This window comes from Rhinoderma darwinii, chromosome 6, assembly GCF_050947455.1.
Source record: "Rhinoderma darwinii isolate aRhiDar2 chromosome 6, aRhiDar2.hap1, whole genome shotgun sequence".
In the NCBI taxonomy this organism is placed as follows: Eukaryota; Metazoa; Chordata; class Amphibia; order Anura; family Rhinodermatidae; genus Rhinoderma; species Rhinoderma darwinii.
The window spans coordinates 9,569,884-9,714,062 of record NC_134692.1 but is presented as its reverse complement, the minus strand read 5'-3'; the positions used below and the strand labels follow the sequence as shown (position 1 = coordinate 9,714,062).

The 144,179-nt window shown below is 43.4% G+C and overlaps 1 protein-coding gene across 1 annotated transcript; it reads right to left on the bottom strand.

Moving 5' to 3' along the window:
* Positions 1-33,183: 33,183 nt before the first annotated feature.
* Positions 33,184-134,685, bottom strand: MARCHF4 (membrane associated ring-CH-type finger 4). The gene is made up of 5 exons (XM_075829092.1): positions 134,260-134,685; positions 133,075-133,642; positions 86,768-86,929; positions 85,321-85,513; positions 33,184-37,897 (listed from the first exon to the last, which is right to left on the bottom strand). Exons 1-5 carry the CDS (start codon positions 134,337-134,339, stop codon positions 37,551-37,553), a joined length of 1,350 nt encoding a protein of 449 aa, XP_075685207.1. The 5' UTR covers positions 134,340-134,685; the 3' UTR covers positions 33,184-37,550.
* Between the last annotated feature and the right edge of the window lie 9,494 nt (positions 134,686-144,179).

The window sequence follows — 144,179 nt, the reverse complement described above, 5'->3', positions numbered from 1 at the left end:
GATCTTACTGTATAACCTGCAGAGCTCACACTCTATTCCTGTCTTATACACCCGGTGTAGATCTTACTGTATAACCCGCAGAGCTCACACTCTATTCCTGTCCTATACACCCGGTGTAGATCTTACTGTATAACCTGCAGAGCTCACACTCTATTCCTGTCCTATACACCCGGTGTAGATCTTACTGTATAACCTGCAGAGCTCACACTCTATTCCTGTCCTATACACCCGGTGTAGATCTTACTGTATAACCTGCAGAGCTCACACTCTATTCCTGTCCTATACACCCGGTGTAGATCTTACTGTATAACCTGCAGAGCTCACACTCTATTCCTGTCCTATACACCCGGTGTAGATCTTACTGTATAACCCGCAGAGCTCACACTCTATTCCTGTCCTATACACCCGGTGTAGAGCTTACTGTATAACCTGCAGAGCTCACACTCTATTCCTGTCCTATACACCCGGTGTAGATCTTACTGTATAACCTGCAGAGCTCACACTCTATTCCTGTCCTATACACCCGGTGTACATCTTACTGTATAACCTGCAGAGCTCACACTCTATTCCTGTCTTATACACCCGGTGTAGATCTTACTGTATAACCCGCAGAGCTCACACTCTATTCCTGTCTTATACACCCGGTGTAGATCTTACTGTATTACCCGCAGAGCTCACACTCTATTCCTGTCCTATACACCCGGTGTAGATCTTACTGTATTACCCGCAGAGCTCACACTCTATTCCTCTCCTATACACCCGGTGTAGATCTTACTGTATAACCTGCAGAGCTCACACTCTATTCCTGTCCTATACACCCGGTGTAGATCTTACTGTATAACCCGCAGAGCTCACACTCTATTCCTGTCCTATACACCCGGTGTACATCTTACTGTATAACCGGCCGGTCCCACGCGTATCGCTGCCTCTAGCTGCAGCTTCGTCAGGGGTTTGTGGAATAAGGACGGCCGGTCCCACGCGTATCGCTGCCTCTAGCTGCAGCTTTGTCAGGGGTTTGTGGAGTAAGGACGCCCGGCCCCCCACGTATCACTGCCTCTAGCTGCAGCTTCGTCAGACGTGGATGAAATAAGAACATTAGTGCGGGGCAGAAATAGACGTTAAGTCAATTAAACAACATTAGAGACATGACAAGAATCAATCACTCCAAAGATTAACAAGCCCTAGTTCCAGTTACCCTCCCAGCGCATTCTCCTACACAACGATCTCACACCGGGACGCGAGCGGCACCCGGATGTCCGCACCGCGCATGCACAGGGCAAAAAACCTGGGCAGTGCCATCTAACGGAGCGGGCAATGTCAGCGCCTATATACTGTACGCATTTACAATCATGTTTCAAGGAACTATAAGGGGGAGTTCACACGCCGCAGATTTGCTGCAGAAATTTCTGTCACTGTCCCATTCAGGTAAATCTGATTTTTAGTCGCAGTAAATCTGCCTCATGTGAATTCACACTAAAGGATCGAACATTAATTTACAGGATAGTCACCTATAGGTGGCACTAGAGAGACTGTTTTCCTTCTGGAGCTTTTTTTCATGCTTTTTAGCCAGGGAGGCAGAAAGTACAAAGCGCCTCACAAATGTGTGTAGATGACCGGCAGGACACATCTCATTTACTAGGATTTCCTTATTTTCTTGATCCCGGCGCTCCCGCGTCCTCTTAGGGTATGTTCACACGGCCTATTTACGGACGTAATTCGGGCGTTTTTGCCCCGAATTACGTCTGAAAATAGCGCCTCAATAGCGCTGACAAACATCTGCCCATTGAAAGCAATGGGCAGACGTTTGTCTGTTCACACGAGGCGTATATTTACGCGCCGCTGTCAAATGACGGCGCGTAAATAGACGCCCGCGTCAAAGAAGTGACCTGTCACTTCTTTGGCCGTAATTGGAGCCGCTATTCATTGACTCCAATGAATAGCAGCGCTAATTACGGCCGTAATTGACGCGGCGTTCAAGCGCCTGCACATGCCGGTACGGCTGAAATTACGGGGATGTTTTCAGGCTGAAACATCCCCGTAATTTCAGCCGTTACGGACGCCCTCGTGTGAACATACCCTTATTTTAATGACTAGATCCGCTCTGACGCCGTGTTCAGTGTTTGGAAATGTGCGGCCAGTGAAGTCCTGAACGTTCCTGCTGCAACTGATGACGTAGACAGCGGATTAGGATTAAATGGGTCACACGTCATCCCTGTAACGCAGCCGCCAGCTCCAACCACTAGGAGGAGAAAGGGGAAAGCAACTATTTACCTGCGCCGTCATTGCTGCTGCAGCACTTCTTCGCCATTCTTACTCCAGAGATCAGGGTGTTATTTAGCTCCTCGTAGTCCCACAAAATGATGGGGTGGGTTGGATGCTATTCTAGAGTGGGGACTGTTCTCTCAAAGGGACTGTTGGTTGGATAGAGAATGTAAGATGTCAAAGACCGCGAGAATGGAGCCTGCAGGTGTTGGGGAGAAATACTCCTCTCTACCTCCCAACCGTCCCGGATCCAGCAGGATAATCCCGGATTCCAGGCAATGTCCCGGGTGGCTTGTCCCAATTTAAACTGTATCTGCGTCAGGATGCAGATCCAGTTGAATCCAACGGTGAAGCAGAGAGCTGTCAGCTCCCTGCTCTATCCTTCACTACGTAATCCCAGCTGTTAGCGTCTTGGTGCAGAGAGGCAGTGACATCATTGTGCCGCACATAGCACAGACCGGAGGAGACATCCAGAGGCGTCCGCTCCAATCATTGTGGGAACGGGGTTAGATGAGTATTTATTTTTATTAGGCACTATGAAGGCATTATCCTGTGTGGGGCAGCTATAGGGGAACATTATACTGTGTGGGGGCAGCTATGGGGACAATATACTGTGTGGGGGCAGCTATGGGGGCATTATATGGTGTGAGGCAGCTATGGGGGCATTATATGGTGTGAGGCAGCTATGGGGGGCATTATATGGTGTGGGGGCAGCTATGGGGGGCATTATATGGTGTGAGGCAGCTATGGGGGGCATTATACTGTGTGGGGGAAGCTATGGGGGGCATTATACTGTGTGGGGGCATTATATGGTGGGGGGCAGCTATGGGTGCATTATACTGTGTGGGGGCAGCTATGGGTGCATTATACTGTGGGGGCAGCTACGGGAGCATTATATGGTGTGGGGGCAGCTATAGGGGAACATTATACTGTGTGGGGGAAACTATGGGGGGCATTATATGGTGTGGGGGCAGCTATGGGGGGCATTATACTGTGTGGGGGTATTGTGTATACTGTGTATGCATTGTAGCTAAAAAATAAGGTGCAAAAGTTTTCACACCCTTTACAGAGCTGCGGGATGTGCTGCTATACTAAGGCCGGATTCACACGTGCGTGTGCGTTTTGCGCACGCAAAAAACGCGGCGTTTTGCGTGTGCAAAAGGCACTTAGCAGCTCCGTGTGTCATCAGCTTATGATGCGCGGCTGCGTGATTTTCGCGCAGCCGCCATCATGATGACACTCTGTTTGGATGTTTGTAGCACGTTGTGTTTTTCTGTTTTCATTCATACTTTTCACAGCTGTTGAGCGAATCACGCGCGTCACACGGAAGTGCTTTCATGTGCTGCGCGGGATTTTCACGCACCCATTGACTTCAATGGGTGCGTGATGCGCGAAAAACGCACAAATATAGGACATGTCGTGAGTTTTACGCAGCGGACACACGGACACACAGTCTGCACGGCCCGTAGAGTAACATAGGTTCGTGCGAGGCGCGTGATTTGCACGGACATATATGACGTTTGTCTGAATAAGCCCTAATGGACAATGATGGATTGCGGATTTATTGGCGCGCTCGTCCTCACACTTGTCTGTCATAGATTCCCGGCCGATGTTTGAGGTGGGGGCTCCGTGATAAGATCCGTCCTCCTCAATGTTCAGATACTGGAAGACACGAGCCGCTCGCAGCTCCGGAGCTCACACTGAGGCGATGATCTTTTAATGAAGCCGTCTCAGTGTCTGATCCCATTATGATCTGCTGGAGACGAAGCTGCCGCGCTCGGACAACAACCCGACGGGGACAATTATCTAGATGAGGAGCGTCCTATTGATCTGCGGGAGGAAAGAGCAGCGAGCGGGGGGTGGGAGACGATGCCACAATGGACCGCCGTCACCGGGCACAATACACTAGAATAGGGGCTTAGATACACTGCCTCAACAGAGTATCACACATGACAAGATTAGATACACAGCTCAGACAGTATCACATGATAGGATTAGATACACAGCTCAGCAGACAGTATCACACATGATAGGATTAGATACACTGGCTCAGCAGACAGTATCACACATTACAGGCTTAGATACAGTGGCTCAGCAGACAGTATCACACATGAGAAGCTTAGATACACAGCTCAGCAGATAGTATCACACATGATGGGATTAGATACACAGCTCCGCAGATAGTATCACACATGATAGGCTTAGATACACAGCTCAGCAGACCGTATCACACATGATAGGCTTAGATACACAGCTCCGCAGATAGTATCACACATGATAGGCTTAGATACACAGCTCAGCAGATAGTATCACACATGATGGGATTAGATACACAGCTCCGCAGATAGTATCACACATGAAAGGCTTAGATACACAGCTCAGCAGCCCGCTGTTGGTTTGGTACTTGCGCTGGTTGCCGGCTGTGTGATTCCAGACTATCAGGTGCCGGATTATTGGTGTCCTGCGTGGCGTGCAGGTAATTATCTGTGGTCTGAAGGTTCCTCCGCAGCAGGACGCCATTTATCACGTTGCTTTCTTATCGTACGGGGATGGTGCGTCTTCGGCGCTGTCTTTGTTCGCCGTCGGGTAATGGGGCAGATCGGGTCACTTGTAATGATTTGCTTTCCTCAGAGCGATGAACACGAGATGAAAAGAATCATTTCCGTAGCAAATTATGAGCATAAACACAGACAAAACCCATAATAATTACCGCGCCAATTCAGGCAGATTTGATTACTGTTTGCGAGCGCTGCAGAATTCTAATCAGTTCTGTGCGAGGCCACAAAATGTCTTATTTTAATTCACGGCCTCGTTTAAAAACATTCTGCGACCGGAAGTCCCGGACAACACGGCGAATACGGGCGAGCGACAGACCCGTCCAGAACAAGAGACGAGCCGAAGTCGTGTTTTATGCAGCTTTGGCGCAGCTTTCGCCGGTCACAGTGAAGGGTTGATAGTTTCTTCCAAAAACAGCGCCACACCTGTCCATGGGTTGTGTCTGGTACTGCATTAAATGGGTATTCCAGTTACAACAAGTTACCCCCTATCCGGTGTCCAGCAGCTCAGACCCCCACCGTTTACGAGAACGGGGACCACGAAGTTGCCTGAACCCCAAGTTTAAACCGAGCAGCAGGTCCCTCATGCCCTCCATTCATTCTCTATGGGGGCGCCGGAGATAGGCGAGTGCAGTGTTCTTCTTTTTCCGGCCCTGCCATAGAGAATGAATGAAGCGTCAGTGCGCATGAGGGACCTGCTGCTCGGTTCAAACAAGGGGTTCAGGCAACTTCGTGGTCCCCGTTCTCGTAAACGGTGGGGGTCTGAGCTGGCGGACACCCACCGATCAGCAAGTTACCCCTTACCCTACGGATAGGGGGTAACTTGTTGTAACCGGAGTACCCCTTTAATAGGACTGAATTAGTAGGTGCTGGATTATGAAATATTCCGGATTAGTGGACATCTATAAATAGTTAATAAAACTTACCTGTAAGGCCCCCGTCACGTGAAGCGTAATTGCTTCGCATTTTCCATCCGGATCTGTGAAAAAACACCCTAAAACTGAAAAACATGCGGATTTGAAATACATTTTTTGACATGACTTTGATGCACCGCAATGCGAGAAGGAATTCCTATACTCCAATCACATCCAGAGCTGCGTTCCCTGCTCTCTTTGCTTCCTGTTTCCAGAAAACCCGGGCCGGCGTCAGCTGGGTGCTTCACGGTTTCCCTTTCAGTGGAGTAGCTATAGGGGTCGCAATTGCGACCGTGCCCCTAAGCCTGGGGGGCGCACAGGGCCTGTCTGCGCCGAGTCACTCGCAGCACAGTAAAGGAAGAGAAAGATTCTCCATCCATCGTGGAACGGGGATAGGTATGTAATTATGTTATTGTTTTTCTATTAGGCACTATGGGGGCATTATACTGGGTATGGGAGGGGGTCTGATATGGCAGCTGCTGAGGGGAGCATTATACTGTATGAGGGGCAGTTATGGGGGGCATTATACTGTATGGGGGGGCATTATACTGTATGAGGGGCAGCTATGGGTGCCAATATACTGTGGGGGCCGCTATGGGGGCATTTTACTGTGTGGGGGGCAGTTATGGGGGACATTATACAGTAGAGGCATCCATGGGGGCTGTTGGGCAAGGCGGCTGGGCATAGGCGTGTGCAGGGGTCTGGTGGTGTTGGGGAGGGGTAGGGGGGCCCAAGGTGAATTCTTGCACCAGGGCCCATGAGCCTTTAGCTACGCCCCCAAGCCCCTGTAAATAATGCCACACACCCCCTGTAGACAGCACCTTTGGGGTTCCCTTTAGGAGTGTAATCCCCAGCCCGTCCATACATGGACAGTGACATCAGGGGCTCCTCAGGGTCCCGAATCCTCGGCCAGAGCATCGGCAACGCTCTGGCTGGGGATTCCACTCCTAAAGAGAGCCCCAAAGGTGCTGCCTACAGGGTGTGTGTGGCATTATCTACAGATAACTGTATACATGGGAGCCTAACTTCTATAAGGGAAAATAAAGGGGGCCTAAGTTTTATATGGGGGAATAAACAGGGCCTACGTTCTATAAGGGGGCACAAACTGCCGTTTTCTGCCGCTGTGAGTTCCCCCACAAAGGGGCCCACTAAATCTGTGTCGCCCAAAGACCCACATGAACCTGCAGCCGGCCCTGCAGAAAACGATGAATTGCGGCAGCTCAGTAGTCGCCCTCACGCTCGGTCTGTGTTGTTAATAGTGATGACGTCCACCCAAGAATTATAAAACAACTGCAAATGGAGATTTATTTTATTTTTCTGCCAATTACAGACATCGCGGTGCCGCTCCTTATCCCTGAGGGTGAATTTACAAAAGTAGTTTGACATTTTTGTAATCACCGCAAAACGGCGCTATTTTTGTAAAAAGTGCAATGTCGTTTGCAGCGATTCCAAAAAATACGCCAAAAACGACTCATACAAATCCACCCCAACACTGCACATGTATCTGCTGCCGGAAACAAATACTCCAAACACCCCGAGAGCTGAGAACTAAGCTGTTAGGTCACAAGTCTAAATCAATTCCTGTCTCTATTGAAGGTCAACCAGTAGAAATTTGAAAGCAGCTTTGGAGGTGAATGGAGCACAAGATAAAGCTCAAGATCAGCAAAGCCGATTATTTACAAAGTTGCTGAGAAATATAAGTGGATTTCACCTGGAGGTGGATTTTTTTTTTAGAATGAGATGTTTTTGCTGCGTAACCACCTCTGTGATGTTTGCGGATATCGCGGATCTTCTCCCCCCCTCCCCCCAGTGGTCTCATCCATCATATTATCGATGATATTGCCTTCATTTCCAGATAAATGTTTTTCCCGGCAGGCATGGCAGCGACACGTCACGTGTAGCAATGATCGGGGGTGGGGGAGACACGAGGCGGATAGACGACAGTCTGAATCATCCCGCAAATGGCCGAGGGTGGGAACCGCAATCAACCTGGAAATCTGAGTAATGCGGCACCGAGACGATGTGTCATTTACTGCAGGAGTCACCGGGCTTTTCCCATAAACTGCGGCAAAATGAAAATGTCAAAAATAGATCCTATAGATTAGTGGCCTCCAACCTGTGGCCCTCCAGCTGTTGTGAGACTACAACTCCCATCAGGTCTGCACAGCTGCAAGCCAAAACCCGGAGCGACTCCAGAACACGGAAGAGGTGCCAATATTTCATTCAACTTTTTCTCTCCACTCCTGGTTTTGGTTTACAAAAATACTGACCTAAATTATTGAGGGGGTCAACCTAAATGATTGCAAGTTCATATTGCCCAACTGGACCCCACCATTCATTGCACGCATGTTTCCTGCAGAATCTCCCGCTATGATGGGCTCGTCTATGTCACCGGAAGGTTCCTCTCTGGGTTAGGGGATGTTCCCACAGCTTATTTTCAGCCGTTTTTCGGGCCGTAAACGCCCCGAAAAACTGCTAAAAATACACGTTCTAATCACCTCCAAATAGCTGCCCATTGATTTCAACGGGAAAAACTGAGTTTTTTTACAGGCCTTTGTAAAAACGCCGCGTAAAAAAACGCCCTGTAAAAGAGAAGTGCATGTCACTTCTTGAGCCGTTTTTATTGTCTTAAACGCATCAAAAACGGCTGAAAATCAGAGGCTGTTTTCCCTTGAAAAGCTCCGTATTTTACAGCCGCTTTTAATTTGCCGTGTGAACAAAGCCTTAGGGCAGATACAGACGGACGTTGCGTTTTTGCGCGCGCAAACAACGCGGCGTTTTGTGCGCGCAAAAACCATTTGACAGCTGCGTGTGTCATCCGTGTATGATGCGCGGCTGCGTGATTTTCGCGCAGCCGCCATCATAGAGATGAGGCTAGTCGACGCCCGTCACTGTCCAAGGTGCTGAAAGAGCTAACTGATCGGCAGTAACTCTTTCAGCACCCTCGACAGTGAATGCCGATCACAATATACACCAACCTGTTAAAAGAAAAAGTTCGTACTTACCGAGATCTGCCCTCCCGGCCGTTGCCTTGGTGACGCGCCTCTCTTGACATCGGGCCCCACCTCCCTGGATGACGCGGCAGTCCATGTGACCGCTGCAGCCTGTGATTGGCTGGAGCTGTCACTTGGACTGAATTGTCATCCCGGGAGGTCAGACTGGAGGAAGAAGCCGGGAGTTCTCGGTAAGTCAGAACTTCTTTTTTTTTTTTACAGGTTCATGTTTATTGGGATCGGTAGTCACTGTCCATGGTGCTGAAACAGTTCAACTCTTTCAGCACCCTGGACAGTGACTATCTCCTGACGTCGCGTACCGGACATTTTTTTGCCGGGTTCGGCCAAAACTAGTTCGGCCGAACCCGGTGAAGTTCGGTTCGCTTGTCCGGCTTCGCTCATCTCAATGACACTCCGTTTGGATGTTCGGAAACAGAAAAGCACGTGGTGCTTTTCTGTTTACATTCATCCTTTTGACAGCTGGTGCGCTGTTTCAGTTCGTTCGCACGGAAGTGCTTCCGTGCAACCTGCGTGGTTTTCACGCACCCATTGACTTCAATGGATGCGTGATGCGCGAAATACGCGGAGTTATTGAACCTGTCGCGTTTTGTACGCAGCGAACAAACGCGCAAAAAGCACGGACTGTCTGTACTGCCCCATAGACTTGTATTGGTCGATGCGTGGCGCGTGAAAACCACGCGGCCCGCACGGACCGAATACACGCTTGTGTGAATCCCCCCTAAGAGTGACAACCACTTTATGGGGCATTTTGTTGTCCCCAGATTCGTTGTCAATTCCCTTCCCCCTACAAGAGAATAAAATCTTCCCTGTTCATGTAATGATGTAACGAGCCATAATTAACCACAAAGTGTGAACAATCCCGAGAGATGATTTATGTAGTTTTGTTATTATTCAGTTTTGGGTTTTCTGTAGGAAGTTGAGACGCGGCCCCCACATGCAGCTGTCCCTGCACCCGGCGTTACAATCTCCACCGACCGTGAGTAAAAACCGCCAGGGGGGATGTTAATCTGAACAATAATTCCCGGAGAAGCTGCAATGCATTAAACTGCCCAGAATATTCCATTTCCTTCAATGCAGGTGACAATACAAACATTGAATTTCAAGCCTCATTTCAGTCACATGATAAACGAATGAACTAGAAACGAGGCTACAAAACAAGACGGATCCCGCAAGGAGGCCAGAAAGCATGTTCAATTAAAATGTAGATTTTCTGAGAATGCAGCCTATCCATTCACTAGAGAGCAGCGGTGACATCACAGAGAATGCAGCCTATCCATCACTAGAGAGCAGCGGTGACATCACTGAGAATACAGCCTATCCATTCACTAGAGAGCAGCGGTGACATCACTGAGAATACAGCCTATCCATTCACTAGAGAGCAGCGGTGACATCACGGAGAATGCAGCCTATCCATTCACTAGAGAACAGTGGTGACATCACTGAGAATGCAGCCTATCCATTCATTAGAGAGCAGCGGTGACATCACTGAGAATGCAGCCTATCCATTCACTAGAGAGCAGCGGTGACATCACTGAGAATGCAGCCTATCCATTCACTAGAGAGCAGCGGTGACATCACTGAGAATGCAGCCTATCCAGCCGCTAGAAAGCAGCGGTGACATCACTGAGAATGCAGCCTATCCATTCACTAGAGAGCAGCGGTGACATCACTGAGAATGCAGCCTATCCAGCCGCTAGAAAGCAGCGGTGACATCACTGAGAATGCAGCCTATCCAGCCGCTAGAAAGCAGTGATGATGAAACACTGAAGATGTCACATGGACAGGGTTGGGCTCTCCTTCGGGCTCAGGGACGTCTCAACGTTTCCCACCATTTACTTGTAATAAAGTCTTCATTGTAATAAGTTTTGCCATTTTAATACACAGTAACATTCCTTCAATCCAGTCTTAAAGGGAATTGATGAATGCAAATATTCTGGATTATCAGACATCATAGAAAGGTATGTGTGATGAAGTGTAGAGAATCCCACTAGCGAATGATAACGTAATACATGCGCTGACGGTCTGACTACTTATCTGCTCTCCATTCTCTGCTTCTCACCTTGTCTAATGCCAGATTATCAAATGACAGAGCAAAATAACTAAAATATAATCTATAAAATATGATGATGTTAAAAAAGTGTTCATCCTCTGCAAGGGTCTAGCAGGTCTTGGGGAGGGGGGAACCCCAAAATAAGCCTCCTGATCCCCACGCCTTTCTTGACAGTGTGAGTGTGTATATTCTGCCTGTTTAATGATGCCATTATGTATCAAGTCAGTGCTAGATTATAGGCTATAAATCCTCTTTACTAAACCCGCTGTGAAAATATGAGCGCGCCGGCCCTTTAAGCGGCCAGAAATTTATCATACATCAGTGATCTATGAACATTGTCAATCCCAATAAACCAATCGCTCTAATCCCGGCCTATTGATGCCGGTGGAGCCGCTGATTATTCATCTGGGCATGTAACCGATCCATCTCACCATTCGCCGCGCCGGTTGCCTCGATCCATCATGGCCGCATTAACACATCTAATCATTCCTCGCAGATGGGTTGATACATCTCATTTCTTTCTTTTTTTCACGGTTTTTAATGACGCTTTTGTAAATGCAGCCACCGCCCCGCAGAGCGGCAAAGACAGCAATCCGGATGTAACTGTGATTAATACCGGAGTATTCTGTCATATTAATCTCACCCCGCTAACAATCCCCTCCCCCCCACGCCCGGCAGGCTGTAGATGACGTAGACACAAGGATGACTGCACCCGATAAGTATGCATGACCGGAAAGATTGTCCTATATAGGATACATCAGATACAGAGGCGTAACATAGGAAATGTGGGGGTCTGACCTCTGGGACCCCATTAATCCTGAGAATGAAGGACTCCATTATTTTTCCCTCCAGAGCGGTGCTCCCGGGCCATAAACAGTAAACTACAGCACAGCCCAATTTAGCTGACTGGTATCCTCCAATACTGGCACCTTCTTATATGGCATAGGGGCATTTGGGCCCCCTCAGGCATCAGCGCTACCTCTGTGCCCCCTATAGCTAAGCACATACTCAGATATTTGATGAATATGAAAACTGAGCCGCATCTGGGAATATCTTATTTAGTGGTAGGGGAGGCAGATTGCTGCAGCAGAAACCTCCCCCACTGACTTTTCTAACTTTTGTAGTGGGAAACCGAGCAAGCTAAGCCACACCCCTTTTGGAAAGAAGTCCCTCCCCTTGCTGAATTTTAGCTGAAAATGGAATCGACTAGAAGTTGAAGGTCCTCCGGCAGGGTGAAGATAGTCCTGCAGAGGTTTGCCTCCTGTTTTCTTCATTTTATTTCTAGTGTGAGTCTCCCTTTAATACGCCATACTTTACATTTCCAACAGATCATGTTCATTAGCAGAAGCTGTAACCCCTCAGTCCGGCGATTTATCTCCAGCTCTGGATATCTCTCCGCCCGGGTTGTGTATTCTTCTCTTGTAATTTAGGTTCTGGACGAGATCATAAATCCCATTAAATACGAGAGTTTACTGGATGTGCTGTGTATAAATCTGTGTGTGTGGAAATTTCTGCGGCAGCGCGTGGATAAATCCGATTTATACTCGTTGTAGGAGCGTCATTGCAATTTACGGCCACAGATCAGCGCAAAACACAATCACAAACGACTCCTTATATCTCCTCTGTGATGCGGCTGGAATCATCTGTAACATGTAGTACCGGCTGCGGGGGCCTCATGTAGAAGACACAAGCGACTACTCCTCCATCATTGGGGTCCTCAAGGTTATTCTTTCAGGATTCCCCATGTACAACAGTTTCTATCCCCCATTCCTGCACACTTGTTAATTCTCCTTTTTTTTTTAAATAAATACATTTATGTCCTTAAAGTGAATTTTGTGCTGATTAATTTCTTAATAGATCTTTATAGCGGTCAGAGCTTTGTTTTTCTGATACAGAGCTCCAAATCCCCTGCATAGACCTAGATTTACATGATACAATTTTATTTACCTGCAGCCACCACTAGGGGGAGCTCAGGAGATGGACTGTATACTGTGTATACATTTAACTCAATAATAACAACACAGTATACAGTAGGTTCCCCAGCTCCCTCTAGTGGTGGCCACAAGTAGAAAGAATTTTATCATTTAATTCTATGTCTATGCATTCGATTTGGAGCATTGATTGGACATTTACTTTAAAAAGAAACTCCAGCAGACACATGAAATCATTCCTTTATCCAAGCCCACATTATAACAGTGTTCTTCTATTTCCCAATACCACCCTTAATTTGCTTTAGTAGAAAAAAAATTATTTTCTGTCTATCATCTTGATTATATTAAAAAGAAACTCCAGCAGATCATCTTGATTATAGAAATCAATATCACATAGGGCTGTGCGGCCAGATCACATCTATCAGAAGCTTTAGTTATATAGATCATTCCAAATTGTGAGCAGGAAGCTGGAGAGACACAAGTGCAGGTGTAAGGCACAGGAGAGGCTGCAGACTGTGCCCTGTGCAGCAGCATGCAGCATGTCACAGGCAGTGAGAAAACCAGCCCACTGCTTAGGGCAGAGATGATTGGTTGGTAAAATCCTTACATCATCTACAGGAAGCAGCGTGGGGGAGATTCAGTGACATCAGCAGAATACACAGCGCTAAGAAGATCTGCAATCATCACCTAGTGCATTCTACCTCATATTATATTATTCAGAAACCTGAGGCTACCTGCAAACATTGCGCAATTTGGTGCAGAAAATCCGCTTCAAAACCGCAGATAATTCCGCCGGTAAAATCCGCACCATATTTTGTGATGCGCTTTTAGGTGCGTTTTTTACATTTTGATGCGGAAAAAGCTGCGATGTTATGCTGCAGATTTTGGTGTTTTTTGTTTTTTTTTAATAAACTTGTCAGATACAATTTGCAGGCAGAAACGGAGGATAAGTTGACTTGCTGCGGACTTTAAAATACACACCGCAGGTCAATTTACGTGCGAAAAAATTCTGCACCGTGAAGATTCCATTTTTGAGGTCTCATTCACTCTTCTGGTCCTGTATTATGCTGCGGATTTGCCACAGGAAAATACAAGCAGCAAATCCGCGCGGAATACGCATCGTGTGCATTTGGCCTAAAAGAGCAGGTCTGGTTTTAGAGGATGGCAAAGAAATGAATTGCCCACGGCTCTTATTTCCTAGGGGTCCCTAAAGGGGTCACAGTATCAACTAAGAGGGGATCGTGTGTAAACCTTCACGGCCCTGGACTTAACCATTACCCTCTTCAGTATTTAGGCATTGTACAGTATGGCGGTATTATTTGGACATTGAATGGCAGTATAATTGGGGCAGTATTGTGTGGGAAATATAAAGCAGTGTAATGTGAACACTCTATGGGGGTATTATTTGGGCACTGAATGCGTGTATTATATGGGCATTGTATGAAAGCAATACTTAGATATTGTATGGCAGTATTATTTGGGCTCTGAATGGCTCCATTGTATGGCAGTATTATTTGGGCACTGAATGGCGGCATTGTAAGAGCATCGTATGGCGATATTATTTGGGCCCTGAATGGCTCCATTCTATGGCAGTATTATTTGGGCACTGAATGGCTGCATTGTATAACAGTATTATTTGGGCACTGAATGGCTGCATTGTAGGAGCATTGTATGGCAGTATTATTTGGCCACTGAATGGCAGCATTGTATGGCAGTATAATTTGGGCCCTGAATGGCGGCATTGTATGGTCATTGTATGGCAGTACTATTTGGGCACTGAATGGCGGCATTGTAAGAGCATTGTATGGCAGTATTTGGGCCCTGAATGGTGGCATTGTATGGGCATTGTATGGCAGTATTATTTGGGCATTGAATGGCAGCATTGTAAGAGCATTGTATGGCAGTATTATTTGGGCACTGAATGGCGGCATTGTATGGGCATTGTATGGCAGTATTATTTGGGCACTGAATGGCTGTATTGTATGAGCATTGTATGGCGGTATTATTTAGCATTAAATTGCAGCATTTGGGTATAAAAAATCAGGTAATAATTGCAAATGTATCTGTGTTTCTATGTATATACTATGAGAACTACTGTCAGAAAATGGCGCGCGAGGAGGCCGTGACATCAGACATCATGATCAAAGGTGAAAAGTCACATAGCAGCGACAACGAGGAGGAATTTATGATCACCATAAAAAGCAAATAACAGCGCAGAGTAAATGCTGACTCCTAATTAATGGCCCCCGGATGGTGTTTTTACATACAACTAACCCTAAGATGAGGACAGACAGATTATCAGTCACTGGGATCCATTGTCCTTCATCCGACTGAAGTTTATTAAGTCACAAATCTACATCATATATTATCACAACCCATCGTCCTCCCGTCTCCGAATATCAATAACCAATTCAATTGTAATTAACCGGTTAACTAAATCAGGTGTCAAGCAGAACGGAGAGCGCAATGACCAAGCGAGCGGAGATACAAAGTAACGAGTCCAGACACCATGTCCTGCAAGACCCCGCACAGCGACATCACTCAGCTCTAATGGGTAATGTGTGATGTCATTGTGTGTGATGTCATTGTTTTCATTACAGGCTCCTCCCCCTCTTTGTATATTTACTTTCTAGATAGGAGATGATGATGATGATGATGCACTATGTGGCCCAAAGTATGTGAACCTCTGACCATCACACCTATATGAGCTTGTTAGACACCCCATTACGAATCCATGGGTATGCATGTGGAGTGTGGCCCCTTTTTGGGCTATAACAGCCTCCACTCTTCTGGGAAGACTTTCCAAAAGATTTTGGGGTGTCTGTGGAAATTTCTGCACATTGTTTCTTGCACATCGGAACTCAATAAGTAGGAGGGGTTCACATACTTTTTTCTATATAATATGTAAAACATCCTTGTTATAGGACATTGGAAAAGCTGCTCCATTCATCTCCACTATGATAATCATATACTTAGTATTACGGGGCCCTGCAGCATTACTATATTACAGGTCACTGTAGAATCTGTCACTTGCCTTTAGTTCTTGTTTCCTAGCAACCACTTGACTTCCTGTTTGAGTGACCACTAGTTAAATACCGCGGAGCTAAATGTACAGAAGTGGTCACGGAAGTTCTATCTGCTGTACAATAGACTGCCTCCCTGTGCTGCACAGACTTGTTTAGGCCCCTCCCCCTACTGCTGGGTGGTCTATAGGCTCCTTATACAACATAAGAGAACAGCGGCCCTATATATGGAGACACAATGGCGACCTTTTTGCACAGTAATGTAATCATGTTCTATCTTAATAATATGTATTATATACTATATATATTGTACTGTAGTATATGTAGACTATATATGTGAAATGTAGAAACTATACAAATATTTTGTCTACTATGGTGCCTCACTTCCATCCTCCATTTTCAACTTTTTATGGCCCTCGGCGGAGCATAATGGTCCAATGATTGTACACAAAAATCATAGGCTCCATAGCAAAACTCAGAATAGACCCCACTGCCCACTGAGAGCTCGTCACACCTTTATTACAATTCTTGACTTGATAAATGATATAATTCTCTCTGCCTGAAGCCACCACTAGGGGGAGCTCACTGCACATGGACTTCTACATCAAGTATTGAATTCAATGGAAGCTGTTTTACTCTGCAGTGAGCTCACCCTAGTGGTGGTTGCAGGTAGTTCTATCATAGTGGCAAGCAAAACCGAGCAGTTCAATGACTTGTCCACCATGGATCCCATACGAGTCACATGCTGTGAAAATGATCAAAATATGTTTATGTGACTCCATCTTATATGAAAGAAAATGAAGAATTATCTGTGTCTATAAACGAGGTAAATTCATGCTGGGATTGTCTGAATAATTATATGTTTTTATTTCTTAGCTAATGTTATGATTCCTTGTTATGGAGAATACAGCTAAATACTTACCAGTTCTTTCGAGTCTGACGCCTCATACTTTCTGGGAACACATTTTGTTTACCATTTTTCTTATGAGTAATAAACTGGTGATATGGCAGCTGCAGGTTCATTATGACCCATCAGTCGTGTTATGGGAAATTGTAGTCTTACATGTAAAAAGCCTTTCATGCTTGTGATTGGCTCAGAATGACCAACTCCGCATTGTATGTAATTGGCTGAGATAGAGCCAACGGCCCATTGTAAGTGATTGGTTGAGCTCAAGCCTTCTCCCCTTGTTAAAGATATTATTGTAATTGCATTTTATCAATAAAGCAGAGAAGAATATTTGTGGGTATATAAAGCATTGTCTGTGTGTCTCTTACTTCTCTCCGATATATCGATACAACTAATGGATTTGGATCTGGATAAGTGCACTGGCGGGTGTTAGTTGATGCACCCATCAGAGCTTCAGTCTAATATATTTTGGCCATGATTGCGTCGACACATGCCCTTCTATGCTTGGTACTCTACTGGCACCTACCTGTGTAAAGTAAGAAAAACAATGTAACTAGGTGGAGCCTAACACCTATTGGCTAGCCTGGAAAAATATGACATAAGTTGCTGCTATGTAGAAACCATACTGTAACATGGAACCCAGGATGCACAACATCTATGAGGACACTATGTACTGACACGATGTGGGGGATGAGGTTTTATTTTTAATGAAATGTTCCTTTAATGATTAACCCCTTACATGCTGCAGGCTGTCAGGAGGCCCTTTCTTCAGCTTTATATACACAAATAATTCTAGAAATGACGGATTCCTTCTGCATCCCTACGGGCATTACTTCTACGGCTCTTCTCTATTTCTTGTGGGGGAGGGGTGCGAAATAATAGTTGAGTTAGTAATTGTATTCATTAGCGAAGTTGACGACATTAGCGGCTCATTAATGAATCATTCTTCTGCCCGATGACCCATATACTCTCCCGTATATATATAAAATGGACGCTGATGTTTTAAGATTTTATTGTAATTGCAAACGTCCCCATTAAGGAGCAGATATTAGCAAACAAACACGTAGATCTTCTCCCGCCGCTAAGACAATCGTCTCCGGGAACTTATTAACACAGTAATTGACAAAGAGCGTTACATAGGCCGGAATAGCTGTTCATTTCATCGACCCGGCTCGGCTGCCATTTGGCGCGGTACATCCATCCTCATAATCATCGGGAAACGCGGATACATAAAGCAGATGGAAATTGTCTCTTAGTCTACAATATAATACGGGGCATTGAGGGGTTTTTTTTTTTTTCAGATCTCATGAATATGAATGAAAGAAAAAATTAAATATTTATTTTTCTTATTCTAATTCTTGTAGCTGCAAAGAATTGCCCAGACCAGATACAATTGTAGCAACATCTCAGCTGTGAAGAGTAAGGGTATGTGCACATGTATAAACAAAAACGTCTGAAAATACGGAGCTGTTTTCAAGGGAATACAGCTCCTGATTTTCAGGCGTTTTTTTACTCAAACTCGCGTTTTTTGCGGCGTATTTTACGGCCGTTTTTGGAGCTGCTTTTCACTGGAGTCAATGAAAAACGTCCCAAGAAGTGACATGCACTTCTTTTTCGCGGGTATATTTTTACGCACCGTTTTCAGAAAACAAGGTGTAAAAAAACGCCCCGTCGGAACAGAACGCCGTATTTCCCATTGAAATCAATGGCATATGTTTTTAGGCGTTCTGCTTCCGATTTTTCGGGACGTTTACGGCACCAGAAATGGCTGAAAATAGCCTGTGTGAACCGTACCTGACAGGTAAAAGGTCTGTACAATTTCTCAGGATATAGCTGTGTAGAATATAAAGGCAATCTTAAAGAGGCTCTGTCACCAGATTTTGCAGCCCCTATCTCCTATTGCAGCAGATCGGCGCTGCAATGTAGATTACAGTAACGTTTTTATTTTTAAAAAACGAGCATTTTTGGCCAAGTTATGACCATTTTTGTAGTTATGCAAATGAGGCTTGCAAAAGTCCAAGTGGGCGTGTATTATGTGCGTACATCGGGGCGTGTTTAATACTTTTACTAGCTGGGCGTTCTGATGAGAAGTATCATCCACTTCTCTTCAGAACGCCCAGCTTCTGGCAGTGCAGACACAGCGTGTTCTCCAGAGATCACGCTGTGACGTCACTCACAGGTCCTGCATCGTGTCAGACGAGCGGGGACACATCGGCACCAGAGGCTACAGATGACTCTGCAGCAGCATCAGCGTTTGCAGGTAAGTCGATGTAGCTACTTACCTGCAAACGCTGATGCTGCTGCAGAATCAACTGTAGCCTCTGGTGCCGATGTGGCCGTCACGATGCAGGACCTGTGAGTGACGTCACAGATCTGCACTGCCAGAAGCTGGGCGTTCTGAAGAGAAGAGGATGTTACTTCTCTTCAGAGCGCCCAGCTAGTAAAAGTATTAAAAACGCCCCGATGTACGCACATAATACACGCCCACTTGGACTTTTACTTTTAAACACGCCCACTTGGACTTTTGCAAGCCTCATTTGCATAACTACAAAAATGGTCATAACTTGGCCAAAAATGCTCGTTTTTTAAAAATAAAAACGTTACTGTAATCTACATTGCAGCGCCGATCTGCTGCAATAGGAGATAGGGGCTGCAAAATCTGGTGACAGAGCCTCTTTAAGTACAGAAACACTGACGACAGGGGATGTCCTGGGGAGGAGCGCAGCGATACATTAGAGAGTATGGAGCATTTCCTGCTTCATTGCCCCTTTACTACAGAGGAATACAAAAGGGTGGGCACCTCCATTGGCTGGCTCGGCTTAACCAACCTCTCCTACGCCGGTGGGCCTATGGGATGTTCAGAGACCTAGGTGGTCGGGACCGTAACACGTCTTTTCTAGTCAGCATGGCGGTAAGGCACTTTACTTGGAGAGCACGGTGTTTAGTATCTACACAGTCCTGGTGAAGGTGCGTTCTTTGGAGGTTGATAGGCTGGGAGCATCCAAAGCCTCTCGCTTATGGAGGGGCTTTTCATTTAGGGTGCCCTAGGGTATTGACCTTCAGGGGGGGGGTCACAGCCGGCTCGTCTAGGGGGGTTTGCCCTCGTTTAGGCACTTAAAGGAACAGTGTCACCAAAATATATTTTTTTATATCAGTTTTATGTTAGGGTTTTATTAAAAACGTTTATATTTATTTGTGTGTTTGTGTGTTACTTTTTTCTATTTTTACACTTTTTCTTCCCTATGGGGGCTGCCATTTTTTTTTCCATTTCTGTATGTGTCGATTAACGACACATACAGACATGGAATACGGCAGCTCCAGTCCCATAGGGAATGCGAACGGGGCCCGTTCCATCCACTATGGTGTACGCCGTGTGTGTGGGAACGGCGCGCATGCGCCGCTCCCACACAGTCCAATTTGAAATGCGCGCCGTCCGGCGCCATTTTCCTGTGGACCGGAAGTCGCGGCCGGACAGTAAGATTACTACTTCCGGTCGCGGCTTCCGGACTTGTGCACATGGAGCAGCGGCAGCAGACGGAGCGGACGGACCGGAGGGAGCGGCGGCGGCAGGAGCAGGTAAGAGATTTCTATGTCTGTTTGTGTTCAGTGTGTGTTTACTACTGTATGTTAACCTTCTACACTGTGTGTTAGCTCAAAAAATGGCGACACACAGTGTAGGAGGTTAGACCGTTCAATCCCCTAGTTTCTCCCGGCACTAGCCAGGATAAAGGAGGGGGGGATTCTGAGAGCTCACTAGAGCGATGGATTTTTACCCAATTTTGCAGCATAAAGCAATGAGGTTGCTTTACCACATGCAATGCTGCAATTTTGGGAATTGCTCCATCAAGTAACCAGTGCTGGGAAATATTATAAATTGAACCCAATTTATAATATTTCCTGACTCGTTAAAAAAATTAGAACAATGTTTAATCACCTACATACTAATTGTTTAACTAAAAAAAAAAACAAAACATGTTTTGCTAACAACACATTCCCTTTAAGAAAAAATGTAGCGATAGGGAGCATAATAGGGATAGAAGGGTAAGCTTAGGGCTAGATTAAACACAGGGTAAGAGAAGGGACAGCAATAAGGGAAAGCGATAGGGAGGGTGTCAGCGGGGGTGGATCCTGGCCTCGGGGGGCCGGGTGGGTCCCTTTTCCCCCCTCCTTCTGGTCGTAGGCTGATTAGTACACATCAGGTTTTTGTTTTTTGATATTTAAAGGCAGTATAAAGGCTTACAGGAACCGAACCTGGTGCTTTCGGGTTGTTATTTTGGATTGTCGTTTTACTGAAGTTAAGGCCTTAGTCACATGGACGTGTCCGTTTTGCGCACGCAAAAGGGCCGTGTGGCATCAGCATATAGTGCGCGGCTGCATGATTTTCGCGCAGCCGCCATCATTATGACACTGTTTTTATGTTTACAAACAGAAAAGCATGTGGTGCTTTTCTGTTTTCATTCATTGTTTTTACTGCTGTTGCGCGAATCACGCGCGGCACCCGGAACTGCTTGCGTGTGCCAAGCCCGATTTGCACGCACCCATTGACTTCAACGGGTGCGTGCTGCGCGAAACACGGCCAAATATAGGACATGTCGTGCGTTTCACGCAGCGGACATACGCTGCGTGAAATTCACTGACAGTCTGAACGGCCCCATTCACGTACATACGTCCGTGCGACACGCATGAAAATCACGAGCGTAGCACGGACGTATAACACGTTCGTGTGAATAAGCCCTAAGGCTGCATGGAGTAACACACCCTGGGTCTGGTCTCTGATGACTTCGGGTATGTTCACACGGCAGCGTCCGTAACGGCCGAAATTACGGGGATGTTTTCAGGAGAAAACATCCCCGTAATTTCAGCCGTAACGGCATGTGCAGGCGCTTGAACGCCGCGTCCATTACGGACGTAATTGGCGCTGCTTTTCATTGGAGTCAATGAATAACGGCTCCAATTACGCCCCAAGAAGTGACAGGTCACTTCTTTGACGCGGGCGTCTATTTACGCGCCGTCATTTGACAGTGACGCGTATATATACGCCTCGTGTGAACAGACAAACGTCAGCCCATTGCTTTCAATGGGCAGATGTTTGTCAACGCTTTCAAGCCGCATTTTTCGGACGTAATTCGGGGCAAAAACGCCCGAATTACATCCGTAATTAGTGTGTGTGAACATACCCTTCTAGTGACCGGTGAAAGGAGATATTTCTGATCTACTAAAAGTTTGATGTGATGAGGTGTTTGATAATGTTTAAGATATTGTGGCACTTTGTGTTGTAACCACCAAGATTGTGAGTATAACCATGTGCCTCTTAAGGAGATAGTAATTATAACGTTTATGTACCCCTGTACTTACAGCTGAGTTCAGTGAAGTTAAGCTGTTTGAACTTGACCTGGTCTGCGATTGTCTTTTATTAAAGCAGACATGACGTTCCTGCATTTATTGCCAGTTTTTCCTGAACTCAACTCCGGAGCCTAGAGGACATCATACCGCACGCACGCACGCACGCACGCACGCAACACATACAACACACACACAAAACACTTACTAGAAACAGCAGCAACATGAAGGACATTATATAGCAGTAATGAGCAGTGTAGCTGTGGATAAAGAACTGGGGTCTGGGGTGAATTATAACACTAGAAGCTGTAGCATTGAGGACATTATACAGCAGTACTGAGCAGTGGAGGTGTGAAACTAGCCCTGAAGAGAAATATAACTCTTACTAGGATCTGTAGCATGGAGGAAATCATACAGCAGTAATGAGCAGTGTATCTGTGAATATAGCACTGGGGTGAGATATAACACTTACTAGAAGCTCTAGCATGGAGGATATTATATAGAAGTAATGAGAAGTGTAGGTGTGAATCTCTAGCCCTGGAGTGAGATAAAACTCTTACTAGGAGCTGCAGCATGGAGAAAATCATACAAAAGTACTGAGTTGTGTAGCTGAGAATTCAGCACTGGGATGAGATAAAGCACTTACTAGAAAAAGCAGCAATATGGAGGACATTATAAGGCAGTATTGAGTAGTGTAGCTGTGAATCCAGCACCGGGATTAGATATAACACTAGAAGCAGCAGCAACATTGAGGTCATTATACAGCAGTAATGAGCAATGAAGCTGTGAATACAGCACTGGACTGAGATATAACTCTTACTAGATTTTGTAGCATGGAGGACTTCATACAGGAGTAATGAGCAGTGTAGCTGTGAATCCATCACGGGTGAAATATAACACTTACTAGAAGCAACAACAGCATCAGTATGGAGATTATTTAGCAGTAATGAGCACTGTAGCTGTGAATCCAGCACTGGAGTGAGTTATAACACTAGTATCTACAGCATGAAGGACATCATACAGCAGTACTGAGCACCGTAGCTGAGAATTCACCATGGGGTAAGATATAGAAGTTTCAACTTAGAGGACATTATACAGTAGTAAAAAGCAGCGTAGCTGTGAATCCAGCACTGGGGTGAGACATAACACTTACTAGAAGCTGCTGCAGCATGGAGGACATCATCACTAAGCAATAATAAGCAGTGTAGCTGAGAATCCAGTACTGGGGTGAGCTATAACACTTACTAGAAGCTGGAGCAGCAAGGAGGACATTATACAGAAGTAATGAGGGATTGCTATGAATCTTTAGTGCTGCAGCAGCGTCTCTTTTTGTCTCTCTCTCTCACTCTGCTCCTACTTTCTCCTCTCCCTCCCCTGTTTATAGACTTCTATGGTCAGCATGTAACTTGATCCCTCAGTGAGCTAATAATCCGTCCTCATCTCTGAATCGGTGTTTGCCAGTGAATTGAGAGAGTGATTAGTGCAGCAGGCAAGTGAAAGGTGGAAAGGAGTTTGATAAGTGAATGAAAGATGAATTTTCCTGTAATAATATATATTACAATGTGTCTTATCACTGCTTGTACAGATGATTTATTGGGGAAAAAAATTAAACTTTGGTTACAATTTAAAGGGGAATTAATGCAGTAACCCCACAGGCTGTGTGGCTGGTAACTGGTAAGTTGGTCTCGGGTAGCAACGAAAGTTGGTCAGAGAATGCCAGCTTTGCTCAGGGGAGGCAGTGGAGTTGGGTTTGGCACCCCCAGCTCTTGCAATAGGCGCCTCAGTGTGTGGTCACCCAACTGTTGAGCTTGTGTTAAATAAAGTGTAGCTTATTCCACAGAATTTTTGTCAAACGTAATGTGTCTGTGTGTGTTATTTATGGCGGGCGAGTTGGTCGGTTTGGCATGTGCACACCTTATGGAATTTTCCATGCTCGCACCTATGCCACCTCGTAAGTGGCTGCAGAAGTTCTGAATGCTTCTAAAAATAAGTAATAATTCTTGGAGCTGCCGGACAAGTAGTTAATGAGCGCGTCGCCATCATCACAGCTATGAGCTTATTATTCCTAGTCAAGAGCTCGCCCGCTGAGATGAAAATTTCACATCATTATTTGGTTCATCGCGGTGACTATGAATTCATAACGATGGAGGACGGCGAATGCAGATACTTTCATTGTTACACATTTACATATCCTGCAGGGTATACAGAATCAGCACTCCAGAGAATACGTCGCCCCAGAGTCCGGGGACGACGTGCTTTACACCATCCCAGCCAATGTTTGGAATTGTGCAATGTGATTTTAGACTTGTGTGCAGCGACCATGGAAACCCATTTCATGAAACTCCGGACACACAGTTCTGGTGCTGATGTTACTTCAAGAGGCTGTGTGGATCTCTGTAGTGAGATAATAATAACACTTACAGGCGACCAGGGCGGATCTAGCAGAATATTGATGACCAATGCGGATCTAGCAAATAATAACACTTACAGGTCAAGACGGCAAATCTAGAAGATACTGATAACACAAGTGACCGAGGCAAAACTAGCATATAAAAAATAGAACTTACAGGTGAAGGGGGCAAATCTAGAAGATACTAATAACACTTACAGGTGACCGGGTCATATCTAGCAGATAATAGTAACATCTACAGGTGAAGGGGGCAGATTGATCAGATACTAATAACACTTACAGGTGACCAGGAAGATCTAGCAGATAATAATAACACTTACAGGTGACCGGGGGTGATCTAGCAGAGAATAATAGCACTTACAGGTGACTAGGGCAGGTCTAGCAGATAATAACACTTACAGGTGACCGGAGCAGATCTAGCAGATAATAACACTTACAGGTGACCGGGGGTGATCTGGCAGAGAATAATAGCACTTACAGGTGACTAGGGCAGGTCTAGCAGATAATAATAACACTTAGAGGTGACTGGAGCAGATCTAGCAGAGAATAATAACACTTACAGGTGACCAGGGAAGATCTAGCAGAGAATAATAGCACTTACAGGTGACTAGGGCAGGTCTAGCAGATAATAACACTTACAGGTGACCGGAGCAGATCTAGCAGATAATAACACTTACAGGTGACCGGGGGTGATCTAGCAGAGAATAATAGCACTTACAGGTGACTAGGGCAGGTCTAGCAGATAATAATAACACTTAGAGGTGACTGGAGCAGATCTAGCAGAGAATAATAACACTTACAGGTGACCAGGGCAGATCTAGCAGAGAATGATAGCACTTACAGGTGACCGGGACAGATCTAGCGGATAATAATAACAATACTTACAGGTGACCGGGGCAGACCTAGAAGATAATAACACTTACAGGTGACCGGGGCAGATCTAGCAGATAATAACACCACTTACAGGTGACCAGGGCAGATCTAGCAGATAATAACACCACTTACAGGTGACCAGGGCAGATCTAGCAGATAATAACAACACTTACAGGTGACCAGGGCAGATCTAGCAGATAATAATAACACTTACTGGTGACCGGGGCAGATCTAGCAGATAATAATAACTTACAGGTGACCGGGGCAGATCTAGCAGATAATAATAACACTTACAGGTGACCGGGGAAGATCTAGCAGATAATAATAACACTTACAGGTGACCAGGGCAGATCTAGCAGATAATAATAACACTTACTGGTGACCGGGGCAAATCTAGCAGATAATAATAACACTTACAGGCAACTGGGGCAGATCTAGCAGATAAAAATAATAGGTACTAAATTATGGGATCCTATGACAGTGCCACGTGTTAATTCACTGAGCTCTTCAGTACAACCCGTACTACTTGCAAAGTTTGTCTATGAAGATTACATGGCTGTGTGCCTGATTTTATGCACCTGTTTGCAATGGGTGTGGCTGAAACACCTGAACTCAATAATTAGGAAGGGGGTTCACATATTTTTAACTCTTTATCAGGGGCGTAACTAGGAAAGACTGGGCCCCATAGCAAACTTTTGACTGGGGCCCCCCCCTCTGCTGGGTATCACACAACCCCCCCCCCCCTTGTAGATAGTGCCTCCCTATAGATTCCACCACACAGCGCCCCCCTATAGATAGCACCATACACAGCCCCTGCAGATAACGCCATACAGCCCCCCTGTAGATAACGCCATACAGACTCCCTCTGTAGATAACGCCATACAGCCCCCCTGTAGATAACGCCATACAGCCCCCCTGTAGATAACGCCATACAGCCCCCCCTGTAGATAACGCTATATAGCCCCCCCCCCCCCAAAAAAAAACGTCCTATAGTTTGTCCTACAAAAGACATGCATCCCCTATCCACAGGATAGGGGATACATGTGTGATCACTGGCAGCGATAAGGAGAACGGGGGACCGAAAGTCCCCCGAAGTTCTCCATGACTAACCTCGGACTTCCGGCGTCTGCGCAGTTCAATAAAAATGAAAGGAGCGCTGGTCACGCATGCGCACAAGCGCGACCGGCGCTCCATTCATTTCTACGGAGCTGCCGACACAGACCCCGGAAGTCCGAGGTTTGTCATGGAGAACTTAGGGGGGACTTTCGGTCCCCCGTTCTCCTCATCGCTGCCAGCGATCACACATGTATCCCCTATCCTGTGGATAGGGGATACATGTCTTATGTAGGAACAACCCCTTCAGTGGCGTCGCGCTGTAGCAGCCATAGCGGCTGCTAGCGGAGCCTGCGGCCATGGGAGGGGGCCGTGCCGGCGGGTGGCACGGGCCCCCTCATGCTGCAGGCCCTGTAGAAGTCGCTACGGCTGCTATAGCGGTAGTTACGCCACTGCGTATAAGTTTGTACGGCGTAAAACTACAGCTCCCAGCATGGCCGGAACAATGGTAAGGATATGCTGGGAGATGCGGTTTCACAAAAAAAATCCTATCACCATCATCTCGCTGCAGATCATACAGTGACTACAATACTGATTAGAGGCAGAATAAACATTTATATTAAGTGACTCACCGGTGACGTCTCAGATTCTAGTTCTTTTCTTCTCCCTCCGGTCCAGACCTCTATGATGGATTTCTCCCGGCCATGACCCATTTCTGCAGTTTTCCGTTTAGATGTCTTCAGCTTCTCACTTTTAAAACATTTCTGCACCTATAAAACGAAGTTAAAATTCTCAACACATCTAAATATAACTGTCACAAACACACAACATGTCCCCTGTAGATAGTGACCTACATAGAAGCCCCTGTAGATAGTGCCCACATATGGACTCCAGAGCTGCAAGGCAATAGTGCTAACCACTGAGCCACCGTGCTGCCCTACATATAGCTTCCCCTATAGTTAGTGCTCCACGTATAGCCCACCTCTGTATATAGTGTCTCACATATAGCTCCCCCTGTATATAGTGTCCCACATATAGCCCACCCCTGTAGACTGTGCACTACATATAGCCACCCTGTTGCTAGTGCCCCACAGGTAACCCACCCCTGTATATAGTGTCCCACATATAGACCCCCCTGTATATAGTGGGCCACATATGGACCCCCCCTGTATATAGTGGCCCACATATAGAGCCCCCTGTATATAATGGCCCACATATAGAGCCCCCTGTATATAGTGGCCCACACCCCCACATATAGAGCCCCCTGTATATAGTGGCCCACACCCCCACATATAGACCCCCCTGTATATAATGGCCCACATATAGAGCCCCCTGTATATAATGGCCCACACCCCCACATATAGACCCCCCCTGTAGCTACTGCCCCACATATAGACCCCCTATATATAATAGCCCACATAAAGATGACCCCCCCCCCCTCCCCCCCTCATAGATAATGGCATTCACATTTTTATGAGGGGAAAAAAAACAAAAACTTGACATACTCACATTCTCCGGTTCCCACGCTGTTCACTGGCGATGCAGACATGCTCTCTTCTGAGCATGTCTGCAGGAGTTGAACGAGCGTCCTCCAATGACGCTGATTGGCGGGGCAGAATGACTTGCCCCGCCAATCAGCGCCTTCCAAGCATGGAAGCGGCGCGATGATGTCATCGCGCCGCTAGCCAATCAGTGTCATTGTAAGGCACTGGATGGTCAGGCACGGAACATGCCCGGCCATTCATGTATTTGGCTGCCGCTAGCACTGGGGCCCCCTCCGGTGCTAGCGACACCTACAGGCATGAGATGGCCTGTGTAAGGCTCGGCGTCGCGGGCCCCACAGTAGCGACGCTACCGCTGTAGTAGCCATAACGGCTGCTAGCGGCGCCACCGGGCCCCCTCAAGCCCCGGGCCCCGTAGCAGCCGCTACTGCTGCTACCGCGGTAGTTACGCCACTGCTCTTTATATTTACTATTATAATATATTTTACTGTGACCTCCTGACTGTTGGGAAATGCTCTTTAAGAATCTCGCGTGTCTGTTATGTAAATTCTGGAGTTTCACATGCGGCGGTTTCTATAAATAAGTAATTTACAGGAAACACTCGGCTTTGATTCTTCACCTCGAGCAGCCGGGACTGGGTCATGCAGAGTTCTTGTACCCGGCTGCTGTTTCATCTGTTTACATGGGAGATCCTGTAAAATCTGTGACCCTAAAGGAAACAAATAATGTGTGAGAATTTTTCAGATCTGGCTGTAGTATCAGTCTGTGTGATCCTGACGGCACCTTAGATTTGGGGCTGTTGATATTTGGGGGAAACAGAAGCTCAATACGATGGCAGAAATAATGCGCTTCAAACTCTGTAAGTTCTAACACGTTTGCACCCTTTTCTATCATAGACTGATACCTGAGCCCCACAGTGTGTAGGGCAGTGCCAGCTCTAAGTAACTACCAGAAAACTACATTGAGGGTATTAATATGATGCCCTAGGATAAGTAAATTACACACCCGATACTGCCCAATGTAGTGCAAGATAGATAGGGGGATCCTTAAAAGGGTTTAGCTGACCTGGGCACCCAAAAAAAGTTCAGTACCAGAGGGTGGTATATAATCTGTCTCAGGCAAAAGCGATCAGTGGTAAGAGGATAGCCACCAAATATTCATATAAAATGATGCAACACATTTTGGTTTTCCCCTCTACTCATCTCAAGCTGTAGGGATCAGTGGTAAGAGGATAGTCGCCAAATATTTTTATTAGACCATGCAAACTATTTTGCCTTTGTCCCCCATATTTTTTCAGGTAGTAGGGAACATTGGGAAGAGGATAGTCGCCAAATCTTATTAAAAGACCATGCAGCATGTTTTGGTTTGGCTCCTCCATTCATCTCAAGCAGGAGGGTTCAGTGGTAAGAAGATAGCCGCAAATTATTCTCATAAAACTATGAAACACGTTTTGGTTTGTCCCTCCACTCATCTCAAGCAGTAGGGATCAGTGGTAAGAGGATAGCGACCAAATATTTTTATTAGACCATGCAGAATCTCTTGCTTTGATCCCCATATTTTTTTGATGTAGTAGGGAACAGTGGGAAGAGGATAGCCACCAAATCTTCTTATAAGACTGTATAGCACGGTTTGGTTTGGCCTTCCCATAAATCTCAGGGCTCAGTGGGAAAAGTAATTATCTCCAAAAATTATTATTATTCTATGCAGCGTGTTTTGCAGTGAAATCCAATGTTTTTGCACTGCGACATTACATCCGGTCCCGGCTCATAGACGATGCATTTCCAACCAGGTCTGTGTCATTATTGCACTTTGCAAAAAAAAATAAAAAAATTCCTATCACCACTTTTACCAACGAAAATGGATATAATGCAAAGTTTGATGAGAAAGACGCCTTGTTGTGTGGGACGCCGACCTGGCAGGGAGCTCAGTGCAGATTATTATCTTGACTTTTTGAGGACCCGCTGACAGGAAGGTAGACTGGAGTCATCTCACACCTAATAAGCTACGAAACCTAAATATTATTACTGGGAATGTTGGTTTTCGGGTTTTGGATTGTCACCTTTGTATAAGAGCTGGAGCCAGGACATAACATTGAATCAGTGAGCTGCAAAACAACCAACTACCTCGGTCAGCGAGTTGTCTAGAATTGAGCAGTCACTGAATCATTTCTGTGTCAACTGAAAAAAATATATATATTTTGTATAAGTGTAAATTTATTTTGTCATGTTCTTGGCAGAGGGAATAATTACAGGAGAATTAACAAAACATTTATTTCAGAAGACATTTGCTCGTCTTTCTAGAAGGAACATATGCGAGACACCCAGTCCAGAGGACATTTATCTCACTAGGATATAATCACTCACTTATAATCTACAATACACGTACACAGCAGTCACCCAAACATGACTAGAAGCGACTCACTCAGGAAGACAATCTTCAGTCTGAAATGTACAAATTATTCTCTTGAAAAAGTTATTTCAGGAGACAATCACTAATCGACTTTCACTCATAGAAGACATTCACTTATTGTTTTAGAAAACTCACTAATGACTAGAAGAGGTTCACTCTTTGCTCTAGAAAACATTCTCTCTTTGCTCTATAAATCAATCGCTATTTTCTCTAGAAAACATTCTCTTTTCTTTTCCTTTTTTTGCTCTGGGAATCAATCGCTATTTGCTCTAGAAAAGTTTCACTCAATCAGTTAGTCACTCATTGCTCTAGAAACACTCTTATGTTCTAGACACTCATTCTTTGCTCTAAAAGACACTCATCGCTCTACAACTCATTCACTTTTCTCTAGAAGATATTCACTCATCGCTCTAGAAGACATTCACCTTTTGCTCTTGAAGATATTCACTCATTGCTCTAGAAGAGATTGCCCTAGAAGACACTCATCGCTCTAGAAGTCATTTACTTTTTGCTCTAGAAGATAATCACTCATCGCTATAGTAGACATTCACTCATCGACTTTCACTCATAGAAGACATTTACTTATCATTCAAGAAGATATTTACACATTGTTTTAGAAGATATTCATTTATTGCTCTAGATCAAAACATAATTACTTATCCCTGTACAAGAGATTCTCTCATTGCTCTAGAAGCCATTCACTTATTTGTCGAGCTCAAAACATATTTACTCATCTCTGTAGAAGACGTTCACTCATTGTTTTAGAAGATATTCTCACCTATTGCTCTAAAACACATTCACTCGTTGCCCAGTATATATTCACCCAAGACGACACTCAAGGATCTTATGAATCTCTCTCCAACACAATCATTCCATAGGATGTTAAACTCATCAGTCCTTACTGTGTCCACTCTAGAAGACACCCATGAAGGTAGAAGTCACAAACTTTCCAAAAGTTATTGAAGAAGACATTGTAGAAGGCACTGATCAATCTAGACGTCTATCTGATTTCTCTCTATGTACAGAAGACGTGAATTCATCCATCTGCTGGACTGTAATCCTAGATACCTAACTGATAACAAACATTCATGTCCCCAACAGATTCTCCACATGACACCCGCTCATCCCTTTAGAAGATACTAATATCATTGTAGAGGACACTTTCTCCTACTCTCAAAGGGAATGACTGCAGAAAGGACTCATTCATCAAGCGACCAAACCCGAACAGATTCTTCCAAGATACTCAACCATGAATGTAGCCGTTCCTCATCGAAGAAGACATTCATCAATCTAAAACACATGAATCTCTCTATATGCACTCATTCAGGTAAACATTCACTCATCAATCAAGAAGATACTCACTAAAAGAGACATTCGTCAGTGCACAAGTCATTCACTAACGGATCACTATAAATTATATGTACTCACCCCAGAAGAACGTTCATCAATCCCGAAAAATATTTCCAAAAGAAACTCAAACAAACACTCGAATACAATAGAAACTCCAGACTACTTACTCATCAGATGTGCATGACAAGGGACATTCATGCTTCTAGAAGATATTCTACGCTGTTTCGTCTCTATAGAAAATATAATGGCTACAAAACTCAGAAACCCAGAACTCTATTGGAGCTGTCTAGAATCTGTTCACTTCAGTAGATACCTAATCTGGATTCTAGAAAGCAAGTGCACGGACCTCTAAAGTTCCTTAAGAAGAGACCCCTTTAATAATCAATGTCTCTCTCCAGTAGACATCATTTTAGAAGGTATCTACTCAAACAGACTCTCTTACACCCAGAAGTAGCTGACTAATCTTTCTCTAGAAGTTACTTATTTCAGAATACATTAACTCCTTTAGAAGTTCCTAACTCAAGAAGACACTTACTGCTTAAAGGTGTCCATTCACATTAGATAAATGTCGGGCAAATCTGTTGATTTCAGTGAAATCGGCCAACTATCCAATGTGTTTTGGAGTCTCCTGAGATCGAAAGATTGGGCATGTAGGATTTCTATGTACTAGATCCTTTGTTCTTGGGGAGATAAGCCGTTGCCAGAGGAGTCCTGCAGTGGCTTCATCCCCTCTACCCATTGAAAAAAACATGAACATTTTTCTTTCTTAGGTGTTGGGCTACTAATTATCTATCCAGAATGTAGTCACTTCAGAGAACTTTCCTCCAGAAGGTCTTCATTTAGGAAAACACTTGTTGTAGATGTCACTAACGGATCCTCTCAGAGTCGTAGCTAGGATTTCCTTCATCCTTCAAGGATTCAGTTTGCTGCTATAGCCATGTATAGCCAGCATTTCTGGCCTGGCTGTGTCCATTTGCAAGTATGGCCTTTTTCGGTGTTTTTGTATATGTCCCTGTGTTTTTATCGGTTCTGTTTGTGCATCAGGAACGTTCTGTTCCAGTTTAGGATTTAGGGACTCGCAAGTCTGGGGATCCTTGTCGTGGATTGCGAGCTTGCGTCCTTTTGGCCAAAATGATTACCAATACCCCAGGTATTTTTCATTATTATGTATATTCGCTTCTCTTGGACACAGCCGGGTCTTTGATGCTGGGAGAGCATGGTGTGTTGTTGTTTGGCATAGCAAGCAGGGTAGCCCGCTCTATGAATTATCAAGGCGTCACAAATAGGCTTCTACCTGGCTATACACGTTGTGCCTCATGACATACACACTATCCCTCCATGTTTCACTCACTTGCACCCCATTATCCATTTATTTCTATTGAGGCACTTCATTTATTACTGCCCCCTATATTTCACTTATAGTATTACACTTGCACACACACTATTCATTTATTATTTCTTACTACACATCCCATGCACCACACACCACTCCCCTCAAGACTAGTGGGAGTGGCTATTATTATTTAAAGCACCTGCTCGCCCTTTCATCAGCATTTCTGGCCTGGCTGTGTCCATTTGCAAGTATGGCCTTTTTCGGTGTTTCTGTATATGTCCCTGTGTTTTTATCGGTTCTGTATAGCCATGTATCCAAATACGCTGGCCAATGCAGAGTAACTTGTTGGCGTCCATCTCTGGCCCCCAGCAAACATGCCCCACCAGCTCCACCCTTGCTACAACCCTGGATACTCAAGAAAGGGCTCACTCAGTATTCCAGAAGATGCACATTTCCCGAAAGACATTTAAACCCTGCATCCAGAAGGTTCTCCAGAAGACACACACTTAACCCTTTAGAAGAAACCCGCTCCATAAGACACCCTATCAGTGCAGAAGATGCATCATTTTACGAGATACTTTAGAAGATCTCAAGAAGGTCTGTACTCTTTCCTCTAGATGTTGCTCATTCCGTAAAACGTTCACTCATTAATCTAGGAGGTACTTTAGAGAAGTGATCTCCAACCTGTGGGGTGATCTCCAACCTGTGGGGTGATCTCCAACTATGCTGGGAGTTGTAGTCTCACAACAGCTGAAGAGCCACAGGTTGGAGACCACTACCCTAGAACATACTCTCTCCAGATGATAGTGACTCCTCAGTTTAGTAGACTAAGGACTCCTTCTAGAAGGTGCTCGCTCCAGAAGACACTCATAAATCCAGAAGACCCATATTCCAGCAGAAGCTCAAACACTCAGGTACTCTTAGAGGAGACTCGTAGGTACTGATTTCATCACTTTCTCACACAACAGTCTGTATTGTACTCAACAATTGTCCAGTTTGTATTTCTTTATGAAAAATAAAACTTTTCATGGTTTACAGCTTCCACGACCGGGCACGTCCACTACAAGTGACAGATTCAATGCATTGTTGTCACAGATTTTAATGTGACAGTAAAAGCACAAAATATTTAAACCTGTTGCGAACAGAACAAATTAGAAGAAGAACGAGGTTCATCATTTTTATCCATAAAACTTCCAAAAAGTTTTAACGCCACAGAAACTTTTGGGATTTTTGTTTCCTACTTTTTTTCAGCCTAAGTTACAGCAGGTGATTTCTTAGCAGGCGGGATGACATATTAAAATCTCCTGAGATCAATTGTAGTGGGCGCTAAAATGGCGCATTCCTGACATTTTTGCATGTTTTTCTTTAGGGGGTGTGGTCTCAATTGTGCGCCAAATTCATAGAGTGTGCAACATTTTCAATGCCAGTGATAGGGCAGCCTATGCCAGGTCAGACCATAAAAGAGTTTTCCAAAGACAATACTTGCGCCAGATACTTAATTGCAACCTTTTTGTGAATTTGGCGCACTTAACCTTTAAATCTCACCATCGTTACCCTTGAAAAAGTAAATGAACCATGTACAGTGTCACATTATACCAATGGTTATCAATTTGGTTTTCAAAAGGGGCTTTCTTTTTTTTATTGCAGTAGCAATTGATCAAATTAATTTTTTCTTAGCATTCTACTAAAAATCGCCAGTGTAGCTTAAGCCTTACACGTATAAAAGGTCATAAAATGTGGCATAAAATATTATGCTATCAGTACACATAATAGAGTCCAACAGACATGCAGCAGAGCTGAGTTTGTTATTTGGTGTGCTGTGGTCTTCCATAACAGGGCAGGAAAACTTACTGCAATGTTTTAACTTTCTGAGAACAAAACAAGCCAATGACCAACTCAGCACTGCTACATCCGTAGACAGTTTTAGGTTTTTGGTTGCATCTCCCACTGTTTTGACATTCACATAATTAAGAGTATGGCAATACAAATATGAGGGATCTGATCCACCAGATGACTCCTCCCATCTGCTAATTCACCCGTCCATATGGTACAATGGTGTAAAAGATCCACCAATTATTGGTTTTGATTTGGAGAAAATGTATCACCATTCTCCCCAGCCATGAGCTAGGAAGGTCCTGCATCCCAAAACTAAAACTTTCAGGGATTTTGTAAATTTTTTATTTCCCCCCCCCCCCCCTCTTGTGCTGTATCACATTGCAACACATTGTGCTCTAATATTCGCAGATTACGTGGTCCTTCAAGTTGCGGATAATAGGATTTAACACCCTCTTCTCCCCGTAAAATAAAAAGAGTGGGGCAGATTTACTAATACAGTGCTAACTGTCTAAAACATAGTGTAGTCAATCGGAGGATGCACCAGATTTATCACAGTGGCGCACGCTTTACGATAAATTTGCAGCATCTAGCTAGACTTTTCCTTATACCATCTCTCGGCTTAAAAAAAAAATGTTGGCGTGATTTTGGTGCGCTGCGCTGCAATGTAAGCCACGCCCCTTTTATGTTAAGACCCGCCCCTTGTCAAACGTGGCACAAAATATGTCTAAAACAGTTAATAGATGTTGCATACGGCAGGTACGCCAGAATTCTGGCTCGAATTATGACAGAATTCTAGTGAATTTTGAAAAGTTAATCTGCCCCAATGTTTTTCCTTGGTCTGAATTTATCAAATGATGATTTTTTTTTTTTATAGGTGTGAAAATTGCCTTTAATATTTACATAATAATTCTGTTATTTTTTTTGTGGTGATGTCTCCCAAGCTTCATGGATCCTTCATACAGTATCAGGAGAAAATCACCAATTCCTACCATTGTAATTTCAATAGAAATCAATTATGTTAGACACAGGCAGGTTACAGTAATGGAAAATGAAGCTAAAAATGACCATCTCTGTCGATCAAGATAAAGAATTCGAAAAAAGGAGGAACCCAATTGTAATTATCAGATGCATTCTGATTCTTATACAAATTGTTCAGGCTTTACCTGCTGCTGCTTGACCTTGAGCGACAGCTTATATAGATTTTGGGGAATGAGTTGAAGTGAATAAAATCACCAATTTCTGCTACTGTAAATATAATTTTGGATATTCTGCGCTTACATTACAATCTAAAGAAATGGACTACTAGAATGGAAGTCATTTTTTTTGTCATAGACTATGGGAGAATGATTATCGCTTTTGATAAGAATCTTAGAAACAAAAGTGATTCATGGATTTTTGGTCATCAGGAGCAGAAGATAAAATCCCAAATTCCTGCCACTGTAAAGAGGAACTTGATTATTCTGCCTGTGGAAACTGCAGAGAAATAAATTGTGCTAGATAGAGGCAATAACGTGATAGAATAATAGAAAACGAGAAAATGATGTTGATCGAGAATCTGAGAATAGGCAGAACCAAGTCAACTGTTTTCCTGAAGAATAAAGGAGAATATACAAAATTGTTAAGCCTTTACCTGCTGCAACCTGATTCTGAGACACAGCCAGTTTGGCTACTAGGGACTAAAATAACCAATTCTTGCCATTGTGGAGAAATCAGATGTGCTAGGCAGAGAACTGTGAAAGAAATGAAAAGTGGAGAGAATAGTTATTGTCTCTGACAATAATCTAAGCTAAATAATCTTATAGTAAGGACCCAGCCATAGGCATTGATTTTGGGGCATTAAGAAAAGTAAAATCAAATCACCTCAAATCGGCCATTGAAAAGGCCATTTGTAAACTCTCCCCTTATAACCTACTGTGATACATATAGGGAATAGTTTCTTACAGGACATAGGTAAGGACATGGCCCCTGACAATTAGTAAAAAGAGTAAATTGTATTCCCAATAAATAAATATGGTAATACATAAATACGTTTGCTTTACCTGCTGCAGCCTGATTTTGAGCGGCTGCCCTTCATTTGAATTTAGGGCAGTAGGAAAACTACATACCGTCATTTTAATTTGCAGCCATGACAAAGAGGATTATGAGTATTCTGCCCTTACATCGCTCTCTGGGGAAATCAATTGTACTAGAAATATTTGTAAAAACATTTGTTTAACAGTAAGAAAAGATTGGGGCGATTAATATAAATTTTTGATTCCTTAAATGCATTACTGATGAATAAAGGTACTAACACAGAATTGTACAGGCTTTTCCTGCTGCACATTGATTCTGAGATGCAGAGATTATCCAAATTTAACAGAGACTCCTCAATAGAAGTCGGAGCTTAAAGTCTAATTTATAAAAAACAAAAACATTTAACAGAAAACACCTTTGTGCTTATGCTGTATTTCTGCTGAGAACTGAGCACAGACTTGTAACACTGGAAATGCTCAGCCTGCATACAGAAATGGATAAATGGTGGCCATTGCATGGGGTCGTTTTAACACCCCCCATGTGGATTTGGTGACTGCAAGATCCTTCAGATCAAATGGGTGCAATAGTCATGCTACTACGTCTTTAATCAGGATACGGTCTGTATTGCACTTCAGGATAAACCACGGACCAGGCTGGACCAGCACAACAGCTTTTTCATGACCTCTTTGACATCTTCTGCCCTTGAGAAGGTTTAGCTGAGGCATTGATTTTCTAGACAAGGCACACATCTCCCAGATAAGGCCTTCAGGTAACTTCAGACAGTGGTCACTCTCATGACAAACTCTCTGGTACTAGTTTGGCTCCTCTGTTCGTGTGGTCTGAGATGGCTGAGGATGTGAAATAAAGTGTAAGCACAGTGATGGTCAGACATGGTACCCCCATGTCCACCACTGTCCCCAGGCGTGGAATTATTTGCTGTGCCAGCAGTGGTGGAGTTATTAGTCTGGGTTGAAGTGCGTTGGTTTGTACGTTGGCTAGTTCCTAATTTCTGATCCTCCAAATCTTTAGACTTGTCATAGTTGAGAACTTTCCATTGTTGGTTCACTGCTTGCCAACGTTTAAATATCCGATAAACCGAAGGTCCCTCATGGATAATCAGTCCTGCAATAAATAAGAAATATAGCTGTGACTAAGTAAAAAAAGGAATGTGGTCGTATGTTATAATACTGCCCCCTATGTACAAGAATAAAACTACTATAATACTGCCCCTATATACAAGAATATAACTACTATAATACTGCCCCTATATACAAGAGTATAACTACTATAATACTGCTCCTATATACAAGAGTATAACTACTATAATACTGCTCCTATATACAAGAATATAACTACTATAATACTGCCCCCTATATACAAGAATATAACTACTATAATACTGCTCCTATATACGGATATAACTACTATAATACTGCTCCTATATACAAGAATATAACTACTATAATACTGCTCCTATATATACAAGAATATAACTACTATAATACTGCCCCTATATACAAGAATATAACTACTATAATACTGCTCCTATATACAAGAGTATAACTACTATAATACTGCTCCTATATACAAGAGTATAACTACTATAATACTGCCCCCATTATACAAGAATATAACTGCTATAATACTGCCCCCTATGTACAAGAATAAAACTACTATAATACTGCCCCCTATATACAAGAATATAACTACTATAATACTGCCCCCTATATACAAGAATATAACTACTATAATACTGCCCCCTATGTAACAGAATGTAACTGCTATAATACCGCTCCTATATACAAGAATATAACTACTATAATACTGCCTCCTATATACAAGAATATAACTACTATAATACTGCTCCTATATACAAGAATAAAACTACTATAATACTGCCCCCTATATACAAGAATATAACTACTATAATACTGCCCCCTATATACAAGAATATAACTACTATAATACTGCCCCTATATACAAGAATATAACTACTATAATACTGCACCCTATATACAAGAATATAACTACTATAATACTGCTCCCTATATACAAGAATATATCTACTATAATACTGCTCCTGTATACAAGAATAAAACTACTATAATACTGCCCCTATATACAAGAATATAACTACTATAATACTGCTCCTGTATACAAGAATAAAACTACTATAATACTGCCCCTATATACAAGAATATAACTACTATAATACTGCCCCCTATATACAAGAATATAACTACTATAATACTGCCTCCTATATACAAGAATATAACTACTATAATACTGCTCCTATATACAAGAATAAAACTACTATAATACTGCCCCCTATATACAAGAATATAACTACTATAATACTGCCCCCTATATACAAGAATATAACTACTATAATACTGCCTCTATATACAAGAATATATCTACTATAATACTGCTCCTGCATACAAGAATAAAACTACTATAATACTGCCCCTATATACAAGAATATAACTACTATAATACTGCCCCCTATATACAAGAATATAACTACTATAATACTGCCTCCTATATACAAGAATATAACTACTATAATACTGCTCCTATATACAAGAATAAAACTACTATAATACTGCCCCCTATATACAAGAATATAACTACTATAATACTGCCCCCTATATACAAGAATATAACTACTATAATACTGCCTCTATATACAAGAATATATCTACTATAATACTGCCCCCTATATACAAGAATATAACTACTATAATACTGCCCCCTATATACAAGAATATAACTACTATAATACTGCCCCCTATATACAAGAATATAACTACTATAATACTGCCCCCTATATACAAGAATATAACTACTATAATACTGCCCCCTATATACAAGAATATAACTACTATAATACTGCCCCCTATGTACAAGTATAAAACTACTATAATACTGCCCCCTATATACAAAAATATAACTACTATAATACTGCTCCCTATATACAAGAATATAACTACTATAATACTGCCCCTATATACAAGAATATAACTACTATAATACTGCCCCTACATACAAGAATATAATTACTATAATACTGCTCCTATATACAAGAATATATCTACTATAATACTGCTCCTATATACAAGAATATAACTACTATAATACTGCTCCTATATACAAGAATATAACTACTATAATACTGCTCCTATATACAAGAATATAACTACTATAATACCGCCCCTATATACAATAATATAACTACTATAATACTGCCCCATTATACAAGAATATAAGTACTATAATACTGGCCCTATATACAAGAATATAACTACTATAATACTGCCCCCTATATACAAGAATATAACTACTATAATACTGCCCCCTATATACACAAATATAACTACTATAATACTGCCGCCTATATACAAGAATATAACTACTATAATACTGCCCCCTATATACAAGAATATAACTACTATAATACTGCCCCATTATACAAGAATATAACTACTATAATACTGCTCCTATATACAAGAGTATAACTACTATAATACTGCTCCTATATACAAGAGTATATCTACTATAATACTGCCCCCTTTATACAAGAATATAACTGCTATAATACTGCTCCCTATATACAAGAATATAACTACTATAATACTGCCCCTATATACAAGAATATAACTACTATAATACTGCTCCCTATATACAAGAATATAACTACTATAATACTGCCCCTATATACAAGAATATAACTACTATAATACTGCTCCCTATATACAAGAATATAACTACTATAATACTGCCCCTATATACAAGAATATAACTACTATAATACCGCCCCCTATATACAAGAATATAACTACTATAATACCGTCCCCTATATACAAGAATATAACTACTATAATACTGCAATAGGAAAGGTGGTGGTGTATGTCTGTATGTGAGAAGTGATATGAAGGGGAGTGTAAATGAGACATTAGAGGGTGAAGACTGTGAGGAGGTTGAAACCTTGTGGATGGAATTACAAAGGGAAGTAAACACTGCAAAAATTACTTTTGGTGTAATCTATAGACCCCCCAATATAACTGAGGAGATGGAAGGTCAAATATATAAACAAATGGAGCGGGCTGCACAGGCGGGTACTGTTGTGATAATGGGAGATTTTAATTATCGGGATATTAATTGGTGTCATGGTTCGGCTTCAACTGCAAAGGGGAGACATTTCCTCAACCTGTTGCAAGAAAATTTTATGGGCCAGTTTGTGGAAGACCCGACTAGAGGTGAAGCTCTGTTGGATCTGGTCATTTCTAATAATGCAGATCTTGTTGGGAATGTCAATGTTCGTGAAAACCTCGGTTACAGTGATCACAATATAGTTATATTTTACCTATACTGTAAAAAACAAACGCAGGCTGGGAGGGCAAAAACATTTAATTTTAAGAAAGCCAATTTCCCCAGGATGAGGGCGGCAATTCAGGATATGGACTGGGAAGAACGAATGTCAAATAATGGAACAAATGATAAATGGGAGATTTTCACATCTACTTTGGGTAATTATAGTGCAAAATTTATTCCTACAGGTAACAAGTATAAACGACTCAAATTAAACCCCACATGGCTTACACCTTCTGTGAAAGGGGCAATACATGACAAAAAAAGGGCATTTAAAAAATACAAATCTGAGGGTACAGCTGTAGCCTTTGTAAAATATAAAGAGCTTAATAAAATCTGTAAAAATTTAATAAAATCAGCAAAAATACAAAATGAAAGGCAGGTGGCCAAGGATAGTAAAACAAATCCTAAAAAATTCTTCAAGCATATAAATGCAAAAAAGCCAAGGTCTGAACATGTAGGACCCTTAGATAGTGGTAATGGGGAGTTGATCACAGGTGATCAAGAGAAGGCAGAGTTACTAAATGGGTTCTTTAGCTCTGTATATACAACAGAAGAAAGAGCAGCTGATGTAGCCGGTGCCAGTGCTGAGGAGCTGATGTAGCCGCTGCCGGTGCTGTTAATATATCAGTTGATATACTGAATTAGATGAATGTAGATATGGTCCAAGCTAAATTAAATAAAATAAATGTGCACAAGGCCCCGGGACCAGATGGGTTACACCCTAGAGTTCTTAAAGAGCTTAGTTCAGTTATTTCTGTCCCCCTCTTCATAATATTCAGAGAATCTCTAGTGACTGGTATAGTGCCAAGGGACTGGCGCAGGGCAAATGTGGTGCCTATTTTCAAAAAGGGCTCTAGGTCTTCGCCGGGTAATTATAGACCAGTAAGCTTAACATCAATTGTGGGGAAAATGTTTGAGGGGCTATTGAGGGACTATATACAGAATTATGTGACAATAAATAGCATTATAAGTGACAGCCAGCACGGTTTTACTAAGGACAGAAGTTGTCAAACCAACCTGATCTGTTTTTATGAAGAGGTAAGCAGAAGCCTAGACAGAGGGGCCGCTGTGGATATAGTGTTTTTGGACTTTGCAAAGGCATTTGACACTGTCCCTCATAGACATCTAATGGGTAAATTAAGGACTATAGGTTTAGAAAGTATAGTTTGTAATTGGATTGAGAATTGGCTCAAGGACCGTATCCAGAGAGTTGTGGTCAATGATTCCTACTCTGAATGGTCACCGGTTATAAGTGGTGTACCCCAGGGTTCAGTGCTGGGACCACTATTATTCAACTTATTTATTAATGATATAGAGGATGGGATTAATAGCACTATTTCTATTTTTGCAGATGACACCAAGCTATGCAATATAGTTCAGACTATGGAAGATGTTTGTGAATTGCAGGCAGATTTAAACAAACTAAGTGTTTGGGCGTCCACTTGGCAAATGAAGTTTAATGTAGATAAATGTAAAGTTATGCATCTGGGTACGAAAAACCTGCAAGCATCATATGTCCTAGGGGGAGCTACACTGGGGGAGTCAATTGTTGAGAAGGATCTGGGTGTACTTGTAAATCATAAACGAAATTTCAGCATGCAGTGTCAATCAGCTGCTTCAAAGGCCAGCAAAATATTGTCGTGTATCAAAAGAGGCATGGACTCGCGGGACAGGGATGTAATATTACCACTTTACAAAGCATTAGTGAGGCCTCATCTAGAATATGCAGTTCAGTTCTTGGCTCCAGTTCATAGAAAGGATGCCCTGGAGTTGGAAAAAATACAAAGAAGAGCAACGAAGCTAATAAGGGGCATGGAGAATTTAAGTTATGAGGAAAGATTAAAAGAACTAAACCTATTTAGCCTTGAGAAAAGACGACTAAGGGGGGGACATGATTAACTTATATAAATATATGAACAGCACATACAAAAAATATGGTGAAATCCTGTTCCCTGTAAAACCCCCTCAAAAAACAAGGGGGCACTCCCTCCGTCTGGAGAAAAAAAGGTTCAACCTGCAGAGGCGACATGCCTTCTTTACTGTGAGAACTGTGAATCTATGGAATAGTCATCGCAGGAGCCGTCACAGCAGGGACAGTAGATGGCTTTAAAAAAGGGTTAGATAATTTCCTAGAACAAAAAAATATTAACTGCTATGTGTAGAAATTTTTTACTTCCCCTTTCCCATCCCTTGGTTGAACTTGATGGACATGTGTCTTTTTTAAACCGTACAAACTATGTAACTATGTAACTATATGTATGTAACTGCCCCTATATACAAGAGTATAACTACTATAATACTGCCCCCTATATACAAGAATATAACTACTATAATACTGCACCTATATACAAGAGTATAACTACTATAATACTGCCCCCTATATACAAGAATATAACTACTATAATACTGCACCCTATATACAGGAATATAACTACTATAATACTGCCCCCTATATACAAGAATAGATCTACTATAATACTGCCCCCTACATACAAGAATATAACTACTATAATACTGCCCCTATATACAAGAATATAACTACTATAATACTGCCCCTATATACAAGAATATAACTACTATAATACTGCACCCTATATACAGGAATATAACTACTATAATACTGCCCCCTATATACAAGAATAGATCTACTATAATACTGCCCCCTACATACAAGAATATAACTACTATAATACTGCTCCTATATACAAGAATATAACTACTATAATACTGCCCCATTATACAAGAATATAACTACTATAATACTGCTCCTATATACAAGAGTATAACTACTATAATACTGCTCGTATATACAAGAGTATAACTACTATAATACTGCCCCCTATATACAAGAATATAACTGCTATAATACTGCTCCCTATATACAAGAATATAACTACTATAATACTGCCCCTATATACAAGAATATAACTACTATAATACTGCCCCCTATATACAAGAATATAACTACTATAATACTGCCCCTATATACAAGAATATAACTACTATAATACTGCCCCCTATATACAAGAATATAACTACTATAATACTGCCCCTATATACAAGAATAGATCTACTATAATACTGCCCCCTATATACAAGAATATAACTACTATAATACTGCCCCATTATACAAGAATATAACTACTATAATACTGCTCCTATATACAAGAATATAACTACTATAATACTGCCCCTATATACAAGAATATAACTACTATAATACTGCCCCTATATACAAGAATATAACTACTATAATACTGCCCCTATATACAAGAATATAACTACTATAATACTGCTCCCTATATACAAGAATATAACTACTATAATACTGCCCCCTATATACAAGAATATAACTACTATAATACTGCTCCTATGTACAAGAATATAACTACTATAATACTGCCCCTATATACAAGAATATAACTACTATAATACTGCCCCTATATACAAGAATATAACTACTATAATACTGTCCCCTATATACAAGAATATAACTACTATAATACTGCCCCTGTATACAAGAATACTATAATACTGCTCCTATATACAAGAATATAACTACTATAATACTGCCCCTATATACAAGAATATAACTACTATAATACTGCCCCCTATATACAAGAATATAACTACTATAATACTGCCCCTATATACAAGAATATAACTACTATAATACTGCCCCTATATACAAGAATATAACTACTATAATACTGCCCCTATATACAAGAATATAACTACTATAATACTGCCCCCTATATACAAGAATATAACTACTATAATACTGCCCCTATATACAAGAATATAACTACTATAATACTGCTCCTATATACAAGAATATAACTACTATAATACTGCCCCCTATATACAAGAATATAACTACTATAATACTGCCCCCTATATACAAGAATATAACTACTATAATACTGCCCCATATATACAAGAATATAACTACTATAATACTGCCCCTATATACAAGAATATAACTACTATAATACTGCTCCCATATACAAGAATATAACTACTATAATACTGCCCCCTATATACAAGAATATAACTACTATAATACTGCCCCTATATACAAGAATATAACTACTATAATACTGCCCCCTAGATACAAGAATATAACTACTATAATACTGCTCCTATATACAAGAATATAACAACTATAATACTGCTCCTATATACAAGAATATAACTACTATAATACTGCACATATATACAAGAATATAACTACTATAATACTGCCCCTATATACAAGAATATAACTACTATAATTATCTTTTTTATTTGAAAACTTGCAACAAAATATTACAATACCTTTGCAATACACTCATAACAGATAAAGAAAATAAACGTATGTCTCTTAATAACATCACAATCATTAAACAAACCATAATATATGAATATTGCTCCAGTATAGATTGTTTCAACTATTTTTCATGATATTATTCTAGACAGTATTACAGGAGAGTTCTTCTTTATTGGTGACCGGGCAGCATCGCGCACACCACAGAGGGTACACAGTCACCATATTTATGACATATAGGAAACCTCTAGGATATAAACGGAGTTCGGGGTAGAAGTCTCCATACAGCAGCTGAGAGTTTCACTGTCCCACTAGATGTGGTGACTGCAGGGACACAGCAGGGACATTACTCTGTAGATAAGTCTCTTGTATAAAGAGGATATTGGTTTTGTCGTCAGACAGACGCTGGAATATCGTCCGCCGCCTGCTCCTATTCTTCACGTTAATAGGAGGTGATTTTAAGCCTGATCTTGGTTACATGTCTTTCCTACTTTTTTTCCTTCTTCCACTGCTATGTCCTGTAACACCCCATCTTTTGGTGGACATTGGGGGGTCAGCGTCTTCATCCTGAGGTTCGTCATCTGGGTTGTGTGAGGAGACTTGCTCCATCTCTGCTTCTTCTTCCTGGTCATCTTCCCCCAGCGCACAGTAACGTCCCCCAGTTATCGCCAGCACTGGAGACTCCGGTGATTTCTTTGCAGCAGTGATTTTTTTCCTAGAAGAATCATCTGTTTTACTTCTCCTTTTAACCGTCTGAAATCCCTCCTCATCCATACTGGTCGCTGCGGCTGGATCAGCTGGTTTTTTACTGGTCGCTGCGGCTGGATCAGCTGGTTTTTTACTGGTCGCTGCGGCTGGATCAGCAGGTTCCTTACTGGTGTCGGGCAGATGTTTGGTGACAGAGTGACTGGATATTTTGCTTTTAGCATGACCTCTATTTTCAGTGGCTGGTGACACTTGTGCAGCATCCACAGATGGGACATTCGTCTCTGGAGCACGATCTCTGGTACTTTGGCTCACATCATCGTTGGGGTTTCCAGGTTCTGGGGTTGTATCTACACATATGGAGACATCCTCCTGGTCTTCCTCCATGGCTCCTTTAAAGGTCTCCTCCTTATTATGTTCTGCATGCGGACACTCCCGGAATGTATGTCCAGGTCCCAAGCACAGGTTACAGATGACAGGTCCTGTACAATCATCTTTTACATGCCCAAACTGACCACATAGTGAGCACTTAATACGGGAACAGTTGAATGCCAGGTGTCTGCCCCCACATCTATGGCACAGTCGCGGTTGACCAGGGTAGTAACATACGCCTCTCTCCGAGCCCAGGTAGAAGGAGTGCGGCAGATGTCTGGTCACTCCATTCTCCTGAACCAGCTGGATCTTGACAGAATATCCTCCATTCCAGATCTCCTCCTCATCATAGATCTTTGTTGGCAGTCTCTTCACCTCACAATATCTGCTCAACCAGTGCTGCAAATCTGCCAGAGCCACCACCTCAGACTGGAACAGGACGGTGGCGGTGACTACCTGGGGTTTAGTCAGCTGGATGACATGTAGATGCTCCCACATCGCGTGCTCCTTTGTATCATTATAAATACTCCAGAATAAGTCTAGACTATATTGCAGCTTGAAACTGATGTCATAATTCCTGCTGGAGGGAACGTGGATCAGAGCGAACACCTCAGAAGCTTTAAACTTCATAAACTCCTTCAACAAAACTTTCCCAATGTAGAGTCTGGAGGGGAGGTTTTCCTCTGGTCCTGAGTACCTGATTCTGACCGCGTTCCTCCTCTGAGGTGTGGGGTTAGTCGGTCTTGTGACGCTGGAGAACAGTCTCCTGTACTGAGGTCTGTCAGCAGGTGGGTCAGGACTGGACCTCTCCTCAGCTGATTGTACTGCAGATCCTCCTGTGTCTGCTCCTGATCGCTGTGTAACCTGCACTTCATTCACTGACACTGCGGACGGCTGAACCTCCAGAACAGGGTCTGCAATGTCCGCCTCAGCCTGTGCCGCTGGTTCATCAGATATCAGACTGTCAATCACCGCGCTGAGCGAGGTCTCACTTATAATATCAGGACATGAGGCACTTTCTTGCACACTCCCAGCAGTGCCACTCGCATTCACTTCATCTGTACTGCACATAGAGTCTACTGCAGTTAACCCCTCGTCAGCTGGCACACATTTCTCTGCAGCTTTAGCAGCATTTTTGTTGACTGATTGCACAGACCCCACACATGATGAGAGATGTGATCCTCCAGCCACTGCACACTCATATCTTCCAGGGTTTCCCTGCTCCACAATATTATACACAGTCTTATAGTCAGTGTCTTTTTTTGCAATGATATTTTTTCTCTTCACAGTATGGGCTCTGGTCTCCCTTTTGTTCCCAATTGCCCGGTTCTTTATTTTGGGTACTGTGCATGATTCTTTCTGCAATCTCTCCTTCAATATCACCAGCTCACGTGTGCAAACATCCAGACACTCACATTTCATCAGCTTTGCCTTTGGAACAGTCTCTTGGTTAATTTCAGTTCTCAATTTGCGAACTTGCATTTCCATTTTAAAGATATTTTTCTTTGTCATTTTTGTGCACAATTCACCAACATCATGAGATTCAGTTGACTCACCAGCCACCATTTCCAGATCATCACCTCCACCATCTCCATGCTGCAGGCCAAACTCCAGACTCTGGGCTTTCCCAGGATCATCAGCCCAGGACCGCTCCCCTCCACCTGGGTCAGAAGCCATGCATAGTCCTAACAGGGAGCTCACAAGCACACGTCTATCGTCTCCTATGGACAAGAATGTAACTACTATAATACTGACCCCTATATACAAGAATATAACTACTATAATACTGCCCCTATATACAAGAATATAACTACTATAATACTGCTCCTATATACAATAATATAACTACTATAATACTGCCCCTATATACAAGAATATAACTACTATAATACTGCTCCTATATACAATAATATAACTACTATAATACTGCTCCTATATACAAGAATATAACTACTATAATACTGCCCCCTATATATAAGAATATAACTACTATGGAACTCCAGGATATAATCACACCCCCCAATGTGAAGGAATGAAGAAGAGACACATTCAAGTCACTGAATCAATCTATCTGTAGAGATGAGAGGTGTCTTGTTTTTATTTCCTCTCCCTTTCAGTATTTAAGATTGGGTATTGATTTTCTGTGTAAAATCAGGCAGCAGCTGAATGAGCGATGGAAGAAAGAAACGGCAGCAAATACACTCTACGTAACAGGAGTCACTGCTTGGCATAATGTCTGGAGGCTAAAAAAAAAACACTTTTGGAAAATTTGGAGGTCCATCTCTAGACAGTAACTAGAATCTGGAGAAACTTAAAGAGTGTCTGTCACCACATTATAAGTGGTCTATATTGTACATAATGTGATCGGCGCTGTAATGTAGATAACAGTGGTCCTAGTAATAAAGCGTCTCTGTCACCACATTATAAGTGGTCTATATTGTACATGATGTGATCGGCGCTGTAATGTAGATAACAGTGGTCCTAGTAATAAAGCATCGCTGTCACCACATTATAAGTGGTCTATATTGTACATAATGTGATCGGCGCTGTAATGTAGATAACAGTGGTCCTAGTAATAAAGCGTCTCTGTCACCACATTATAAGTGGTCTATATTGTACATGATGTGATCGGCGCTGTAATGTAGATAACAGTGGTCCTAGTAATAAAGCGTCTCTGTCACCACATTATAAGTGGTCTATATTGTACATAATGTGATCGGCGCTGTAATGTAGATAACAGTGGTCCTAGTAATAAAGCGTCTCTGTCACCACATTATAAGTGGTCTATATTGTACATGATGTGATCGGCGCTGTAATGTAGATAACAGTGGTCCTAGTAATAAAGCGTCTCTGTCACCACATTATAAGTGGTCTATATTGTACATAATGTGATCGGCGCTGTAATGTAGATAACAGTGGTCCTAGTAATGAAGCGTCTCTGTCACCACATTATAAGTGGTCTATATTGTACATGATGTGATCGGCGCTGTAATGTAGATAACAGTGGTCCTAGTAATAAAGCGTCTCTGTCACCACATTATAAGTGGTCTATATTGTACATAATGTGATCGGCGCTGTAATGTAGATAACAGTGGTCCTAGTAATGAAGCGTCTCTGTCACCACATTATAAGTGGTCTATATTGTACATGATGTGATCGGCGCTGTAATGTAGATAACAGTGGTCCTAGTAATAAAGCGTCTCTGTCACCACATTATAAGTGGTCTATATTGTACATGATGTGATCGGCGCTGTAATGTAGATAACAGTGGTCCTAGTAATAAAGTGTCTCTGTCACCACATTATAAGTGGTCTATATTGTACATAATGTGATCGGCGCTGTAATGTAGATAACAGTGGTCCTAGTAATGAAGCGTCTCTGTCACCACATTATAAGTGGTCTATATTGTACATGATGTGATCGGCGCTGTAATGTAGATAACAGTGGTCCTAGTAATAAAGCGTCTCTGTCACCACATTATAAGTGGTCTATATTGTACATAATGTGATCGGCGCTGTAATGTAGATAACAGTGGTCCTAGTAATAAAGCGTCTCTGTCACCACATTATAAGTGGCCTATATTGTACATGATGTGATCGGCGCTGTAATGTAGATTACAGCAGTGTTTTTTATTTAGAAAAACGATCATTTTTGACGGAGTTATGACCTATATTCGCTTTATGCTAATGGTTTTCTTAATGAACAACTGGGTGTGTTTTACTTTTTGGCCAAGTGGGCGTAGTACAGAGGAGTGTATGACGCTGACCAATCAGTGACCAATCAGCTGACCAATCAGCGTCATACACTTCTCTCCATTCATTTACACTGCAGATAGAGATATAGCTATATCACTATGTGCAGCCACATAAACACACTATAACGTTACTGCAGTGTCCTGACAGTGAATATACATTACCTCCAGCCAGGACATGATGTGTATTCAGAATCCTGACACTTCGCTAATACAATCCCGACACTACAGCACAGCAAGCGTAATCTCGTTTGAAATGACAGTTTACAGCGTAATCTCGCGACATTACACTTGCTGTGCTGTAGTGTCGGAAATGTATTAGAGAAGTGTCAGAATTTTGAATACACATCACGTCCTGGCTGGAGGTAATGTATGTTCACTGTCAGGAGACTGCAGTAATGTTACAGTGTGTTTATGTGGCTGCACATAGCGATATAGCTATATCGCTATGTGTTGTGTAAATGAATGGAGAGAAGTGTATGACGCTGATTGGTCACTGATTGGTCAGCGTCATACACTTCTCTCCACAATGCCCACTTGGTCAAAAAGTAAAACATGCCCAGTTTTCCATTGAGAAGCTCATTAGCATAAAGCGAATATAGGTCATAGCTCCGTCAAAATTGATCATTTTTCTAAATAAAAAACACTGCTGTAATCTACATCACAGCGCCGATCACATCATGTACAATATAGGGCACTTATAATGTGGTGACAGAGCCTCTTTAACCATAGAATTCTATTGGGATTATAAAAATATCCTCCTGAGACTGGAGGAAGCACCTCCTACCATGAAACGAGAGTAATAATCCCCGATCAGATTGTAGAGAACCTTTCCCTTGAAATTGGAGGTAGATTTCCACATGGAAATAGCAAATTTCCTTTAAGAGATTGGAGGAACGTATTTCCAAAGTTGATGGACCCAATCAAGAAACTGGAAGGATCTGTCCATGAGATTACAGATAGATTTCTATAAGATTGGAAGTAGACAACCATGAAAATAAAGGTAAATACCCATGAGCTTGGAGTTAAATATCCCTGAGGCTGAAGGTGAATATCCATGAGATTGAAGGTACTAACCCAAGAGATTGGAAGTAGAAACCCATGAGATTTAAGGTAGACATCCATGAAATTGGAGGTAGCAACTATGAGACTAAAGGTAGATACCCATGAGATTTAGGGTAAATACCCATGGGCTTGGAGGTAAATACCCTTGAGCTTGAAATTGGAGGTAAACACCCATAAGATTGGAGGTAGACAACCATGAGATTGCAGGTAGACAACCATGAGATTGGAGGTAGACACCTATGAGATTGGAGGTTGACAACCATAAGATTGGAGGTAGACACCCATAAGATTTAAACTAAATGCTTTTGAGATTGGATGTTGAAACCTATGAGTTTTAGGGTAAATACCCATGAAAATGGAGGTAGACATCTATGAGTTTTAGGGTAAATACTCATGAAAATAGAGGTAGACATCTATGAGATTAGTAGTAAATACTCATTAGATTGAAATTATAGGTAGACACCCATAACAATGGAGGTAGACAACCATGAGTTTAGAGATAAATACCAATGTGATTGGAGGTAGACATCCATGAAATTGGAGGTAGACACCAATAAAACTGAAGGTAAATACCAATGACACTGGAGGCAGGTAGACATCCATGAGATTTAAGGTAAACACCTATGAGATTGGAGGTTGACACCTATGAGATTGGAGGTTGACATCTATGAGATTGGAGGTAGACACCTATGAGATTGGAAGTAGATACCTATGAGATTGGAGGTAGACACCTATGAGATTGGAGGTTGACATCTATGAGATTGGAGGTAGACACCTATGAGATTGGAGGTAGACACCTATGAGATTGGAGGTAGATACCTATGAGATTGGAGGTAGACACCTATGAGATTGGAGGTAGACACCTATGAGATTGGAGGTTGACACCTATGAGATTGGAGGTTGACACCTATGAGATTGGAGGTAGACACCTATGAGATTGGAGGTTGACACCTATGAGATTGGAGGTTGACACCTATGAGATTGGAGGTAGACAACCATGAGTTTTAAGGTAAATACCCATGAAATTGGAGGTAGACATCTATGAGATTAGCGGTAAATACTCATTAGATTGAAATTAGAGGTAGACACTCATAACATTGGAGGTAGACAACCATGAGTTTAGAGATAAATACCAATGTGATTGGAGGTAGACACCAATAAAACTGAAGGTAAATACGAATGACACTGGAGGCAGGTAGACATCCATGAGTTTTGAGGTAAACACTTATGAGATTGGAGGCAAATATTTATGGCATTGGAGGTAAATACCAATGATTGGAGTGCCCCCCCCCCCCACCCTACTATAAGTTTAGACTTATTAAAACAGTGGAATCACTCAGTTCATGGTTTAACCAATATCTAAAGAATTTTAGCCAATGAATTATTTACCTCTAGTCAAATTGCAGAGGCACGAGGCACGAGGCACAACAAACCTTACCCTAAACTACACGGATCTAATCATTTACACTGTAAGTGCAGAGTACTCTTACGCTTCCACCTTGGAAAGGACAAGATTTATTTCTGTACATCACAGACAATTTTCAATAAATCCATCTGCAAATAATGAGAAGCTGAAGCTGCACCCCCCCCCCCCCCCCCCCGGCAAACACACCGCAAAATATTACACCAGAATCCAATATCCTGAGATCACACGAGAGGTCAGCGCAATATTATATATATACATGGGTCCGTGCATCATCCAGACTAGATACAGGATGATAGGACACAAGTAGTAGAAGAAGAGAAGTCACAATGTATACAACTCTATCTATCTATCTATCTATCTATCTATCTATCTATCTATCTATCTATCTATCTATCTATCTATCTATCTATCTATCTATCTATCTATCTCATATCTATCTATCTATCTATCTCATATCTATCTATCTATCTATCTATCTATCTATCTCATATCTATCTATCTATCTATCTATCTCATATCTATCTATCTATCTATCTATCTATCTATCTATCTATCTATCTATCTATCTATCTATCTATCTATCTATCTATCTATCTATCTATCTATCTCATATCTATCTATCTATCTATCTATCTATCTATCTATCTATCTATCTATCTATCTATCTATCTATCTATCTATCTATCTATCTATCTATCTATCTATCTGTCTCATATCTATCTATCTATCTATCTATCTATCTATCTATCTATCTATCTATCTATCTATCTATCTATCTCTCTCATATCTATCTATCTATCTATCTATCTATCTATCTATCTATCTATCTATCTATCTATCTATCTATCTATCTATCTATCTATCTATCTATCTATCTATCTATCTATCTATCTCTCTCATATCTATCTATCTATCTATCTATCTATCTATCTATCTATCTATCTATCTATCTATCTATCTATCTATCTATCTATCTATCTATCTATCTATCTATCTATCTATCCATCTATCTCATATCTATCCATCTATCCATCTATCCGTCTGTCTATCTATCTATCTATCTATCAATTATTCCCTTATATTGCCCAAAATTAAATACAAATATTCTCCCAATTTTGCTAAATCCCCAAAAATGTTCATCAATTTGATAATCGGCGACTCTCGAGTGTGGGATCTTTTATTCATCTCTAATCGCTCTTCTGTAAACAACAATTGTAACAATTTTTCACATTGTATCCGTACAGGAGGATGAACGTTCCTATAATGAAAGAGACATTGTCAGCAGTTTCCATGAAGATAGATAAGTATAACCCCCTCCCCTGCCTCGGGCGTCCTGCATTGTGTCCGCCATTAGGACAAAGGGCCATCAGGAGCGAAACAGCTACAAGTCAGAACCTCAGAGTCTCTGTCGAGACAACGTGTGTGAGTGACAGCTGTGAACAGGCGAGTGACGCAGGTGAGAGGGAAGATAACAGCATGTGAAGGAATGGGGTCACCCGCTCTCCGCTATATGGGCCGAACACTGACACGTCCATCAGCCCCTGCTGGAAAGAGCTTACAATCTACAGGTGAAGACCTCACTGCCGTATACAAGCAGTGACCACGTATAGGAAGCAAATACCAGGGGTGTAGCCGGCATGTCCGAGGCATCAGCTATAACGGTGGTCATTCCGCTCCTGATGGCAGACCTGGCGTCAGACTGTAGATTATCGGGGGAGACGCGGTCCTCCTCCGATACCTTTATGATGACAGCTCTGCGAGGGACGGACAGCTGCTGTCCCTGATCCGCCAGCTGAGGACCGCGGGTCTGGAATATATGAAATCTGTGTCCAGTCCTGACGCATGATGGGAGAATTTAGAACGAAGGTCCTGTGCGCCCGACCGTAATTTTCATCCGTAATTACGAACCCCATTCATTTCTATGGACTACAGACAACTTTCCGTATTTTTACGGATGGGTGTCCGTTCCCTAGAAATGATCCATAAAATAGAGAACATGTCCTATTATTGTCCATAATTATGTCACGGACTCACCATAGAAGTCTACGGGTGCTTCTGTAATTACGGAAGCGTTGCTAGGCGACGCCAGGTTTGCAGATGTTGCACATAATTTGTGGTTTTCTTCTTTTTGTGGATCCGTATATACGGATGCACTACAGACTGCATTTGCGAATACCGTTCCGGATATGCGGATAAGTTGCGGATGACTACAGATCCGTATTTACGGATGGATGAAAATACGGTCGCGTGTATGGGACCTAATAATGAATTTATATGTATTTTATGTTGTATTTTATCATTCCGGAATGATCATCAATAGAAATGTCACAACCAGAATGTGGGTTCCAGGAGATTGAGTAGGGCCCCCTGCACATGACCGTAAAAATTGTCCATAATTACGGATGAGTTCACTTCTATTGTCCACGGACACTTTCTCGTTTATTTATGGTAAGGTGTCCGGACCCTAGAATTGCACCGCATGAGTTAGGACATGTCATATCTTTTGCGTTTTATGGGCTGTGCTCTCATACTTAGTATGGGCTGCCGTGCCCACAATCACTGCCCATTATTACAGACACGGCCGTGTGCATGGGGGGGCTTAGACCTCATTCAGACGGCCTTATTATTGTCCGTATAACGTTCTCATTAGTGTCTGTATTACCTGCGGCACAACTGAACTGATCTCAGATCCCTATAAGTTCCATTCTGAGGTCCGGGTGTTGCAGCTGCGTTACAGACGACTAAATGAAGCCTAAGTGAGAAATCAGGACTGAAGAATAACCATAGGTCGGGGCGAGCCTAGGTCAGAGGTCACCAAGGGTTAAAAACTAGATCAAGATCGTAGATTATAAGCGCAAATTCAAAGTCAATACCAAGAACATTGCTTCTGAAAAGTGTCAAGCGAAGCAGCGGGGTCACCTTCTTCCTTTATGTTCCACCCTGAAAATGTCGCTATTTAAATCACAGTGCAGGTGACTTCATCACATCCCAAAATAAATACTGATCCCGGACCAGACCCCTAAACATATACAGACCCCAGACCAGACCCCTAAGTATTTACAGACCCCAGACCAGATCCCTAAGTATATACAGACCCCAGACTCCTAAACAAATACAGACCCCAGACCAGACCTCTAAGTATATACAGACACCAGACCAGACCCCTAAGTATATAGACACCAGACCCCTAAGTATATACAGACACCAGACCAGACCCCTAAGTATATACAGACACCAGACCAGACCCCTAAGTATATACAGACCCCAGACCAGACCCCTAAGTATATACAGACCCCAGACCAGACCCCTAAGTATATACAGACACCAGACCAGACCCCTAAGTATATACAGACCCCAGACCAGACCCCTAAGTATATACAGACCCCAGACCAGACCCCTAAGTATATAGACACCAGACCAGACCCCTAAGTATATACAGACCCCAGACCAGACCCCTAAGTATATACAGACCCCAGACCAGACCCCTAAGTATATACAGACACCAGACCAGACCCCTAAGTATATACAGACCCCAGACCAGACCCCTAAGTATATACAGACACCAGACCAGACCCCTAAGTATATACAGACCCCAGACCAGACCCCTAAGTATATACAGACCCCAGACCAGACCCCTAAGTATATACAGACCCCAGACCAAACCCCTAAACAAAGACAGACCCCAGACCAGACCCCTAAGTATATACAGACCCCAGACCAGACCCCTAAACAAATACAGACCCCAGACCAGACCCCAAAGTATATACAGACACCAGACCAGACCCCCTAAGTATATACAGACCCCAGACCAGACCCCTAAACAAATACAGACCCCAGAGCAGACCCCTAAGTATATACAGACACCAGACCCCTAAGTATATACAGACACCAGACCAGACCCCTAAGTATATACAGACCCCAGACCAGACCACTAAGTATATACAGACCCCAGACCAGACCCCTAAGTATATACAGACCCCAGACCAGACCCCTAAGTATATACAGACACCAGACCAGACCCCTAAGTATATACAGACCCCAGACCAGACCCCTAAGTATATACAGACCCCAGACCAGTCCCCTAAGTATATACAGACCCCAGACCAAACTCCTAAACAAATACAGACCCCAGACCAGACCCCTAAGTATATACAGACCCCAGACCAGACCCCTAAACAAATACAGACCCCAGAGCAGACCCCTAAGTATATACAGACACCAGACCAGACCGGGTAAATAAATACAGACCTCAGACCAGACTGACTGACAGATACTCACGTGTTCCCGTTCCTCCAGTCCTATTCACTCCCAGACACCGGCCCCATCGTCAGGACATTGTCCGCAGCAGCACCCAGGGGTGAAGAGGATGCAGGAACGGGGAGAGGTGAGTATTTTGCCAGAACGTGGGGAAACGGGGTGATTTTCCCTGTTTCCCGGAGACATTCCAGGGAGCGTTACAATCATGGTATAGCAGAGTTGGCGCAAACACAGTAGGACAGGATACTACAAGAGAAAGCAGCAGGGTGGGCGAGGAACATTGCAATAGATTAACACCAAATGGATTTGTACATTCCCGTTCCCCACTCAGAATCCAAAATCTGGAGGACGCGCCTGCTTTTTTTTTTCATACCGTGCAGATTTTTTACAGAGCAAATCCAGGAACGGAACCTAAAGAGGAAACATATAAAGGAAGGGCTTAGAGGTTTGCTCTTCTGGATCCAATTCTGGTTTTGGGTTAAAAAAATACTTGCAAAATCTGCACTGTGTGAACATGGCCAAAAAATAGTGAATTTCTCAATTGCTGTCAGTTCCTTAGGATAAAATCCTTAACAGACGACTTCTCTCAGCCATAATGTCAGGACAGTAAAGCGATGCTCAGGGATATTCAGAAAATTATTGAAAGGCAATTAAACTTAATTTGATTTCATAAGCGCAGATCCGAATCCTAACGAGCAGAAATGATGGTGTAAATAAAGTAATTGCGGTAATTTGAGTATTGTCTGTATCGACCTTGCGGTGTTGCGATACCTGGCAATTAAATATCATTCTCTTTTCTGGCTGCCGCCTGGTGATATAACAACTACATTATTTTGCAACAATTCAGTTGTGCGGATCTAAAATTAAGTTCTGTGTTCTAATAATCCAGTCACTGCCAGAGCTGCGTTTATATTTCTGTTGGCTGCTGCTTGGAATGTGTCTGCAGTTAATCTGCACTCTAGAGACAGTGACGCTCTGACATCTGAGCTCCCACAATGCAGAACACAGGAAATCGGATAAAATAGGAATGCAGCTCTGGATGTGACTGGAGTTTATAAGACATGATGTAACTGAAGATCAGTATTATTTGTATTATCTGTAAAATTATGTAAAAAAAACGAAATAAATTCTTCTAAAGTGGATAAAGAGGGTAGAGAAACAGTTTAAATGCAAACGCCAATGTCTTATTGCAATTGTTCATTATAGGAAGTCCACCAGGGACCCTTATGAGCAGTAATTTGGTCCTGACACTTGTTAAACAATACCCTAAATATATTAATTACTGCCCCCTACATTATAGGAGCTCAGCTAAGCGATGAGGGGTGTTTCTATTTAAAAAAAACTGGCTTACTGTTTGCAATAGCAAAGGGGAGAATAGTGCGTGCAGCTCTGGAGTATAATACAGGATGTAACTCCGGATCAGTACAGGATAATTAATGTAATGTATGTACACAGTCACTCCACCAGCAGAATAGTGAGTGCAGCTCTGGAGTATAATACAGAATGTAACTCAGGATCAGTACAGGATAAGTAATGTATGTATGTACACAGTGACTGCACCAGCAGAATAGTGAGTGCAGCTCTGGAGTATAATACAGGATGTAACACAGGATCAGTACAGGAAAAGTAATGTAATGTATGTACACAGTGACTCCACCAGCAGAATAGTGAGTGCAGCTCTGGAGTATAATACAGGATATAACTCAGGATCAGTACAGGATAAGTAATGTAATGTATGTACACAGTGACTACACCAGCAGAATAGTGAGTGCAGCTCTGGAGTATAATATAGGATATAACTCAGGATCAGTACAGGATAAGTAATGTAATGTATGTACACAGGGACTCCACCAGCAGAATAGTGAGTGCAGCTCTGGAGTATAATACAGGATATAACTCAGGATCAGTACAGGATAAGTAATGTAATGTATGTACACAGTGACTCCACCAGCAGAATAGTGAGTGCAGCTCTGGAGTATAATACAGGATATAACTCAGGATCAGTACAGGATAAGTAATGTAATGTATGTACAGAGTGACTCCACCAGCAGAATAGTGAGTGCAGCTCTGGAGTATAATACAGAATGTAACTCAGTATCAGTACAGGATTAGTAATGAAATGTATGTACACAGTGACTCCACCAGCAGAATAGCGAGTGCAGCTCTGGAGTATAATACAGGATATAACTCAGGATCAGTACAGGATAAGTAATGTAATGTATGTACATAGTGACTCCACCAGTAGAATAGTGAGTGCAGCTCTGGAGTATAAGGGCATGACCACACATGGCGGAATTCCTCCGCAACTGTCCGCATCAATGCCGCACAGAATCTGCGTTGCAGATTCTGCAGCGGATCTGCACAAAATGTGCAGAAAATTGATGCGGACTGGCCGCTGCGGACTGCAGGAAAAGTGCTTCTCTTCTCCCTATTCAGTGCAGGATAGAGAGAAGGGACAGCACTTTCCCTAGTGAAAGTCAAAGAAATTCATACTTACCGCCCGTTGTCTTGGTGACGCGTCCTTCTTTCGGCATCCGGCCCGACCTCCCTGGATGACGCTCCAGTCCATGTGACCGCTGCAGCCTGTGCTTGGCCTGTGATTGGCTGCAGCCGTCACTTACACTGAAACGTCATCCTGGGAGGCCGGACTGGAGACAGACGCAGGGAGTTCTCGGTAAGTATGAACTTATATGTTTTTTTACAGATACATGTATATTGAGATCGGTAGTCACTGTCCCGGGTGCAGAAACAGTTACTGCCGATCGCGTAACTCTTTCAGCACCCTGGACAGTGACTATTTACTGACGTCTCCTAGCAACGCTCCCGTCATTACGGGAGCCCCATTGACTTCCTCAGTCTGGCTGTAGACCTAGAAATACATAGGTCCAGCCAGAATGAAGAAATGTCATGGTAGTAAAAACAATACGCTCCGCAGCACACATAAGATCTGCGGACTTCATTGCGGAATTTTGACTCTCCATTGAAGTCAATGGAGAAATTCCGCCATGAGTCCGCAACCAGTCCGCCACTGCTCCGCAACAGACAGAGCATGCTGCGGACAACAAATTCCGCTCCGCAGCCTATGCTCCGCAGCGGAATTGTACGCATCGTGTAAACGAACACTGCTAAATTAAAGTGAAAGTCAATGGAGAAACGGCTCCGCTGCGGATTAACGCTGCGGAGTGTCCGCAGCGGAATTTAAGTGAAATTCCGCTATGTGTGAACCCGCCCTAATACAGGATATAACTCAGGATCAGTACAGGATAAGTAATGTAATGTATGAACACAGTGACTCCACCAGCAGAATAGTGAGTGCAGCTCTGGAGTATAATATAGGATATAACTCAGGATCAGTACAGGATAAGTAATGTAATGTATGTACACAGTGACTCCACCAGCAGAATAGTGAGTGCAGCTCTGGAGTATAATACAGGATATAACTCAGGATCAGTACAGGATAAGTAATGTAATGTATGAACACAGTGACTCCACCAGCAAAATAGTGAGTGCAGCTCTGGAGTATAATACAGGATATAACTCAGGATCAGTACAGGATAAGTAATGTAATGTATGAACACAGTGACTCCACCAGCAGAATAGTCAGTGCAGCTCTGGAGTGGGTGGAGTAGGACGTGTGGAGAGAGCTGCTGAGACTACCGTGCAGGCCTTGGATCCAGGGACTTTCCTTATCCTATCTGCCCAGGCCTCATACCATCTGCCTGGGCTTGGAAAGTACCCTGAGGGGGGTTCCATCCTAGGATGGAGCCTCAGACCTCTACCTCCCGGAGCATGCCAGCGGGGGGTAGAGGGTCATCCCAGCTGGCTGGGAATATGAAAACAGTCGCGGGGGTGAGGAGATCATCTCGGGGCAAGGCTGTCCTGGCTCCCCCTGAGGCTGGAACCCTGGATAAGGGTATGGAGACACGGTCCGGCATGGTGATCGAGGTGTTGTCGTCTGGAGAAGGACCAGCACCGTCCGGACATTTGGATGACGGTCGTGTGGAGGAATGGGGACAGCTGAGGACCGGAGAGACGGTGGAGAACTTCAGCTCCCGTCTGGCTATGCGGTTGGAGGAGTATCGGGACCTCAGGAAGTCGCTGCAACGGCTCCGTGCGGACTTGGCGGTCGCCAGAGGAAGGGCTGCAAAATGCACAGGAGGTAAGAGGTCCCGATACCGTTTAAATGTGAAATCCTTGTTGGAGGAAATAAAAGAAGTGGAAGAGAGACGTGAGGAGATTTTGGCAGGCGGAGGGGTGTTTGGAGAAAAGTTAAAAAACGAAGAGAGGTTTGCCGAGATGGCAGCACCTATAAAAATAGAAAGTGTGGAGGAAGACACAGCAAAGGAAAATGTGGGGGAGAAAATGGAGCATGAGAATGTAAAGTCCAGAGAAGGCTCAGATTCTGAGGCACCCAGGAGCAGTGAGGAGGAGGAGGGTGGACTCACAGCTGGGAGAAATCAAGAGTGTTTTGAAACTGACAGTGAGCGGCCTCCAGGATTACTCACTCAGATCCGTAACGTGGAGTCGCCGGTATCCTTCCAGGGATTTTGTTTCGGTGCGGAGTTACCCGCAGAGGAGGAAAAGCAAAAGAAAAAAAAATTTAAGAAGAAAAAAAAGGAAAAGGAAAAAAAATCTGCTAAAGGTTCATTTAAAATGGTGTATACAGCAAGATCCTTCCTGTGCTCTGAGCCTGATGAAAGTCAGGATCAGAGCGCAGGTCCCGCAAGACCCCCAGCTCAAGCCTCTGCAGTGGGGCTGGAGCGGGAATGCGGGGAGAGTGTTACGGGTCCGGCATTAGAGCACGTGGTGGTCAAAATGGCGCCGGACGCCAACCCCTGCAAAGGGGGCGGTACTGGTGGCCTGGTGACGCCAGGGGGTGTGTCCCCGTGTCCGGTGAATGGCGAGCCCGGGAAACTGGTCTTTGATGCGAGTCAGGGGTCGGGAGAACGGGTAAACCAGAAACCGGATGTGGTGTCTGAAAGCCGGAAGTCTGTCGGTGTCGCAGTAAAGCCGTCAGACGTTCCGGACAAGGGCGGTCACAGAGGGGGCTCCGGCTCTGTTGGCCACTCCTCTGTGGGAGGGGGGAGTGGTCCGGCGCCGGAGGCGGCTCCAGTGACGTCAGTGGCTCCTTCGTCCGCATCGCTGAAAAGTGGTGTAGGCGAGAAGGGGGCTGCTGGCGTCGGGGGCGACGGTGGCCCCTTTCCCAAAAATGTTCAGCACATAGAACAGATGGAGGTTAATGAGGCGGAGGGCACAGTGGGGACATCGCTTATAACATCTGGTGGCGTCCCTGCAAAGGTGCCTGATGATGCGGAGACTGAAGCAGTGTCTACCCACACAAAAAGTACAGAAAAAATACATAACATAGAACCAGGCCTGGCCAGAAGGATGACTGCAGGGGGACCTGGTGGGTTAAATGAAAAAGTTGCGGCTGTGGATGTGGAAACTGCTGGGGGTATGCAGGTGTCTGTAAATAAAGTTGCTGGAGTGTCTGCTGGTAATGGGGTGTTGAGTGCTGTGTCTGTGGGTGGTGGGGATGGGGTATCAACCAGGGGCAATGGGCCTGGCGCTCCTCTTGCTGTGACATCCGGCAGGTCTTATGCTGGTGTGGCAGCGGGGGGACAGCGGGCCCACCCATCTTCATCCTCAAGGTCCGGGGACGGTAACTTGCAACAACGTCTCTTGGACGCTTTAAGAGAGGGAAAGCAAACCCTAACCATAGGGGGAGTGCAGAAGGACCTGTCTTTCTGGATAGACAGATATGGTCTAAATGCCTTCCGAGAGCAACGAGGAGATCAGTGGTCGCTCCCAACAGCCGGGCAGGCTGTAGCCAGGAGGAATGTGGTCCGTCTCCGGTGGCGTGGCAATGATGCGTGCCCTCCCAGAAAGAGGGTGGTGGAGCTGCTGCTGGGGATGGGCTTCAAGGCGAGTGACATCTTTGCCTTGATACATCCTCATGGCTCGGTCGAGTTTGACATCAGCTTTGTTCACCTAGGGGGCCTTGAGGTCTTCTGGGGGAACTACGAGCTGATGAAGGACGAGCCTGGCTGGCGAGACTTTGCTGCACAAGCAATTTCTCGCCAAAGTGGTCCCAAGAGAGTGACCGTTCTTACCCGTAATGAGTCACTCTCTTGTATTGATATCATGACCTGGTTGGGAAGGTACGGAGAGGTAGTAGAGATGCCACGGAAGAACATGGATGAGTTTGGCATCTGGTCAGGGGCCTGGACGTTCATGGTTAAATTAAAGCGTCTGGGACAGACGGTGTCCCACATACCATCGTCTGCTTTCCTGGGAAGAGATCGGATCCTTGTCTTCTACCAGGGGCAGCCGAAGTTGTGTCACCGGTGTGGCGACCCCTCACATTTGAGTGCAGGCTGCAAGGTGCAGAAGTGTGCTCATTGTGGGGGGATTGGTCATCTAGCCGCATCGTGTGACCGTATTCGGTGCAACCTGTGTGGTGACTTAGGTCACCCGTTCAGTCGGTGTCCTCGCTCTGTTGTCAATGCTTGTTCCAAACCTGCGGAGGATGAAAGGAGGGAGGCCTCCGTGGGTGAGGGTGCGGGCAGGGACGATGGGGCACAGGGGCAAGGGAAGAATGCAAAGAAGGGTCCCCCTTCTCGCCAGAGAAGGGCGGAGAAGCGAAGGAAGGAGAGGATTTGGAGGGCGCTCCAGGAAACTGGGACAACCTCTGATTCGGATCTGGATGCCCCCCCTGAATCTGATGCCCCTGGCGAGGCCGAATTGAATGGGGAGATGAGGAGGATCCAAAGGGAGCAGAGGGCTGAGGACTCTCAGTCCTCCCACTATGAAAGTGTGGGAGAGGAAGAGCGGACTCAGCCTACAGCAAAAGGGACACCGGGCAAAACCCAAGGGCCAAATACATCTGGCCCCGCCCTGGCCCAGGAAGGTAAATCCTGTACCCCCCTGGTGCGCTCTACTGATCGATACCATGCTCTCGTGGACATTCCAGCCTCTCATACTAAGAGGGAGGGCATGGTAGGGCACCCTAGAGTCGTTGAGCCTCCCCTGCTGCAGGGGCCGTTGCCCCCAGAGGGGGAGGTTGACCCGGTACTTGGGGATGAAGATGGGAATAGGGTGGTGAATATGGACTCCTCAGTTTGCAAGAAGCGAGGCAAAGAAGGGGGGTCCTCATCAGATAGAGGGGGGGGTGGGAAGAAGAAAGCCGTCTAACTCAAACATCCATGATGGCGGCACCCACTCCGTTGACGCTGGCATCAATTAACGTTGCCAGCATTAAGTCAGATAGGGCGAGATTTGCAGCCTTTGATTTTCTTGGCCGAGTTGAAGCCGACATTTTGTTTTTGCAGGAGACCAGGCTGTCACTTTTGGCAGACGTCGTTAAATCTAGGAGGGAGTGGCGACGCGGGCCCTCCTACTGGTCTCTTGCGGCTGAGCCCTATAGCGGAGTGGCGGTCCTTTTCACCGCACCGGTAACATGCCGACGGATGATTGAGTTAGAAATGGGGAGGTGCTTGATCTTAGATGTCCTCATGAGGGGACAGGAATTAAGACTAATCAATATATACGGACCCCAGAGCAAATGGGACCGTAAAAGTCTCTTCATGAGGATTAAGCCTTTCCTTTTTTCAGGTCGACAAGTTATCTTTGGAGGGGACTTCAATACTGTCATGAGACCCCGAGATAGAGGAGGTTCCGGAGATAAAAAATTGACCTACGATAGTGTAGCATTAAAAAATATAGTTAGCGATGCTCGCCTGGTGGATATCCACATCAGGCATACCCCAGGCCACTCGGGTTTCACCTATCGTAGAGGTAGTTGTAGGTCTAGGATAGACAGGTTTTTTTTGAAGGAGGAAGCCATCTCTTCACCAGTGTCCGTTGTTGAGGTGGAGTTCTCCGATCACTGTATGATTATTTTCTCTTTGAACATTGCAGAGTCCCTCCAGATGGGAAGAGGTATATGGAGGCTGAATTCTACTCTCTTGGAAGAAGCGGAGATAAGACAGTCCTTTGAGGATTTTCTTCAGAGCCAGGTACCTTTGTTGGATCTCAGTGGTACTAAGTCTGAGTGGTGGGAGTTGTTTAAAGTCCGGGTGGCAGGATTTTTCCGCAGGCTCTCGAGCCTCAGGTCCATGAGTAGGTACCGCCTATATCAGGAACTGAGGAGGAAACTCGAACATCTGGTCTCAACCGGGGGTAGTGGGGAGGAGATCTCCGTGGTGAAAGCTTTGCTCAGGAGGTGTCAGTATGATAGGCACACATCTTTAGTTCTTGAGAGGGATTTCGGGAGGTACCGCTCGCCCGACCCCTACAGGAACTGTAAGATGTCAGTGAGTCGTAAGGTTGTGACAGGACTGATTGATAGTACAGGATCTCTGAAGAGATCCAAATCAGGGATCTTGGAGGTCGTCAGATCCTTCTACTCGCACCTCTTGGGGAAGCAAGATCCAAACCGAGACGAGATGTCGGCTTTCCTGGCTGAAACCATCCCTGAGCCAGGGGTAGACCCCTCTCTCGGTGTTTTGATAGATTCGATCAAGGAAGAGGAAGTGGGATTGGCGATTGATGGGCTTGCCCTCAAAAAATCGCCAGGGCCGGATGGCTTAACATCCGAGTTTTATAAGACTTTTAAAGGAACCCTAGTTCCCCTCTTGACTGAGGTGTTTAATGAGTGCCTTTCCTCGGGTACTTTGCCAATGTCAATGAGGAGGTCGGCCTTGATCGTTTTATCGAAGGGTAAAGACTCGACCCGTATTGAGAATTGGCGTCCCATAGCGCTGCTCAATACGGACAGAAAGGTTCTCGCAAAGGTGCTGTTTAATCGGCTGGTGAAGTTTGCATCCCGGCTCCTTTCGCCGGTCCAGCATTGCTCTGTTCCAGGCCGCAGCACATTTAGTGCTGTCCTCAGTGTCAGAGAGGCAGTGGAGCAGGGAAATTCTGGTCGGTGGGAGGGGTACATCCTGTCCTTGGACCAGGCCAAGGCTTTTGACCGGGTGGACCACGAGTACCTCTGGTCGGTCCTTCTGAGGTACGGCCTACCGGGGGGGTTTGTCAATTGGCTACAGACCTTATACACTGGGGCTGAGACTTTTGCGCTGGTGAACGGTTGGGTTGGAACCCCCTTTGAGGTTGGGTCTGGTGTCCGCCAGGGTTGTCCCTTGAGCCCTTTGCTATATGCGTTCGCAATTGATCCTTTTCTTAAAAGGATCGATCGTGGGCCATTGGCGGGAGTCGGGGCCGGCCTGGAGGGGCCGGAGGCCACTCAGAGGGTGGTTGCGTACGCAGACGACGTCTCCATTTTTGTCTCCTCGAGAGGGGAGGCAGAGTGGGTGATGTCGGAAGTGGAGCGTTACTCATTGGCATCTGGGTCCAAGATCAACCGGGATAAGTGCAAAAGTCTCTGGCTGGGAGGAGGAGATCCTGGTTTTGATCTCCCGGACACCCTTCCAGAGCCTCAGGGGTCTGCTAAGATCTTAGGAGTCGAATTTGGCCCGGGTGATTACCCCAAGAAGAACTGGGAGGATAGGCTGAATCTAGTTGCCCAGAAGGTCGACCAATGGAAGGGTTGGTCCTTAACCCTGAGGGAAAGGGTTCACTTGGCCAAGGCCTACCTGGTGCCCATGTTGCTTTACCTGGGCAGTGTGTGCATCTTGCCAGAACCTCTCTGGACTCGGGTCTATAGCCTGTTCTTCCAGCTGTTATGGGGGAACAGGCTCAACCTAATCAAGAGGGAGGTTACTTACCTACCAAGGACACTAGGCGGGTTAGGTATGGTTAACCCGGTGGTGTTCCTAGTGAACACCTTTGTTAAGATCAACCTGGCAAACCTCTGGCAAGAGAGGGCTCCTTGGTGGATATCCTCCTGCAGGGGGTGGTTTCGGCCTTTCTTCCAGGAATGGGAGAGAGGAGGGCACGTGAAAGACCTGCGTACACCTCACGGACATCTCCCGGCTTATGCCACCCTGGCGCTGAAGATTGTTCGCCGGTGGGGTCTGGAGGTGTGGGAGATCAGGACCATGTCGAGAAAATTTCTTGACAGGAGGGTCCTGATGACCCACTTCCAGAAGCCCCTGGCGCTCAAAGACTGCCCAAGTAGTGACCTCGGGGTGGGATTAAAACTTTTAAATTCAGCGAGGATTCCCCAGAAGTTTTGGGATCTGGCTTGGCGTTGCTTCCATGGGAGACTGTATGTGAGGGACAATCTAAAGTGCAGAAGCTCTGATGATCGGGATTGCCCCCGGGAGGAGTGTGGCGGAGTGCTGGAAAGCATGGAGCATTTCCTGCTTCATTGCCCTTTCAATACAGAGGTATACAAAAGGGTGGGAGCCTCCATTGGTTGGCCAGGCCTAACCAGCCTCTCCTATGCTGGGTGGGCCTATGGAGTGTTCGGAGACCTCGGTGGTAGGGACCATTGCACCTTGTTTCTAGTCAGTATAGTGGTCAGGCACTTTATGTGGAATGCACGATGTCTAGTTTCTACCCAGAAGAAAATCCTCCTAGTGGATGAGGTTGTTAGCAATATCATGGGTGACCTGGTGAAGGTGCATTCTTTGGAGGTTGGCAGATTGGGAGCATCCAAAGCCTCTCGTCTTTGGAGGGGCTTTTCCTTTTGGGTGCCTTAATGTGTCTGCCTTCATGAGGGAGGGGGAGTCGTCACCGGTGCTCAACTGGAGGTGGGGGTCTGCGTTCCGCTGAGGCACCAATAAAAAATATAGCGATAGGACTCGGAATAAGGGAAAGGTGAGGGTCAGCATAGGGTCAGCTTTCAATAGGGTCAAGAAAGGGTTAGTAATAGGGTAAGGAGATAGGGCAAGCGATAGGGAGGGTGCAGCGGTGGACGTGGTACCTTGGCCTCTGGGGGGGAGCTGGGGGGGGCTTTCCCTTCTCTCTATCTGGTGATGGGCTAGGTAAGCACTGGAAGATTTTTGTTTTGTTTAGGATTGAAATGGCAGGAAAAAGGTTTACAAGCGACCGAACTTGGTGCTTTCGGGTACGGTGTATTTTGTATATGGTTTGGTATTTGGACAGGTTGGTGACGTGTATTGTATTATAATGTAGAAATGTTGTTAGAATAGGGATAGACTTAAGGGGGTTAATAGATAGGTTGGGAGGGGGTCGGGGGGGGGGGGTTTGCCTGACCCAGCCCCGGACTATGCGGACATGGGAGGACATGGGGCGGGGGGCTGGGCTGGGGTGTTGGGTGTGGTGGTGGGGGCCAGCATCTGGACTATGCGGACGTGAGAGGACATGAGGCGAGATGCTGGCTGGGGTGGTGGAGTTTAGGTAAGAAGGGTAAGGTTAGGGAAAGTCAGGATGTGTATAGTGTGATTAAAAAATATATATATATAAAAAAAAAAAAAAAAAATTGGGATTAGTATTATTATATTTGGGATTTTTGGGGTTATTATTATTATTATTTTATTATTATTATGTTGTTGTTTTATTATTATTATCATCATTATTATGTTGTTTCTTTAGGCCCTTGGTTGACGCGGGTCGGGGGATTTTCTGTTAGTACTTTGGATTACGTTTATATGATGTTTGTATATATTCTAGTTATTGTTTAGCTTCGGATGAAGTGTAGATGTAAGTATATAAGAGTGGGGTGTATGTGGCCGGGTCTGGTATCGTTTTCTCTTCTCATATACAGAGATGTATATAAGAAAATTTGTTTATAAGAATTGGGTTGTGACTTTTTGGTTATATGGAATTAGTTATGTATTTGTTTTTCAGTTTATGTTTTGTAAATTTATATAAAATAAAGAGATACAGGATATAACTCAGGATCAGTACAGGATAAGTAATGTAATGTATGTACACAGTGACTACACCAGCAGAATAGTGAGTGCAGCTCTGGAGTATAATATAGGATATAACTCAGGATCAGTACAGGATAAGTAATGTAATGTATGTACACAGTGACTCCACCAGCAGAATAGTGAGTGCAGCTCTGGAGTATAATACAGGATATAACTCAGGATCAGTACAGGATAAGTAATGTAATGTATGTACACAGTGACTCCACCAGCAGAATAGTGAGTGCAGCTCTGGAGTATAATACAGGATATAACTCAGGATCAGTACAGGATAAGTAATGTAATGTATGTACAGAGTGACTCCACCAGCAGAATAGTGAGTGCAGCTCTGGAGTATAATACAGAATGTAACTCAGTATCAGTACAGGATTAGTAATGAAATGTATGTACACAGTGACTCCACCAGCAGAATAGCGAGTGCAGCTCTGGAGTATAATACAGGATATAACTCAGGATCAGTACAGGATAAGTAATGTAATGTATGTACATAGTGACTCCACCAGTAGAATAGTGAGTGCAGCTCTGGAGTATAATACAGGATATAACTCAGGATCAGTACAGGATAAGTAATGTAATGTATGAACACAGTGACTCCACCAGCAGAATAGTGAGTGCAGCTCTGGAGTATAATACAGGATGTAACTCCGGATCAGTACAGGATAAGTAATGTAATGTATGTACACAGTGACTCCACCAGCAGAATAGTGTGCGCAGCTCTGGTGTATGTAACTCTGGATCAGTACAGGATAAGTAATGTATGTACACAGTGACCCCACCAGCAGAATAGTGAGTGCAGCTCTGGAGTATAATACAGGATGTAATTTAGGATCAGTACAGCATAAGTAATGTAATGTATGTACACAGTGACTCCACCAGCAGAATAGTGAGTGCAGCTCTGGAGTATAATACAGGATGTAACACAGCATCAGTACAAGATAAGTTATTGCAATGTACTTGCATATTAATTGAACTGTAAACTGATTCTTAGAAATACACCTTAGATTGATTCTCCACATTATAACATCATGTTAAGGTTTAACATTCTGTGCTGACTCATTTCTTTAATACATCTTCATAGCTCTATATGTTTCCAAATCCCACATATAGACATGGTGCTATATGAAACAATTCTGGTTGCCAGCAGTCACCACTAGGAGGATCTTGCTGCATACATTTTTTATTATTGAGTTTAATGTATAAATGGTATTCGGTAAGCTCCCCCTAGTGGTGACTGTAGGCAGTCAGAATTGTATCATTTAACTCAATGTCTTTGCAGGGGATTTGGAGCACAACTGATCTCTGATACATTAAGAAATTATTCAGAACAGAATTTTGGATCTCTTTAGAAAAACACAACAAAATAATGTGCAAGGGTGGAAATTGACTTGAAGGCTTGTTAAGAGCCAGCTTGCTGACAGTGATTCACATAAAGCTATCCGGATGCACCTGCAGCCTCTTCCCCTCTACACGACCCTCCGCTATTGAGCTATCAACATCTGTCTCTTCGCCAGCTCGAGACGCATCACTTCAGCCCGGCGCAGGACTCGGCCGCTGAGCAGCTGGAGAATGATCTTCGGTTTTGAAGTCCAGGCAGGCGGGGTCCTCCATTATAAGACCTCTGCGACTTGTGTGTTGGTCTCTGGCTTCCTGCCCTCGCTCCTTGCTATAGACCAGCAGTTTGGGATTTGATCCTGCAGAAAGTCTTTGAGCTTGCCGGGTTATTGTACGCACCGAGCGAGCCTGATCTGCATGTGAATGGCATTAATTTGGATAAAAGTGATTGAAGCGTACAGATGTTTTGGACAAAGATGTGATGGTTTCATGTCTGGCAGGAGGCAAATGTAATTAGAGCAGAAGATGGAAAGATCAAATCACACACCGAGTCTCTTCTATATAGCGCAATACAAGGAAATTCATAAAGGTTCATTACAGTCAAGAAATTATATATGTACAGCTGGTATAAGTTATACATCTTCTTGTATATAGTGATATGGAGCATGCCGGTATAACCTGGGTATCTTCTGTATATAATTATATATGTACAGCTGGTATAAGTTATACATATTCCTGTATATAGTGATATGGAGCATGCTGGTATAACCTGGGTATATTCTGTATATAATTATATATGTACAGCTGGTATAAGTTATACATCTTCCTGTATATAGTGATATGGAGCGTGCTGGTATAACCTGGGTATCTCCTGTATATAATTATATATGTACAGCTGGTATAAGTTATACATCTTCTTGTATATAGTGATATGGAGCATGCTGGTATAACCTGGGTATCTTCTGTATATAATTATATATGTACAGCTGGTATAAGTTATACATCTTCTTGTATATAGTGATATGGAGCAGGCTGGTATAACCTGGGTATCTTCTGTATATAATTATATATGTACAGCTGGTATAAGTTATACATCTTCCTGTATATAGTGATATGGAGCATGCTGGTATAACCTGGGTATATTCTGTGTATAATTATATATGTACAGCTGGTATAAGTTATACATCTTCTTGTATATAGTGATATGGAGCATGCTGGTATAACCTGGGTATCTTCTGTATATAATTATATATGTACAGCTGGTATAAGTTATACATCTTCTTGTATATAGTGATCTGGAGCATGCTGGTATAACCTGGGTATCTTCTGTATATAATTATATATGTACAGCTGGTATAAGTTATATATCTTCTTGTATATAGTGATATGGAGCATGCTGGTATAACCTGGGCATCATCTGTATATAATTATATATGTACAGCTGGTATAAGTTATACATCTTCTTGTATATGGTAATATGGAGCATGCTGGTATAACCCGGGTATCTCCTGTATATAATTATATATGTACAGCTGGTATAAGTTATACATCTTCTTGTATATAGTGATATGGAGCATGCTGGTATAACCTGGGTATCTCCTGTATATAATTATATATGTACAGCTGGTATAAGTTATACATCATCTTGTATATAGTGATATGGAGCATGCTGGTATAACCTGGGTATCTTCTGTATATAATTATATATGTACAGCTGGTATAAGTTATACATCTTCTTGTATATAGTGATATGGAGCATGCTGGTATAACCTGGGTATATTCTGTATATAATTATATATGTACAGCTGGAATAAGTTACACATCTTCTTGTATATAGTGATATGGAGCATGCTGGTATAACCTGGGTATCTTCTGTATATAATTATATATGTACAGCTGGTATAAGTTACACATCTTCCTGTATATAGTGATATGAAGCATGCTGGTATAACCCGGGTATCTTCTGTATATAATTATATATGTACAGCTGGTATAAGTTATACATCTTCTTGTATATAGTGATATGGAGCATGCTGGTATAACCTGGGTATCTTCTGTATATAATTATATATGTACAACTGGTATAACCTGGGTATCTTCTGTATATAATTATATTTGTACTGCTGGTATAAGTTATACATCTTCTTGTATATAGTGATATGGAGCATGCTGGTATAATCTGGGTATCTTCTATATATACATATATATGTACAGCTGGTATAAGTTACACATCTTCTTGTATATAGTGATATGGAGCATGCTGGTATAACCTGGGTATCTTCTGTATATAATCATATATGTACACCTGGTATAAGTTACACATCTTCCTGTATATAGTGATATGAAGCATGCTGGTATAACCCGGGTATCTTCTGTATATAATTATATATGTACAGCTGGTATAAGTTATACATCTTCTTGTATATAGTGATATGGAGCATGCTGGTATAACCTGGGTATCTTCTGTATGTAATTATATATGTACAGCTGGTATAAGTTATACATCTTCTTGTATATAGTGATATGGAGCATGCTGGTATAACCTGGGTATCTTCTGTATATAATTATATATGTACAGCTGGTATAAGTTATACATCTTCTTGTATATAGTGATATGGAGCATGCTGGTATAACCTGGGTATCTTCTGTATATAATTATATATGTACAGCTGGTATAAGTTATACATCGTCTTGTATATAGTGATATGAAGCATGCTGGTATAACCTGGGTATCTTCTGTATATAATTATATATGTACAGCTGGTATAAGTTATACATCTTCTTGTATATAGTGATATGGAGCATGCTGGTATAACCTGGGTATCTCCTGTATATAATTATATATGTACAGCTGGTATAAGTTATATATCTTCCTGTATATAGTGATATGGAGCATGCTGGTATAACCTGGGTATCTCCTGTATATAATTATATATGTACAGCTGGTATAAGTTATATATCTTCTTGTATATAGTGATATGGAGCATGCTGGTATAACCTGGGTATCTTCTGTATATAATTGTATATGTACAGCTGGTATAAGTTATACATCTTCTTGTATATAGTGATATGGAGCATGCTGGTATAACCTGGGTATCTTCTGTATATAATTGTATATGTACAGCTGGTATAAGTTATACATCTTCTTGTATATAGTGATATGGAGCATGCTGGTATAACCTGGGTATCTTCTGTATATAATTGTATATGTACAGCTGGTATAAGTTATACATCTTCTTGTATATAGAGATATGGAGCATGCTGGTATAACCTGGGTATCTTCTGTATATAATTATATATGTACAGCTGGTATAAGTTATGCATCTTCTTGTATATAGTGATATGGAGCATGCTTGTATAACCTGGGTATCTTCTGTATATAATTATATATGTACAGCTGGTATAAGTTATACATCTTCTTGTATATAGTGATATGGAGCATGCTGGTATAACCTGGGTATCTTCTGTATATAATTATATATGTACAGTATATGGGGCCGTGGAAGGTGTTTTGTGTGTAATCTTCTCACACATTGAGTAGAAGTAACAAACATGACATCAGAAAGCATTGATCATATCTGCACAGATGAAGGATGAGGGAGAGGATGGTGATGAGACGGTAGGAGAGGATTATGGAGCTGTATTAAGGCAATAAATGAGGAGCAGTGACAGTAAGGTTAGGGTTTGTGCACACACACTAATTACGTCCGTAATTGACGGACGTATTTCGGCCGCAAGTCCCGGACCGAACACAGTGCAGGGAGCCGGGCTCCTAGCATCATACTTATGTACGATGCTAGGAGTCCCTGCCTCGCTGCAGGACAACTGTCCCGTAGTGTAATCATGTTTACAGTACGGGACAGTTGTCCTGCAGCGAGGCAGGGACTTCTAGCGTCGTACATAAGTATGATGCTAGGAGCCCGGCTCCTTGAACTGTGTTCGGTCCGGGACTTGCGGCCGAAATACGTCCGTCAATTACGGACGTAATTAGTGTGTGTGCACAAACCCTAAGACTTTATCAACAATATTGGTCTCTGAGGTCTGGCAATTTCTCGCCCTTTGTATGATGAGTGATATGGAGCATGCTGGTATAACCAGTACATTGCCAGCCATAATGCGCCCAGTACATTGCCAGCTATAGTGCGCCCAGTACATTGCCAGCCATAATGCGCCCAGTACATTGCCAGCTATAGTGCGCCCAGTACATTGCCAGCCATTATCAAACAGTACATTGCCAGCCATAGTGCGCCCAGTACATTGCCAGCCATAGTGTGCCCAGTACATTGCCAGCCATAGTGCGCCCAGTAAATTGCCAGCCATAGTGCGCCCAGTAAATTGCCAGCCATAGTGCGCCCAGTACATTGCCAGCCATAGTGCGCCCAGTACATTGCCAGCCATAGTGCGCCCAGTACATTGCCAGCTATAGTGCGCCCAGTACATTGCCAGCCATAGTGCGCCCAGTACATTGCCAGCCATAGTGCGCCCAGTACATTGCCAGCCATAGTGCGCCCAGTACATTGCCAGCCATAGTGCGCCCAGTACATTTCCAGCCATAGTGCGCCCAGTACATTGCCAGCCATAGTGCGCCCAGTAAATTGCCAGCCATAGTGCGCCCAGTACATTGCCAGCCATAGTGCGCCAAGTACATTGCCAGCTATAGTGTGCTCAGTAAATTGCCAGCCATAGTGCGCACAGTACATTGCCAGCCATAGTGCGCCCCGTATACTACCAACCATAGTGTGCCCAGTACATTGCCAGGTATAGTGCGCCCAGTACATTGCCAGCCATAGCGCGCCCGGTATACCACCAACCATAGTGTGCCCAGTACATTGCCAGCCATAATGCGCCCAGTACATTGCCAGCCATAGTGCGCCCAGTACATTGCCAGCCATAGTGCGCCCAGTACATTGCCAGCTATAGTGTGCTCAGTAAATTGCCAGCCATAGTGCGCCCAGTACATTGCCAGCCATAGTGCGCCCAGTACATTGCCAGCCATAGTGCGCCCAGTACATTGCCAGCTATAGTGTGCTCAGTAAATTGCCAGCCATAGTGCGCCCAGTACATTGCCAGCCACAGTGCACCCCGTATACTACCAACCATAGTGTGCCCAGTACATTGCCAGGTATAGTGCGCCCAGTACATTGCCAGCCATAGCGCGCCCGGTATACCACCAACCATAGTGTGCCCAGTACATTTCCAGCCATAAGCGCCTAGTACATTGCCAGGAATAGTGCGCCCAGTAAATTGCCAGCCATAGTGCGCCCAGTACATTGCCAGCCATAGTGCGCTCAGTAAATTGCCAGCCATAGTGCGCCCAGTACATTGCCAGCCATAGTGCGCCCAGTACATTGCCAGCCATAGTGCGCCCCGTATACTACCAAGCATAGTGTGCCCTGTACATTGCCAGGTATAGTGCGCCCTGTACATTGCCAGGTATAGTGCGCCCAGTACATTGCCAGCCATAGCGCGCCCGGTATACCACCAACCATAGTGTGCACAGTACATTGCCAGGTATAGTGCGCCCAGTACATTGCCAGGTATAGTGTGCCCAGTACATTGCCAGCCATAATGCGCCCAGTACATTGCCAGCCATGGTGTGACCAGTACATTGCCAGCCATAGTGCACCTAATGCATTGACCGCTATAGTGTGCCCAGTTCATTTCCAGCTATAGTGTGCCCAGTACTCTGCTAGTCATAGTGTGCCCAGTACATTGCCAGCCATAGTGTGCCCAGTACATTGCCAGCCATAGTGTGCCCAGTACATTGCCAGCTATAGTGCGCCCAGTACATTGCCAGCTACAGTGTGCCCAGTACATTGTCAGCTACCGTGTGCCCAGTACAAAGCCAGCCATAGTGTGCCCAGTACATTGTCAGCTACCGTGTGCCCAGTACAAAGCCAGCCATAGTGTGCCCAGTACATTGCCAGCCATAGTGCGCCCAGTACATTGCCAGCCATAGTGCGCCCAGTACATTGCCAGCCGTAGTGCGCCCAGTACATTGCCAGCCATAGTGCGCCCAGTACATTGCCAGCCATAGTGCGCCCAGTACATTGCCAGCCATAGTGCGCCCAGTACATTGCCAGCCATAGTGCGCCCAGTACATTGCCAGCCATAGTGCGCCCAGTACATTTCCAGCCATAGTGCGCCCAGTACATTGCCAGCCATAGTGCGCCCAGTAAATTGCCAGCCATAGTGCGCCCAGTACATTGCCAGCCATAGTGCGCCAAGTACATTGCCAGCTATAGTGTGCTCAGTAAATTGCCAGCCATAGTGCGCACAGTACATTGCCAGCCATAGTGCGCCCCGTATACTACCAACCATAGTGTGCCCAGTACATTGCCAGGTATAGTGCGCCCAGTACATTGCCAGCCATAGCGCGCCCGGTATACCACCAACCATAGTGTGCCCAGTACATTGCCAGCCATAATGCGCCCAGTACATTGCCAGCCATAGTGCGCCCAGTACATTGCCAGCCATAGTGCGCCCAGTACATTGCCAGCTATAGTGTGCTCAGTAAATTGCCAGCCATAGTGCGCCCAGTACATTGCCAGCCATAGTGCGCCCAGTACATTGCCAGCCATAGTGCGCCCAGTACATTGCCAGCTATAGTGTGCTCAGTAAATTGCCAGCCATAGTGCGCCCAGTACATTGCCAGCCACAGTGCACCCCGTATACTACCAACCATAGTGTGCCCAGTACATTGCCAGGTATAGTGCGCCCAGTACATTGCCAGCCATAGCGCGCCCGGTATACCACCAACCATAGTGTGCCCAGTACATTTCCAGCCATAAGCGCCTAGTACATTGCCAGGAATAGTGCGCCCAGTAAATTGCCAGCCATAGTGCGCCCAGTACATTGCCAGCCATAGTGCGCCCAGTACATTGCCAGCTATAGTGTGCTCAGTAAATTGCCAGCCATAGTGCGCCCAGTACATTGCCAGCCATAGTGCGCCCCGTATACTACCAAGCATAGTGTGCCCTGTACATTGCCAGGTATAGTGCGCCCTGTACATTGCCAGGTATAGTGCGCCCAGTACATTGCCAGCCATAGCGCGCCCGGTATACCACCAACCATAGTGTGCCCAGTACATTGCCAGGTATAGTGCGCCCAGTACATTGCCAGGTATAGTGTGCCCAGTACATTGCCAGCCATAATGCGCCCAGTACATTGCCAGCCATGGTGTGACCAGTACATTGCCAGCCATAGTGCACCTAATGCATTGACCGCTATAGTGTGCCCAGTTCATTTCCAGCTATAGTGTGCCCAGTACTCTGCTAGTCATAGTGTGCCCAGTACATTGCCAGCCATAGTGTGCCCAGTACATTGCCAGCCATAGTGTGCCCAGTACATTGCCAGCTATAGTGCGCCCAGTACATTGCCAGCTACAGTGTGCCCAGTACATTGTCAGCTACCGTGTGCCCAGTACAAAGCCAGCCATAGTGTGCCCAGTACATTGTCAGCTACCGTGTGCCCAGTACAAAGCCAGCCATAGTGTGCCTAGTACATTGCCAGCCATAGTGCGCCCAGTACATTGCCAGCCATAGTGCGCCCAGTACATTGCCAGCCGTAGTGCGCCCAGTACATTGCCAGTCATAGTGCGCCCAGTACATTGCCAGCCATAGTGCGCCCAGTACATTGCCAGCCATAGTGCGCCCAGTACATTGCCAGCCATAGTGCGCCCAGTACATTGCCAGCCGTAGTGCGCCCAGTACATTGCCAGCCATAGTGCGCCCAGTACATTGCCAGCCGTAGTGCGCCCAGTACATTGACAGCGATAGTGCACCCAGTACATTGCCAGCCATAGTGCGCCCAGTACATTGCCAGCCATAGTGCGCCCAGTAAATTTACAGCCATAGTGCGCCCAGTACATTGCCAGCCATAGTGTGCCTGGTATACTACCAACCATAGTGTGCCTAGTACATTGCCAGCTATAGTGCGCCCCGTACATTGTCAGCCATAGAGTACCCAGTATACTACCAGCCATTGTACCCCCTGTACATTGTAAGCCACAAAGTCCCAGTTCATTGCCAGCTCACATAGGATTGTCTACACTGGATACAATTGTACCGATCCCTCAGCTGTGAAAAGTATGTACTGTACAGGTTTTCAGACAGTTTCTGTAAAAGAGAACGTTCTATTCAGCAAGCAGATATCTTGAAAATGGTGAGAAATGAGACAAAAGTATATAGAAAGTTGCAGGATTTTCCGCTGCGGTCTTTATAGGTTGCGTCTCCCCTCTTGGATGAGTGCGGAGATCTTTGTGCTGCGTCTTTCTCATCGATCCTGGTGGTTAATATGGAATTGGCTGCTAACGTGTCTATAAGGAGCTGTCAGCAGCCGAGCAGGATGTCACTGACACGAGGCGCTTGACAGAGCCGTCACCATATGAATGTCGCTACACGCCGCTCTTACAGCAGAGTTGTTCTCTCTCCGCTCCGTCGGTGCAATGTGATCAGGGTGGGGGTCTGCACTCGAGATTGTGTGGGAGTCGCTGTATCTAATCCTATCATGTGTGATACTGTCTGATGAGCTGCTGTATCCAAAACTATCATGTGTGATACTGTCTGCTGAGCCGTGTATCTAATCCTATCACGTGTGATACTGTCTGCTGAGCCAGTGTATCTAATCCTATCATGTGTGATACTGTCTGCTGTGCTGGTGTATCTAATCCTATCATGTGTGATACTGTCTGCTGAGCCACTGTATCTAATCCTATCATGTGTGATACTGTCTGATGAGCTGCTGTATCCAAAACTATCATGTGTGATACTGTCTGCTGAGCCGTGTATCTAATCCTATCACGTGTGATACTGTCTGCTGAGCCAGTGTATCTAATCCTATCATGTGTGATACTGTCTGCTGTGCTGGTGTATCTAATCCTATCATGTGTGATACTGTCTGCTGAGCCACTGTATCTAATCCTATCATGTGTGATACTGTCTGCTGAGCCACTGTATCTAATCCTATCATGTGTGATACTGTCTGCTGAGCTGCTATATCTAATCCTATCATGTGTGATACTGTCTGCTGAGCTGTGTATCTAATCCTATCACGAGTGATACTGTCTGCTGAGCCACTGTATCTAATCCTATCATGTGTGATACTGTCTGCTGAGCTGCTATATCTAATCCTATCATGTGTGATACTGTCTGCTGAGCCGTGTATCTAATCCTATCACGAGTGATACTGTCTGCTGAGCCACTGTATCTAATCCTATCATGTGTGATACTTTCTGCTGAGCCAATGTATCTAATCCTATCATGTGTGATACTGTCTGCTGAGCTGTGTATCTAATCCTATCATGTGTGATACTGTCTGCTGAGCTGTGTATCTAATCCTATCATGTGTGATACTGTCTGCTGAGCCACTGTATCTAATCCTTTCATGTGTGATACTGTCTGCTGTGCTGGTGTATCTAATCCTATCACGTGTGATACTGTCTGCTGAGCCACTGTATCTAATCCTATCATGTGTGATACTTTCTGCTGAGCCAATGTATCTAATCCTATCATGTGTGATACTGTCTGCTGAGCTGTGTATCTAATCCTATCATGTGTGATACTGTCTGCTGAGCTGTGTATCTAATCCTATCATGTGTGATACTGTCTGATGAGCTGCTGTATCTAATCCTATCATGTGTGATACTGTCTGCTGAGCTGTGTATCTAATCCTATCATGTGTGATACTGTCCGCTGAGCCACTGGATCTAATCCTATCATGTGTGATACTGTCTGCTGAGCTGTGTATCTAATCCTATCATGTGTGATACTGTCTGCTGAGCTGTGTATCTAATCCTATCATGTGTGATACTGTCTGCTGAGCTGTGTATCTAATCCTATCATGTGTGATACTGTCTGCTGAGCCACTGGATCTAATCCTATAATGTGTGATACGGTCTGCTGAGCTGTGTATCTAATCCTATCATGTGTGATACTGTCTGCTGAGCTCCTGTATCTAATCCTATCATGTGTGATACTGTCTGCTGAGCCACTGGATCTAATCCTATCATGTGTGATACTGTCTGCTGAGCCACTGTATCTAATCCTATCATGTGTGATACTGTCTGCTGAGCTGTGTATCTAATCCTATCATGTGTGATACTGTCTGCTGAGCTGTTTATCTAATCCTATCATGTGTGATACTGTCTGCTGAGCCTGTGTATCTAATCCTATCATGTGTGATACTGTCTGCTGAGCTATGTATCTAATCCTATCATGTGTGATACTGTCTGCTGAGCTCTGTATCTAATCCTATCATGTGTGATACTGTCTGCTGAGCTGTGTATCTAATCCTATCATGTGTGATACTGTCTGCTGAGCTGTGTATCTAATCCTATCATGTGTGATACTGTCTGCTCCATGTTCGTCATCATGAATTGTGGCGCTTGTGAACATGTTTTTTGCTGATATAGAAATAATTGTGGAGTTTCTTCTTCCGCTGAATCCACTGCACAACAGTGAAAACCGCAGAACAACCAAAAACAGACTCCAGTAAATAATTGTCTGTCATTACCATCTGTCAGGATCAGAGAGATGTGAGGCCGTGCCTAGGAGAGACTGCAATCTACATAATGAGAGGGACGGCAGCGAGCCAACGGCAGCGGCTTTACGATCGCACATCACGCGAGCGAGACCGGAGCGCCAGCCGGCGGCGAACATTACAACCTCGGAATCCGTCATTCATTTGCGTAGTAACACTGGCTGATATAATGGGTGAGAAAGCCGTTACACCTATTAATTCTGCTCAGTCTCCTATAAAACCCTAAAAAAATAGATCATAAAACGCGGCGGCGTCTGATTGGTTTTAAGAGCGCATTGATTTGCCGGTTCAGTTTTCGTCCTTTGCTCGCCAACCAGAAACGCTCCAGCAGTAAATTTCCGATGGTGGGGGATCATTCCGATGAGTAATTGCTGCGCTTCCTGCTGTTCCTTTCTCATGCAGATGGAATGACGTTAAAAAAAACAAAAAAAACAGCAAATTTATAAGATTTGTGATGATTTTTATGGCGCTCTCTGTCTCATTTACTAGTGAAGACATTACCGGCTGCGGGGGCTTCTGAACGATGGTTATAATAGCGCTGCTCAGGGGCCGCTGCCCATTTTTGGAAGAGGAATTATTATGGCTCGGGGCGTGTGGTGACGCACCAGAACTTTTCTGCTCTATAACTTCTTCTCTGGCAGAAAAAAAGTGAAAAAGAAAAGCGTTGGAGCGGGGAGTCATCGGCTGACGCATTTCATGCAATGGAAGGAGCGAGAGGAGACAAGAGCACCCCCAGCTCGTCACATAAACCCACAGTCTAGACCCCACAAGATTAGCAGCTCCGCAGATCCTGAAAGCGACAGGAATGGAGGCACCCACCGAGCAGCTAGAGAGACGCTCGGAATCTGTTGGAGACCTGGTTCATGTGGGGTCGGACCATTGGGACCCCACCTATTACTCTGCTGTGCTCCTGCAAGCATCATGCCCCTCGGGCTTCCATTAGTCGTGCTCCTAATGAATGACGAGATACAATAATATGCATTGATACTTAGTATAATGCACTGATACATAGTTACAGAAAAAAGACACTCATCTGTCAAGTTCAGCATAGACGTAACTTGAAGCTCCTGGGCCCCAGTGCAAAATCTTTAACAGGTCCTCAACTATCAACACGTAACTTATAGGACTGGTCTCATATGGGGCAGATGGACCTTTTGTGCCCACTCAAGCTCCAGTGCCCGGGTGCAACCGCAAACTCTGCTCTCCCTATAATTACGCTTCTGAAGATTAACCGATCCCTGACTGAGATGTTCGATCCAGAGGAAGGCAAAATTTTAGGGCCAACTGTGGCCATTTTACTTCACAGGGAAGTTTTTTCATTATTCTTGCCCTTACTACCTCTTTGGATCGGGCATTCTATAGTTTGACTGCTCTTACTGTAAAGAATCCTTTCCGATATTGGTAATGGAGCCGCCTCCAAACATTGTGAATGTCCCCTGATTCTTTGTACAATTTTTGGGATGATCATGTTCCAGTTCTTTGTATTGACTTTGTATATACTCATACATATTAATAGGATTACTTCTAAGACATCTTTGCCCTACTTTTACAGCATCTCATTATGAGAGGGACCTCCCATGACATGGTGGGATACATTATATTATTAGAGCTGGTCGTAGGATGGTGCACTGTGTAATACCTTCTCTTAAGGCCCCATCCAACTTAGTGTATCGTATAGTGCCCAAATAGTAGAGATACAGTAACTGTACCATAGAGTGCCCAAACAACAACACTGTCAAACAATCGCTTATATAACTATTCCCAAATATCTGTGAAACGAACTTGGATTGTTTCCTGACCACGTCTCTGCTTTATGCTACAAACTGTTGCCGTTTATCTGTGTACCAAACTTGGATTGTTTCCTGACCACGTCCCTGCCAAAAACTACAACCTGTTTTTGCTTATCCGTCTACCAAACTTTTACTTGACAACTACTGGACTCTGAATATGCTACAGACCTTGACAAATATGTTGAGACTTTGTGATAATACATGGATAAAAAAAAAAGTATGAATGCTAATGCATTTTGCCACATTTCTGTATATTTCATCATGTATGAACACATTGCACCAGTTATTTACTGGAATAATAGTGCAGACGTACAGCAGGCGGGACAGAACTCCCATCATTTCGAACTGCAACAATTTATGAAGTGCAGTTAAACATGTTGCAGATTTGGTTTAATCGCAGCTAAAATAAATTTTTCGATACTTTTTATACACGGCCCTCAGAATGTCACCATGGGGACCACACAACCTCCCAAATACAGAAAACTTCCGCCCGGTTCCCCATGGACGTGGCGTATTATTTGCAGCTTCCTCACGTTTTTACTATTTCATGGTTACACTTCAGAACTGGTGTGAGTGGAATGGATGAAGCATTTCATGCAGCGCCAGCTCCGATCATTAACAGCTCATTAACAAACCACTGATTCCTCCAGTGCCCCGGCTCTCCACTCCGTCTAGACGCAGATACCGGGAACATGGCATCTGTAACGATGAACGGTGGTGACACAACAAACCGGGAAATAATTACAACACGAGCATATTGACAGAGCGACACTCCAGCTGCTCAGCCCGCGAGTCATGTGACTCAGGCACCACCGCCTTGGACATGGGCCGCAAAGTTACGATGAAGCCTCATTTATCACTAGTGTCACTTGTGGGATACATTTTCCCCGTGTCATATGTTCCATAAGTTTGTTTCATAAAAACCTGCGCCATTCTCTTCATAAAAGAACAGTAATAATACAAATGTTGCAAGGACGATAGATAATCATGGCTGCCACCTACTAGAAATAGCGCCACTCTTGTCCATGGGCTGTGCCTGGTAATTCACCTGAATGTGGTTGAGCTGCAGTACCAAACACAGCCATGTACAAGAGCAGCGCTATTTCTAGTAGAAAGCAGCCATGTTTTTCTAATCCAGGACATTCCCTTTTAGGGTATGTTCACACGGCCTATTTACGGACGTAATTCGGGCGTGTTTGCCCCGAATTACGTCTGAAAATAGCGCCTCAATAGCGCTGACAAACATCTGCCCATTGAAAGCAATGGGCAGACGTTTGTCTGTTCACACGAGGCGTAATTTACGCGCCGCTGTCAAAAGACGGCGCGTAAATAGACGCCCGCGTCAAAGAAGTGACCTGTCACTTCTTTGGCCGTAATTGGAGCCGTTATTCATTGACTTCAATGAATAGCAGCGCCAATTACGTCCGTAATGGACGCGGCGTTCAAGCGCCTGCACATGCCGATACGGCTGAAATTACGGGGATGTTTTCAGGCTGAAACATCGCGGTAATTTCAGCCGTAACGGACGCCCTCGTGTGAACATACCCTAATACTGAGTGGTCAGGTGGACGTGCAGTGCCCATGGTCGGGAAACTGAGGCTCACATACCTGATTTTTATGAGGGGGCCCTGCATTACAGCCATTCCCTTGACCAGTCATTAGAGAGAATGACTTTATACCTTACACTAATAGCTTTTTACATTCGGCGAGCTCATTGGTTGAGTGTCTCATATTTAGTGACATCACTGTGCTGGGTGCAGTGATGTCACCGGGTCCATCTCGTGAGCTCTGACAGTCACCACTAGAATTTTCATGTATGAATGACAAGTTTACAATATGGGGCCACAGAAGCATACAATGCGCATACAGTAAAATTCCCTTAATCTGGCATAAGAAATTCTGATGATCCAGAACTTGTTTTAGGCGCAGCGCTGCAACAGGATCCAAAACCTCACAAAACTAGAAGCAGATACAGGAGATGTTAAATGAGCCTTTTATTTTGGGCTGTGTCCCTGGAAGCTTCTCTACCTCTATAAGGAAGTTGTATGTCCTTCTTATGACTTCCCAATAATCCAGAATATTGAATAATCCCGTAGGTACTGGTTCCCTTTAAGGCTCGGAAAAAAGTATTTCGTTTTTTTACTGTATTTGGACATGAACCATTATGAAAAATCGCATTGTTCATGGACAACCAATATGGCGGCCAGGAGTTGTCACCCAGCTTTCTCCGCCTCCCATGTGACATCTCTGCTTTTTTCTGTAGCGATAGGCTTCTATATATTAATTTTGCTACATAACTGGGCAGAATTAAAACTCAGGAGCCTGGAAAAACTGGGTGACAACCCTATAATAGCGCTAATGGTGTCCATTACTGGTTGTCACCTTTTAAGTAAGAAATGTCTGGACCCTCCCTCTAAACTGAGGTTGTATCCGTTATCCTGCCTCTTTAATAGCACCTAGCGAGCCTCGCCGTCCATGATCTATTTGTAGCACTACTGATTGATCTTAACTATTGAGTGACAGCTGCCGTCCACAAGATTGCCTACAACTCAATGTCTTCATGTGGACGGCAGCTGTCACTCAATAGTTAAAGTCAATCAGTGGCGTTACAAAAAGTCTAGGTGTAGCCCTGGCCTGTTATTCTGTACCCCCCTAACGAAAGGGGCTACAGCGAGAACTTTTTGTATCGCTACTGATTGATCTTAACTATTGAGTGACAGCTGCAGTCCACATGAAGACATTGAGTTGTAAGCAATCTTGTGGACTGCAGCTGTCACTCAATAGTAGAAAACTCGAGCCCCTGTCCCGTATAACCAGCGCAGCTCACCTATACACACGATGTCCATGAAGCCGTACATCCCATAGCAGATCTGGAAGAGCAGGTCCTGACGCTGCCATTTTGCTGAGGGACTGAACGTTGACCAGATGAGCCAGGAGATGCTGGCGAAGAGGAAGAGGGAGCCCAAGATGGCAGCTGCAATCTGAACTTTCTCAATGACGGTCAGGGAGATGGCTTGCCACTGGAAAGAGAAGAAGACATGGCTGAAGAGAGGAGGAAGGCCGCCCGCTCTATAGAAACGCCGGGGGGCTCGTTGCTGCCTCCGGCTCTAAGGCCAGGACCACACAGGAACGTCCGAATGTGGATAAGAAACGCGTCTAAACTAAAACGTCAGAAACTGATTTTCAAACCTAATGTCCACACAAGAGCGCCATTTTATGGTTTCTAAATAGGTCCAACCTTCTGCATTGATATAGAGTTACATTATAACATTATGTCTGCCTGCAGCCACCACCAGGGGGAGCTCACTGCCTAATAATTCTACATTGAACACAATAATACCACAGTATGCAGTAAGCTCCCCCTAGTGGTGGCTGCAGGCAGACAGAATTTCATCATGTGACTCTAAGGGGCAGATTTACTAAGACTGGCAAAGGTTTAAGAATTCCTCTCTGTCTATGGAGGGCATTTAGCGCTCTGTATCAGAAAAACGGTGCTCTGACTGCTATAAATATATATTAAGATACTTATATGCACAGAATTTTGGTCCTAAAAACAATATGATGTTATAATTACTAACTAACATACCAATAAGCAATAAAATAAAATGTAGCATAAACGTCCTGTGTGAACTTGGCCTTAGACCTCGAAGACTTTCAGTGCTAGAAATGCAAAGATGCGGATGTTAAATGTTATACTATAATAATACAATACAGTATAATATATAATATAGTAGAATGATGCAATGCAATATAAAATATTATAAAAATATAACATAATGTGGTATAATATAAAAAGGAATAATATAATAAAAAAACATAAGGCATGATATAAAGTACAATAAGAAATAAAACATAAATAGGTACAATATAATATAGAATCATATAATGTGATATAAAATAGAAAATAATATATGGTATAATAGAAGGGGTATTATGTGAATATATTTGATGTTATAATTTATCATGATGTAAAATAAATACAACGTAACATAATATAATAAAAAGAGGTGAGTGAACTAATCGCCTGATTTGTGTTTCACTATCTGTAATGAAATTAAGATTAATAAAAATAATATTTAGAGGGGTTGTGCAAGATTAGAAATCCAAGGGGCTGAGCTGCAATACCAGACAAAACCAATGGAAAGGTGTGGCGCTGTTTTTGGAAGAATACAGCCATGTTTTTAATCCTGAACAGCCCCTTTAAATAAAATAATGTGAAAAACTCAAAACACCAATCATGGTAGAACCGCCAGTCCCGCGGCAGGATCACTTACCTTTACCTGAAGAGGATTCTTTGTATTTATGGCGATGACGTGATACTTGTAATAACACAGCTCACAGCTCCAGGACCCTCGTTCACTTATCCACCTAATCAGACAGGGCTGGTGCGAACAACGTACTGAGCCATCACAGCGACACGGACTCAGCAGCTCCCCCTGCAGGATACAAACAGAAATACACCTATAAAGAGTGGGACAATGTACGGGGGCAATTCTGCAGCTAAAATACAGCTGCCTAGGGAGGGTACACTTTAACAAACTAAGGCAACAATGTATTATTTGCTGAACCGATGATACTGTAAAGAATATATCTCTCTATCCTGAAATGGCTGATAACAGAGAACAATAGATTGCATTCAACTGCACAGCAAATGAAGAGAAGATGGACTGTAGCTGTACTGTCCCTTTAAGAAAGAATAGATGAGCGGTCACAGATTGGGCTCTTAAAGGAGACAGAGCCCGAGCAGAGAACTGCGGCCCCCTGAGGTTAGGGAAAAGTTTACATGTGATTCCTATGTCAGCAGAGCAAATGGTTCAGTAACCGGCGGCGGCAGATGGTGTCTGTACACGGAGAAGACGCCATCCAGTAATTAGAGATTAAGTCTTATTCAGACAACGAGGGGAACTAAAACGTGGAGAAGTCCGTTTTTCACGTCCGAGACTCGATTCTATGGAGGGATCCTTTAAACCGCAAGACAATAGGACAGGTTCTATTTTTCAACGGATTCTTCACACGGTCCGGTGAACGGCCCCATTGAAATCCGTGCGTCCGTGTGACAGCCGTTGTTCTAACGACCGTCACACGGACGCATTCTACGCTCGTCTGAATAATCGTTTTAGCTGCAGGGTTTGTCCTTCACTTATAGGGGTTTTACGGTTTTATGTAAATGAAGCTTTATCAAAAAGGTCCCAGCGATCACCGGGAGAAGCTGCGGCCAAACACATTTTCCCATGCCAACCATTCAAATGAAGCGCCGGGTCCGCCAGAGCGGCTTTCCGTTCTGGCACATAGAGGGGGGTCCCTTGTGGAGGAGCCCCCACTATGACGTCCATATGCCCTAATAGGGTGTAAGGACCGGGCTGGTCATGACGGGACTACCCCTTTAATCACTATTTCTGCAATTTTCTAATAGACTGCGGGGCAGATTTACTGCGGTGTCTGCGTCTGGAATGTGTGAAAAATGCACTAAATTTTGGCGCAATTAATTTTGGAGTAATTTAATTTGTTTGTGAGGCGCAAACATCCATTCTTAAATTACTCTAAAATGTATCGCCTGGTGAGGAACTAGAAACTTTAAAAAAAGTGTCTAGAAAAGGGGTGTGGAGAAAGAGGGCGTGGCTAATAATGCGCCAGACGAAAACGAAGCCAACCAAGAGTTGGTGGAAGGAAGAGGAAAGCGTCTAGGAAGCTGCGCCACATTTATCATCGCGCGCGCCACCGTCTGGTCTAAGTGTATGTGGTCTAAATCTTCATGCACACGACCGTAGTGTTTTTTTACTGTCCGCAAATACGGATCCGCAGTCATCCGCATATCTGTCACGCTACCTACAAATACGGTCCGTAGTACATCCACATTTACAAATCCGCAAAAAAAAAAAGGGAGGCTACAAATGATGTCACCAACATGTCCCAACCCTTTGAAAAAGGTCACATGATCGTTCAGGCGCCATTTTCTTTGGGAATATCCTGCTGTCGCATAACAGCGATACCGCAATTATGGGCGGCTACAGATACACATTGAAGCCGTCTGCAATTTTGCACGCGTCCATAGACTTCTATGGGTGAGTCCGTGCCGCAATGGCGGACAGGAATGGAATATGTTCTATATTTTGCGTGTCATTTCTACGGCCTGGAAACACATCCGAAAATATACGGAAAGGTGTCCATGGTCTTTAGAAATGAACGGGTCCACAGACTATCCGTAATTACAGATAAAAACTACGGTCTTGTGCATGGGGCCCTTTGTGTTTTATTTCCTCAACATCTTCAAGATGTCTGCTTGCAGTCAGTGAATTGAAATATTCTTGTTTATATCCGGAGGTTGAAAACCTGTCTTGACCTAATACGACTTACCGCTGAGGGTTTGTTACAATTGTATCTGGACAATCCTCTAGGCAAAGAGATAAAGTGACTTGTGACTCTTTCTAACATTTTTATGTACGAATACCAATGTTTATTTCTTGTGATTGATCGCTCGGTATCGTTCACATTGGATGAGCGATCGCTGCGCGTCAATCGGCCGGTAGATTTTATGCAGAATAAATGGTTTATGTTCAAATAACCTTGACGTTAGTTACGTGCGCGCACATCCAGCGGTTTGTACGGCTACGTGATCGCCCCTGTCGTCTGGCCGGAGGCGTCTATCACTTCACACACGGCGCTCTCTGATGACAATAATCAGGGATTTTGCCTGCGGCTGGATGAGGGTCTGTGGAGGATCAGGAACAAAACACTTATTGGAAGGAGGGAGAAGAAAAAACGACCATGAAGTCTCCAAATAAGGGTATGTGCACACGGCCTATTTACGGACGTAATTCGGGCGTTTTTGCCCCGAATTACGTCTGAAAATAGCGCCTCAATAGCGCTGACAAACATCTGCCCATTGAAAGCAATGGGCAGACGTTTGTCTGTTCACACGAGGCGTATATTTACGCGCCGCTGTCAAATGACGGCGCGTAAATAGACGCCCGCGTAGAAGAAGTGACCTGTCACTTCTTTGGCCGTAATTGGAGCCGTTATTCATTGACTCCAATGAATAGCAGCGCTAATTACGGCCGTAATGGACGCGGCGTTCAAGCGCCTGCACATGCCGGTACGGCTGAAATTACGGGGATGTTTTCAGGCTGAAACATCCCCGTAATTTCAGCCGTAACGGACGCCCTCGTGTGAACATACCCTAACAGTGCCATGAAAACTGACATATAGTGCCCAAATAAGAGTGCCATGCAGCGCCAGGAAAACCGGGATATAGTGCCCAAATAATACCACTGTACAGTACGGAACCCAAATATTTATACTGTGTATAATAGTACTATATAGTACCCAAATAATACTGGCATGCAGTCTCCAAATAACAGTGCCATGAAAACTGACATATAGTGCCCAAATAAGAGTGCCATGCAGCGCCAGGAAAACCGGGATATAGTGCCAAAATAATACCACTGTACAGTACGGAACCCAAATATTTACACTGTGTATAATAGTATTACGTAGTACACAAATAATACTGCCATGATGCAGTTCAAAGTAACAGTGCCTAAATAATGGTCATATATAGTGCTCAATTATTACTGCCATATAGAGCCCAAATATTACAGATATTATTCTGACAGTACAGCACAGCGCCAAACTAATACCACCCTACCGTGTCCTAATAAGAGATCTCTATAGTGCATATATAATACTGCCATGCAGTGCCCAAAGAATTGTGCCCAAGAAACATTGCCACAAAGTGCCCACATAGCTGTCACATATAGTGCCTAATTACCACTGCCATATAGAGCGCAAATATTACATGTATTATCCTAATAACAGTGCAACACGGGGTCCACATAGACCTCCCATGTAATATCCTAATAATAGTACCTAAATAACAGTGCTATAAGGGGCGATCATACAGAGCCTAAATATTACTACCATACAGTATCCTAATGACAGGGCTACAGAGAACCTAAATACTACACAATACTAGCACTAGTGCCAAAATGATACAGCTCCTAAATAATAGTGCCAGACGGAGCCCACCAAACAGCAGAAATGCCAGGGTCATGCAGCTCCGCAGGTATCATCTGCTGTGAGTCTATAGTCTCCCTGTATAATCTGTCTTTGGCTTTATAGTCATAGGTATGAGAGATGATAGATAGATAGATAGATAGATAGATAGATAGATAGATAGATAGATAGATAGATAGATAGATAGATAGATAGATAGATAGATAGATAGATAGATAGGCGTGCAAAACCTTCTATGCCATCAGACGAAAACTCTATCATCTCAAACCACCAGTGACGGTCTGGCTGAAAATCTTTGACTCCATCATCTCCCCAATCCTCCTGTATGCCAGTGAAGTCTGGGGTCCGGACACATACCCAGACTGGTCAAGGTGGGATTCCAGCCCAACAGAAATCTTCCACCTAGAATTCTGCAAACACCTTCTCCAAGTCCATCGGAGCACCTCAAATAGTGCCTGTCGGGCAGAACTGGGCAGATTCCCACTACACCTCACAATCCAGAAGAGGGCGCTATCATTCTGGGCCCATCTACACAGCAGCAGGCAAAGTTCCTATCACCATAAAGCCCTGTTACACCAAGGGGTCCCAGGTAAACCAGGCCCCCCAGAACATCTCACCCTGACCCGGCCTGAAGAAAATGTCACCCAGCGCGGCCTCACAAAAGCCGAAATCAAGAAGACAATAGACAAAGGCCAAGAGGAATATATCAGTGACTGGAGGAACGACATAAAGACATCCCAGAAACTGACAATATACCGGAGTCTACAGCGGGAATATAAACTGGCGCCATATCTGGAGAAACTGCCAAACCCCAGAGACAGACAGATCCTGAGCCGCTACAGACTGAGCGCCCACAACCTGCTCATCGAATCCGGGCGCCACAGACAGACCTACAAGCCCAGGGAGAGCCGACTGTGCCAACAGTGCGACCAGGAGGCCGTGGAGGATGAGGCCCACTTCCTGCTACACTGCTCCAAATACTCAGGGACACTCACTTCAGGAAACTCTCTGATCTCTTACCGGACTTCAGCTCCATGGAAGAGCAAGAGAAACTCTACATCCTGCTGGGTGAAGAGGAAACCACAGTGGGCACAGCGGCACAATATGTCACTGCATGCCATAAACTGAGAGAGACATGATATGCCATGGACTTGTATAACCCCGACCCTAGATGTGTCCCTATCCCCAAGCCCTCAGTCCCTATCCCCCATTCCCTTACTTCTTACTTGCTTTGGCAATGCTAATATGTATTTGGTCCTGCCAATAAAGCTTCTTTGAATTGAATTGAATTGAATTGAGATAGATAGATAGATAGATAGATAGATAGATAGATAGATAGATAGATAGATATGAGATAGATAGATATGAGATAGATAGATAGATAGATAGATAGATAGATAGATAGATAGATAGATAGATAGATAGATAGATAGATAGATATGAGATAGATAGATATGAGATAGATAGATATGAGATAGATAGATATGAGATAGATAGATATGAGATAGATAGATAGATAGATAGATAGATAGATAGATAGATAGATAGATAGATAGATAGATAGATAGATATGAGATAGATAGATATGAGATAGATAGATATGAGATAGATAGATAGATAGATAGATAGATAGATAGATAGATAGATAGATAGATAGATAGATAGATAGATGATAGATAGATAGATAGATAGATAGATAGATAGATAGATAGATAGATAGATATGAGATAGATAGATAGATAGATAGATAGATAGATAGATAGATAGATAGATAGATAGATAGATAGATAGATAGATAGATATGAGATAGATAGATAGATAGATAGATATTAGATAGATAGATAGATAGATAGATAGATAGATAGATAGATAGATAGATAGATAGATATTAGATAGATAGATAGATAGATAGATAGATAGATAGATAGATATTTTCAGTACTTTCAAAAAACGGAATCCCAACGTAAACCATGACAAACGCAGACCAAACGGACGCAATTTTGTTCTACGTTTGGCCCATTATAGTCTGTGTATACGCCGCGCTGTACGCTTCAGTACTTTTGTAGTGTTTAAAAACGTATACGCCCGGCGGTCAGCACAAAGGCGATGTGAATGAGGCCTAATACCAGTATATATACCAACAGCATGTGCCAGTATATATACCAGTAATATCAGTTATGAGAAGTGCCCCCACAATGATGGCAGTCGGGGTGCAGACAATTTCTCATGCATTCTTCATCTCTCAGTGGGCGGATGCAGAACCTTCGGAGACCTCAGGAGTTACTTTGGGGGGCACCTCTTCACCATTGTCAGCAGGATTGGTCCTAACATCCCCCCGGTCGCAGGGATTGGTGCAGAAAGACGCAGCTTGTGAGTCGCTGCATCAGCACCACCGGGAGGACATGCAGGATACAGAGTGGGGGAGGGGACAGGCGAGGACGGTTTTAGCCTTTTGTGCAGATCATATATAGAAAATTCCTACGCAACTTTGAAAATGACGCAAAACGTGTCTGCAGGCTATAGATGTAACAACTGTGATCGAAAAGGTTAAAGGGTGTGGAGACTTTTGCAACTAACTTTTTTTTTATTGCTCCAATGCATCTAAAATAAAAATTTGCAGTCTTGATTTAAAAAAATCTCATCTTTTTGTGTCTACAGGTCCCATGCAAACCTATGTATCTCCTTGGTTACGGACTACAAACACTCTGTGAACTCTGATCCTGCAGTGGTGTTACTCCGCTCCCTCTCCCCTCTCCTCTTGATAACCTACATCCTGTAGGAAAGTCACTAACACGTGACTGCTGGATCAGACTACACAGGGCACGTCCGTAGTCTGTAACCACAGAGACACATAGATCTGCATAGGAGCTGTATACACAAAACGGTAGATTTCTAATTGAAAATATCTGCAAAGTTGCTTATTTCATATTTTCTTTTAGATTTCCCACATTTTATTAATTTTTATAGATCAGAAAGAACATCCAAACATCAGTATTATACAAGCCATTCCATTGTACAGTATTTTAGATGAATTGAGGCAAAAAAAATTGTTGCAAAAGTGCACACACCCTTCAAGCCAATAGATGTACTCAAATTGTATCACAACAATCAACTGTCCTATAAACAAACCGATTAATTGTAACAATATAAACAATATCAAATGTTTCAATCTGATTCTACTCGATCGTTCCTAAAGATTAATGACATAAATATATTATTAATGGCAATTTACAGTAATTCTTTAACGCCGCTTTCCAGGCTCCTCCCTCTTAGTGACCCTCATTCCTTAAACACTGCACTCTGGTAACAGCGGAATTGTGGATGCAGCTTTGGATGTGAGTGGAGAATAAGACATGGTGTAACACAAAATCAATGGCAGATAATTAAAGCAAATCATTTAGTGCAAGTCAACCTAAGAATAGCTCCACTATACTATGCAACACTCCAGAAGTGAGGGGCTTCCTATTAGGACCCCCCCAGGATTGGCCACCATTGTGCTGTGATACTTTGCGCACAGATATAATTGGATTGTCATATTTCTCATCTCCAGACGGTGAACCAGAAAACAGTCAGTTTGACAGGCAAACCGTGGGCTCGGCGCCTGCACTTATTCCACTGACTGACTCCAGGTAATTTTTCATTTGCAACCATAAAATTTGCCGCTTATCTCCAGATCAGCGACTCATCCAGAAAGTGTCCAGATGAGGAGTGAGAAGAGAGGCCAAGCAATCACAGTACGAGCTGCGAGACGCCCACAGACCGTCCGCCGACACAGCGACCTCTCCCCGCGTCCCGTCACCCGTGCGAAATAAAAGACGACAATCGCTGGAATGGAATCAGATTTGAACTATTTTGTGACCTTTCTGTATAATCTAAAGACAAGTTCAACAGTTTGGATTTTTAGCTGACCCCCAGAAAGGGAAGAGGTGATCACGTGTTATCCCAGATGAAAAGAGATCAGCACAGTCACCGCCTGAAACACTCTGCGCTGCTGGAGACTCTTCTCCTTTCCATAGGTAACTCAGTCAGAAACCTCCCACATCATCAGAACACTCCGCTACTAAAATACTCTGTGCTGCTAGGGGACCCTGGTTCTTCCACTACGTAACTCAAAGGCGATGTTCACACGCTAAACGAAAAATGACTGAAAATACGGAGCTGTTTAAGGGAAAATCGCCTCTGATTTTCAGCCGTTGTTTATGCATCAGGCGTTTTTTACGCCCGTTTTTGGAGCGGTTTCCCTATTGACCCAATAAAAAACGTCTCCAAAAATGGCTCAAGAAGTGACATGCACTTCTTTTTTATTTATTTTTTCCACGCTTTTTTAAAAACGGACATGTAAAAAACGCCCCGTGAGAACGAAATGCCGTTTTTCCCATTGAAATCAATGGGTAGATGTTTGGAGGCGTTCAGACCCAGTATTTTCAACCGATTTTCGGGGGGTTTACGGGCCGAGAAAAAGCAGAAAATAAGCCGTGTGAACATAGCCTTAGGGCTCGTTTACACGAGCGTGTTATACGTCCGTGCGATGCGCGTGATTTTCACGCGCCTCGCACGGACCTATGTTAGTCTATGGGGCCGTGCAGACAGGTGCGTGATTTTTACGCAGCGTGAGACCGCTGCGAAAAACTCACGACCTGTTCTATATTTGTGCGCTGTTCGCGCATCACGCGCCCATTGAAGTCAATGAGTGCGTGAAAACAACGCATGTTACACGGAAGCACTTCCGTGGGACGCACGTGAATCGCGCAACAGCTGTGAAAAGGATGAATGAAAACAGAAAAGCACCACGTGCTACAAACATCCAAACGGAGTGTCATCATGATGGCGGCTGCGCGGAAATGACGCAGGCGCGCATCATACGGGGCTGACACACGGAGCTGCTAAGTGCCTTTTGCACACGCAAAACCCGGCCTAAGTCTGTGACCTCCGACTAAATATGCAGCATAAAATCCGCACCGGTTTCTGCATCAAAATGTAAAAGCCGCACCTAAAAACCCAATAACATAGAAGTTTTTTGGCAGGCAGAAAAAAATCTGCCTTTAGAATGCCTTCAGGAATTTTGAGGTGGATTTTGAACTGCCTACACGTATTTTTCCGCGGCCAATGAAAGGACCGCGGGCAAAAAACGCTCAGAAACTAGCGTCGCGGGCTTTTCCTGTCTGACTGATTCAATGGGAGGTCAGAGGCGGAAACTGCGGCAAGAAATGACATGCCACTTTTTTTTCCCATGAACGCCTCGGCTTCCCATTGAATCAATGGGGAGAAATTTTGGTGCCAGTTCTGACGCGGTTTGCGTGGCAAAATGAGCGCCAAAAACCTCTGTCTGAACGGACCCGATTAAGTGCAGATTTTATCTGCAGATTTTCCACATCAAATTATACGATGTGCATGGAGCCTTAGGGTATGTTCACACGCTGCAGCAAATCTGCACCAAAACCACAGGTGAAAATCACACCTAATAGTGCTTTTTTTTAATGTTTTTTTTACGTGTTTTTACATTTTGATGCCAAAATAAGAGCGGTTTTATTTTGCGGGTTTTGGTGCGTTTTTCTTTTTAAAACGAGTCAGTTACAATTCGCAAGCGGAAACGCAAGGTAAATTGATCTGCTTCAGATTCTAAAATACGCACCGCAGGTCAATTTACGTCCAGAAAAATACGCAACGCGTAGATGAGATTTCTTAACATCTCGTTTACTTTGCTGGTGCTGTTTTACGCTGCGGATTTGCCATAGGAAAATAAGCGCGGCCAATCCGTACGTAATACCCAACATGTGCGTTCAGCCTCATAGCGATACATCCCTTACACCGGTATCGCTGAACAATCAGACAAATTTGACAGAAAAATTGGTTCGCAACCCGTTGGTCCTGTAATGGCGGCCATGTTGGTCGTCACCCTAGGAAAAGCTGAATAGATATTTGGAGAACTTGACAGAACAGGACGATTCAAGGACGTAAAAATAACTTTCGTTTTTATAAAGATCCGCCGCGCGTCTGACAGTAAATGACCTCGCGCCTTTTCATGTGACTGTATCTTGTCTGGTGTTATTAACGGGCAGCGGCAGATCTCAGCGCGGAGGATGATGTGTAATTACAGGGATTAATCCGCCTGACATGAGCTGATTATGAGCCCGACGTCCCGTCAATGAGACCAGAGGCCGATGACTTCTACGCAGCGTTATTGACCTGACGGCAGGTGAGGCGCCATCTGTCACGGAGAGGACGGTAAATGACATGGATTAGATGGGAGGGGGGCAGAGTCCTCAATGGACATTGTCTGGAGAGCGGGGGGATGGGCTGTCACCGGCGCTCAGATCTAAACATGGACCGGACGCCAAAACGTTTCTAGTACATGAACATTCATTCTCCCAAAAATTATTTCTGGGGTGGAATGGGAAAAAAAAGCAGTAATTCCTCCCTTGTTCTTCGGGTTTAAAATTATGTCAACTTTAATCTTCGGGTCATTATTGTTACGGCGATTCCAATTTAATAAAGTTTTTTATGTTTTGCTACTTTTACAAAGCGAAAAAAAGTTTTCTGTGTTGCCGTATTCTGAGACCTATAAGGGGATGTGCACACGCCCTATTTTCAGACATAATGGAGGCGTTTTACGCCTCGACTTACGCCTGAAAAGACGGCTCCATTACGTCGGCAAACGTCTGCCCATTACTTGCAATGGGTCTTACGATGTTCTGTGCAGACGAGGTGTAATTTTACGCGTCGCTGTCAAAAGACGGCGCGTAAAATGACGGCTCGTCAAAAGAAGCGCAGGACATTTCCTGGGGCGTTTTTTGGAGCCGTTTTTCATTGAATCCATTGAAAAACAGCTCCAATTACGTCCGTAAAAGACGCTGCGAAAAACGCGAGTACTTGCAAAAACGACTGAAATTCAGGAGCGGTTTTCGCCTGAAAACAGCTCCGTAATTTCAGACGTATTTTGCGTTAGGCTATGTTCACACACAAACTCAAAAACGTCTGAAAATACGGAGCTGTTTTCAAGGGAAAACAGCTCCTGATTTTCAGACATTTATTAAGCCACTTCGCAGCGTTTTTTACGGCCATTTTTTGAGCTTTTTTCAATAAAGTCTATGAAAAACAGCTCCAAAAACGTCCCAAGAAGTGTTTTTTTACGCGGTTGTTTTTCAAAACGGCTGCGTAAAAAAACGGCCCATCGGAACAGAACGGTGTTTTTCATTGAAATCAATGGGCAGATGTTTGGAGGCGTTCTGCTTCCGATTTTTTTTTTCGGCCGTTTTTTTTTCCGGACGGTTTTCGGGCATTTAGGCGGGATTCACACGACCGGGTCGCGTCCGAGCCCGAGTGCCGGCCGGTAAAATCGGCCATTCTGCCCGGCCGGTTTGCATAAAGTTATGCATCCGTGCCGGGCCGGGCAGATCCGGACAGTGACATCATCGGCAACTCCTGAAGGGGAATCCCCATGTGTTCGGGGATTCCGCTTCTGGAGTTTCCCCTGATGTCACTGCCCAGATATGGACAGAGACATCAAGCGCTCTGTCCAGGAGCGGAATCCCCGAACACACGGGGATTCCGCTCCTTCAAGGAGCTAAGTGCGGCTAGCACATAGCAGAGCGGGGAGATACCTCCCCGCTCTGCTATAGTGGCGTCGCTACAGTAGTAGCAGCCGCAGCAGCTGCTGCAGCTGCTAGCGGCGCCATCAAAGGTGTCGCCGGGCCAGGGCGCTTTTAACAAGCAGGAGAAGGGAGCCAGCGCAGCGCTCCCTCCACCTGCTGTACACCCCGGCCCTGCCACACAGTGTACAGCGATGCCATTCGTCAGAATGGCATCAACTCCTCCTCCTCACATGCACTCTGCGCTGTGAGGAGGAGGAGATAGAGCGCAAGAGCCGGAAAACCCGGCCGTCACTCGGGACACATCCCGGTGATGGCCGGGTATTACCCGGCCCCATAGACTTCTATGGGAGCCGGGCGGCCGGGTACCCGGGCGAAAATAGAGCATGTCCTATTTTTTGACGGGCGGTTTTCCCGGCCGTCAAAAAATCGGCCGTGTGAATAGCCCCATTAGGAGTCTATTATTCCTAATGCAGCCGGGTGCCGGCCGATTTATGAACGGCCGGCACCCGGCCGGGAAACCCTGCCGTGTGAATGAGGCCTTACGGTAAAACCGCCTTGAGGGAGAAAGAAGGGACATGCTCTTTCTTCGGGCGTTTACGCCTCTGACCTCCCATTGACTTCAATGGGAGGCAGAGAAAGCGTATCTGGCAGAGTTTTATGCCCGCAGCCATTGAGCTGCGGGCGAACAACGGCGTGCAGGGAGAGGAATATCTGCCTCAATCTTCCAAACTGAATTTTGAGGCAGAAATTCCGCCTGCAAAAAAACTCTGTGTGAACATAGCCTAAGGGTATGTTCACACGGCCTGTTTTCAGGCAGTAAACGCCCGAAAAATGGCTGGAAAATCGGAAGCAGAACGCCTCCAAATATCTGCCCATTGATTGTAATGGGAAAAACGGCATTCTGTTCCGACGGACCGTTTTTCACGTGACCGTTTGTAAAAAAAACGGCCGCGAAAAAAAAGTGCAGGACACTTCTTGGGACGTTTTTGGAACCGTTTTTCATTGACTTTATTGAAAACAGTTCCAAAAACGGCCGTAAAAAACGCAGCGAAAATAATCGCGAGTGGCTTAAAAACGGCTTAAAGACGGTTTTAGTCTAGCGTGTGAACATTCCCTTAGGGTATGTTCACACGCAAACGCAAAATACGTCTGAAATTACGGAGCTGTTTTCAGGCGAAAACAGCTCCTGAATTACAGACGTAATGGCATGTTGCAGGCGTTTTTCGCGGCGTCCATTACGGACGTAATTGGAACTGTTTTCATTGGAGTCTATCAAAAACGGCTCCAAAAATGTCCAAAGAAGCGTCCTGCACTTCTTTTGACGCGGGCGTCTTTTTACGCGCCTTCTTTTGACAGCGATGCCTAAAATTGCACCTCGTCTGCACAGAACATCGTAAGACCCATTGAAAGTAATGGGCAGACGTTTGCTGACGTATTGGAGCCGTCTTTTCAGGCGTAATTTGAGGCGTAAAACGCCTCCATTACGTCTGAAAATAGGTCGTGTGCACATCCCCTTAGGGCTCCGTTTTGGTGGACATGAAAGTTTTGGGTCGTTTTATGTGTACCAATATAGAAAAATGAACATAATTGGTCTCGCCGCGTCCCCAATAGTCCAGATTCTTACAATATAGCGTTATTTATCCTACACCGTGTCTGCTAAAAATAAAAAACTGTTTTTTGGTCACCTTGCCACACAAAAGACATTGAATAAGGGCTCGTCCACACGTTGTGTAATTGCTGCGTTTTTTTCCTTCCGGAATTGCGGACGGAAAAAACGGAGCAGAATTCAGTAGCCGCAAAGTGGAGGAGATTGAACAAATCCTCTCCACACTCTGCGTAAATACTGAGCGTAAAAAAACCCTCAGAATTTTATCCCGCAGCATGACAATTGTATTTGTGTAATCGCTGCTTATTTGTTGCGGGTTTTCCCGATTGAATCCAACAAATAAATGAAACAAATAGCAGTTGTTGCGTTTTTTGTGGCGGGTTCACAGCGTTTCCACCGCAAAAACGGCAACTCTGAAAAAAAAACCACTATACTTACCAAGGAGTCCGTGTTCCTTCCCCCCAGTGCGGTCTCTTGGGTTGACGCTTCATCCCATGTGACCGCTACAGCCAATCACAGGCTGCAGGGCGGATACGCTGCGTGCTTTTGCGCAGCGTATCCGCCCAGTGTGAACACGGCCTAAAAAGTGATGATAAAGTTGTATTTACCCCCAAAATGGTACCAATATAAACAACAGCTCGTCCCACAGAAAAAAAGTAAAAGTTCTGGCTCTCAGAATCCGGCCACCTAAAAACATTTTTTTTCAAATAAATTGCCTTTATTTTGTACATTTGGCATCGCTGTAACAGCATCGACCCGCAGAATAAAGTGAACATCGTAGAAACAAAGCCCAAATACAAAGGAGGAATTGCTGGCTGTTTTTTTTAAATTCCACTCTACAAACTTTTAAAAAGTTTTTCAGTACATTAAATGGAGACATTAAAAAAATACAACTTGTCCCGCTCTCTACAACTCATGCGGCCGTGTCGAGGGAAAAATGAAAAAATGATGGCTCTTAAGGCGGAGGAAAAAAACTAAAGTTTAAAATGCAAAATGGCCTGGACCGTAACCGGCGGCTCCCGACTCCCTCATGTACATTCACGCTGCGCGGCGGCTTGTCTTTTGTGGGAGCAAAATATTGAAATCCAGCATGCCCGATCCTTCTTTCCTGCCACAACTCCCACCAGGACATTCAGTTGGTCCCTATACAAATTGGGTAGTCGGCTGGTTTGGATAAGCTTTATCTTATGTTTGCGGGAACCTTTAGGCCATGTTCAGACGTGGCAGAATTTTTCCGCTGCAAATGTTGGTGCAGATTCGGGGCAATTACGCAACGAATCTGCAGCAACATTTACATATGGGACAGGTAATTCAGACGTTGCAGATATCACAGCGGACTTGCCACAGATTTCAGTTTTTGCATTGCAAAGGCTGAAATCCGCAGTGAAATTCCGCTTCTTCTCCGCAACACAGTGCATGCTGGGAGGGAAAATTCTGCACCGCAGCCTATGGTCCGCAGCGGAGTTTTCCGCAACGTCTGAACTAACTTGCCTAAAAATGTATTGAAACAAATGTAAAAAACGGCCGCTGGAGAATTCCGTCTGAACGTGGCCTTAGTCACTTTCTCACTTATTCAACGACCGCACACCAGACTTACAGGGGTTTTCCTATCTTGGACATTTATGGTAGATCTAGAGGATATGTCATAAATGTCTGCTAGATGCAGGTCTCACCTCTGGGACCCGGACCTGTATCCAGAACGGGGCTCCACGACTCGGGTCGGAAGTACGGAAAACAGTACAGCACGGCGAGCCACGCTGCTTCTGCAGTTAAACCACGCTGAGGAGCGGTCTAGATGTATTTACAGCTTTATATCCGGACTTTTTTACGTTATTAAATAGCCCCCCCCCCCCCATCATTACTTTATTCTAAATGCTTTATTGAGGTGTTTATGTCTTTCTTATGCTTTTTTCAGAGGACTTACCACCACTTCTCTAGACAATCCTGGGGTCACCTCTGTTCATTTTATAAACGGCTGGATAGGGCGAGACCTCCGTTATGGAGGAATGAGAAGAGGGGACCCCAGTAATGTTTAGAGGAGCTGTAGATCCTACGTTTATTTAATGTCGAAAAGGTGCAAAGAGGTCCTCATTAAAGGGACCCTATAACCAAGCAGTCCTCTTTAGGCCAAGTGACAGATACTATACCAACCCATAAAAAGTGGGATAACAAATGGATACCATAGCAGACCCCTCACAGTCTCCCCATGCCTTGGATTCTGGGTATGCGGGGGAGTAGGGGTGGGGCAGTGGTGTCCATAGAGGAGCCGATCCCACAGTAATTAATAAAATAGACCCTTGCCGCTCATCTTGTGGTAAGGGGACCTAGTACTTTTTTGCCCCACTACCTCTTCCATGGGTTAATTCCCTATATCTGTGTTTGCAAACATTGCAGCCTGTGGGGAAAAGATGAGGCCGACCTGGGCTAGACCCCCTTCTCCCTAGCGACCCCATAGAAGCCACATGGGCTCCGTCTAAGCTACAAACGACCTTGTGGGAAGGACACGGCAAAAATCTTCTTGCCCCCTGATCTGAACGTCAAGGCGCCAGTTAGTGGGTGCGACTTCATCAGGCATGACGTTGTCCAGACGCATTCATTTAAAGGGAATATTCCCCTTTAAAAACCACTTTCCAAGAAGCCGCAGTCACAGGGGTCGTCTTGTCTCGGCCGCAGTTTTCCTTTATAGTCTCGGCTTTTCTCCTGAGTTTTGCACATTTCACTGATTCTAGAGGGTGTTAAAGCAGCAAAGCGAGATCTATGAATGTTTTATGTGTCATATTTCTTGGCTATTTAATCCCAGCTGTGTGAGACTGAGCCCAGGCAGAAGCCGTCAGTTCTGGTTTTATAACTCCCCCGAAAATCTCTAAAATACTGGAATGAGACAAAACGCTGAGGCGAAAAGAATAACACCGGCGTTTTAATTATCACAATGTGCTTGGCTTCCCAGGGAAAACTGTTCACTGCTATTTAACTGATCTAAGACAAATGGGCGGCTTCTTCTCTCTGTGCCGCTGCTCTTAGCTGCTACCGTACAGAAGGATCTCACCTGCAATTGAATTTAAATTACAAAGAATTTTGTGAAGCAAGTAATATGGTTGTCTTATACCCTGGATACATCGCTGAAGTACGCGGAGGAGAAGATGATTAGTGATATGGCACAATGCCTTGAAGTCGACTTGAAGGGGCTTAGGAATAAAGAAGAGAATTATCAAAACAAAGAGGAATTCTAGTCACTATTAAACGATAAAATACCCAATACAATATAAAGTTACACTATAAAGACATGGTACTGCCCCGTAAGTACAAGAATATAACTACTATAATACTGCCCCCTATGTACAAGAATATAACTACTATAATACTGTCCCTATATACAAGAATATAACTACTATAATACTGCTCCTATATACAAGAATATAACTACTATAATACTGCTCCCTATATACAAGAATATAACTACTATAATACTGCCCCCTATATACAAGAATATAACTACTATAATACTGCCCCCTATATACAAGAATATATCTACTATATTACTGCTCCTATATACAAGAATATAACTACTATAATACTGCCCCCTACATACAACAATATAACTACTATAATACTGCCCCTATATACAAGAATATAACTACTATAATACTGCCCCCTATATACAAGAATATAACTACTATAATACTGCCCCCTATATATAAGAATATAACTACTATAATACTGCCCCTTATATACAAGAATATAACTACTATAATACTGCTCCTATATACAAGAATACACTACTATAATACTGCCTCCTATATACAAGAATATTACTACTATAATACTGTCCCCTATATACAAGAATACAACTACTATAATACTGCCCCTATATACAAGAATATAACTACTATAATACTGCCCCTATATATAAGAATATAACTACTATAATACTGCTCCTATATACAAGAATATAACTACTATAATACTGCTCCTATATACAAGAATATAACTACTATAATACTGCCCCCTATATATAAGAATATAACTACTATAATACTGCCCCTTATATACAAGAATATAACTACTATAATACTGCCCCCTATGTACAAGAATATAACTACTATAATACTGTCCCTATATACAAGAATATAACTACTATAATACTGCTCCTATATACAAGAATATAACTACTATAATACTGCTCCTATATACAAGAATATAACTACTATAATACTGCCCCCTATATATAAGAATATAACTACTATAATACTGCTCCTATATACAAGAATATAACTACTATAATACTGCTCCTATATACAAGAATATAACTACTATAATACTGCCCCCTATATATAAGAATATAACTACTATAATACTGCCCCTTATATACAAGAATATAACTACTATAATACTGCTCCTATATACAAGAATACACTACTATAATACTGCCTCCTATATACAAGAATATAACTACTATAATACTGCCCCTATATACAAGAATATAACTACTATAATACTGCCCCCTATATACAAGAATATAACTACTATAATACTGCCCCCTATGTACAAGAATATAACTACTATAATACTGCCCCTTATATACAAGAATATTACTACTATAAGGGCATGACCACACATGGCGGAATTCCTCCGCAACTGTCCGCATCAATGCCGCACAGAATCTGCGTTGCAGATTCTGCAGCGGATCTGCACAAAATGTGCAGAAAATTGATGCGGACTGGCCGCTGCGGACTGCAGGAAAAGTGCTTCTCTTCTCCCTATTCAGTGCAGGATAGAGAGAAGGGACAGCACTTTCCCTAGTGAAAGTCAAAGAAATTCATACTTACCGCCCGTTGTCTTGGTGACGCGTCCCTCTTTCGGCATCCGGCCCGACCTCCCTGGATGACGCTCCAGTCCATGTGACCGCTGCAGCCTGTGCTTGGCCTGTGATTGGCTGCAGCCGTCACTTACACTGAAACGTCATCCTGGGAGGCCGGACTGGAGACAGACGCAGGGAGTTCTCGGTAAGTATGAACTTATATTTTTTTTTACAGATACATGTATATTGAGATCGGTAGTCACTGTCCCGGGTGCAGAAACAGTTACTGCCGATCGCGTAACTCTTTCAGCACCCTGGACAGTGACTATTTACAGACGTCTCCTAGCAACGCTCCCGTCATTACGGGAGCCCCATTGACTTCTTCAGTCTGGCTGTAGACCTAGAAATACATAGGTCCAGCCAGAATGAAGAAATGTCATGGTAGTAAAAACAATACGCTCCGCAGCACACATAAGATCTGCGGACTTCATTGCGGAATTTTGACTCTCCATTGAAGTCAATGGAGAAATTCCGCCATGAGTCCGCAACCAGTCCGCCACTGCTCCGCAACAGACAGAGCATGCTGCGGACACCAAATTCCGCTCCGCAGCCTATGCTCCGCAGCGGAATTGTACGCATCGTGTAAACGAACACTGCTAAATTAAAGTGAAAGTCAATGGAGAAACGGCTCCGCTGCGGATTAACGCTGCGGAGTGTCCGCAGCGGAATTTAAGTGAAATTCCGCTATGTGTGAACCCGCCCTAATACTGCCTCTATGTACAAGAATATAACTACTATAATACTGCCCCCTATATACAAGAATATAACTACTATAATACTGCCCCCTATATATAAGAATATAACTACTATAATACTGCCCCTTATATACAAGAATATAACTACTATAATACTGCTCCTATATACAAGAATACACTACTATAATACTGCCTCCTATATACAAGAATATAACTACTATAATACTGCCCCTATATACAAGAATATAACTACTATAATACTGCCCCCTATGTACAAGAATATAACTACTATAATACTGCCCCTTATATACAAGAATATTACTACTATAATACTGCCTCTATGTACAAGAATATAACTACTATAATACTGCCCCCTATATACAAGAATATAACTACTATAATACTGCTCCTATATACAAGAATATAACTACTATAATACTGCCTCCTATATACAAGAATATAACTACTATAATACTGCCCCCTATATACAAGAATATAACTACTATAATACTGCCCCTATATACAAGCATATAACTACTATAATACTGCTCCTATATACAAGAATATAACTACTATAATACTGCCCCTATATACAAGAATATAACTACTATAATACTGCCCCTATATACAATATAATACTGCCCCTATATACAAGAATATTACTACTATAATACTGCCTCTATGTACAAGAATATAACTACTATAATACTGCCCCCTATATACAAGAATATTACTACTATAATACTGCCTCTATGTACAAGAATATAACTACTATAATACTGCCTCCTATATACAAGAATATAACTACTATAATACTGCCCCCTATATACAAGAATATAACTACTATAATACTGCCCCTATATACAAGAATATAACTACTATAATACTTCTCCTATATACAAGAATATAACTACTATAATACTGCCTCCTATATACAAGAATATAACTACTATAATACTGGTCCTATATACAAGAATATAACTACTATAATACTGCCCCTATATACAAGAATATAACTACTATAATACTGCTCCTATATATACAAGAATATAATCACTATAATACTGCTCCTATATACAAGAATATAACTACTATAATACTGCCCCCTATATACAAGAATATAACTACTATAATACTGCTCCTATATATACAAGAATATAATCACTATAATACTGCTTTATATATATACAATAATATAACTACTATAATACTGCTCCTATATACAAGAATATAACTACTATAATACTGCCCCTATATACAAGAATATAACTACTATAATACTGCTCCTATATACAAGAATATAACTACTATAATACTGCCCCTATATACAAGAATATAACTACTATAAGACTGCTACCTATATACAAGAATATAACTACTATAATACTGCTCCTATATACAAGAATATAACTACTATAATACTGCCCCTATATACAAGAATATAACTACTATAATACTGCCCCCTATATACAAGAATATAACTACTATAATACTGCCCCTATATACAAGAATATAACTCATATAATACTGCCCCCTATATACAAGACTATAACTACTATAATACTGCCCCCTATATACAAGAATATAACTACTATAATACTGCCCCCTATATACAAGAATATAACGACTATAATACTGCTCCTATATACAAGAATATAACTACTATAATACTGCCCCTATATACAAGAATATAACTACTATAATAATGCCCCCTATATACAAGAATATAACTACTATAAAACTGCCCCTATATACAAGAATATAACTCATATAATACTGCCCCCTATATACAAGACTATAACTACTATAATACTGCCCCCTATATACAAGATTATAACGACTATAATACTGCTCCTATATACAAGAATATAACTACTATAATACTGCCCCTATATACAAGAATATAACTACTATAATACTGCCCCCTATATACAAGAATATAACTACTATAATACTGCCCCCTATATACAAGAATATAACTACTATAATACTGCCCCTATATACAAGTATATAACTACTATAATACTGCCCTCTATATACAAGAATATAACTACTATAATACTGCCCCTATATACAAGTATATAACTACTATAATACTGCCCTCTATATACAAGAATATAACTACTATAATACTGTCTCCTATATACAAGAATATAACTACTATAATACTGCCCCCTATATACAAGAATATAACGACTATAATACTGCTCCTATATACAAGAATATAACTACTATAATACTACCCCTATATACAAGAATATAACTACTATAATACTGCCCCCTATATACAAGAATATAACTACTATAATACTGCCCCCTATATACAAGAATATAACGACTATAATACTGCCCCTATATACAAGAATATAACTACTATAATACTGCCCCCTATATACAAGAATATAACTACTAGAAGTTTTTATTTGTACTGCTGCAGTAATCACATGTTATGGGGTAATGGATGTGATTCATACAGTGAGACGCGTGTTCTGCTTTGACTCAATACTCTATAAATATAATAATCCGGGCACAATCCCAGCCCTTCAATGCTTTCAGTGTCTTGGTCGTGTTGTTTTATTTGGACGCCACTTGTCTTTATAATGTCTCATCTTTGTTGGGTTCTTCTTATTGACGACAGTATTAATTTTCACTATACAACTATATTAGGGAGTATTGGAAGGTCTAGCGGGGGCGGGGTGCGATGTTGCGCCTTCTTCTCCGAGATACAATACATTTACTATTTGCTCACAATATTATCGGCCGCTTCCTCACAATTCACATTTAACTCGGCTAAGATACAGTTTCTGTGAAAGCTTCTCTGACTTAATCCTTTGGAACCCGAAATAAACTGTTAGATCGCTGCTCGCAACAAGAGCGTTTTATTACCTCTGTGGTGACAAATATTCACATCTCCCAGAGACACATGATCAGACGTGAGATTCTTTAAGGTGGTAATTTACTGGAAATTAAATCAGTTTTATCCCAAGGCTGCTTCACCGTAAAAAAACTGCCTGGCAGATGCGCCAATAACGCGTTCGGCTGCTGGTCAGATCCATTACCTTATTGCGGTCCTTCCTGACTATATGGCAGAAACTAATTTAGTCCAAATCCACCACAAGTGATGGCAACATTGGCTGGGCCGTAGGTCTTCAAACTGAAGCGACAGACCCTTGAGGTACTAGAGTTAGCCATAGACATTGGGTTCGACAAAAGATATTCTATCATATGCTATGAGTAAGAACACTTCTGTTCGAAACGTGTAAACTGTGACACGCCTTACCGGTGTCCTCTATGGATTTTTTTACGATGCTCTAATAAAGCTACTTTAATACCATATTTCGCGGATGTGCTTAGGAATTTCGTTCTTCGAAATAAAAGATATTTATGGTCGTATTACTTATCCTGAACTGATTCTGAGTTACATCCTGTATTATACTCCAGAGCTGCACTCACTATTCTGCTGGTGGAGTCACTGTGTACATACATTACATTACTTATCCTGTACTGATCCTGAGTTACATCCTGTATTATACTCCAGAGCTGCACTCACTATTCTGCTGGTGGAGTCACTGTGTACATACATTACATTACTTATCCTGAACTGATTCTGAGTTATATGCTGTATTATACTCCAGAGCTGCACTCACTATTCTGCTGGTGGAGTCACTGTGTACATACATTACATTACTTATCCTGTACTGATCCTGAGTTACATCCTGTATTATACTCCAGAGCTGCACTCACTATTCTGCTGGTGGAGTCACTGTGTACATATATTACATTACTTATCCTGTACTGATCCTGAGTTACATCCTGTATTATACTCCAGAGCTGCACTCACTATTCTGCTGGTGGAGTCACTGTGTACATACATTACATTACTTATCCTGAACTGATTCTGAGTTACATCATGTATTATACTCCAGAGCTGCACTCACTATTCTGCTGGTGGAGTCACTGTGTACATACATTACATTACTTATCCTGAACTGATTCTGAGTTATATCCTGTATTATACTCCAGAGCTGCACTCACTATTCTGCTGGTGGAGTCACTGTGTACATACATTACATTACTTATCCTGTACTGATCCTGAGTTACATCCTGTATTATACTCCAGAGCTGCACTCACTATTCTGCTGGTGGAGTCACTGTGTACATACATTACATTACTTATCCTGTACTGATCCTGAGTTATATCCTGTATTATACTCCAGAGCTGCACTCACTATTCTGCTGGTGGAGTCACTGTGTACATACATTACATTACTTATCCTGTACTGATCCTGAGTTACATCCGGTATTACACTCTAGAGCTGCACTCACTATTCTGCTGGTGGAGTCACTGTGTACATACATTACTTATCCTGTACTGATCCTGAGTTATATCCTGTATTATACTCCAGAGCTGCACTCACTATTCTGCTGGTGGAGTCACTGTGTACATACATTACATTACTTATCCTGTACTGATCCTGAGTTATATCCTGTATTATACTCCAGAGCTGCACTCACTATTCTGCTGGTGGAGTCACTGTGTACATACATTACATTACTTATCCTGTACTGATCCTGAGTTACATCCGGTATTACACTCTAGAGCTGCACTCACTATTCTGCTGGTGGAGTCACTGTGTACATACATTACTTATCCTGTACTGATCCTGAGTTATATCCTGTATTATACTCTAGAGCTGCACTCACTATTCTGCTGGTGGAGTCACTGTGTACATACATTACATTACTTTTTCTGTACTGATCCTGAGTTACATCCTGTATTATACTCTAGAGCTGCACTCATTATTCTGCTGGTGGAGTCACTGTGTACATACATTACATTACTTATCCGGTACTGATTCTGAGTTACATCCTGTATTATACACCAGAGCTGCACTCACTATTCTGCTGGTGGAATCACTGTGTACATACATTACATTACTTATCCTCAACTGATCCTGAGTTACATCCTGTATTATACTCCAGAGCTGCACTCAGAATACTGCAGTCTTCACAGCTAATATCTCCTAGTATTCTCCGCTTGTTCAGTGTCTGCACATACTATCTTCTGATAATTTGCTTTTTGAGAAAGGACAAAATAATTATAAGTTACAAGAAACTAAACCTCTAGTGAGAAAATAAGATGATCAGGAACAGCCTGAGGGAGAGGAGTTTATTGTCAACTTTGTATCAGAAAGTCTCTGGAAATTATTTTCTTACTATCATACAAAGGATTGACATTTACAATGTAGATTTAATTAACTGCTTTGTAATCTTTCCATGTTACACTAGAGATCCAATCAGAGAGCGAATCTATGGATTCAAAATCACGAATACCAAAAAAAAAAATACAATATTACTTCTTACGTCGAAAGATTTCCAATTGTATTCTAGTAGAGAACACACGTATTACTGAACAGTGTAATGACAGCACGGACCTGAGTATGAGCACATTCATTTTATATTCTCCACACTATGTACACTCACTGCCAGGGCCGGCTCCAGGTTTATCTGGGTCCTTGGGAGATGGAGTCTCAGTGAGCCCTTTTGCGGTGTGTCACGCGCGACAGTAAAACTGCACATACTGTAGCTATTGTTCAAGATTTCACCTGATTTCCGTGCGGAAAATATTCAGATTTGTTAAACCTCATCCACTTGCCTGCAACAGTCATACGCTGTGGATTTTACGCCCAAAATTTCTGCTAAGTACAAAAATACATTGCCAGAACCAAGCTCAATACATATATACAGCACCAGAACGAAGTTCAGTACATATACACTGCCCCAGAACAAGGCTCAGTATATATATACAGCTACAGAACCAAGCTCAGTATATATATACAGCACCAGATCAAAGCTCATAACAGAAATCCAGCACCAGAACCAAGCTAAGTACATATATACAGCACCAGAACCAAGCTCAGTACATATATACAGCACCAGAACAAAGCTCAGTACATTTTATATATATATATATATATATATATATATATATATATATATATATATATATATTCTATCTATAACACCAGAACCAAGCTCAGTACATATAGTGAAGGAAATAAGTATTTGATCCCTTGCTGATTTTGTAAGTTTGCCCACTGTCAAAGACATGAACAGTCTAGAATTTTTAGGCTAGGTTAATTTTACCAGTGAGAGATAGATTATATATATAAAAAAAAAAAAAGAAAAGAAAATCACATTGTCAAAATTATATATATTTATTTGCATTGTGCACAGAGAAATAAGTATTTGATCCCTTTGGCAAACAAGACTTAATACTTGGTGGCAAAACCCTTGTTGGCAAGCACAGCAGTCAGACGTTTTTTGTAGTTGATGATGAGGTTTGCACACATGTTAGATGGAATTTTGGCCCACTCCTCTTTGCAGATCATCTGTAAATCATTAAGATTTCGAGGCTGTCGCTTGGCAACTCGGATCTTCAGCTCCCGCCATAAGTTTTCGATGGGATTAAGGTCTGGAGACTGGCTAGGCCACTCCATGACCTTAATGTGCTTCTTTTTGAGCCACTCCTTTGTTGCCTTGGCTGTATGTTTCGGGTAATTGTCGTGCTGGAAGACCCAGTCACGAGCCATTTTTAATGTCCTGGTGGAGGGAAGGAGGTTGTCACTCAGGATTTGACGGTACATCGCTCCATCCATTCTCCCACTGATGCAGTGAAGTAGTCCTGTGCCCTTAGCAGAGAAACACCCCCAAAACATAATGTTTCCACCTCCATGCTTGACAGTGGGGACGGTGTTCTTTGGGTCATAGGCAGCATTTCTCTTCCTCCAAACACAGCGAGTTGAGTTAATGCCAAAGAGCTCAATTTTAGTCTCATCTGACCACAGCACCTCCTCCCAATCACTCTCAGAATCATCCAGATGTTCATTTGCAAACTTCAGACGGGCCTGTACATGTGCCTTCTTGAGCAAGGGGACCTTACGGGCACTGCAGGATTTTAATCCATTACGGCGTAATGTGTTACCAATGGTTTTCTTGGTGACTGTGGTCCCAGCTGCCTTGAGATCATTAACAAGTTCCCCCCGTGTAGTTTTCGGCTGAGCTCTCACCTTCCTCAGGATCAAGGATACCCCACGAGGTGAGATTTTGCATGGAGCCCCAGATCGATGTCGATTGACAGTCATTTTGTATGTCTTCCATTTTCTTACTATTGCACCAACAGTTGTCTCCTTCTCACCCAGCGTCTTACTTATGGTTTTGTAGCCCATTCCAGCCTTGTGCAGGTCTATGATCTTGTCCCTGACATCCTTAGAAAGCTCTCTGGTCTTGCCCATGTTGTAGAGGTTAGAGTCAGACTGATTCATTGAGTCTGTGGACAGGAGTCTTTTATACAGGTGACCATGTAAGAGCTGTCTATAATGCAGGCACCAAGTTGATTTGGAGCGTGTAACTGGTCTGGAGGAGGCTGAACTCTTAATGGTTGGTAGGGGGTCACATACTTATTTCTCTGTGCACAATGCAAATAAATATATATCATTTTGACAATGTGATTTGCTGTTTTTTTTAAAATATAATCTATCTCTCACTGGTAAAATTAGCCTAGCCTAGAAATTCTAGACTGTTCATGACTTTGACAGTGGGCAAACTTACAAAATCAGCAAGGGATCAAATACTTATTTCCTTCACTGTATATACACAACACCAAAACCAAGCGCAATACAAATATAACACCAGAACCAAGCTCCTATGGACACGGACACAATTGAGTGCAGGGGAGCCAGTTCTTCTCCCCGGTTACACAAACCAGCATTAATTTTAAGAACCGGTTTGGGAGAACTGGTCAGATCCTCCCCCTAAGTGATTTCCGGGACTTGCCCGGTTTCGCCGGGTGCTGACGTCAGCCCTACTCACTGCACACCAAGACAATGTACACTTACTTTGCACTCAAACTCACAAGTAAACCAACTGCGTACACGATATTTGTGTCCATTTACTCTCAGGGAAAAAAAAATAATAAATCGGGGCTGTTGGTAAGAATGCACATAGTAGGATGGGGTCCCGGCTGCAGATCTTGCATTGGGGCCTAGTTACGCCTCTGCTCAGTCCTGTTAGTAGCTGCTGTTGCTCGATCCTCTTCTTCCGGGATTCAGTGACACCTTTCAGACCTCAGACAAGAGATCCGTGCACGGTGTCTGACCCCAGATTACCGATAAATCATTAGCGCAGATTATCCGGCTAGAATACAAACGCTCGCACCTTCTCTGATGGAGAAAGGAGAGGATAATGCGGCCGCATCAGGAGAGCAGCACCGTCCATGACACAGGGACTGACACTGCGGCTGCAATATCTTCCCTTATGCTTTACCTACTCGGTGCAGACGCGGAACTGCAGCATCACCTCCCCCCTCCCGCCCAGGTACAGCTCCAGGGGCCAAAAAGTTGACCACCACTCTGAGCCCCAAATTGTATGAAATGGCTTGTCAATTCTCTTCCCTTGCACGGAATAGTAAGGAGAACGTGCTGCCATGTGGTGATACCATAGAGGTGGAAGCCAGTGGTATAGCTATAGGGGGCAGAGGCAGCAGTCACACCCGGGCCCTGGTGCCTAAGGGGGTCCAAGGCCCGTCCTGCCACATAATAAGACAAGTATTATAAATGGCGCATGGTAGGTGGGGGGCCTGTTAAAGATTTTATATTGCAGCCCCGGCGCTTTAAGTTACACCTTATGTCTTACTAGAAACCACGCTGGAAACCCATACAGTTTTATGCAAAAGTTTTGCCACACCTTGTCCAAATACATGTTGTGCGGAAAATAAGTGACTGTAACCTCGATAAGAAAGAGTCCGGTTTGATATATTTAAAGCACAATCATTGTATAGTGAAAAGTTCTGCAACTTTCTAATACATTTTGCGGTTAAATTTATCACCCTATTCAAGATTTTTGCTTGCTGTCAGTGAATAGTAACAGTCTTGAGAAGCTGAAACACCAACGTGACCTATGAAAAGACCCAATAAATTAATAAATGAATGAACCCCGAGTCATCCGCTTCTGTCAAGTTGTTAATTATTCAATACAGCCATTTCTCAATTATATCAGTTTTTTTGGGAAAGCCGGGTGACACATTACGGTGACCATTACGTCCCTCAATGATGGTGTCCCCCAGCCCCAAATCTGTAATCACTAATAGATAACTAGACAGATTTTGTATTCCAGTGGAGGCAAAACCCCTGTTGGGCCGGTAATGGCGACCATATTGGTTATTACCCAGCTTTCCCAGAAACAGATAAATAAAGAAATGAGTAAGGAGTTGTAGTTATTGAGGTTCCCTGGTTAACATGCTGAGGCCGGTCATCCTAATGTGAACATTTTCCTATAATCATCCTTAGTAATGTACTTAGGAAACGCCCCTGTAATGAGGGGGTGCGTTTTCTCGGATAACAGGTCCTGATTTGGAGATGTGGACAGGACGCCAGTATTGTCATTGACTTCCATTGATTTGCTGAGTGCTGAACGCCGAGCCGTGGAGTCCCGGGGGGAGAACTGGCTGCTTTTAAAAGGAGAATTACCTCTTGGAGAGCTGCGGACGCTACGAGGAAGGATTAGACGCCATGGCCATGTTTAGCCCAGAAGAAAAGGAGATTAGGGAAAGCGATCATAGCAGTGTTTAGGTTCCTAAAGAGGATAGAGAGCAACACGAAGTAGAGCGGGCGCATCTATTGAACTGGCTGATATCTCGTGAATGCAGAGGGCAGGCGCTGAGCTAGGATAGAAATAGGAAGAATGAAATGGATTACAGGGTCCTCACTGAGTCAGCGCGGGATTAATGCATGATAGGTCGTCGTTTTTTAGAACATAGAATTTGTGAATGCCCTGAGCCATCGTAAACAGGAGGACAATGACAGTTATGGTCCCGCCTGCGCCAAAGATAGGACACCTTTTCAATGCCCGCTCAATGATATCCACTTTTGCAACCATTGTTTTTATTGCTCCAATGCATCTAAAATGAAGGATAAAGCAACTTTGCAAATAGTCTTGATGAAAAATTTCTCACCGTTTTGTGTATACAGCTCCTATGGGTCTCCATGGTAAATACTGCAAACTACCCTATATAGTCTGATCCTGCAGCCATGTGTCCATAGAAGAGCAACAAGAGAGCGAATGGCCGCAGGATCAGTTTACACATTGTTTGCTTGGAGTCTGTAATCATGAAGACACATAGGCCTGCATAGGAGCTGTATACACAAAACGGTAAGGGATTTTTAAAATATGACGATTTGCAAAATTGTTTCATTATTTTAGATGCATTTGAGCAATTAAAAAAAATGCTTGCAAAAGAGTACACACCCTTTAAATGCTCCCCACATAGAGCAAGAAGATCCCCCCCTATTTTCTTAGAAATAAGACTTCTGGGAATTCTATTGGCTCACAGAGAGGAGGGGGCATAGATGATCACCCCTTTTCTAGTCCTCCCATTGGGAGTTTAGGAGGCGTTTAGTGAGTACAATATTTCCCTTTATTTCAGCCTTTTTGGGCATCTGTAATACATGTAAAGGGGTCGGTCCCAGTGTCAGGGTTCATTTAGGGGAATAGCCCATTAAATTTCCCATTGTCATATAGAGCTGGATCTAAAAACACGGGATTGTACAATCACAGAACAGCAGCTCTGGGGGGATGGGTTTCAGCCCTAGTGATATTTTGCTTTTTGGGCAACAGTCATTAAAAAAAAAATTCTATGGGTTTAGGCCTAGAGGGCTTCATTATACAACATGGTGACAGGAGGATGATGACAACGGAGAATCTAATGGTGGGCAGCCCCTAAAACTAACTTCTAGCCTGGCATATCATAAAACTGCTGTATCTAATAATAATAATGAAAAATAATATCAATAATAATAAGAATAATAATAAAAAAACAACAATAATAATAAAATAGTAATAATAATAGCAACAATAATATAGTAATAATATAATTATAATAAATAAATAAATAATTTCATAATAATAATAATCGTGAGAATATAATAAAAATAGTTATAATATAATAATATAATAATGATATAGTAATAATATAATGATAATAATATTGTCCTATTTCACATTAAACACACTTGTTGCAGATTTTTGGTGTGAATTCCGGATATTAAAATCCACAGCACAGTATATGACAATGCGAATGAATAGGGTTTTAGAAAACGATCAAATCTGCAGCGCGCCTACTATGATTACTATGATTCACGTCTGAACACAAAGGCCTCGTTCACACAGCAGTATTTTGCTCCAGTATTTTCAAGCCAGAACTAGAAGAGGTGCAAATCTTTCCATTTTACTTCTCTATGTAGGTTCCCCTTCTGGTATTTGCTTCCAAATACTGACCAGAATTCTGCCACGTGAACGTGGCCTCAGGTTGTATTCACACACAGCGTTTTGCTGCCTTTTTGTTCTGACATTTTCCCCTGAATTCATTTTTATATCAAAAACGTTGCCAGATGTTTTTTTTAAAGTCAAATATTAAAAGGGCCACATTCACAGAGTTTTGGTTTGTGCCGTTTTTGGGGTCGGTGGCGTTTTATTTCAAATCGCAGCATGCTCTAGATATGGCGATTTTCCTTATATTTTTCCTATAGGCTCCTCTATAGGACTTGAAGAAACGGCATGAAAAATACATGTACATAATGACACTAAATAAAAAAACATAAAAAACAAAATGTTGCAGTTTAAAAAAACACTGACAAATTTAGATGCGTTTTTGGTGGTGGTTTTTATTTTGTGAAATTTTCTACAGAAAAACGCAGGCTGCGGTTTGGAAAAAAACGCCACTGACCATAAAAAAGCTAGAAGTCTTATCTGTGCCCTGTACGGCGGCATTATTGTGTCAGGTGCAGTGAGCGCGGCCATATGGATGGAGCGGCCCGTCATGAAGCGTTTCGTGCCTGCACGCCGGCTGATATTAAGTCTACATTCCCTTACGTATCAGTGAAGGTTCTTAAGGTAAAGTAACACTGATGGCGCCGACAGGTTCCGTGGATGTAACAGGTGAGGACGAGCGCTCTGAACTTCTTTGTGTTTTGATTACAATATAAATAATTGAATTATGTTTCAACATTTCTTTAAATAATTAAGAGCCTTTTGTTTGCTAAAGCGAAGAGCGATTCTGATATTTTCCACGCTGATCCTCTGAATCTTTCTGGTCTATGGGTATTTAATTGCTGGTGTTCAGAGTGAGTCATCCTAATACGTAACTCGCCGCACTGGAACATTAAAAACATCGCAAAGACGTTCAGCGGCTCCGCCACGGTCTTAATGCAGGATTATAGGATTATAGAGGCGCCAGTGCACCCCAACGGTAACTAGTGGAAAAAAATGATTGCCTTTTTTTGGGGGTTATTGGCCGAATTGTTCATCAAAAGGGGCTGCCTCAGTAAGACGACCCCACTACATATGACCTATGAGGGTATAATGATGTCATAGATGGGGGTCCCCTATTTGGGGAGTCGCTAAGTATCAGCAGATCCTCCATGTATTATGTGGATGACCATTCAAGCACCCCCCCCCCCCCCCCCCCCCGCAATTACAGCTCATTGCCAGGCGTTTCAGTAGCCGAATTCATAGCCATCGCTGTTCATCAGGATCAGCCAGCAATCTAATGTGAACACGGGCTGAAGACCCTCTCCCAACACCCACTGCTGGGAGAAACATGGGCAGGACAGGTTTGATTCTGTTTGAACTAATGTTCTTGTTTACCATGGTGATAAGCGGCGCCAGATTGCATTGTAACCACTCATCTCCCCCTGCACATATCATGCATTAATAGGATAATGAAAGACCTATCAATAGTCACACTACCGCTGGCCATACACAATAACTAGTCGTTGCCCAAACGTTTGGCCAATAGTTATTAGCCCAGGCCCCCCCAATAACATTCGACTTCAGAGAAATGAGTGGGGAAGTTCATTAATATCAATCCCCAAATATATTGTTAGTGCAGGAACAATGCGATAGCAACCCTGGAGAGAATTCAAAACGATGTCCAAAGCTGCAACTACATCTATTTCTATTGAAACGGAAGTAGGTGGAGAAGTTAGCTACTTCCTCCTTCACTGTTTGAACTACATTTCCCAGCATTCCTTTTTTTTTTTTTTTTAATAAACAATACAAACACACCCTTAAAAAAACAGTAGTCCTGAAAAAGAAGGGGGCCACAGCGCTGCTTTAGCAGTAGAGCACTTTCACTGATTGTCCCCGCACAGCGGCGCCCTGGCCACTCGTAGACTGATACATTGCTGCAAACCCTTATCTGTTTTGAAGGGGACTCAAGTTTTAACCTTTGAATGTAATGAGAGCAGACATCTTAAACGTGGTGAGGAATTTAAACATTTATTGAAACAAGTCTAATAGAAAGTTGCAGAACTTTCCATTATACAAGAAATACGTTTTAATTACAAAAAACTGGACACGCCCTTTAAACCAGGTTATGGGGAGGAGTTGTGACAACCTTCAGTGCTAAAACCTGTATATTTCTGGCTGCGTTCTATTTTAAGCGTCCATGATGTTAGACCTTGGTATGATCAGGGGGTGGCATGGTTTTTTTACTTATTTTTTTTAGTTGTTACCTACAGGGGTGTAATTATGGGGTGCAGAGGGTTCCTGAGGGGTCCAGAGGCCACATAAAAAGACACTAGTAACATGAATAACACATTTGTAAATAAAACGTGAAGAGTTGTCTTCAGCCGAGGAGGCTCAAGCTGATAAGCTGTAGATGTACTGAACGTACAAACCCTGCAAAACTCAGTCTGACCCCACTGGGACTCCAGCCTCAGACCATGAGGGCATGCTGGGAGTTGTAGTTGCAGACCACTGCTTTATGATCCCAGAGGGTCCTATTATTGAATGGTCATCACCATGTTAGGGACATGTATTAGAAGTGTATACAGTATGTAGAATGTAAATATATATATATCTGGCAGGATTTTTTTGCACCAAACTTTGCTGGTTTGTTTGAGTTTGGATATAATTAAAACACTTTGATCATTTCTGAGCTCTCCGACTGTTATCACAAGTTGTGCGGTACCAGATGTGCGAGATTTAGAACAGAACTGTAATGTATAGAAGGAATATTTAGAAGTGCGCTACATACAGAAAAAAGGGTAAAAGGTGCGACGAGACGCGGTGGTACGAAAATTAAAAAAGCCATTCATGAATCCAGACCGGCCTTCACTTATTTCACAGTTTAAAATACATATGAAATCTCAAGTAATACTTCGCTTTACTTACCAGTTACATTATGTCTTGTACTCCACTCACATCCAAAGCTGAATTCACAGTTGCTGGCTTCTTGCTACCAGCGCATTGTGGCAGCTCACAGTAATGGTAAAGTTAGGTCAAATAATTATTTGTGAGATGCAGATAATATGCAGTCTATTTCCAAGAGCAACCATCAGAATTTTGAAAACCGCTCTGGATGTGAATAGAGTAAAAGACATTATGTAACCCAATATAAAAACACATGATACGTAAAAACAAAGTTATACAAAAAAATAATTATAACAGAGAAGGTGGAAAGTTGGAAATTTTGCACTGGGAATACCACCCGACCCTGCGTATTGTCATTATTACATTGTATCATTTATTCTGTATATTGTAACTTTGTCTTTGGTGGATTTTCCAGTTTCCTGATCATCTTCTTTTCCTCACTGGAGGTTTAGTTACTTGTAGTTTATAATCTTCTGTCCTTGTTGTAATAGAAATCAGCTCTCCATGTACTGACCGGTGCTCAGCTTCTATACAGCTGCCAATGTGAAGAAGGGTGGGGGAGGGGCAGAGCAGCATCCTGAGCCTCTGATGAGACATGAGGTGGATTACACACTACCTCATATTCCAATAGGAAAAACAGCTAAATTGGAGTCACTGATCAGACTTGTGCCCTAAAGAAGCAGAGTTGCAGTGCAAAGCATGGGGACATAAACAGCAACAGCCAGAGCCTCTGATGAGAGTCAACAGGTGTACTTTAGACTATGACTTCTAGAGACAACGTCCAAAAAAATAACACCTCTGTCCTGTTTTGCGAAAACTTTATCCACTGTGGGGGGGGTGGGGGGGGGGGCATTACATGCGTACTTAATAGTTTTGCTTCTTCGTTTTATTAGTTCAGGATAACTCAAGCTGTGCAATTCACAAGCCCTGCATCCTTAGTCAGTCTGGCCAGGCTGGGACTTGTAGTTACACAACGGCAGCCGGAACTGATGTTAGTAAGAAAACCATCAAATCTTCCTGACACTTCAGTTTCTGCTGCTCGAGATGTCATGAAATATTTATTTTAATGTCTTGCTGGAGTTTTCACTTATTTATAACGGTTTATTTCTTATTGGCACCTCGGGCAGAGTTTGTAAGTAGCACATACAGCGCCAAATAATAGCGCTCACATACAGCGCCAAATAATAGCCTCACATACACCGCCAAACAATAGCCTCACATACACCGCCAAATAATAGCCTCACACACACCGCCAAATAATAGCCTCACATACACCGCCAAATAATAGCCTCACATACACCGCCAAATAATAGCCTCACATACACCACCAAATAATAGCCTCACATACACCACCAAATAATAGCCTCACATACACCACCAAATAATAGCCTCACATACACCGCCAAATAATAGCCTCACATACACCGCCAAATAATAGCCTCACATACACCGCCAAATAATAGCCTCACATACACCGCCAAATAATAGCGCTCACATACACCGCCAAATAATAGCCTCACATACACCGCCAAATAATAGCCTCACATACACCGCCAAATAATAGCCTCACATACACCGCCAAATAATAGCCTCACATACACCGCCAAATAATAGCCTCACATACACCGCCAAATAATAGCCTCACATACACCGCCAAATAATAGCCTCCCATACACCACCAAATAATAGCCTCACATACACCACCAAATAATAGCCTCACATACACCGCCAAATAATAGCCTCACATACACCGCCAAATAATAGCCTCCCATACACCACCAAATAATAGCCTCACATACACCACCAAATAATAGCCTCACATACACCGCCAAATAATAGCCTCAAATACACCGCCAAATAATAGCCTCACATACACCGCCAAATAATAGCCTCACATACACCGCCAAATAATAGCCTCACATACACCGCCAAATAATAGCCTCACATACACCGCCAAATAATAGCCTCACATACACCGCCAAATAATAGCGCTCACATACACCGCCAAATAATAGCCCTCACATACACCGCCAAATAATAGCCCTCACATACACCGCCAAATAATAGCCTCACATACACCACCAAATAATAGCCTCACATACACCGCCAAATAATAGCCTCACATACACCGCCAAATAATAGCCTCACATACACCGCCAAATAATAGCCTCACATACACCGCCAAACAATAGCCTCACATACACCGCCAAATAATAGCCTCACACACACCGCCAAATAATAGCCTCACATACACCGCCAAATAATAGCCTCACATACACCGCCAAATAATAGCCTCACATACACCGCCAAATAATAGCCTCACATACACCGCCAAATAATAGCCTCACATACACCGCCAAATAATAGCCTCACATACACCGCCAAATAATAGCCTCACATACACCGCCAAATAATAGCCTCACATACACCGCCAAATAATAGCCTCACATACACCACCAAATAATAGCCTCACATACACCGCCAAATAATAGCCTCACATACACCGCCAAATAATAGCCTCACATACACCGCCAAATAATAGCCTCACATACACCGCCAAATAATAGCCTCACATACACCGCCAAATAATAGCCTCACATACACCGCCAAATAATAGCCTCACACACACCGCCAAATAATAGCCTCACATACACCGCCAAATAATAGCCTCACATACACCGCCAAATAATAGCCTAACATACACCACCAAATAATAGCCCTCACATACACCGCCAAATAATAGCCTCACATACACCGCCAAATAATAGCCTCACATACACCGCCAAATAATAGCCTCACATACACCGCCAAATAATAGCGCTCACATACACCGCCAAATAATAGCCTCACATACACCGCCAAATAATAGCCTCACATACACCACCAAATAATAGCCTCACATACACCGCCAAATAATAGCCTCACACACACCACCAAATAATAGCCTCACATACACCGGCAAATAATAGCCTCACATACACCACCAAATAATAGCCTCACATACACCACCAAATAATAGCCTCACATACACCGGCAAATAATAGCCTCACATACACCGCCAAATAATAGCCCTCACATACACCACCAAATAATAGCCTCACATACACCGCCAAATAATAGCCTCACATACACCGCCAAATAATAGCCTCACATACACCGCCAAATAATAGCCTCACATACACCGCCAAATAATAGCGCTCACATACACCGCCAAATAATAGACTCACATACACCGCCAAATAATAGCCTCACATACACCGCCAAATAGCCTCACATACACCGCCAAATAATAGCCTCACATACACCGCCAAATAATAGCCTCACATACACCGCCAAATAACAGCCCTCACATACACCGCCAAATAATAGCCTCACATACACCGCCAAATAATAGCCTCACATACACCGCCAAATAATAGCCTCACATACACCGCCAAATAATAGCCTCACATACACCGCCAAATAATAGCCTCACATACACCGCCAAATAATAGCCTCACATACACCGCCAAATAATAGCCTCACATACACCACCAAATAATAGCGCTCACATACACCGCCAAATAATAGCCTCACATACACCACCAAATAATAGCGCTCACATACACCGCCAAATAATAGCCTCACATACACCGCCAAATAATAGCCTCACATACACCGCCAAATAATAGCCTCACATACACCGCCAAATAATAGCGCTCACATACACCACCAAATAATAGCGCTCACATACACCACCAAATAATAGCGCTCACATACACCGCCAAATAATAGCCCTCACATACACCGCCAAATAATAGCCCTCACATACACCGCCAAATAATAGCCTCACATACACCGCCAAATAATAGCCTCACATACACCGGCAAATAATAGCCTCACATACACCGGCAAATAATAGCCTCACATACACCGCCAAATAATAGCCCTCACATACACCACCAAATAATAGCCTCACATACACCACCAAATAATAGCCTCACATACACCGCCAAATAATAGCCTCACATACACCGCCAAATAATAGCCTCACATACACCGCCAAATAATAGCCTCACATACACCGCCAAATAATAGCCTCACATACACCGCCAAATAATAGCGCTCACATACACCGCCAAATAATAGCGCTCACATACACCGCCAAATAATAGCCTCACATACACCGGCAAATAATAGCCTCACATACACCACCAAATAATAGCCTCACATACACCGCCAAATAATAGCCTCACATACACCGCCAAATAATAGCCTCACATACACCACCAAATAATAGCCTCACATACACCGCCAAATAATAGCCTCACATACACCGCCAAATAATAGCCTCACATACACCACCAAATAATAGCCTCACATACACCGCCAAATAATAGCCTCACATACACGCCAAATAATAGACTCACATACACCGCCAAATAACAGCCTCACATACACCGCCAAATAATAGCCTCACATACACCGCCAAATAATAGCCTCACATACACCGCCAAATAATAGCCTCACATACACCGCCAAATAATAGCCCTCACATACACCGCCAAATAATAGCCTCACATACACCACCAAATAATAGCCTCACATACACCACCAAATAATAGCCTCACATACACCACCAAATAATAGCCTCACATACACCGCCAAATAATAGCCTCACATACACCGCCAAATAATAGCCTCACATACACCGCCAAATAATAGCCTCACATACACCGCCAAATAATAGCCCTCACATACACCGCCAAATAATAGCCTCACATACACCGCCAAATAATAGCCTCACATACACCGCCAAATAATAGCACTCACATACACCGCCAAATAATAGCCTCACATACACCGCCAAATAATAGCACTCACATACACCACCAAATAATAGCCTCACATACACCACCAAATAATAGCCTCACATACACCGCCAAATAATAGCCTCACATACACCGCCAAATAATAGCCTCACATACACCACCAAATAATAGCCTCACACACACCGCCAAATAATAGCCTCACATACACCACCAAATACTAGCCTCACATACACGCCAAATAATAGCCTCACATACACCGCCAAATAATAGCCTCACATACACCGCCAAATAATAGCCTCACATACACCGCCAAATAATAGCCTCACATACACAGCCAAATAATAGCCTCACATACACCGCCAAATAATAGCCTCACATACACCGCCAAATAATAGCCTCACATACACCGCCAAATAATAGCCTCACATACACCGCCAAATAATAGCCTCACATACACCGCCAAATAATAGCCTCACATACACCGCCAAATAATAGCCTCACATACACCGCCAAATAATAGCCTCACATACACCGCCAAATAATAGCCTCACATACACCGCCAAATAATAGCACTCACATACACCGCCAAATAATAGCCTCACATACACCGCCAAATAATAGCCTCACATACACCGCCAAATAATAGCCTCACATACACCGCCAAATAATAGCCTCACATACACCGCCAAATAATAGCCTCACATACACCACCAAATAATAGCCTCACATACACCGCCAAATAATAGCCTCACATACACCGCCAAATAATAGCCCTCACATACACCGCCAAATAATAGCCTCACATACACCGCCAAATAATAGCCTCACATACACCGCCAAATAATAGCCTCACATACACCGCCAAATAATAGCCTCACATACACCGCCAAATAATAGCCTCACATACACCACCAAATAATAGCCTCACATACACCGCCAAATAATAGCCCTCACATACACCGCCAAATAATAGCCTCACATACACCACCAAATAATAGCCTCACATACACCGCCAAATAGCCTCACATACACCGCCAAATAATAGCCTCACATACACCGCCAAATAATAGCCTCACATACACCGCCAAATAATAGCCTCACATACACCGCCAAATAATAGCCTCACATACACCGCCAAATAATAGCCTCACATACACCGCCAAATAATAGCCTCACATACACCGCCAAATAATAGCCTCACATACACCGCCAAATAATAGCCTCACATACACCACCAAATAATAGCCTCACATACACCGCCAAATAATAGCCTCAAATACACCGCCAAATAATAGCCTCACATACACCGCCAAATAATAGCGCTCACATACACCACCAAATAATAGCCTCACATACACCGCCAAATAATAGCCTCACATACACCGCCAAATAATAGCCTCACATACACCGCCAAATAATAGCCTCACATACACCACCAAATAATAGCCTCACATACACCGCCAAATAATAGCCCTCACATACACCGCCAAATAATAGCCTCACATACACCGCCAAATAATAGCCTCAAATATATCGCCAAATAATAGCCTCACATACACCGCCAAATAATAGCCCTCACATACACCGCCAAATAATAGCCTCACATACACCGCCAAATAATAGCCCTCACATACACCACCAAATAATAGCCTCACATACACCGCCAAATAATAGCCTCACATACACCGCCAAATAGCCTCACATACACCGCCAAATAATAGCCTCACATACACCGCCAAATAATAGCCTCACATACACCGCCAAATAATAGCCTCACATACACCGCCAAATAATAGCCTCACATACACCGCCAAATAATAGCCTCACATACACCGCCAAATAATAGCCTCACATACACCGCCAAATAATAGCCTCACATACACCGCCAAATAATAGCCTCACATACACCGCCAAATAATAGCCTCACATACACCGCCAAATAATAGCGCTCACATACACCGCCAAATAATAGCCTCACATACACCGCCAAATAATAGCGCTCACATACACCACCAAATAATAGCCTCACATACACCGCCAAATAATAGCCTCACATACACCACCAAATAATAGCCTCACATACACCGCCAAATAATAGCCTCACATACACCGCCAAATAGCCTCACATACACCGCCAAATAATAGCCCTCACATACACCACCAAATAATAGCCTCACATACACCACCAAATAATAGCCCTCACATACACCGCCAAATAATAGCCTCACATACACCGCCAAATAATAGCCTCACATACACCGCCAAATAATAGCGCTCACATACACCGCCAAATAATAGCGCTCACATACACCGGCAAATAATAGCCTCACATACACCGCCAAATAATAGCCTCACATACACCGCCAAATAATAGCCTCACATACACTGCCAAATAATAGCCCTCACATACACCGCCAAATAATAGCCTCACATACACCGCCAAATAATAGCACTCACATACACCGCCAAATAATAGCCTCACATACACCGCCAAATAATAGCCTCACATACACCACCAAATAATAGCCTCACATACACCGCCAAATAATAGCCTCACATACACCGCCAAATAATAGCCTCACATACACCGCCAAATAATAGCCTCACATACACCGCCAAATAATAGCCTCACATACACCGCCAAATAATAGCCTCACATACACCGCCAAATAATAGCCTCACATACACCGCCAAATAATAGCCTCACATACACCGCCAAATAATAGCCTCACATACACCGCCAAATAATAGCCTCACATACACCGCCAAATAATAGCCTCACATACACCGCCAAATAATAGCCCTCACATACACCGCCAAATAATAGCCTCACATACACCGCCAAATAATAGCCTCACATACACCGCCAAATAATAGCCTCACATACACCGCCAAATAATAGCCTCACATACACCGCCAAATAATAGCCTCACATACACCGCCAAATAATAGCCCTCACATACACCGCCAAATAATAGCCTCACATACACCGCCAAATAATAGCCTCACATACACCGCCAAATAATAGCCTCACATACACCGCCAAATAATAGCCTCACATACACCGCCAAATAATAGCCCTCACATACACCACCAAATAATAGCCTCACATACACCGCCAAATAATAGCCTCACATACACCGCCAAATAATAGCCCTCACATACACCACCAAATAATAGCCTCACATACACCGCCAAATAATAGCCTCACATACACCACCAAATAATAGCCTCACATACACCGCCAAATAATAGCCTCACATACACCGCCAAATAATAGCCTCACATACACCGCCAAATAATAGCCTCACATACACCGCCAAATAATAGCCTCACATACACCGCCAAATAATAGCCTCACATACACCGCCAAATAATAGCCTCACATACACCGCCAAATAATAGCCTCACATACACCGCCAAATAATAGCCTCACATACACCGCCAAATAATAGCCTCACATACACCGCCAAATAATAGCCCTCACATACACCGCCAAATAATAGCCTCACATACACCGCCAAATAATAGCCTCACACACACCACCAAATAATAGCCTCACATACACCGCCAAATAATAGCCTCACATACACCACCAAATAATAGCCTCACACACACCACCAAATAATAGCCTCACATACACCGCCAAATAATAGCCTCACATACACCGCCAAATAATAGCCTCACATACACCGCCAAATAATACAGCGCAAATGCAAATCCGAATAACGTCGCGCAGATCTCTTGATTCTTCGGTACTAAGTGTAAATTAACGCTCCACCGACTACTGGAACTGACATTCAAGCTAAATAATTTGCCCGTCTATTCTCAGGCGGCTCCTCGGGGTCCCACTGTCAGCAGTTTTGCCCCAACCTAAATCCGTCTTTGCCTAATGCCGATGTTACGAGGATGTTATACTATATGACGGCAGTGCCTTATGGGATAGAATCAGGTGGAATTTATATTGGAAGAAATAGAAAGAAATACAAAGTTTCGCTCACCGCGTTCCCGCTGCGTTATTTCCTGCGTTAATTGGTTCCAGTGCTTGAAGATACTCCCAGAAGAATCCTGAGTCGACAGCAGGTCTACAAGACAATGGAAGTGGCCAAAAAAATTGGTGTATCCAGAACTCTGATATAAATTATGGTTTTATTGTGTCATTTTAAAAACAGAACAATTAAAATGAAAATCCTGGGATAATTTATATCAGAGTGATGGATACACCAATTTTTTGGCCACTTCCATTGTCATTCATATTGGATGGTTTAGTATCGGATCCCAGAGTGTGGGGGAGGGGAGCTGCGGACCACGTCACACTCTTCTTACATCCCGTCTAGGAAGTGTTCTGTGAATGCAGCAGCAGCTGTTCTATAACATAGGAGAACATATACCGGAGGGGACGTAAGGAAATGTATAAGAGAACGTGTCACAGAGCTCCGGACCCCTTCGCACCCTCATCTTCCTCTAGTTGAGGTCTTGGGAACACCTGGCAGGTGTATGGAGCTCATTCTTGCCAACTGTCCCGGAAAAAGGGGAACTCTCCCAGACTCCAAGAAGAGAAGGCAAATCCCCTCACGTCTTCACAACATACTCACCTCTCCCCGTTCCAGCAGTGCCCTTCACCCCCGGACGCGGCCGCAGACAACGTCCTAACGCCGGGGGGTAAGGAGGACTGTTGAATGGGGGGGTGGGGGGGGTGAATATCTTCTGATCTGACGTCTGTTTTTAAGGGTCTAGTTTAGGGTCTGTATTTAGTGGGACTTGCCTTGTGTCTGCATTTGTTTATGGGGTCTGTATCCATTTTGGGGTGCGATGAAGGGTAAGGGGTGGGGGGTCATATGCACGATTTGTTATTTAAATGGGTCGTGGGCATAAGAACAAAAAGTGCCGATCAATGGTCTGGAGGTCTAAATCTCTTAAACCTGGCCTTAATCAGTGGTGGTTGATGAATTCAATGAACACAGAATTTGAAAGATCACTGCTTGTTGTCATGGTATGGAGTCATTCCCGTCTTGACCTAGTTCTGGTCACACACCTGCATAGTTTGGAACAGCGTATCACCACTCTCTCTTGTAACAAGCCCTGCAGCTGCATCTGTTGGACATGATCCGGACTACTTTTAACATGCTGGATGTAAATACTGGGTATCTCAATACAATGACAGCAAGCAGAGATCTTGAAAATAATGAAACATTTAAAACAAGTATATTAGAAAGCTGCAGAACTTTTATTGTACATTGGTTAAGCTTTATTTACATAAAACTGGAAAACCCCTTTATAGTAAGAGGCTTTGTGCTTTGGGGATGGGGATAGTATAAGCCTCTTCACAAACATGAGCCGTTCTGGAACAAGATCACAGTCCAATAAACATAAATCTGGGCCATGGCACCAGGACTGGCAGGGACTGAGCTGCATTTACTGATCCCTGCCAAACATCTTTATTATCCTCTGTCCATAGGAAAATGTGCAACGGAGCATTCACCAAGTGCAAGCTCCTCACTTCTCATATAATATATCAGGTGTTCATCTCTTATGAGTCAGGGGTGCAGGGACAAACACAAAACTTTTAAAGGGGGGGTTCCAAGCATGTTGATGCCCATGAAAATGTCTGCTATTAGTGACCCGGGTTATCACCTGAGGACTTGGGATGGAGCAGGGGTTAGAAGAAGTGGTTTAGGGCAGGAATGTAAATGTGCCTATCATTTTATATATTTATTCTAAATAGGTCTGGAGTTCTTTATAGGGGTCAGAGCTCTGTTTTTCTGAGACAAAGCTCCAAATTCCCACCATGAAGTTGCATGATAAAATTCTGTTTGCCTGAAGACACCCCTAGAGGGAGCTCTCTGCATAGGGATTTATACAGCTCTATACTAAATTCATGTGTAGTGAGCTCCCCCTAGTGGTGCAAAAATAATTATCGCTAAGTGCACCCTGGGGTGGTTCACAAGAAAACAATGACTTTCTTTTTCTTTGACGTGACTGCGCTAATGTTCTGTGTTGGGTTCACGGCTTCTCTATTGTCTGTGTTCACTTGGAGAATAGTTACAAGATGGATTATAAAGTTAGATACTAAAAAAACAAACGCTCCCATTCACTGACAGCAAGCATAAATAGTGAGGAATTAAAAGACAAATTATATTATAAAATTGCAGAACTTGTAAACTTTGGTAAAGATGGAACTGTATGTCCGGACATCTGGACTATGGGATGTGCTGTAGGCAACAGTCCCTGTAGCCACAGTCCCCAAGATCAGAACTCGAGGGGCAAAATACAACATTATAATACAAGCATGTCCGATCCTCCCTTCAATAAACTTTACTTGTACAGTAATGAAGAACACCGTTAACAGTCAGGTCCATTGTAAATGGTTATCTTCATAGTTCTGTGTATTTGTCCGTAACAATGTGACGGTTCTGTGCAGTGATCACCCAGCAAAGGCTGCGGCATAACCTGAGCTGTAGTTTGAACCTGCAGCTGCCAATCACAGCACCCCATAATATAATATTGTAATAAACGTCTAAAAACCTAAAGTCACAGGGTCCCACAGGGTGCTTGAGGTGCCCGTACTCCCTCCTGCCCCGTCAGAAGACACCAGTGGTATAGATGGCACATGGGAGGTGGGGGCCCTGTTACAGAATTTGTATTGAGGCCCCCGGAGCTTCAAGTTACAAATAATCATTGTTCACGGAAAAGTTCTACAATTTTCTAAACGACTTAGTGCCGGATATATGAAGACGGCCGTGTCAGTCCTAGTCATAAGCCAGTAGGAATAAAATGCGAGTCATTAATTCGGAGGCGCACGCCTGTTAATATTTTTGTCGCATTTTGTGATGTTCTTGAGACAGAAAGTGATATCTGCAGCTGCCGTAGATTTCCGCTACAATTTAACCCAGTTTCTGATGTAAATATTAATAAATCTGTCGGGCCGCAAGAACCGCCCCTTTTTTTGTGCCCTGCCCCCTCTTGGGGGAAGTGTCGGACACGGTGTAAAAGTTATTAAAAGTTGGAAATTTTGTGCAATACAGTTGTTCACCTAAATCAGCGACGACTATCCGCCCCCAAAGTGGCACAAATCATTTAGTAAATAAGGGATTGTGTATTTCAAATTTCTCACCATTTTGACCTACTGTCAGTGAATGGAAACTTTCATTGTTTACCTTCAGAGGCTGAAAACGTGTCCTGACCTAGCCCTGCTTACATGGCTGCAGCTGGATACAATGTACCAGTGCAGACAATCCCCTGTGACACAGCAGCAGTAAGAGCATGTTCACACGTGGCATTCCCACAGCGGATTTTTTATGCGTTCTTTCAGCATTTTTGCGTAAAATTGTGGACTCCAGGCTGATAGCGCTTACCTTCACTTATAAACCCAGCAGCTGTGTGTGCAGGACTGGGTCAGGTTTTCACACTCTGGATGTAAACAAGAATGTGTTCATTTACTGACAGAAAGCAGAGATTTTGAAAAAAATCAAGCAGATAATAGGTTCAAAACTATTCATTATATATAAATTATTTAAGTGTTTTGCACTCATTGTCCTGTGAAGTACTAATATACTTTGAGTTTTAATTCCTCACACTTCAATATCTTGCTTTGCTGTCAGTGAATAGAACCATTTTCCTTTACATTTAGAGACTAAAAACCTGTCCCAGTCACATCCTGCTTGCACAGCTGCAGGGCTCCTTAGAAGAAAGAGCCCTGATGCACTGTAATGAGACATGCAATTGTGTGAGCAGAACTAGGTCAGGACAGGTTTTAAGCCTTTGAATGTAAACAATAATTATGCGTTCACTGACTGCAAGCAGAGGTCTTTAGGACTTTAAAGATATGATACACAAAGCATATTAGTTAGTTGCAGTACGTTTTATTACACTGTGAATAGGCTTTATTTACATAAGACTGGAAATCCCCTTAAAATCAACAATGCACATGGAGGAGCAAAAATAAAATGCCCCCTTCTGCCTCCTGATGTGGGTTCACACCGTTACATACCCCCATATTGGGAACAAAGGGCAACGTGCTTATTGGACCCTCTCCCATCCCATATAGAAGAAAATGCCCCCTTGTTGTGTACAGGCGGACAGCGCCCATGGAGAAGGTGGAGGGAACAACTTTCTCTACAGGGGGCACAGATACTATAGGGGAAGATCATACAATTAGAAGTTAAAGGCCAAGTCCAAAGTATTGGGGTAAGGTAACAATATGAACCCCAATGTTCCCTACCGGCTAGTGCCAGTTCTTCCATCGCCAGAGCCCCCTGTATTGCCTGGACCAAAAATTTTTCTTTACGTTAAACAAATATGAATCCATAGCAGGCGATCATAAATACAAGTAAAGATCAGGCCCAGGGTCGTCCTCGGGTGAAGTCTTTAAAAAAACATATCGGCCATTTCCACGTTTTCATGGCGTCCTACTAGACGACGGGCTGGGTGACAACTACTGATGGCCACCATTATGATGCCCATTGGAGTTGTCACCCAGTTTTCGACAGATCTTGAATAAACCGTGGCATAACAATGTAGAGTTATATTCCATTCAGGACTTACGGAGAGCTGGGTGACAACCAAAGGGTTCCCATTAGTGGTTGTCCCTGGTATCTACTACCATGTAGGAGACCACAATATTTCCAGGTCAGGTTTTCATATTAGACATTTGAATTGATTTGCTTTGTTCTATTATTCGATACCAAGTCTTGAGATAATATAAGTAACCACGATGCTGGCGTTTCTAGAGATACATAGCACTTTTTAGGGTATATAGGGATCGGTCGATCACATATACAAGGCTTAGGACTTACCTGTTCAGGTCCTTGGAAACAGATCCTGCAGAGAGGGGTCCTCATCCCACTATCCAGGCTGCCGAGAGAGTACCGATCCTCCGCTTTTCCTTTGCAGAACTCATCTGAAGAGTTGCTACTGACCATGGACGTCGGCTGGTGCTGGAGTCCAGGGGCTGTAGCTGGATAACACCAGTCCTCCTCTGGAGTAGTAGTGGTCCCACCTGCTGGAACCCTCCAGGCTCGCCCCAATGCTGTCAATGTATTATTGTTGGCTGCCAAGCCACCTCCGGCGCCCACCTCACATTCTGAGCTGTTCATGGGCAAACTAGGCGTCTGCGGAGGGCGCCGGAGTAATAAGACCTTCAAGTCATTGAAAAGCATGCGGCATCGGCACTTGAGGAGACCCTGATGGCGCAACATTTGTCTTGGTCCCAATAATCCACAGCACCATAAAAGCAGGACGGTTCTCAAGAACATGTGAAGGCTTTTCACTCCAAAATATAACAGGAAAAACTGCCAGACCCAGAGGCCAGAAGGGTGCCCTAATATTGTTGGATTGTGCTTTCTGTATATTAAGGACCCCTTCCTACAAAAGAAAAGATGTAGAAAGAGTCAATCAGCCTGACTAAGAGGGGGCACCCTGACTAAGAGGGGGCAGCCTGACTAAGAGGGGGCAGCCTGACTAAGAGGGGGCAGCCCGACTAAGAGGGGGCAGCCCGACTAAGAGGGGGCAGCCCGACTAAGAGTGGGCAGCCCGACTAAGAGTGGGCAGCCTGACTAAGAGGAGGCAGCCTGACTAAGAGGGGGCATCGGTACAAAATAAGACCTTAAACAATGGGGTGGATGCAAAAGGGGTTCGCTTCCCATGAAGACTCGTAAAAAGTACACAGCAAAAATAAAAAAATATCAATTATAAAAATCGACTCTCACGTTATATTCAAACAAGAACAGGAATAAAAGACATTTCCTAATTGTTCTGAATTAGGGCTGAATTGCTTAAAATTTTTACGACTGGAGGACAACACCTGATTGCACCACCCTAAGATCTTATAAAAGGAGCTCGTAACTTCCCAGAATTCCTAGAAGAGGAAGGAAATGTCTCAAATCTATTCCGTCTCATCCATTCATAGCAGCAGCGTCACCAGGAGCCCAAAAACAAAGAGGAGCAACAGTCATACTGCATAGACCATGTCTCTACCCCACCTCAGTGCCAGGGAACAGGGTGCCCCCATACAGCCCAGGATCATCCCTGCTGATGGTGCTGTCTTGTGTTGGCATGGCATGCAACCATGTCCAGACCAGTCCCTCAATGCAATGCCAATGTTGCCCAGGATGCCACCCTCTTCCTTATCAGTTGTGGTGCTCACGATGCTGATGTGTAATTTGCTGCTGGCTCCACTGCTGTTGCTACCTCCCTGGGATTGAAGAGGAAGAATTCTTGTAGAAGGGCTCAGTCTTCACGGGGTGTCTGCTCCAGGAGGCTGGCACTGTGGCTATTCCTGGGTGAGGCTCGGGCAGCGGTGCACCAGTGTTACGGGGCAGGGTGGAGGAGCCGGGCGCAGGGCTTTGCTTTGGGTACGGTGCTGCCAGTTCCTGCTGCTGCAGTTTCAGCACTACGTTCTGTGGACAGCTCCCGCCCAGTCTGCAACGTCACCCCACTGGGGGCAATGACGCAGGCAGCTGGAGAGAGGGGGTGGAGGGCAGAGACAGCGGAGGGGCGGGGATTCGTTTCCAGACACGGGAAAGTCTTATTGGAATAATGATCCTCTTTACTATTAGATTCCGGCAGCTCCAGTATAATGGCTGCAATGTATTATCCAAGCCAGGCAGGAGCCCTGCACATACACAACATGACATCACATCCAGCACCTCAGTATAAGGAGGCAGAATGTAATATATACTGAGGACACCTCGAAGAGTCACACGAAATACTGCTATACTGTCCCCTATGTACAAGAATAGAACTACTATACCGTCCCCTATATACAAGAATATAACTACTATACCGTCCCCTATATACAAGAATATAACTACTATACCGTCCCCTATATACAAGAATATAACTACTATAATACTGCTCCTATATACAAGAATATAACTACTATAATACTGGCCCTATATACAAGAATATAACTACTATACTGTCCCCTATATACAAGAATATAACTACTATACCTTCCCCTATATACAAGAATATAACTACTATACTGTCCCTTATATACAAGAATATAAATACTATACTGTCCCCTATGTACAAGAATAGAACTACTATACTGTCCCCTATATACAAGAATATAACTACTATACTGTCCCCTATATACAAGAATATACCTACTATACCGTCCCCTATATACAAGAATATAACTACTATACTGTCCCCTATATACAAGAATATAACTACTATACCGTCCCCTATATACAAGAATATAACTACTATACTGTCCCCTATATACAAGAATATAACTACTATACTGTCCCCTATATACAAGAATATAAATTCTATACTGTCCCCTATGTACAAGACTAGAACTACTATACTGTCCACTATATACAAGAATATAAATACTATACTGTCCCCTATATACAAGAATATAAATACTATACTGTCCCCTATATACAAGAATATACCTACTATACTGCCCCCTATATACAAGAATATAACTACTATAATACTGCCCCTATGTACAAGAATATAACTACTATAGTACTGCCCCTATATACAAGAATATAACTACTATAATACCGCCCCCTATATACAAGAATATAACTACTATAACACTGCCTCCTATATACAAGAATATAACTACTATAATACTGCCCCTATGTACAAGAATATAACTACTATAATACTGTCCCCCTATGTACAGGACTATAACTGCTATAATACTGCCCCTATATACAATATAACTACTATAATATTGCACCCTATATACAAGAATATAACTACTATAATACTACCCCCTATATACAAGAATATAACTACTATAATACCGCCCCTATATACAATAGAACTACTATAATACTGCTCCCTATATACAAGAATATATCTACTCTAATACTGTCCCCTATATACAAGAATATAACTACTATAATACTGCCCCCTATATACAGGAATATAACTACTATAATACTGCTCCTATATACAAGAATATAACTACTATAATACTGCCCCTATATACAAGAAAATAACTACTATAATACTGCCCCTATATACAAGAATATAACTACTATAATACTGCCCTTATATACAAGAATATAACTACTATAATACTGCTCCTATATACAGGAATATAACTACTATAATACTGCCCCTATGTGCAAGAATATAACTACTATAATACTGCCCCCTATATACAAGAATATAACTACTATAATACAGTCCCCTATGTGCAAGAATATAACTACTATAATACTGCCTCCTATATACAAGAATATAACTACTATAATACTGCTCCTATATACAAGAATATAACTACTATAATACTGCTCCTATATACAATAATATAACTACTATAATACTGCCCCCCATATACAAGAATATAACTACTATAATACTGCCCCTATATACAAGAATATAACTACTATAATACTGCCCCTATATACAAGAATATAACTACTATAATACTGCTCCTATATACAAGAATATAACTACTATAATACTGCTCCTATATACAAGAATATAACTACTATAATACTGCCCCTATATACAAGAATATAACTACTATAATACTGCTCCTATATACAAGAATATAACTACTGTAATACTGCCCCCTATGTACAAGAATAAAACTACTATAATACTGCCTCCTATATACAAGAATATATACTATATATATTAAATACTATAATACTGTTGAAATCCAATATTCCCGATCCTTTGCTTTTGTGGAAGATAAAATGCGGCCAGAGGAGTCTGGAGGGGATAGAGGGTTCTGGAAGTGGTTTATTTCCCCCTCCCCATTTAAAAATAATGTATTCTTGGTCTAGCCAAGTATGCATGTTTATGATGGAGTCGGCAGACTACTATCTTCAAGGTTGTGTCCAGGATTAGAAAAACATGACTACTTTCCAAAAACAGCGCCACACTTGTCCACAGGTTGTGTGTGGTATTGCAGCTCGGTCCGTTTCACTTCAAGGGAGCCGAGCTGCCATATCAGACACAATCCATGGACAGGTGTGGTGTTGATTTTTGAAGAACATAACCATGTTTTACTAATCCTGTACCACCGTGTATATTCAGCTTTAGACTTTTAGTTGATCACTATAAAATCGGTGAGTTTGGCTGACTTTTATGTGTATGGGTAGTTTTAGCCTCTGATCAATGATGTCACTACTTGTAGCCGACTACCTGCTACAGGGACGGCGTCAGCACCCGGGCAAGTGCCGGGGCCGAATACACTGGGGGGGGGGGGGGCCCACACGGCCGCGAGGTTCTGACCTCGTCATGGCATCACTGTCCATATACGGACAGTGATGTAAGGAGGAGAGGAGACCCAGGCAGAGCGCTAGCGGCTCTGCTCCGGGACTTCGTCTCTGTGGAAGCCCCTGACATCACAGTCCATATATGGACAGTGATGTCAGGAGGAGAGAAGTCCCAGGCGGAGCGCTAGCTATAGGGTTCCTAATGGTTGCAACTGCGACCGGGCCCCTAAGCCTGGGGGCCCCGCAGGGCCCCCATTGTCACACAGCACTGACCTCGCTGATCCCACTTCCAACTGAATCTGCGTCCGCAGGACGCACATTCAGTCGGGTTCAATGCTGGAGCCTTGATCCAGCATTCACTGTGCCGCGAGCGGCTCGGCGCGATGTACTGACATCATCGCGCATGTCTGTGCCGAGTCACTCACAGAACAGTGAAGAGGAGGAGAAGGATCTCCTCCACCCATCGTGGGAACGGGGATAGGTAAGTAATTATGTTATTATTTTTCTATTAGGTACATACATATGGGGGTATTATACTGGGTATGGAAGGGGGGGCTCATATGGTAGCTGCTGAGGGGGCATTATACTGTATGGGCAGCTAAGGGGTCATTCTAATGTATGAGACCGCTATGGAGGGCATTATACTGCATGGGGCAGCTGTGGGGGGCATTATACTGTATGTGGCAGTTATGGAGGGCATTATAGTGTATGGGGGCAGTATAGTGTATGGGGCAGCTATGGGGGCACTATACTGTTACATAGTTACATAGTTAGTACGGCTGAAAAAAGACACATGTCCATCAAGTCCAACCAAGGGAAGGGAAAAGGGAAGGAAAAATTTCTACACATAGGAGCTAATATTTTTTGTTCTAGGAAATTATCTAACCCTTTTTTAAAGCCATCTACTGCCCCTGCTGTGACCAGCTCCTGCGGTGTCTCCTGTCCCTGCTGTGACGGCTCCTGCGGTGTCTACTGCCCCTGCTGTGACGGCTCCTGCGGTAGGCTATTCCATAAATTCACCGTTCTTACTGTAAAGAAGCCTTGTCGCCTCTGCAGCTTGAACCTTTTTTTCTCCAGACGGAGGGAGTGCCCCCTTGTTTTTTGAGGGGGTTTTACAAGGAACAGGATTTCACCATATTTTTTGTATGTGCCATTAATATATTTATATAAGTTAATCATGTCCCCCCTTAGTCGTCTTTTTTCAAGGCTAAATAGGTTTAATTCTTTCAATCTTTTCTCATAACTTAAATTCTCCATGCCCCTTATTAGCTTCGTTGCTCTTCTTTGTATTTTTTCCAACTCCAGGGCATCCTTTCTATGAACTGGAGCCCAGAACTGAACTGCATATTCTAGACGAGGCCTCACTAATGCTTTGTAAAGTGGTAATATTACATCTCTGTCCCGCGAGTCCATGCCTCTTTTAATACACGACAATATCTTGCTGGCCTTTGAAGCAGCTGATTGACACTGCATGCTGTTATTGAGTTTATGATTTACAAGTACACCCAGATCCTTCTCAACAAGTGAATCCGCCAGTGTAGCGCCCCCTAGGACATATGATGCTGCAGGTTGTTGGTACCCAGATGCATAACTTTACATTTATCTACATTAAACTTCATCTGCCAAGTGGACGCCCAAACACTTAGTTTGTTTAAATCTGCCTGTAATTCATGAACATCTTCCATAGTCTGAACTATATTACATAGCTTGGTGTCATCTGCAAAAATAGAAATAGTGCTATTAATCCCTTCCTCTATATCATTAATAAATAAGTTGAATAATAGTGGTCCCAGCACTGAACCCTGGGGTACACCACTTATAACCGGTGACCATTCAGAGAAGGAATCATTGACCACAACTCTATGGATACGGTCCTTGAGCCAATTCTCAATCCAATTACAAACTATATTTTCTAAACCTATAGTCCGTAATTTACCCATTAGACATCTATGAGGGACAGTGTCAAATGCCTTTGCAAAGTCCAAAAACACTAAATCCACAGCGGCCCCTCTGTCTAGACTTCTGCTCACCCCTCATATAATCATTATATCCACAGCGGCCCCTCTGTCTAGACTTCTGCTCACCTCTTCATAAAAACAGATTAGGTTAGTTTGACAGCTTCTGTCCTTAGTAAAACCGTGCTGGCTGTCACTTATAATGCTATTTATTGTCACATAATCCTGTATATAGTCCCTCAATAGCCCCTCAAACATTTTCCCCACGATGGATGTTAAGCTTACTGGTCTATAATTACCCGGGGAAGACCTAGAGCCCTTTTTGAAAATAGGCACCACATTTGCCCTGCGCCAGTCCCTTGGCACTATACCAGTCACTAGAGATTCTCTGAATATTATGAAAAGGGGGACAGAAATAACTGGACTAAGCTCTTTAAGAATTCTAGGGTGTAACCCATCTGGTCCCGGAGCCTCGTGTACATTTATTTTATTTAATTTAGCTTGGACCATCTCTACATTCATCCAATTCAGTATATCAGCCGATATATTAACAGCACCGGCAGCGGCTACATCAGCTCCTCAGCACTGGCACCGGCTACATCAGCTCCTCAGCACTGGCACCGGCTACATCAGCTGCTCTTTCTTCTGTTGTATATACAGAGCTAAAGAACCCATTTAGTAACTCTGCCTTCTCTTGATCCCCTGTGATCAACTCCCCATTACCACTATCTAGGGGTCCTACATGTTCAGACCTTGGCTTTTTTGCATTTATATGCTTGAAGAATTTTTTAGGATTTGTTTTACTATCCTTGGCCACCTGCCTTTCATTTTGTATTTTTGCTAATTTTATTACATTTTTACAGATTTTATTAAGCTCTTTATATTTTACAAAGGCTGCAGCTGTACCCTCAGATTTGTATTTTTTAAATGCCCTTTTTTTGTCATGTATTGCCCCTTTCACAGAAGGTGTAAGCCATGTGGGGTTTAATTTGAGTCGTTTATACTTATTACCTGTAGGAATAAATTTTGCACTATAATAACTCAAAGTAGATTTGAAAATCTCCCATTTATCATTTGTTCCATTATTTGACATTAGTTCTTCCCAGTCCATATCCTGAATTGCAGCCCTCATCCTGGGGAAATTGGCTTTCTTAAAATTAAATGTTTTTGCCCTCCCAGCCTGCGTTTGTTTTTTACAGTATAGGTAAAATGTAACTATATTGTGATCACTGTTACCGAGGTTTTCACGAACATTGACATTCCCAAAAAGCTCTGCATTATTAGAAATGACCAGATCCAACAGAGCTTCACCTCTAGTCGGGTCTTCCACAAACTGGCACATAAAATTTTCCTGCAACAGGTTGAGGAAATGTCTCCCCTTTGCAGTTGAAGCCGAACCATGACACCAATTAATATCCCGGAAATTAAAATCTCCCATTATCACTACAGTACCCGCCTGTGCAGCCCGCTCCATCTGTTTATATAGCTGAACATCCATCTCCTCAGTTATATTGGGGGGTCTATAGATTACACCAAAAGTAATTTTTTCAGTGTTTACCTCCCTTTCTAGTTCCACCCACAAGGTTTCAACCTCCTCACAGTCTTCACCCACTATTGTCTCTTTCACACTCGCCTTCATATCACTTCTCACATACAGACATACACCACCACCTTTCCTATTTGTCCTGTCTTTACGAAAAAGTGTAAAACCCTGTAGATTTACAGCCCAGTCATGTGAAGAGTCCAGCCATGTTTCAGCAACACCAACTATATCTATATTTTCTTCCAGTATCAAGGCCTCCAGCTCCCCCATTTTACTTGCTAGACTTCTGGCATTTGTGAACATACACTTTAACTTGCCTGTCAGTTTTTCACTTTTATTATCAGAAATGTGATTTGACATTAATCGGTCCTTTTTATTTACACTGATGTTTTGTAACGAAAGGATCTCCTTATCTTGTTGTCTAGTCCTCTCCCCACCGTCTGTTTCTCCCCCCACCAATATAGTCTGACCCCTCTCTAACCTGGCTACCCCTTTTTTTTCTACATTGACCTCCCTCCTCAGCCCTAGTTTAAATACTGTATGGGGGTATTATACTGTATGGGGCAGCTATGGGGGGCATTATACTGTATGGGGCATTATATTTTATGGGGCAGTTATGGGGGCATTATACTGTATCGGCAGCTATAGGGACATTATACTGTTGGGGCAGCTATGGGGACATTATACTGTGGGGGGCAGATATGGGGGCATTACACTGTGGGGGCATTCATGGGGTCTGTTGGGCAAGGCAGTTGGGAGTAGGGGGGGGCCAAGCTGAATTCTTGCATCAGGGCCCATGAGCCTTTAGCTAGGCCCATGGCCCCAGGCAGAGTGCTAGTAGTGCTTTGCCAGGGACTTTGGCTCTGGGGTTGCCCCTGACAACACTGTCCATATATGGACAGTGACTTCTCCTGAAGCGGAATCCCTAGCCAGAGCATCAGCAATGCTCTGGCTGGGGATTTTACTACTAGAGGGAACCCCAAAGGCGCTACCGACAGGGAGGGTGGCTGTGTGGCACTACAAGGGAGAGGGGCTGTGTGGCACTACCAGGGAGGGGGCTGTGTGGCAGTACATAGGAGCATGGGGCTGTGTGGCACTACCTGGGAGGGGGGGGGCTGTGTGTCACTAGATGGGAGGGGGGTTGTGTGGCAGTCTACAACGGGCACTACATTTACGTGGGTACAAACTGGGGGCCTAACTTCTATATGGGGGCACAAAGTGACGTTTTCTGCCATTTTACTGCAGCCGTGAGTTCCCCCACAAAGGGGCCAACTAAGTCTGTGTCGCCCAAGGGCCCACATAAACCTGGAGCCGGCCCTGACCTGATAGCAGGTAATTTCTGTTCTTGGACAGATGTGTTTATTCTGTATTGATTCCGATCAGATGTGTTGATCCTTATTTATTCTCCCGATGTGAAATCTAATTTAATTGAATTTAATATAATGGATGGAATCACTTCATGCATGACAAGTGTTATTTACAATAGCAAAATGGTTACCAGGGACGGGTTTGTTAAAATGTAGCAATTTGTGATATCATCTGGTCTATTTGCTGCTACAAAATTTCCCTTGTGTTTCAGCATTAACAGATGGGATAAAATGATTTATCAGCAACGACTGGGGGTGTTACAGGGGAATGAGGACGCCACATAGCACCAGGGTCAAACATGGGGAAAAATAGGACAAACATTTAAAAAAAATTGATACAATTAACAATTTACGAACTTTAAATGAAAGACATTGTAGTGTGAATGGTCTCGAGCGGCGGGGGTATTGTGCTACCATCCTGACAACCCCGTCATCTGATCCTGACAACCCCCAGTAATCAGATGCTGAGAACCCCCAGTCATTAGATCCTGACAACCCCCAGCCATCTGAGCCGGTGTACCCCCAGTCATCGGATCCTGACAACCCCGTCATCAGATCCTGACAACCACCAGGCATCTGATGATGACAACCCACAGTCATCAGATCCTGACAACCCCCAGTAATCAGATGCTGAGAACCCCCAGTCATTAGATCCTGACAACCCCCAGCCATCTGAGCCGGTGTACCCCCAGTCATCGGATCCTGACAACCCCCAGTCATCAGATCCTGACAACCCCCAGGCATCTGATCCTGACAACCCCCAGTCATCTGATCCTGACAACCCCCAGTCATCTGATCCTGACAACCCCCAGTCATCAGATCCTGACAACCCCCAGTCATCAGATCCTGACAACCCCCCAGTTATCTGATCCTGACAACCCCGTCATCTGATCCTGACAACCCCCAGTCATCTGATCCTGACAACCCCGTCATCTGATCCTGACAACCCCCAGTCATCTGATCCTGACAACCCCCAGTCATCTGATCCTGACAACCCCCTGTCATCAGATCCTGACAACCCCCAATCATCAGATCCTGACAACCGCCAGTCATCAGATCCTGACAACCGCCAGTCATCAGATCCTGACAACCCCCCGTCATCAGATCCTGACAACACCCCCAGTTATCTGATCCTGACAACCCCCAGTCATCTGATCCTGACAACCCCCAGTCATCTGATCCTGACAATCCCCAGTCATCTGATCTTGAGCCTTGTGACAAGTTTTAGTAGTCAGGGCGAGATCAAGATTAGTGGATGCTCTGGGCAAAAACGTGTGTAACATATGGATAATGTAAAGGGGAATTCTGTAAAAAAAACACATTAATGGCTCATACTTAGGATAGGCCATCAATGTGTGATTGGTGGGGGTCCGACTCCTGTAACCCCCACAATTTAAAACAATGAAGAGCAGGCCACGCTCCAGTGGGGGCCGCAGTCCTTTCAATGTGTATTAATTCACAGAGGCATGTACATACAGGGCTGTAATTTTTAATATGTGGACCCTATATACTCCAATGATTTGTTTCCCTTGTATTTCCTGACTCTTCTAGGTACTTTTGTAATACCAGATAGGAACCTAAGGGGTTAATATGATATTTGGGTTCTTTCATAGCCTATTTTTGTTATGGGCCCCCAGCAGCATTATCACCTGTAGTGCCCTTATGGTGGCCCTTTCTACATACAGCTGTGCATGGTACTTCAGCTCAGCCCCATGAAAGTGAAGTGGCTCCTTTGTTCTACTGATTGGTGGGGGTCCCAATGGTCGGACCTCACCGATTGGAAATTAATGTGTGATACTGAGAACACCCCTTTAAGCCAGCTACATACATAAGATA

What these genes read in the sequence shown, in the direction of transcription:
- MARCHF4 (XM_075829092.1), bottom strand. Translation starts at nt 134,339, where the DNA reads ATGCCATGCCAACACAAGACAGCACCATCAGCAGGGATGATCCTGGGC. An exon ending in AGAATCCTCTTCAGGTAAAG is followed by an intron (nt 85,514 to 86,767) that starts GTAAGTGATCCT and finishes TTCTCTTTCCAG; the next exon opens with TGGCAAGCCATCTCCCTGAC. An exon ending in CATGGACATCGTGTGTATAG is followed by an intron (nt 37,898 to 85,320) that starts GTGAGCTGCGCT and finishes TATTTATTGCAG; the next exon opens with GACTGATTATCCATGAGGGA.